At 42.3% G+C, this 144,179-nt stretch overlaps 2 protein-coding genes, 1 non-coding gene and 2 pseudogenes across 8 annotated transcripts in view; 1 reads left to right on the top strand and 4 right to left on the bottom strand.

The window, feature by feature from the left end:
* Positions 1 to 1,676, bottom strand: part of LIPT2 (lipoyl(octanoyl) transferase 2) — a 2,297-nt gene extending 621 nt beyond the window's left edge. The window contains exons 1-2 of one of the 2 annotated variants that reach the window (XM_025894399.2): positions 1,087 to 1,676; positions 1 to 327 (exon numbers count right to left, since the gene is read on the bottom strand). The exon at positions 1 to 327 is cut by the window's left edge and continues 621 nt beyond it. In XM_025894399.2, the coding sequence (XP_025750184.1) occupies positions 98 to 327; positions 1,087 to 1,534 (678 nt within the window). In that variant the 5' untranslated portion in view covers positions 1,535 to 1,676 and the 3' untranslated portion in view covers positions 1 to 97. Of the gene's footprint in view, positions 328 to 359; positions 773 to 1,086 lie in introns of those variants that run through there. The other variant, XM_073879700.1, reaches the window with a different exon arrangement.
* A 34,608-nt stretch (positions 1,677 to 36,284) lies between these two features.
* Positions 36,285 to 99,009, top strand: POLD3 (DNA polymerase delta 3, accessory subunit). 5 transcript variants are annotated; one of them, XM_025848452.2, is made up of 12 exons: positions 36,285 to 36,349; positions 52,729 to 52,784; positions 61,196 to 61,298; positions 70,525 to 70,564; positions 71,794 to 71,926; positions 76,832 to 77,096; positions 78,229 to 78,301; positions 82,614 to 82,779; positions 85,597 to 85,703; positions 91,910 to 92,022; positions 93,629 to 93,704; positions 98,254 to 99,009. In XM_025848452.2, the coding sequence occupies exons 3-12, from the start codon at positions 61,197 to 61,199 to the stop codon at positions 98,454 to 98,456; spliced, it is 1,278 nt and encodes a 425-aa protein (XP_025704237.2). In that variant the 5' UTR covers positions 36,285 to 36,349; positions 52,729 to 52,784; position 61,196; the 3' UTR covers positions 98,457 to 99,009. The 5 variants fall into 5 exon arrangements, with proteins under 5 accessions (XP_025704237.2, XP_025704239.2, XP_025704240.1 ...); XM_025848454.2 differs by having other exon boundaries at positions 76,832 to 77,087; XM_025848455.2 differs by lacking the exon at positions 36,285 to 36,349 and adding an exon at positions 50,595 to 50,613.
* LOC112806373 (U4 spliceosomal RNA) lies at positions 67,588 to 67,714 on the bottom strand (annotated as a pseudogene).
* On the bottom strand, positions 69,080 to 69,609 carry LOC112806228 (GTP:AMP phosphotransferase AK3, mitochondrial pseudogene; annotated as a pseudogene).
* A 25,468-nt stretch (positions 99,010 to 124,477) lies between the features above and the next one.
* On the bottom strand, positions 124,478 to 124,584 carry LOC112806384 (U6 spliceosomal RNA). Its single transcript, XR_003203851.1, has one exon. It is a non-coding gene; the product is annotated as a U6 spliceosomal RNA (small nuclear RNA).
* Positions 124,585 to 144,179: the final 19,595 nt, after the last annotated feature.

A 144,179-nucleotide genomic window follows, 5' to 3' on the forward strand; every position in this document is an offset into this window, starting at 1 on the left:
GACAGAGCCAAGTCTAGAATCTGGGTTTCAGTGATTCCCAAGTCAGTCTTGGTGCTTTTCAAGCAGGACCTCCCAGCTGTGATAACATGAACACTCTTCAGTTGGAGCTGTCCTCTGAGATCAACGTGCACTTGTAGGTCTCTTTAAAGGCCTCAAGGAAAGGTGATATTACTTCATCCACAGTGACGTGCCTTTGTAGCTCCTCACTCAGAGAGGTGACACCTGTCCCAACCAACCCGCAGGGGACAATGTGATCAAACCACACAAGGTCTGTAGAACAGTTCAGAGCCAGGCCGTGGGACGTGATGTGCCTTCCACAGCGGACTCCTGCAAGACAAGGAAAAGGGTCTCAGAGTAGATATCCTCCTTCCCCGGGCTTCATGATCTCCCTCAGTGTGATGAAGGAACTGGACTCCATCACTGGTTTTCCAGCTGTTTCTGAGCACCCAAGGGGTTGTGCACAGATCGGGGAAGGGGGACATGGCTGGGGAGGGGTGTGTGGCTCCACAGCTCCTGCACTTATTACGGAGATTCCAGAAAATGTCTTTAACAGAGATTCTGTTATTTTTTTTAAAGATCTTATTTATTTATTTGACACAGAGAGAAATAGCACAAGTAGGCAGAGCAGTAGGCAGAGGGAGGGGGAGAAGCAAGCTCTCCGCTGAGCAGGCAGCCTGATGTGGGGCTCGATCCCAGGACCCTGGCATCATGACCTGAGCCGAAGGCAGCCACTTAACCGACTGAGCCACCCAGGCGCTCCGAGATTCTGTTGCTTTAAAAAAAAAAGAAAAAGTTTGAAAATTACTATGCTCCATCATTGTCCAGACACTGTGATTCATTGTTAGTAACCTAGCAATTCATTTCTCAAAAATATGAATATTGTCTGAGATGACTACTGAGGGCCCTCCTCAGGGCTGTGGATATAAAAGATCAGTGAGAAGGCTTAACACCTCAAACGCAGCGGGTCGTTCTGATTCAAAGCCCGCGCCAGATACACTTCCGCTCAGCCCGAGCTTGCTCTCACCTCCATTGGTCCAGCCCCGCCAAGTCCCGCCCCCCGGACCCGCCTCGGCCCTCCGCACTAACCTATCGCGCAGACCTTGCGCTCCCCAAGCCAGACGCCAGTGTAGGGCGGGGGCCGCGCGCGAGCACCGGACAAGCCCTGGAACTCGCACAGGCGCACGGCGCACGCCTCCAGCGCCGCTACGTGCGTGCGCAGGCGCAGGCCCAGGCGTCGCAAGTCTAGGACCGGGTGGCAGAGCAGCTGGCCTGGGCCGTGGAAGGTGGCCAGGCCACCGCGGCCTGTGGTGCGTACCTCGGCGCCCAAGGCCCGCAGCCGCGCCGTCTCCTCCGGCGTCAGGCCGCCGCGCAGCCCGGATGTGTACACGGGCCCCGCGGGCTCGCAGAGCAGGAGCGCGCCCGCCTCAGTGCCTGGCTCGGCCTGTAGCCGCCGCAGCCAGCGCTCCTGCAGGGCCAGCAGCTCGGTGTACGGTATCCGGCTTAGCCGCACCAGCCGTACCGCGGGCAGCCGCATAGCTTCAGCCGGGACGTCTGCGAGGTCCGCCCCCTGCCTTGGCCTGTGGGCGTGACAGGAGGGGCGGGGACTCGGAGGCACGTCCCCAGCCCCTGCTCCAAAGAGCTGGTCGTAGGCTCTAGAGAGATTGTGAGCCCAAGACCCAGTACAGGTGTGTCTCTTCCACTCATTCATTTCAACAGCCAGTAGGCGTTTGATACAGTGTGCACCGTGTATGGGGAAAAGAGTCTGTCCTGGGAAGCTTACAGTCTTACTGCAGACAATAAGCCAAGTGTTAAAGCATTAAATAAGGTTACTTCACATACGGCTAACTGCTAGGAAAAGAACATAAAATAAGGTAATGTGTGTCCTGGTGGAATTACCCGAGGAAGAGAGCGAAAAGGAGGTGCAGAAATATGGCGGGGAGCTGTAAGAGTGATGGAAGCAGGATTCGCAGCGGGAGAAGTTAAACTGAAACAACCGCGACAGAGGCCTCAGCCTGTCTCAAAGAATGCTCTGAGCCGGGGATGACCTTTAAGAGTTATTTCAAATTAAAGAACAGGGGCCAGAAGTTTTTGTCCTATCACTGAGTAGTGATAGAGGCTCTATCTGTAACTCTCGGCAAGGCTGCTTCCTTCTGTGGAAGGCAATACCCAGAGAATTAGGAGCCATAAACCAGCCTACTCCCAGAAGCTGGGGGAATGACGCTAGGTCCTGAGGGTGGATCTGGACCACAGTATCCATTATGTTGTGTTGGATTGTCATTCAAAGAAATCTGAACTCATTCAATAAACTTTCACTGAGTACCAACTATGTGTTGTTAGGCCTATTTCTAGGGGAAGAGGATGCATAAGGCTATCCCACCCCTGTAGTTCTAATAGCATAAAGAACCCAGTTATTATGTCCTCAATCTGTCCTCTCAATCTATCTTCCAAGCTAAAGGTAAGGATTGTTCAATTGAAAAGAAAGAAAAACAAAAATAAGAAAGCAGGAAAGTGTAGACAATAATGCAACAAATTACTGTTTACCCACCATCCAGCCTTGTCAAAATTTAATATTTTACTCTTTTTGCTTAGGTCTTTTATAATTATAGAAACTAATTAACTTCACTCCCTTAGGTGTCTGAAAGACATTTCCTAATATAGACATCATAAAAATCTTAAGCAAATATTAGCAAGTTGAATCCAGCAATGTACAAAAGGATTAATACATCATGATGAAGTAATGTTTATCCCAGGAATGCAAGGTTGGTTTAACATTATAAAATCAAACAATATAATTTGAAAAACCACATGATTATTTTCAGTAGGTGCAAAAAAAAGCAGTTGGCAAAAATCACCTATCCTGACTAAAACTCCCGGCAAACTGGAGAAAACTAGGAAGAGAAGAGAAATTCCCCAGTCTGATGAAGGGTATTGTATCAATCAGGATTCAGACAAGAGAGAAACCACAAAGGTAACATCTTAATTAATTTTTTTATTTTGAGAAAATTATAGATTCACATGCAGTTGTGAGGAATAATACAGAGAGATCTTGTGTACGCTTTACCCAGTTTTCCCTAATGGTAATGTCTTGCCAATGTCACAGTTAGGATATTGACATTAATATAGTCAGGATACAGAACATTTCCATAAGCACAAGGATCCATCATGTTCTTCTTCTTCTTCTTTTTTCTTTTTTTAAAGATTTTATTTGTTTATTTGACAGAGAGAGAGAGACAGCCAAAGAGGGAACACAAGCAGGGGTAGTAGGAGAGGAAGAAGCAGGCTTCCTGCCAAGCAGGGATCCCAGCGTGGGGCTCGATCCCAGGACCCTGGGATCATGACCCGAGCCGAAGGCAGATGTTTAATGACTGAGCCACCCAGGCGCCCCTCCATCATGTTCTTCTTTTATATCTATACTGCTATTTAACTCTTGGCAAACACAAATCTGTGTTATATAAATGGAATGACACAATATGTAAACTTTTGGAATTTACTTTTTTTTTTCAGCATAATTTTCTGGAGACTCATCCAGGTTGTTGCATGTAACAATAGTTCATTTCTTTTTATTGATGTGTAGTGTTCCATTGTAGGGATGTACCACATTTTGTTTATCCATTCTCCCACTGAAAAGCAGCTAGGTTCTTTCCAGTTTTCAGATATCCTGAATAAAACTGCTTACAAATATTTGTGTACAGGGTTTTTCTGTGTGAACATAAGTTTTCATTTATCTGGAATAAATGCTGACAAGTACAATTGCTAGGTCATATGGTGCTTGCATGTTTAGTTTTTTAAAAAAATTGCCATCCTGCTCTCCAGAGTAGTTGTCCATTTCGTATTCCCACCAGCAGTATATCTATGAGTGATCTAATTTCTCTGCATCCTTGACAACATTTGGCATTGTCACCATTTTTTTTTTAGACATTCTAGTAGTAGTAGAGTCACATTTTGTTGTGACTTTCACTTGTATTTCCCTAATGGCTAATGATGTTGAACATTCTTCATGTGCTTATTTTCAACCTGAATATCCTCTTCAGTGAAATGTCTGTTCATGTATTTTGCCTGTTTTCTAATTGTGATGTTTTAATGTTCAGTTTTTAGAATTCTTTATATATTCTCAGATACATGATTTGTAAATAGTTCCAGGCACTCTGTGGCTTGTATTTTCATCCTTTTAACAAGGTCTTTTGAAGAGCAAATGTTTGTAATTGTGATAAAGTCCAATTTATCTGCTTTTCCTTTCATGGATCATGCTTTTGGTCTAAGAAGTCTTTGCCTAGCCCTACATTCTGAGGAGTTTCTCCTGTGTTTCCCCTATGTTTTGAAACTTTGGTCATGTTTTTTTTAGTTTTTTGGAGGGGAGGGTTGTTTTTTGTTTTTGGTTTGGTTTGGTTTGGTTTGTTTGTTTGTTTTTTTGCCTATGGATGTCCTATTGCTCCAGCACCTTTTGTTCAAAAGCCTGTTTCCTTCATTTAATTGCTTTTACATCTTTGTCAAAAACCAGTTGGGCATAAATCCCTAGCAGATACCAAGAGCATTTTTCACAGAACTAGAACAAATAATCCTATGGATTATGAATAATCCTATGAATGTATGAAACTACAAAACACTCCAAATAGCCAAAGCAATCTTGAAAAAGAAGAACAAAACTGGAGGTATCACAGTCTCAGATTTCAAGATATACTACAAAGCTGTAGTAATCAAACCAGTATGGAAATGGCACAAAAATAGACACATAGATCAATAGAACAGAATAGAAAACCCAGAAATAAACCCATGGTTATATGGACAATTAATCTATGAAAAGGAGACAAGAACATGCAATGGGAAAAAGTCTCTTCAACAAATGGCGTTGGCAAACTAGACAACTACATGCAAAAGAATGAAACTGCACCACTTTATTACACTGTACACACAAATAAACTCAAAATATATTAAAGACCTAAATGTGAGACCTGAAACCATAAAATTCCAAGAAGAAAATATAGGCAGTAATCTCTTTGACATCAGCTGTAGAAACATTTTTCTAGATATGTCTCCTGAGGCAAGGGAAACAAAAACAAAAATAAACTATTGGGACTACAGCAAAATAAAAAGATTTTGCACGGTGAAGGAGACCATCAACAAAACAAAACAAAAAACTCACTGAATGGGAGAAGATAATTGTAAATTATATATCCAATAAGGGGTAAATAGGGGCACCTGGGTGGCTCAGTCGGTTAAGCGTCTGCCTTTGGCTCAGGTCATGATCCCAGGGTCCTTGGATAGAGCCCCACATTGGGCTTCTTGCTCGGCGGGGAGTCTGCTTCTGCTCTGCCTGCTGCTCCCCCTGCTTGTGCTCTCTCTTTCTCTCTCTGGCAAATAAATAGAATCTTAAAAAAAAAACACAAAACAAAAAAACCTAAGCTCCAATAATCCTATAAAAAAATAAGGGGTAAATACCCAAAATATACAAAGAACTTACACAATTCAACACGAGAAAAACACAGGTAATCCAATTAAACATGGGCAGAGAACATGAACAGACATTTTTCTAAAGACATACAGATGGCCAACAGACACATGAAAACATGTTCAACATCACTAATTATCAGGGAACTGCAAATCAAAACCACAATGAGGTATCACCTCACACCTGTCAGAATGGCTAATATCAGAAACACAAGAAACAACAAGTGTTGAGGAGGATATGGAGAAAAAGGAACCCTCTTGCACTGTTGATGCGACTGCAAATTGGTGCAGCCACTGTGGAAAATAGTATGGAGGTTCCTCAAAAACTTAAAAAAATAGAATTACCCTATGATCCAGTAATTCCACTACTGGATATTTACCCAAAGAAAATGAAAATAGTAATTCAAAAGGGTATATGCAGGTGTGCCTGGGTGGCTGAGTTGGTTAAGCGTCTGCCTTTGGCTCAGGTCATGATCCCAGAGTCCTGGGATCGAGCCCCATGTCAGACTCTCTGCTCAGCAGGAAGTCTGTTTCTCCTGCTCCCTCCACCCACTTTTGCACTCTCGCTCTCTCTGTGCACTCTCGCTCTCAAATAAAATAAAATCTGAAAAAAAAGATGCATTATTTACAATAGTCAAGATATGGAAACAATCCAAGTGTCCACTGATAGATGGACAAAGAAGATGTATATGTATACAATGGAATATTACTCAGCTATAAAAATAAGAATGAAGTCTTGTCATTTGCAACCACATGGATGGATCTAGAGGGTACAATGCTAAGTGAAATAAGTCAGTCAGAGAAAGACAAGTATCATATAATTTTACTCATATATGGAATTTAAGAACAAAACAAATAAAAAGACAAACCAAAAAGCAGACTCTTAACTATAGAGAACAAACCGATGATTACTAGAAGGGAGGTGGGAGGGGGAATGTGTGAAACAAGTCAAGGGGACTAAGAGTACAGTTATTATGATGAGCACCGAGTAATGTACAGAACTGTTGAATCACTATATTGTACATCTGCAACTAATATAACACTGTATGTTAATTATACTGTTAAAAAATAAATAAAAAATTTACAAGTTATTTTAATGATCATGTTTTATTTACCTCAGTCATTATAATAAAGACTGTTTTATGCAAAAAAAAAACCCCACAAAAACCAGTTGGACATATTTGTATGGGCTGATTTTAGGGTTCTCTTCCATTGATCACTATGTGTCTTTACACCAATACCATTTATTCCTGATTGCTGTAACTCTATAAGTCTTAAAATCAATTATTCCCATTCCTCCCACTCTATTCTTCTTTTTTCCGAAATTGTTTTAGTTATTCTAAATTGTCTTAGGTTTTTGCCTTTCCATATAAACTTCAAAATAATCTTGTCTAGGGGGCACCTGGCTGGCTCAGCTGGTAGAGCATGTGACTTTTGATCTCAGGGTCATGAGTTCAAGCCCCACATTGGGTGTGAGCCTATTTAAAAATTTTTAAAAATTAAAAATATTTAACAAAAGAATAACCTTGTCTATATCTAAAAAAATCTTGATGGAATTTTGATAAGAATTGCATTGAACCTGTATATCAATTTGGGAAGAATCAACATATTTGCTGTATTGGGTCTTCCAGTCCATGAACATGGTTATATCTCACCATTTACTTATATCTTCTTTGACTCCTTTCATCAGCATTTTGTAGTTTTCAGCATACAAATCTATACAGGTTTTGTTAGATTTATACTGAAATATTTATCTTTTTTGAGTGATTCTAAATGATACTGTATTTTTAATTTCTGGATCCATGTGTTTATTGCAAATATATAGAAATGCAACTGATTTTTGCATCCTGCAAGATACTTTGCTGAACTCACTTATTAGCCCTAAGAATTTTTTTGTAGATTCCTTATGATTTTCTATGTAGATAATCTTGTCATCTGCAAAAGGGACAGTTCTATTTTCTTCCTTTCTGATTGGGTATGCATTTAATTTCTTTGTTTTGCCTTATTGTACTGAACAGAACTTCCAGTACTATGTCGAATAAGAGTAGTAAGAGCAGATTTCCTTGTCTTTTTCCAGTCTTAGGGGAAGAGCATTTAGTCTTTCACTGTCAAATAAACTGTTAGTTGTAGGCTTATTATAGATGATCTTTATTAGGTTGAGAAAGTTCCCCTCTATTCCTGTTTTCCTGAGAGTTTTTATCATGAAGGGTGTTGAATCTTGTCAAAAGCATTTTTGGTGGGGGCAATGATTATATGATCATGAGATTTTTTTCTTTAACCTGTTAATGCGGTAGATTACATTGATCATTGATTTATCTTTGCATGTTGACTAGCCTTGCATAGCTGGAATAAATCCTACTTGGTTATGGTGTATAATTCTTTTTATACATTGTTGTATTTGGTTTGCTAATATTTTGTTGAGGATTTTTGCATCTAAGTTTATGAGAGATATTGGTCTAAAGTTTTCTCTTTTTTGTGCTTCTTTTGTTTTGGTATAAAGTAATACTAGATTCATAAAATAAATCGTGAAGTGTTTTTCCTTTTCTGTTTTCTGGAAGAGATTATGTAGATAGTCTACATTCTTCTTTAAGCATTTGGTAGAATCTCTGAAACCATCTGGGTCTGGAGATTTCTTTTGGTGAGTTTTAAAATTACAAATTCAATTTTATTAATAGTTACAGATCTATTAAAATTATTTCAAAAATAAATAAATAAAAATTATCTATTCCATATGGGTAAGTTGTAGTAGTTTGTGTTTTTCAAGGAATTGGTCCATTTCATCTAAGTTGTCAAATTATGTGTGTAGAATTGTAGTATTCACTTATTATCCTTATCCTACCACTTACATGGTCTGTAGTGATGTCCATTTTGTCATTCCTGGTGCTGGTAATTTGTGTTCTCTCTCTCTTTTGTTTGTTAGTCTTGTTAGAGATTTGTCAATTTTATTAATCTTTTCAATGAACTGGTTCTTTGTTTCATTGTTTTCATTGTTTTTGTTTCTAACTTCATTGATTTCTGCTCTTTGTTATTCCCTCTTTCTGCTGGGTTTGGGTTTATTTTGTTCTTTTCCAAATGATTTCTATGTGGAAGGTTGGATAATTGATTTTAGATTTTTTCCTCTTTTCTACTGTATGGATTTAGTGCTACAAATTTTTCCCTCTCAGTGTGACTTTGGCTGTATCCCACAAAGTTTGATATATTGTATGATCATTTTCATTCAGTTCAATGTATCTTTTTTATTTCCTTTGAGTCTTCCTCTTTGACCCATGGATTATTTCTAAGTATGTTATATTCCTTTTATCTTTCTGTTACTGATTTCTAGTTTGAGTCCACTGTGGACAGAGAACATACTATATGATTCTAATTATTTAAAAAAAATTTTTAAAGGCCTTAGCATGTGGTCTATCTTGGTATATGTTCTGTGGGCAGCTTAAAAAAAAATGTACATTCTGCTGTTGTTGGGTGCAGTATTTTTTTAAATTTTATTTTATTATGTTATGTTAATCACCATATATTACATCATTTGTTTTTGATGTAGTGTTCCATGATTCATTGTTTGCATATAACACCCAGTGCTCCATGCATTACATGCCCTCCTTAATACCCATCACTGAGCTAACACATCCCCCCACCCCCTCCCCTCTAAAACCCTCAGTTGGTTTCTCAGAGTCCATAGTCTCTCATGATTCATCTCCCCCTCTGATTTCCCCCCCTTCATTTTTCCCTTCTTACTATCTTCTTCTTCTTCTTCTTTTTCTAAACATATAATGTATTATTTGTTTCAGAGGTACAGGTCTGTGATTCATCATCTTACACAATTCACAGCGCTCACCATAGCACATACCCTCCTCAATGTCCATCACCCAGCCACCCCATCCCTCCCACCCGCCACCACTCCAGCAACCCTCAGTTTGTTTCCTGAGATTAAGAGTCTCTTACGGTTTGTCTCCCTCTCTGGTTTCATCTTGTTTCATGTTTCCCTCCCTTCCCCTATGATCCTCTGTCTTGTTTCTCAAACTCTTCATATCAGTGAGATCATATGATTATTGTCTTTCTCTGATTGACTTATTTCGCTTAGCATGATACCCTCTAGTTCCATCCATGTCGTTGCAAATGGCAAGATTTCGGTTTTTTTGATGGCTGCATAATATTACATTGTATATGTATATACCACATCTTCTTTATCCATTCATCTGTTGATGGACATCTTGGCTCTTTCCACAGTTTGGCTATTGTGGACATTGCTGCTATTAACATTGGGGGTGCATGTGCCCCCTCGGATCACTACATTTGTATCTTTGGGGTAAATACCCAGTAGTGCAATTGCTGGGTCATAGGGTAGCTCTATTTTCAACTTTTTTTTTTAAGATTTTATTTATTTGACAGGAGAGACACAGCGAGAGAGGGAACACAAGCAGGGGGAGTGGGAGAGGGAGAAGAAGGCTTCCCCCTGAGCAGGGAGCCCGATGCGGGGCTCCATCCCGGGACCTCGGGATCACGACCTGAGCCAAAGGCAGATGCCTAATGACTGAGCCACCCAGGAGCCCCTCTATTTTCAACTTTTTGAGGAACCTCCATACTGTTTTCCAGAGTGGCTGCACCAGCTTGCATTCCCACCAACAGTGTAGGAGAGTTCCCCTTTCTCCGCATTCTCTCCAACATCTGTCATTTCCTGACTTATTAATTTTAGCCATTCTGACTGGTGTGAGGTGGTATCTCATTGAGGTTTTCATTTGTATTTCCCTGATGCAGAGTGATGTTGAACACTTTTTCATGTGTCTGTTGGCCATTTGGATGTCTTCTTTGGAAAAATGTCTGTTCATGTCTTCTGCCCATTTCTTGATTGGTTCATTTGTTCTTTGTGTGTTGAGTTTGATAAGTTCTTTATAGATTTTGGATACTAGCCCTTTATCTGATATGTCATTTGCAAATATCTTCTCCCGTTCTTTCAGTTGTCTTTTGGTTTTGTTGACTATTTCCTTTGCTGTGCAAAAGCTTTTTATCTTGATGAAGTCCCAATAGTTCATTTTTGCCCTTGCTTCCCTTGCCTTTGGTGATGTTTCTAGGAAGAAGTTGCTGCAGCTGAGGTCGAAGAGGTTGCTACCTGTGTTCTCCTCTAGGATTTTGATGGATTCCTGTCTCACATTGAGGTCTTTCATCCATTTTGAGTCTATTTTTGTGTGTGGTGTAAGGAAATGGTCCAGTTTCATTCTTCTGCATGTGGCTGTCACAATTAAATTGAAAAACTAACAATAAGGTGATAAAAATTTACATTTGTAGACATTTGTTTAAATATTTATTGCTTTTCATGTTTTGTATCTTGAATTCTGTAAAAAAAGGGGGGAGAGAGGTGGTCCTAAACATTTTGGGGAGCCCTTGAGAAGCTTGTTAGTTCGGTGCTGGGCTTGTGGTGCCTAAAGGATACAAGATATCTGAAGATTATGAAACCACTGAGAGAGGGAAAGTGTGATCTCTGTCAGCCCCAGTCCCTATTCTGGACAAGAGGTTAGGCTTCCAAAGGACTTGGGACCAGATTCAGTATGCAAGTTGTGGGGCTAAAGGAATATAGACACTTAGACAAACATAGCAACGGATCCTTATGTAGTTGGGGAATAGTCCACAGGGGTGGGGGAGGAGGAAGTGGGAAGGTAGGGGGAAGGGAATAACAACCAGAATGAGGCTCAGGGCCAAGAAATTGGAAAGGGAGACAAAATCACATGGACAGACATATACAATGGTAGGTTTCAGAGCAGATTATAATAGTCATTGTGAGTCATCAGTGACAGTGCTGTTGTTTAAAAATAAGCATAGCGTTTAGATAGCTCCAAGCTCTGAGGGAAAAATAGAGGTTGAATTTCATAAGCCCTGTCCGAGGGTATCTACAGTTCATAAATAAATATGTATGGGATGGGGAAAGTAACTCATGACTCAGCTCTTGGAGAAGATAAGCTCAGTGTTCTAGTCTGTGAAAGGTCCTCGTGGGAATTGGAAGGAGCCCTGGGCTGGGAGGCTGGGATCTGGGTTCATGTTCTGTGTCTATCACTATTTGTTTGAGTATATGAACTCCTTTGGGGAAGGTCATGCATACTTTGATCCCTAGATCTCCAACTACCCTAGTGCCTGGCACACAGTAAGTTCTTAGTGAATATTTGCAGAATGAATGAATGATTTGTTAAATAAACAACTAGTTGTGTGTCCTTGAACTGGGACCTTTTACCAGGGGTCTTGACCATAAACCTAAAAGGAAACAGTGGATCAAGGTAGCCTTAAGGTCCCTAGTGACCCTAGATTTTCAGGACATGAGGACGGATGTTTGACTACCATCACCCTAAAAGGTGAGTATCTCATAGCATGCTGAATCAAACCTAAACTCAACCTATAAGCCTCAGTGCAAAGACTGCCTCTTCCACAATGCCACCCTGGCCCCTCTCTCAACAACTTGTCTGTACCTCTGTGAATATATAATCTGCTTGGGTTATTGTGTGTTGGGTTAGACCACCCTCCCATCCCTGACTTGACCTGTGACTTGATAACACAGAGTAAAGCTAACACTTACCATGTGCTAGGGACTCTAAAAGCTTTAAAATCATCAATGCATTTAATATCTTAACAACCCATAAAGTAGGTACTGTTATTTTCACTGAGACACAAAGTGAATACCTTCCTTACTATTAAGCTGCTAATAAGTGCTGGGGACAAGATTCAAATCTGGGTAATCAGGCTATAGATTCCTTGCCCTTAACCAGGATTCAAATACCCCCATAGCATGCATCTCATAGTTTGGCACATAGGAGGTACTCGGCAAAAATGTTTGTTGAATAAATAAATAAAACAAAACCAATAAACTAAGAAGCTGGGTGTTTGAAGGGCCTACAGTTCCCCTGAGAACCCACCTGCCTACTGAGCCCCAGCTTTTCCTCAGCATATGGGGTTAGTGTGTTATTTCATCTGTCCATTCAGCCTTTATCCATGAATTCAATGAATAGTTACTGTCCTACCCCACCCCACAGTGAGTGCCAGTGATACAAAATGGATTGGCACAGAAGTAGAGATGGGGGTATCCACAGTCAATCCACAGACAATGACATGAGCAACACAAAAGAGGGAACCACACTAACTTTGCCTGGGCAGGGTCAGGGAACACCTCTTAGTCTAGGGGATAAAGTTCAATTTGGGGTTTTAAAAATCTGCTTCAGATCCCTGTTGGACCAGGGTCCTGCCTGATTCCAGTCCATGTAACTGGAGACAGAACAGCCTGTCTTCCCAGCTGCTGGCTGCAATCTTGCCCTGAGAATCCATAGCGCTGTCTGTGGTCTGAATCCTGGTGTTCTTGTTGGCTACTGTGCCCCTAGATTGAGACATACCCCTTTGGACTCTGATTCTGACTATTGATCCTGAATCGTTAGCTCCAGGGTCATGGCCAACCATGGCCTGCTTGCAAGATCCCATCCGCTCCCTCCCTTTCTCAATCGGCAATGGCCAGGGGCCCAGCACGACCCTAAGCATGTGATGTCATAGACCTGACACCTCTTGGTTCCCTGATCTCTAGTACTGTTGACCCTCTTTTCAGCTTCAAAGGAGTCACAGATAAAACGAAGCAAGGACTCAAGCCAAAGCAGGCCTGTGAGTGCTCTGCCATGCTTGTGTAGACTCTGCTTGTCAGTGCTGTACCAACCTCAGAAATCATTCAGATCTCTGCCCTCCCTGAGGTTCAGGAAAGGCAAGGGACTTACAAAAGAGCATTCAGTGAAAGAAACAAGACTGGAACTTTGGGGTCCTGACTACCAGCCTGGTGTTCCTTCTGTTACACTAGGGGTTCTGAAATCCATTTTTAGTAAAGGAGACTTCCTATTGAAATTTTACACAGATCTCCATTATATAAAGCAGAATGCGTCTGCTTCTTGGCCTCTCTCTCCCTGTCTCAGCCTTTAAGTCACTTCTTTTTTTATCATCAGCTCTCAGCAGTGGAGATTGGTCCAGTGAGATCCTAAGCCCATGCATAAACGGCAGCCACCTCCCTCCAGCCTGTTTCCATCTATCTCACCTTCCACGCTACATCCAGACACCTTTCAAAAACCCAGACTTTTCTGTGCCACCCTCCAGTTTAAAAACATCCATTCATCTATTTGGCCAACAATATTTATTAAATGCTTTCATTGTGACAGGCAGCAGTTCAACGAACAAAACATTTAGTCCCTGCCTGCTTTGGGTGGGTGGGTGAGACAGAAAAACCTGTGGGCAACATACGAGTCACTAAACAGGGTGTGCTGATTGAGAATTAATCAGGAGGATTGCTTGAGGCCAAAGAGCTGCACAGGGGCCCGTCCTGAAGAACCTTAAAAGTCACTAAAGTTATGGGTCTTTATCTTTTTTTTTTAAAGATTTTATTTATTTATTTGACAGAGAGAGACAGCGAGAGCAGGAACACAAGCAGGGGGAGTGGGAGAGGGAGAAGCAGGCTTCCCGCTGAGCAGGGAGCCCGATGCGGGACTCAATCCCAGGACCCCGGGATCATGACCTGAGCCGAAGGCAGACGCCCAACGACTGAGCCACCCAGGCGCCCTATGGGTCTTTATCTTAAGAGCAAAGGGAATGCAGTTGAATGGTTTTCAGCAAGATGGCAATTCTGATGCTATTTATGTTTTAATATGCTGGTTGCTGTTGGCAGGGGCAGGTAGGAGGAAGGCAGGAGAGGAAGCAGAGAGGCCTGTTAACCAAGAGATTGTTTTAGTCCAAGTGAGAGATGATGGCAGCCTGGGCTGGACAGGGGCAGCACAGATGGAGCGAGAAGAGAGGTGAAAGATATATTCTGGAGGCAGAATCCACAGCGCCAGTTGATGGATTTGATATGTGGGGAGTGAGGGAAAAGGAGGAATCAAGGATGCAATGCCACCCATGGACCAGTGCAGGAGGGCTCTTTTCCCTGGGCCCCACACTTTAGAGGCCTTATGTATCCGCTCCCTCCCTGGCATGCACACCCCCCCACCCCCCACAGTTTAGTAAAGAAAGCATGGTTGACTTGACACTCAGGAGCTGGTGCTCAGTGCTGGCGCTGCATGTTCTGTACACCGAACATTCCTTTTTGTGCTTAACCTCATTCAGTCCCCAGGGAAACACTTCATTTGTCTTGCTTTATATCCTCAATACAAAAAATTGTGTGTTTTACATGCAATAAAATGCACACATTTAAGTACATAGTGTGAGGAGATGAATGTGTCCATCTGTGTAACCACCATCCCCCTCAATCATGGATATAGACCACTTTCTTTACACAGCCGTAAAGAGGTCTTTGGCTTTGAGGTTCTGGGTCTTGTCCTGCTGCCCACATCAGAGCTGGACACTGCTCCGGAGTATGTGGCGCATGTGAGTGGCGGAGCTCTTGGGAAGAGGAAGAGAGAGACACATAACAGGTTCTGTGGAATCTCTTCTCTCAAATAGCACGAGAGCACAATGAGACATCATTTCCCAGAGGAACAGCATCCTTGTGCTTGCTTCTGTCTGTGTTTCGGTTTGTGGTCTAGGAGGAACTCAAGAGTTGCTTGGTATTTGTAACAGTGGCACATGGCAGCTAATAAATATTTGATCATAAAAAATTCATACTACTCTGACATTTGTTTATATGTAAACATATGGTCTGGTTATAGCATGTGTGAACATGATACTGATTCTTTGTGGACTTAGATATTGCTTTAAGGAATGATGAAAATCACAGTATAACTGGTGATGATTTATATAATGAAAAGATTTTGGATTATTTTTTGTTATAATTTATTACATATGTTACTTTTTATAAATTTAGCTCTTTTTCCCCTCTCTCACCTCCCCTCTGGTAACCATCTGTTTGTTCTCTATAGTTAAGAGTTTGTTTCTTAGGGGAACCCTCCTACACTGTTGGTGGGAATGCAAGCTGGTGCAGCCACTCTGGAAAACAGTGTGGAGGTTCCTCAAAAAGTTGCAAATAGAGATACCCTATGACCCAGCAATTGCACTACTGGGTATTTACCCCAAAGATACAAATGTAGGGATCCGAAGGGGCACGTGCACCCCAATGTTTATAGCAGCAATGTCCACAATAGCCAAACTATGGAAAGAGCCAAGATGTCCATCAACAGATGAATGGATAAAGAAGATGTGATATATATACAATGGAATATGATGCAGCCATCAAAAAACCCGAAATCTTGCCATTTGCAATGATGTGGATGGAACTAGAGGGTATTATGCTAAGCGAAATAAGTCAATCAGAGAAAGACAATTATCATATGATCTCACTGATATGAGGAATTTTTTTTTAAAGACTTTATTTATTTATTTGACAGAGAGACACAGCGAGAGAGGGAACACAATCAGGGGGAGTGGGAGAGGGAGAAGCAGGCTTCCCGCCGAGCAGGGAGCCCAATGTGGGGCTCAATCCCAGGACCCTGGGATCATGACCTGAGCCAAAGGCAGACGCTTAATGACTGAGCCACCCAGGCACCCCTGATATGAGGAATTTGAGAAACAAGACAGAGGATCATAGGGAAAGGGAGGGAAAAATGAAACAAGACAAAACCAGAGAGGGAGACAAACCGTAAGAGACTCTTAATCTCAGGAAACAAACTGAGGGTTGCTGGAGTGGAGGGGGGTTGGGAGGGATGGAGTGGCTGGGTGATGGACTTTGGGGAGAATATGTGCTATGGTGAGCGCTGTGAATTGTGTAAGACTGATGAATCAGACTTGTACCTCTGAAACAAATAATACATTATATGTTAATTAAAAAATAATAATAAAGAGTCTGTTTCTTGGTTTGTCTTTCTCTTTTTTCCTTTGTTCATTTGTTTTGTTTTTTAAATTCCACACGAGTGAAATCATATGGTATTTGTCTTTCTCTGACTGACTTGTTTCACTTAGCATTATGCTCTCTAGCTCCATCCATGTTGTTGCAAATGACAAGATTTCATTCCTTTATATGGCTGAATAATATTCCTTTGTGTGTGTGTGTATATATATATATATATATATATATATATATATATATATATATAGCACATCTTCCTTATCCATTCATCTATCAATGGACACATGAATTGCTTCCATAATTTGGCTATTGTAAATGATGCTGCCATAAACATAGGGTTGCATGTATCCCTTTGAATTGTGTTTTTGTATTTTTTGGGTAAATACCCAGGAGTGGAATTACTAGATTGTAGGGTAGTTCTATTTTTAACTTTTTGAGGAATCTCCATACTGTTTTCCACAGTGGCTGCACCAATTTGCATTCCCACCAACAGCGCAAGAGGGTTCCCCTTTCTCCACATCCTCTCTAACACTTACTCTTTCTTGCATTTTTTATTTTAGCCATTCTGACAGGTGTAAGGTGATACCTTATTGTGGTTTTGATTTACGTTTCTCTGATAATTAGTGATGTTGAACATGTTTTCATGTGTCTGTTGGCCATCTGCCTGTCTTCTTTGGAGAAATGTCTGTTCATGTCTTCTGCCCATTTAACCAGATTATTTGTTTTTTTGGCTGTTGAGTTGTAGAAGTTCTTTGTCTATTTTGGATATTAACCCTTTATTAGATATTGTCATTTGCAAATATCTTCTCCCATTCCGTAGGTTGCCTTTAGTTTTGTTGATTGTTTCCTTTGCTGTACAGAAGCTTTTTATTTTGATGTAGCCCCAATAGTTTATTTTTACTTTTGTTTCCCTTGCCTCAGGAGACATATCTAGAAAAATGCTACTACAGCTGATGTCAGAGAAATTACTGCCTGTGCTCTCTTCAAGGATTTTTATGGTTTCAGGTCTCACATTTAGGTCTGTAATCCATTTTGAATTTATTTTGTGTATGGTGTAAGAAAGTAGTCCAGTTTCATTCTTTATCATGTTCCTGCCCAGTTTTCCTAATACCATTTGTTGAAGAGACTCTCTTTTTCCTATTGTGTATTATTTCCTGCTTTGTTGAAGATTAATTGATCATATAGTTGTGGGCTCATTTCTAGGTTTCCCATTCTGTTCTATTGATCTATTTTGTGCCAGTACCATACTGTTTTGATTACTATAGCTTTTAAATATAACTGGAAGTCCAGAATTGTGATGCCTCCAGTTCTTTTTCATGATTGCTTTGGCTCTTCAGGGTTGTTTGTGGTTCCATACAAATTTTAGAATTGTTTGTTCTACTTTGGTGAAAAATGCTGTTAGTATTTTTATAGGGATTACATTAAATCTGTAGATTGCTTTGAATAGTATAGACATTTTAACAATATGTGGTCTTCAAACCCATGATCATGAAATGTCTTTCCATTTCTTTGTATCATCTTGAATTTTTCATCAGTGTTTTATACTTTTCAGAGTACAGGTCTTTTACCTCTTTGGTTAAGTTTATTCTAGGTATTTTATTAGTTTTGGTCAATTATAAATGAGATTGCTTTCTTATTTTCTCTTTCTGCTGCTTCATTATTAGTGTATAGAAAAGCAATAGATTTCTGTATGTTAATTTTATATCCTGCAACTTTACTGAATTCATTTATCAGTTCTAGTAGTTTTTTTCTGGAGTCTTTAGGGTTTTCTATATATAATAGTATGTCATCTCCAAATAGTGAAACTTTTATTTCTTCCCTACCAATTTGGTTGCCTTTTCTTTTTGTCATCTGATTGCCGTGGCTAGGACATCCAGTACTATGTTGAATAAAAGTGGTAAGAGCAGACATCCTTGTCTTGTCCCTGACCTTAGGGGAAAAGCTCTCAGTTTTATAATTTATTACATATGTTATATGAATTTTGATGTATAAATATTTTTAATATTTTGATATAAATTTATTTTGATATATAAATATAATTATTATGAAATATATAATTTATTATGCATTCCCATAACATTTGACCTACATATAATATATAAAATTCATGATACATTTTTTAATCTAAAATATTGCCTTAAGAAGTTTATTGAAAATTCCAGTTACCACTGGAAAGTTTTTCCAAATTGAAATTCATAAAAAAAAGTAAAAAAGTAAAAAAAAAAAGTCTAAAATACACAGCGATTCACCAAGCTTATTTAATTTTGGACTTTATTGTCAATCAAACAAAATTATTTGAAAAATCTTGATTATAACAATGTAATTAGTGATTTCATTAAAATGAAGGCAAGAACAAATTTTATGAAATATATAATGATTTATGAATCACATATTTCTTTTTTACACATATATTACTATCCATCAAAAGAATGCCATTAAATTCAGTCATTTTTGATATTTTGCCAGCTTTCAGTCATAAAGTATCCATAGCTTTTGAGCAAAAGAAGCCAGGCACAAAAGAGTACACTGCCTAATTCCATTTATATGAAGTCCTGTAATAGGCAAAACTAACCTATGGTGATAGAAATTGGATGGGTGGTTGCCTGCAAGAGAGAAGAGGGGAAATTGGCTGCAAATAGGCATAAGAAAACTTTCTAGGCTAATGGTCATTGACTGGGGTGGTGGTTACACGATGTATTTGTTGAAGCTCCTCCAACTATGCCCTTAAAATGTGTGCATTTTATTCTATGTAAAAAATGCCTCAAAAAAGTTAAGGAGACTTTTTCTCTTAACAAATAAGTAATTGATTTAATCTGATGTATAACTTTTAAAATATTCAGCATTATGGCATTATATTTTTGGCCTGGGCCCAGAGATAATGCCTTGGTTTCCAGCAAGAGTCCCTGGACAGATGATGGTTCCATTCCTGAGATGGGGAAAGCACAGGAGGGTTATGTTTGATGGGGGCAGGGATGATGTGCAGCTGGTGCATTTCAGGACTGCAGTATGGCTGTGCCTGTTAGGAAAACCACTGCTGCTGTGAGCCTCCTTGCCACCCCAGCTGCTTGGACTTTCCCCTGGGACCCTCCCACTCTCCAGCATCTAAAGTGTTAATGCCTGGCACAGCTATGGGCCTTTGGGATGCTGATCCCAAACCCTGGGAATCTGCTGGTGCCTCTGCCCTAAACATTTTTAATATCTCTGCTGATGGGCTGGGCAAGGAAGCATGTAAGTCAGAGTTCTTTCTGGGAAATACAAAGTTAGAGATGACTATAAGACATCCAAGTGGAAATGTCAACACAATGTATATAAACAGATAGAAATTAAGAGGGGAGGTCCGGTCTGGACATAGGGATGTTGGCTCCCCACTGCCAACACAAATCCAGACTCCCTTAGGCTGATCATCCAGCCCCCACCTATCTTACCAGCTCCAACTTCTACCACCTCCCTGCCAGGACCCCTGCCTTCTTGCTGCTTCCTGATCACACCTTGGTCTAGGACATGCTAGGCCCTGTGCCTGAAATGCCCTACCATGTCTTCTCCACTGCCTATCTTCCTCCTCATCCTCACTTGTCTGCTCCTCCTGAGGCCTTCTGCCTCCTGTTTTGCCTACCCTCGCCCTCCATATAGAGGAGAGCATACTGTCTTGTACACTTCTGTTCAGATCCCAGCTTCTTCCAGGTTAGGGTGGGGTCTGGTGGCTCCCCGGGCTCAGCAGAGGGGAGTAAATTTTCCAGTAAACACTGAAGGAATGGGTGATAATGCACAGTCCTGATGGTATTTATAGCCCCACCCTCACTCTGTAGCCTCTGTACATGTTGAGCCCCACATTTAGACAAGATAGACTTGTTTTTCTTGAACGAATAGGCTCTTTAATGGCAAAGATCATTCCTTACACATCATTTCTCACTCTCTCACAGCCTGAGAAAGAGCACACAAATGAAAAGAATGGAAGAGCTTAGTCAGTTGGAATTTAATCTCAGCCTGGATTCTTATGAGCTGAGTGGCCTTGGGGAAGTTACTTAACCTCTCTGAGCCTCAGATTTCTCAGGTGTCAAGGATATGTATAGTAGTACCTCCCTGATAAGGCAGATGTGAGGATTAAATGAAATAATGTATATAAACGTGTTTGCCGGGGGCTGGGGAGAGGAGAATGGGGAGTTATGGGTACAGAGGTTCAGTCTGGGATGATAAAAAAAGTTTTGGAGATAGATAATAATGGTGGTTGTACCACAAAGTAAATGTCGTTAATGCCACTGAGCTGTATACTTAAAATATGGCTAAAATGGTAAATTTTATGTTATGTTATTTTACCACAATATCAATCAATCAGTCCATCAATCCAGAGTGAGAGAAGTCAGACCCCTTTTCCCCACACTAAAAAAAGCCTGGTCTCAGGTACACAGTGAGTGATCTCTGTGTCTGAGTTTCCTTCTTCCTTCCTTCTGGATTTATCCTCACCTGGGTTCCAGGGCCAAGGCCAAGAGGCAGGATGAGGGAGAGCAGATGGGTGTCGAGAGAGGAAGTGATTAAATGTTGAACGAGGATCTGGTGGTGGTGGTGGTGGTGGGCGGGTGGTGGGGGGGGTGGTCAAAGCCAGGAGGGCCCACTGGGAAGGCCTGGCTTGAGGAGCCAGGCTGCCTTTCTGCCTGGAAGGAAGAAGGATATCCGGGGGTCAGGGATGACACTAGTGTTTTTAGCCATGGGAGAGAAGTGAGACATCCAAATTAAGGAGGAAAGGCGGGTGGGAATTGCAGGATGTCCGTATTGGCCTATGCTGCAAAAATAAATGCTTCTGGGAGTAAATATTACATAAATAAATAAGTACAGATTTTTTTTTAAAAGCCCTCAAATCTACTTTTTTCCTCCACTTTACCAAGGACAAGGGCAGCATAATAAACTGAGAAGGGAAACAAAGAGATTTAAGATTCTGGCTGCTATGGGGAAATTACAAATGAGGTCTGACGCTATTTTTGTTTTTTTTTTTTTTTTCATTATGAAAAATACGTTGCCTGACATGGGCACCCTGCCACCATTGGGAGAACCGTGAGAATCTAGTTTGTTCCCAAAACATTGCCATGGGGGAGGTGAGGTCACAAGGGAACATGGTTTTCCCCCAAGGGAGGCCTAACCAAAAATAAATAAAGGAATAAATGATAAATAATGTTCTAGAAATGAGAATCGGAGCACATGGCTCTGATCTAGTGCTTTCACATCCTAGCTAGGTTTCCTGGGGCAAATCATTTCCCCTCTCTGCATTTTAGTTGTTGTATTCATTTCATTATGTGCTTCTATCTCTGATAGTGTGAGTCTAGAATATATTCTTTTAAGCCCTTGAAGAGAACAACAGTGGGAGTTGAAGACAGGAAAGAAAATACTGAGCTGGATGGTAGAGCTGAATATCCTAGAGCTAGAAGAGAAGTCACCTAGCTCATTCATTCACACATTCATTCATCTGTTCATCTATTCTGTATTCCTGTCTGAGCCATACCCTGTGCCTGGCCCTTGTGTAGGGAAGTGAGGACCACAAATGGATCAGACTTCGTTCTTACCTTCACCAAGCTTGCAGTCTAAAGGATGGAAGGGATGAAATGGGGGTAAGGCAAGAGGATAAATGAATAATTATACCACTAGGGTCTAGGGGGCTGGAGACTGAACATATAGGGTATGGGAAGTGTGCAGAGTGGGCAAGGCTCGCTCAGCTTCTAGAAGCCAGTAAAGTCTTCCAGAGGATGAACACACTCAAAGGACAAGAAGAAGGTCACCAGGCAGATAAAAGGAGGGAAGCAGAAGAACTGGGTATGCACAAGTGACCTTGTCATTCCAATCCCAGGGGACTGATGTTCTCCCTTACAGTTCTTTAGGTAAAGACATCCCAGGGTTTTGGAAATCATTTGACCAGAGCTTCTCAAACCTGAGGCTATAGACTCAGGGCTCCTAGATACATTTTTAAAAGGCTAAAACGTGTCTATGAGAACTTTAAATATTATATTTCATTCTGGTGATAATCCAAATACATTAAAATAAACATGTTCTGAGTTGTCTGGAAGACCACCACCTGCCATGTCCCTTGGACATTGACTTTATGTTTGTGATTGCCCTGGTGCCCAAGAGTGCTACTACATTCATTGTTCTAGCCTGGCCAGGAACACAGGGAGGTGGACTGAATGTAAACGATGCTGCTGTGCCAAGTGAAAGTCAAATGGGTTCTTGGAGTACTATCAAAATGAAGATTTTCCATAAGTCTGACCAGAGCAGCATGGTGGGAGCTGCCCTGCAGTTATACAGTGCTCGGAGCAGGCTGGACTCGAGAGAACTCTGCCATAGCTGGGGGAGGCAGTCAGGCTTCACACAGCAATTTTGTTTCAGCAAAACAACGTCTTCTGTCACATTCAACTGCAGTCTTTATTTGAATTTTATAGGTTTCAGAGTTTTATTTTCCATTTGTCTTGGTTTAGAGTAGGAGAACTCTAAGCACAAGCAATGTATACTGAGTTTTGTGCTTATAAATCTGTAAGTGGCATTAAAATAAAAATAAGTCAACTTTGGGTGCCTGGGTGGCTCAGATGGTTAGGTGTCTGCTTTCGGCTCAGGTCATGATCCTAGGGTCCTGGAATCGAGTCCCATATCGGGCTCCCTGATCCGCGGGGAGCCTGCTTCTCCCTCTGCCTCTCTCTTATGAATAAATAAGTAAAAATCTTAAAAAAAAAAAGTCAACTTTGGAATGAGTCCATGAGGATTAAAACAATTTTTTTTAATTTTATTTTTCAGTAATCTCTACACCCAACATGGGGCTCAAACCCACAACCCCGAAATTAAGAGTTGCATGCTCTACTGACTGAGCCAGCCAGGCGCCCATAGTCTGTGAGAATTTTGAATAGTGGCCCATCCATTACTTAAGTTTGAGAAACATTCTGTTAGCTGCTTGATGAACAATTCTCATTTTTAATTTCTTCTTAGAGTCTGAAGGGAGTCTTTCCTCCTGCTACCTAAGGTCAAAATAACCTCCAAAAAAGGGGTTATTTTCATGTAGTTCAAGAAAAGGTGCACAGGGCCTCTAGGAAGTAACTCCATCTTCCAGAATTAGGCACATCTGACATTTATTTTACATTTCCCCCTGCCCTTCAATTTGTACCTTCAGCCAGGCTGCAGAAGTTGGTACCTTAGCAGTATTTAGTAAGCAACTTGAGGAAAGTCCTTAACCTCTCCAATCGATACTTCCCTAATCTATAAAACAATTATGCTAATAAAATGTTACATCTCAGGGCTGTTGTGAGGATTAACTGGGCAGGCTCCTGGGGATACAGTAGTAATAGTTCTAATAGCCACCATTAACATTAAACACTTTTCCTACTTTATCTCACTTCATCTTCCCCAGTTTGCATGGAGATAGTTTAATCTGAATTTTATAGCTCAAGAAACATGCTCAGAGAGGTAAAAGGAATTTGCTCAAATGGCTGAATTGGGAATCAAACCTAACTCTCAGGCAGATGGCCTTTGCTTGTGACCATTGCCCAGAGTACTTACGCTCTGCCAGCTCCACCTACAGAAATCTTTCCTGCCTTTTAACAATTCTTAACAGAATTAAGCTCTTCTCCTCCTGTGTTTTCATACACTTTGCTTAGCCTCATGGGTTGTAGGAATTTAATCTAGTTTTGTATTATACAAAGTCAGTTTACCCAGGACATGCCCACTGGGAGTGGAGGATGGGGACAGATTATCTGGGGTCTAGAACAATCAAATGTTCTCTGGCTCTGAGCCCCCACCCAGTGAAGTCACCTACATCCAGAGCCCCTTCCCAGAAAACTCCTACCATCCTTTCCCATGGCCTGGTTCCCAGGGGCTCACTTAGGTGTTTGTTATGTTGAATGGAATTGCATGGAGCCAGGAGATTTGGGCTCCAGCCCCAGCCCCGTGATGATGGTGTCCAGTCTGGACAAGTCATTTGAACTTTCTGGGGCTCATACTCTGTAAAATGGGGTCAGGGTGTGGGTATGTGTGGAATGCCTGGTGAAGTCCTACACATCCTTAACATTCTATGTTTTAAAAGTTGTAGCCAGAGAATAAACATGAGACCTGTGGCCAGATTAAGTTTTTGGAGCAGGGCATTTCCTGGGACTACATTTATTGTAGTGTATCTTCATGAATTCTAGCGAGAAGGGGAAAAAAATGGATATTGAAAACACAATTTACCGTAGTCACATTTGCTCACACATGCTTTTTCTGCTTTTCAGTTTTTTTTTTTTTTTAAGATTTTATTATTTGACAGAGAGCACAAGCAGGGGGAGCAGCAGAGGGAGAGGGAGAAACAGGCTCCCCGCTGAGCAAGGAGTCCTTTATGGGGCTTGATCCCAGGACCCTGAGATCATGACCTGAGCTGAAGGCAGACTCATAACCGACTGAGTCACCCAGGTGCCCCTCTTTCTGTTATTCTTAATTCATTTTATCTATGTATTTCATTTATACAGTTTATATTGTTGTGACTTTAAATTCACTAATCTTTTCATCTATGTGTAATCTCCTGTTACTCCCACTCAGAGTATTTGTCATCACAGACATCTGAGGTTTTCATCTCTAAGGGTTTGATTTGTGTCTTTTTTAATGTCTTCCATGCCTGTATTTAACTTTCTGAACATGTGGAACAGTTGCCATTTCTGAGTAGAGAAACTGAGTTTAGATAAGTTAAGTAATTTATCAAAGGTCTTTAAAACAAAGGTAGTCTGGGGCACCTGACAGTCTCAGCTGGTAGAACACATGTGACTCTTGATCTCAGGGTTGTGGGTTTGAGACCCATGTTGGGTGTAGAGATTACTTGAAAGATAAAAAAGAATTAAAAACAAACAGACAGAGAGGTGGTTTATTTATCTCTAGCACCCACATTTTAAACCATCAAATTGTACTGTCTTTCCATATATGCAATATGTTACTATTTTCTCATTTTTATGATACACTCTAATCAATGGCAGTTTAGAATAGAGAGGACTGAATAATTTTAAAAAACTAAGGACAGAGCATAAGAGAATGTGAGGTAATATGTCAGCTACTAACAATGAGGATGGCTAACATTTATCAAGCGCTTGTTGCGGGCCCAAAGTTTGGCTGAAAGCTCCGCGTGCACTGCCTCTTTTATCTTCACATTCTGTTCAGCAAATATTATCTCCATTTTCCAAATGAGGAGACTGAGTCTGAGAAAGATTTAAGGAAGCAGCTGCCCACTATCCCACAGTGAGGTGGCAGCCTGGACCACATGCAGATCCTCTGACGGCTGAAGCCAAGCTACTTCGTGTTCCACGGAATTGCCTGGTTTGGGAAGGTGAAAGGACAGAAATGGGTAGTATAGGACCTTCGTCCTCTCAGAGGTTAGAGTTTAGGGGAGGAGATAGGTGTGAAAACAGTTGCATTACGTTATCCTTTTAGTTAGGATTTCCTTGATGGTCAGTGACAAAATTCCAACTTGACCAAGCAGAGTATAAAGGGAAATTTTTTCCAATATAATCATGAGCAGGGCAAGACAGCAGCTGGACTCTTTAAGACAGCTGGACCTAGAGGTTGGAATCTCCTCAGGGTTCTCTCACTCTCTGACTCTCGTCTGTTTCTTCCCCCTCCTTCAATAATTTATTATAAAAAATGTCAGGGGTGCCTGGCTGGCTCAGTCAGTGGAGCATGTGACTCTTGATGTCTGGGTCATGAGTTCAAGCTCCACACTGGGCATAGAACTTACAGTAAAAAAAATATTTGGAGGGTGTTATGCTGAGTGGAATAAGTCAATCAGAGAAAGACATGTATCATATGACCTCACTGATATGAGGAATTCTTAATCTCAGGAAACAAACTGAGGGTTGCTGGAGTGGGGGTGGGGTGTGAGGGATGGGGTGGCTGGGTGATAGACATTGGGGAGGGTATGTGCTATGGTGAGCGCTGTGAATTGTGCAAGACTGTTGAATCACAGATCTGTACCTCTGAAACAAATAATGCAATATATGTTAGGAAAAAAAAAAAGAAGAAGATAGCAGGAGGGGAAGAATGAAGAGGGGTAAATCGGAGGGGGAGACGAACCATGAAAGATGATGGACTCTGAAAAACAAACTGAGGGTTCTAGAGGGGAGGGGATGGGGGAATGGGTTAGCCTGGTGATGGGTATTAAAGAGGGCACGTTCTGTGTGGAGCACTGGGTATTATGAACAAACAATGAATCATGGAACACTACATCAAAAACTAATGATGTGGGGCACCTGGGTGGCTCAGTCATTAAGCATCTGCCTTCGGCTCAGGTCATGATCCCAGAGTCCTGGGATCGAGCCCCACATTGGGCTCCCTGCTCTGCGGGAAGCCTGTTTCTCCCTCTCCCATTCCCCCTGCTTGTGTTCCCTATCTCGCTGTGTCTCTCTCTGTCAAATAAATAAATAAAATCTTAAAAAAAAACACTAATGATGTAATGTATGGTGATTAACATAACAATAAAATTTTTAAAAAAATTCAATGTACAGAAAAGTGGAAAGACCTGTACACAGGTACACCACCGCTTAGATTTTACAATGGTTCCATTTTGCTATATTTAATGTATCATGTAACTGTCCATCCATTTCTGCTTTCCTTTGCATATTGGATTTATTTTCTCAGAGTACCTTCCCCCTGATGAGCAAAATTCCTGTCTCATACCTCACAGCCTTCATTCTGCATCTCCAGTTCAAAACCTCCTATGTCAGGATCAAATCCATCTAACGTGGGTTGTAGACCTCTGGACTAACTAAGGAGAAAGTATTTTGTAGTAGGCAGCTCCCACCAGGACTACATGGTGGGCGTGGAGGGAGAGGCTGGGAAGGGAGGCAAGCAAATGAAACAGTGCAGGTGTGACAAGCTCTGTGACAAACGGAACAGCAGGGGACTGTTGGGAGTGCAAGAGGAGACACCTCCATTTGGATAGTCCGAGTTCGGCTTCTTCCAAAGGACATGATTCCTGAACTGTCTTAAAAGATACGGGGAGTTGAGCATTGGAAAAAAGGCTGGAGGCTAAGCAGATCAAGGTGCAAAGTAGTGAGTGCGTCTGGGGAAGTACAAAGTAAGAAAAGAAAAACAATGTGCCCACATATGTGTGCTCCAGTGTTGAAACATTTTATGGGGGCGCCTGGGTGGCTCAGTTGGTTGAGCGTCTGCCTTCGGCTCAGGTCGTGATCCCAGTTGGGACTGAGCCTTGCGTCCAGCTCCCTGCTCAGCAGGGAGCCTGCTTCTCCCTCTGTCTCTGACCCTCCCCCTGCTCATGCTCTGTCAAATAAATAGATAAAATCTTTACCAAAAAAAAAAAGAAAGAAAGAAACACTTTATAGTGCAGGCGGTAGTGAACTAGCTCTCAGAGCTCCCTGTGTGCATATTGTAGTTTGAAATTGGCCATTTAGGAGTATTTACACCATGGAAATCAGCAAATCTGCTTTTTTTCCCCCTCAGAGATTGGATAAACATTTTGCCAGTATCACTGGCCCCCAGCTACAAAAACCTGAAGATGACTGATATTTTCTCCTACTGTTTTCTCGTGTAAGCTGATGTATTCCTATTAGAAAAGCTTCTTTGACAGATTCTATTTCTGGTCTTGAATTATTTTGTTTTCCCTTGAAGTTTCATTCATTCATTTCACAAACCTGCCTAAGTGGTGCCATGCTTGTTGGAGGGGGGGGGTCTTGCAGATATGAAAACACTAAGAAGCCAGGACATACCTGCTGTCAGATACTCCCAGGACCCCAGGGCCAGTGCCCTTGTTCCTGTCAGGACTTTGCAGAGCATTTTACCAGGAACTTAAGTGGACAGATTGCTATCAGGAAAGAAAGATTCCTTAGCCTGTGAGATTGTTTTTTTTCTTTTGGAAAATAATCCATTAGCACTGATGGAGCCATAGCTGGCTCCAGGGTACCTCCCGTCTGGCTCCCACAGGAGATTACAATAGGGCTTGGCAAACTCTCCCAAGTCCCTGTATAACCATTCCCCTGTTCAAATCTCCTTTCCCCACAATGGTGTGCTCCGACTAGCTTCACTACCAAAAATTATTTATCAAAGTAACCCCTGAGCTATGCTAAAATGACTAAGACATACTTCCTGCCCTTGAAGGGAGTCAGGACCCATTCATAAATATATAAAAACAAATAGAAGCAAAAATCAACAAGAATAGTACTTAAATTAGAGAATCAAAAGCATGGAAGGAATTATCTGATGCATCCATTTGGTATACTTTCTTTTCACTTTTTTTTTTTTTTTTTAAGTAATCTCTGTGCCCTACGTAGGGCTCAAATTAACGACCCAGAGATCAAGAGTCACATGCTCTTCTACCAACTGAGCCAGCCAGGTGCCCCTGTTTTCACTTTCTTGATGATGTCTTTTGAAGCACCAAAGTTTTAGATTTTGATGATGCCCCATTTATTTTTTCTTTTGTTGTTTTAGCTTTTCATGTTATATCTAAGAAATATATATATTGCTTTATACAATTGCTTTTAATAATAGAATAAAAGAATTATGCACTTATATTGTCTTTTATCATTATAAAATAACATAATTACCTTTACTAGTGTTCTTTGTCTTTCATTTGCATTTGAATTACCATGTGGGGTGAGTTACTTTCAGGCTGAAGAACTTACTTCAGCTTTTCTTTTAAGGTAGGTCGGCTAGCAAAAAATTCTTTCAGCTCTTTTCTTTGAGTTCTTTGAATTTTGAATACTGAATGTTGAATGTATAAAACATAATGGCTACTTTGAAGTCTTTGTCTATTTTTTTTTTCACCTTATGTTAGTAATGTTTATTTAGGTAAAAATTCTCACTTAGGTTACTACCCTTTCAGGTCAATGTATTTCCTTTAATTCTTTTTTTTTAAATTTTTTTATTGTTATGTTAATCACCATATATTACATCATTTGTTTTTGATGTAGTGTTCCATGATTCATTGTTTGTTCATAACACCCAGTGCTCCATGCAGAACGTGCCCTCTTTAATACCCATCACCAGGCTAACCCATCCCCCTACCCTCCTCCCCTCTAGAACCCTCAGTTTGTTTTTCAGAGTCCATCATCTCTCATGGTTCGTCTATTAAATCTGATATCTAAGTAGGGCTTCTCATAGGCATTTTCTGATGCCTGCTTTTATTTCTTTTAGTGGGGGAGGAGCAAAAGGAGAGGGAGGGAGAGAACATTAAGCAGGCTCCATGACCAGCACAGAGCCCAATGTGGGGCTCTATCTCACAACCCTGACATCATGACCTGAGCTGAAATCAAGAGTCAGATGCTTAATGACTGAGCCACCCAGGCACCTCTAAACATTCTCTTTTTTTTTAAGATTTTATTTTTAAGTAATCTGTACACCCAATGCAGGGCTCGAACCTACAACCCTGAGATTAAGAGTTGCGTGCTCTACTGACTGAGCCAGCCAGGTGCCCCTAAACATAATTTTTTAAAACTAAAAGGTATAATATATACTCTGTATAATATGTCAAACAACAAGAGAATTAACATAAAGCATATGTTAATAATCTCCCCCTACTTCCCTCTAATACCTTTACCATTCCCTCCCTACCATCATCCACTCCACTCTTAATTATCAATATTAACACTGTGCTGTATAACTTCCTATACCTTTCTTTTTGCTAATACAAATATATAAACCTAAAAAAAGTTTTTTTCTTAACAAAAATGGTTACATGTAATACACACTACTGTGCAACTTGCTTCTTCACTTAATATTTCATATTTCATATTCATTCTTCCTGGTTGGTATATATAAATTTAACTCATATTTTATTTATTTATTTTTAAAGACTTATTTATTTATTTTAGAGAGAGTGGCACACAGACAGGGGGAGGGGCAGAGAGAATCTTCAAGCAGACTCCCTGCTGAGCATGGAGCCCCGCACAGGGCTTAATTCCATGACCCATGAGATCATGACCTGAGACAAAACCAAGAGTCAGATGCTCAACAAACTGAGCCACCCAGGTGCTCTTAAATTTAACTCATATTTTAAATACCTAGATCATATTCCATAATATAATATAAATGCACAAAAATGTACTCAATCGTTTCTCAACTGTTGGACGTTCAGGTTATATCCAATTTTTTGTTTGTTTTTGCCACTGTAAGCAGTGTTCCTATAAATATCCTTATATATATGTATTTTTTTTCTTTAGGTACTAATACATTTACTCCCATAATACAGAGTGTTAAAAGAGAGATAATAGACCAAAGAGTACATACATTTTAAATTTTAATAGATTCTTCCAGAATATTTTCCAAAGAGATTATGGCATAATGTTACACCTTCACCAGCAATGCATAATGGTGTCTTATTTCTTTACTCTCAAACAACAGCTAGATGTTCTCAAAAATTGAAAGAATTTTTGTCAGTCATGTTTTGTAAAACTGCATTCTATTTTTAAAAGTTTACATTTCCCTAACAACTAGTGGGTCCGAGCATCTTTCCAGGTTTCCTGTCCATTTGCATCACCTCTTCTGTGAACTGCCTATTCATATCATTTACCCATTTTTCTCTGTGGGTTGTTCACCTTATATACATTCCACACTGCAACTAAAGTAGTCAATAAAGAATCAGGACTACAACCCAATCTCCCAACTTCCACTCCAGTATTTTCTCTACTCTGGCCACTTCCTGAGCTATTATGTGTTTTGTTGTCATTGTTGTGCTGTGTATTTGTTTTATTATATTATATTATGTCTCCTCTGTCATAATGTTAGTGTAACTAGTTTGTTGGACAAAGTGAGCTCATACTGCTTCTGCAGACGAAAACCTTATTTTTCTCACCAAGTTTCTCTAAAGTTCAGTTTACTGAATAGGTCTTTCCTTACTACTAAATGAAACCTTGGACAGATCCCATTGGGGTTTTTTTTGTTTGTTTGTTTGTTTTGGTCCTCAGGTAATGAGAGTTCTCCAAGTGCTTTCAAATATCAAAAAGAAGACAAGATTAGAAAGATGTGCTCTGTTTGGTTTGGAGAAAGCAAGCATTTGTGTTGGAAACTGCATAGGGGGTATATTAGGCAACTTAGGCTGCCATGACAAAATATCACAGACTGGGTGTCTTAAGCAACAGAAATTTATTTCCTCACTGATTTGGAGGCTAGAAGTCTGAGATCAAGGTTTCAGCATGGTTAGCTTCATAGCTTACAGATGGCCACTTCCTCTCTGTGTGCTCACATGGCATGTGCATGGAGAGAAAGAGTGTTCTGACGTCTCTTCTTGTAAGGACACTAATCCTATTGGATTAGGGTCCCACACTTATGACCTTACTTAAGCTTAATTTTACCTCCCAGAGGCTCCATTTCCAAATATTACCTCACATTGGAGGTTAGGACTTCAACATATGAATTTTGGGGAGGGGAGGGAGACACAAACATTCAGTACATAACAGGGGGTCACAAGGCAAAGTACTGGGAGTGGCCTCTAGGAGCTCAGAGTGGTCTCCAGGTGATAGTTGGCAGGAAAATGGGAACCTCAGTCCTACAATCATAAGCAACTGAATTCTGCCAATAATCAGAGCTTGAAAGAGGACCCTGAGCCCCAGACCTGACCAACACCTTGAATTTAGCCTGGTGAGATACTGGGCAGAGAATTGAATCATACCTTGTGCAGACTTCCAGCATACAGAAACTGAGATAATAAATCTGTGTTGCTTTAAGTTGCTACACTTGGGGTGATTTGTTATACATCAATAGAAAACGAATATACTCTTTAAGAAAAAGAATTTAAAATTATAAAGGGGCCTAAAGGGGCCCATGCAAGGGAGGGGCTCTGAGACACAAGCTTTGTTAGTTTCAAGGTATATCCATCTCTGGCTCCAAGGAAGGGAGAAGATGAGGAACACAAGGCATCAGCTGCTGCTGTGTAGGGTGGGTCAGATGTCCTAAACCAATTCTTTCTCTTTGGAAGGCTTTAGCAGGTCTTTTGGAGATCCTGCCCTAGAGCCTCTACCTGGACTTCCCTTGACAAAGCAAGGCCTCTCCTCTAGGTTAGCTCCTGAGTTTCTAGCAGTCCATCCTCTTTGTTGGGATCACAGTGCCCTCCTCCTTCTTTGAGGGCAGGTCACTCTTAAGAAGATCCCAGTCAACTCCCTTCTTCTAAGTCAACATCAGTCTTTAGGACACACCTGTCTTTGTCCCATGGCCAGTGGGAGAACAGTTTGCTCTCAGCACAACCATCTCTCTCTTTGTCCTACAAGTTTCTTTTTTTTTTTTTAAGGTATTTATTTATTTGAAAGAGAGTATGAGCAGGGTAGGGAGGAGGAGAGGGAGGGGGAGAAGCAGACTCCCCACTAAGCAGGAGCCCAGTGTGGGGCTCCATCCCAGGACCCAGGGATCATGACCTGAGCTGAAGGTAGACGCTTTACTGACTGAGGCACCCAGATGTCCCTGTCCTACAAGTTTCATTCGGTCTCTCATGACTAAGTTCCTCAAACATGTCAAATTATGTCTTATGATCCCCAAACTCTAGAGTCACATGTCAAGCTCTCTGAGTGGTTTTTCTGGAAGTCTCCTATCTCCCTTAGCTTAAGGAAGGAGGAGAATATACCCCTTGCCCCATGCACTGATGGCTATTCAGGAGAAAGACCACTGGTGTGGGATTCAGGAACTCTGAGCTCTAGTCTGACTTACTGTGTCCTTGGGAAACTTTCTTTTCCATTCTAGACCTTGCTTCCCTGGGTCAGTTAAATGAAGATGCTGGAGTAGATTCACACATTTATTCAGTAAATGATTATTGAGCCTCTACTATGTGCCTGGAACTGTTCTGGGCACTGGGAGTCAGAAAAGAACAAACTAGATGGCCTTTGAGGGCCCTTCCAGCCCTCACATTCTCTAATTCTTCTCCCTACCCACTTCCCATTCACCAGCCCCTCCACTCCCATGGGCAGTCAGTCCTGGCCTCCCCCATGACCACCCTTTCCACCCCAGCAGAGCATAGCCTCCTCTTGCTGGGACCTTTGATGGAACTAGGGCTGAGCCTTCTCTGAAGGCAGCATTGCCATCCCTCTCTGCTACTGCCCATTAATCTGGTCTGTCTGGACTGGAAGTGCTCCCTGACCAACGACAATGGAAAAGTTTATTTGTAGCGATCAGGAAGTCCTGCATGACCCCTGTCCATCCACCTCTGGGACAGGAAGCCCCAGGAGGAAAAAACAAAAGATGAAACACTGGCTGACTTCCCAGCTTCTAAGTGTTCAGCAATACTCTGGTCTGGAGGGTCCCTTCCGCCCAGCAGACAGTGACCTCCCTCAGAAAATCCTTCCTTGTCATTGGGCCCCAGGCCCTCAGTTCCTTTCCAGAGGATCCAGAAGGACTTAGGTGACGTAAAAGAGGTATAAGAAATGAAGATTGACTCTTTGGGAAAGGATGCATGATGTCTTATCCTAAGCTAAGTCTCAGTGTCTGGGAGGGAGGAAGGCTGAATTCACAGAGTGGGAAAAATATTCTCGGTGGTTAAGGAAGCAAGTGAGTCACCTGCTTTGACCTTCATCTATGCCTTCCCATGGCCAGGGTAGTTTCAGGGAAGGGGTGGAGATGGAAGAGATTTCCAAGCAATTTTGGCTTGCTCAGTTATTTGGGGATCCTTACCTGTGACATTACCTTCCATCCATCACTCTTCTCCCAACAGCTGAGCTAACCTGCCTGGGAGAAAGTTAACAATATGACCTTTATAGGTGCCAGGGCCTATGCTTAAAAGGGTCTCATGCTTGGTTTAATGCTCTACTGTTGCCATCTTCAAATTCTTGATAATTTCTGAACAAGAAGCCCATGTTTTCATTTTGCACTGGGCCCCGTAAATTGCACAACGGGTCCTGATTGAGAGTGTCTCATGTGTTAGGTTCTAAGCCAGGTACTTGGCATACTTGTGTCATTCCAGCCTCTAACTGTTTTGAGCTAGGACTAACTATTCACTCCTTGTTACCATTGATGAAATTTAAGCTTAGGTAAATAATTTGCTGAAAACTACATACCAGGTACAGGGTGGAGTCGGGATTCAAACCCAAGTCTGACTCCAGAGTTAGTGCTCATTCTGGTCCACGGTGCTGTCTACCAGAAGAAATGCTTTTACTTCCACGATATGGGAGAGCTGAGTCTGGAAAAGCAATTCAGGAGAGTTAGGCAGGGGTGGGATGCAGGACTTTGACCAGAGCTAGAACTTCAAGCAAGCCCTGAGTATATGTTTTTGAGAACAACCCACATGCACATTCACACAGTCACACATCCTCACTCACACTCCAACTCTCATGCACACATATGCACACACACATACACCCCACCAGTCCAGAACCTGCTTTCAGAAGCAGTTCAATGATATGTATCATTACAGCGTCCTAGAGTGTCAACACCACAAGGACCCCTAGGGAAGTACCTAATCTGCTAATCTGATTCCCCCATTTGACAGATGAGAAAACTGAAGCTCAGAGAGGGAAGATGGTCTAGGTCACACACTTCACTAGTGGCAAAGCTGGGGGACTTATGCCAGCCCCCTGACTCTAGATCCAAAGGCACAGCATAGGATGAACTGATGGGAGGTAAAATGGGGCAACTACAGATGTATCAGAGCAGAAAGGAAGTACAATCCTGAGATTAACCAGGCTTTCTTTCCCTCCTGACTGCCCTTCCTCTGTACCCCAAGCAAAATTTACTCATCAGCATCTGAGAAACACTTTACTTCTGACCCTGGCTGGGCACAGAAAGCCCCACCTCCATCAGTATTGATAGTCATGCTATTGCTCAAGACCCAAAAACACCTGCTTTAAGGGGTCAAGTGGTTTGGATTAGCAAGGTTGATTGTTCTTTCATTCACAAGCCAAACAAAACACAAAGGCAAAATATAAACAGGATAAGGCATGAGGGCTTAATTACCCTATAGAAACAGGAGAGTTTCTATGAAGTAAAAAGCAAAACAAAGACCTGCCAGGGACAGCCCTAGAGGAACAGGTGACCTGGGGCTGGGCTAGCTTTGGGCCTTTTCTGGGCAACCTCCCAATGTCAGCCCTTAAGACCAGACTGGGCTTGAGATGGAGTCATGCAGCTAAAGAGCAGGATTTTGATCTGCTTTGAAGACGCTTCTCCTCCCATGTTTCCTCCTGGACAGATCTGGGTTCAAATTTTGACTTTGCCATTTACTAAATGTGATTTGGGACATGTTGCCCAGTCTCTCTAAGCCTCATTTTCCTAATGTGTAAAATGGGCACGATACTCAAACCTATGTCTCGGGATTCCCATGTGGGTCTTTCAGTGCTAAACCCACAGAGTCGCACCCAGGCAAACCAGGAAGGCTGGTCACCTTGGGCTATTGGGAAGATAATGCTGATGAAGCATTTATCAAAGTGGCTGGTACGCTGTAATTGCTCCTACGATAATTGTTATTCTTTTCTCTTACCTCAAACATTCTTTTTAAAGATTTATTTATTTTAGAGAGAGAGAGAGAGAGAGAGCATGCTGGAGAGTGGGGGGGGGGTTGCCGAGAGAAGAAGGGAATCCTCAAGGAGACTCCCCGCTGAGTTTGGAGCCATAGGCGGGGCTCAAGGCAGGGGCTCAATCCCAGGGCCCTGAGATCATGAACTGAGCCATAATCAAGAGTCAGATGCTTAACTGACTTAGCCACCCAGGCACCCCCTTACTTCAAACATTTAAAGAGCACTGTCTGTTTGCCACATTTTGTGTTAAGCACTGTTGAGATAAATTGTAAACATTCGTAAAGCTCATTTTATATTTACAAAGCATTTTCAAACCTATTTTCTCAGTTAATCTTTACAATAGCCCTATGAGGGAGGTAAAACTCAATAACCCCATTTTACAGGTAAGATAACTGAAGCTCAGAAAGATAAGTGACTTACTCAAGGTCACTTGGCTAATAGGTTGCTATGGACTGAATGTGTCCCCCCAAATTCATATGTTGAAGTCCTAATCCCCATTGTGATGGCTTTTGGAGGTGGAGCCTTTGGGAGGTAATTAGGTTTAGATGAGGTCATAAAGGTGGAGCTCCTTATAAAGGATTAGTACCCTTATAAGAAGAGACTAGAGCTCTCTCTCTCTGTGCATCACGTGAGGATGCCACAAGAAGGTGACAATCTGCAAACTAGAGAGAGGCTCTCACTGGACCTCTTAGCTTCCAGAACTGTGAGAAATCAATGTTTGTTTAAACTAGCCATTTTACAGTATTTTGTTACAGCAGCCTGAGCTAACTGATACATAAGTGAAGGGCTAGGATACAAATTAAGCTGCAGAGCTTAAGGATTTTCACATCATATCACATTGTCCTACTACCCTTCTCCATCCTTGTTCATTGAGGCTGCTGATAGCTCCTATTTCTTCTTACCTTTATTAAGAAGAATTCTTTCCTGCAAACATGAACCACATTCTGGCTTATTTAAACAGAAAAGGAAGGGCGCCTGGGTGGCTCAGTTGGTTCAGCGTCTGACTCTTGATTTCAGCTCAGGTCATGATCTCAGGGTCCTGGGATTGAGCCCCATGTTGGGTACCCCGCTCAGTGGGGAGTCTGCTTGAAATTTTCTCTCTCCTTTTCCCTCTGCCTACCCCTACTTTGTGCACACGTGCACTCTAAAATAATAAAGAAGCAAATCTTTAAAACAAACAAAAAACAGAAAAGGAATTGTTGAAGGGATATTAGGTAGCTCACAGAATCTCTTGGAGGGCCAGAGAAGCTTTCACCCCAGGATGAACTCCCAAATTCATAGACCTGGCCCAGTGAACGCGTGATAGCCACTGCTCTAGGGAGTGGGTTCCACTGCCTGCACCATCAAGATGACCAGTGCCAGACCCCGGACTCTACCACTATAGCTGCTGCCTTTGCTGCCAGCCGTGGCTCACACTGATTCTGCATATACCCCTGCTTCTTTGCCTCACTAGCTTCCAATTCATGGTCAGCCTAAGGAGGGTCCATCTGACTGGCAGGGCTTACTTAGGTTATGTGCCGAGCCTTAGCGGCAGGGGTTGCTGGGAAATCAAGTCTGGCCTTTTCAGTTTCTCTAATGGGAAGCTGGCTCTGTCAATCTCTTAAGATGGGGACCTCTCCAAACATGAAAAGGTCCCAAAACTCAGCAGCCCAAAACAATTACACTTCTTTGTTATCCCAACCCTTCTCCTCTTTCTCCATGCCTCTAGGCCAAACACCCCGAAACTCTAAATTTTATTTTGTCTCAATAGACCTTACTAAAGGTATCCCAACTGTTGTGAGTTCATCTAGCGTGAAGCCCAGAGTTCTTAAAGAATTTGGGCTTTTACACAGGTGTGTTAATCCAGGTCTTCCAAGAAGCAGAGCCGAGAGGGGATTAAACATGAAAGGATTTTACTCATATAGCAACATGAGAAAAAAAAAATGAGAAGGGAGAGGTTAGTTGAACCATAAATCCTCCATGCAAGTCTGACCCTAAGTAAGCAGAAGGGGAGGGAAGGTTGGGTGGAAAGTGTCTTAGACCACTTCTAAAGGTTGGGCTGTCATGATGAGTTTCCCTGCTGCACACAGTTCTTGGCTGGTAGCCGCTTAAAGCAGGTGTGGTATCAGCACAAACAGAGCGGTGGACTCTACCTGGGGCCCTTGGTCTGTTACACTCCTATAGTTGGAGATCTACAAGGCACCTTTTCATGGCTCCATACATGCTCTTCTCTCCAGCTGCAATGCCTCTTTCCAGCTTTTTCTTTTTGGCTAACTCCTCTTGATCTTTTATTTTTTCAAAGATTTTATTTATGTATTTGACAGAGAAAGACACAGCGAGAGAGGGAACACAAGCAGGGGCAGTGGGAGAGGGAGAAGCAGGCTTCCCTCTGAGCGGGGAGCCCGATGCGGGGCTCAATCCCAGGACCCTGGGATCATGACTTGAGCTGAAGGCAGACGCTTAACGACTGAGACACTCAGGTGCCCCTCCTCTTGATCTTTTAAAAAAAGGTCTCAAATCTGGGTGAAGTCCTCCTTGAACTCCCTAGTCACAATGCCCCCACAGCATCTTCTAGCCAGCAGGCTTCCAGCAGCCACCGTGCTCTTTATAACTGCCTATTGAGATGCCTGTTCTCTCTAGACAGAACCCCTCGGAAGTGGGAGCCATTGCTGCACCCCCAGCACATACATATCGGTACATGTTGGGGCATGAGTGGGTGAGTGTGTAGATGGGACAGTTGAGTTGTCAGGGTCCTGTTATCACTTAAGCAATTCTGACAAGGTCTACTCAGCTTCTCCTTGTTCATATCCATCTCTGTCCCTCTCCATTGCCGCCGCTACCACCCTAGTTCTCTTCTGTCATCCAAAGTCTAGACTATGGCAGCTGCCTGCTCACTGACCTCTTTGCAATACTCTCTCCTCCAGTTTATCCTCTACACAGCATCAAAATGATGTTTTGAAATAAAATATCCTTCAATAGCTCTCTGTGGAAAAGAGGGAAGTCCATAATGGTCTGAACTCTTTGGCCCCTTATGATCTGGCCCCTGGGGACCTGTCCAGCCCTCTCTTGCTGTGCGGTCTCACACCCAAAGCCTTCACCATAGTGTTGTCCATGGTTTCACCTAATGCACTTGGCTGGTCCATGCCCTGATTTCCTTTCTTCTGCTTAGCAAGACACCAACACACTTTTTAAAAATTGAATTTTATTTATTTATTTATTTATTTTACCAACCCACCTTTTGAGTTTCTCCCCAAAGATTCTTCTCAACAAAGACTTTCTAACCTTCTCCCCAAGGAGAATTGACTAATCCCTTGTTTGTGCCCCTATTTCCCTCCTTATACTTTTAGCCTGAGACCTGTAACACTCCATTTTTTCTTCTGCTCACTGCTTGAATGCGAGGTCGATGTTTTATTTGATTCCACAGAGCTTAGCATAGCACCAGCAAAAGAGTTTTTAGGTACTTAGTAAGCGCTTACAGTGACTGTAAGCATACATGAATGAATATTTGAAGGACAGGTTAATCTGAAATACCTGCATTTTAACTGGGATTATATATATGTATAGAGGCTTGATTTTTTATTTTTGTTTGTTCCTTGGTTGGTTGGTTTTCTCACTTGCCCAACCCTAAACCCCTTTCTTATAGGTGGAGAATTCTCTTGGATTCTTGGAGAAAGGCAGATGTTGTCTCCTATTATAGAAGTAAAAAAGGCCAGAAATCTGCTTTCCAGCCCTCCCTTACAGCTAGGGTGTGCATAGATGATTTAGACCCTATCAATCAGGTACATTCTCCTGGAACTTAGAATAAGATGCTTGTATTGCAAAGAAGCAGGGATGGTGGAGAGTTTGGCAGTGGTGGGGGCAGTGGCGGCAACATCCAGGTTTCAGGGCAGCAACCCCAGTAGAGTGAGTGGTGGCCTCTGGGTCCAGTGCTCAGGGCATGGGTAGAAGCAGCAGCGGTGTCCTTATTGAATCGGTTCTGTAGCATGATAGATCAAGAATGAGGTTGTACCTGCCCTGACTCCCTTTGCTTCTGCCAATTGTTCTCATACCTTTATTGAGATATAGTTCACATGCCATACAATTCACCCATTTAGAATATACAATTCATTTTCTAGATTATTCATAGATATGTGCAACTCTCACCATAGACGATTTTAGGACATTTTTATCATCTCTAGAAGAAACCTCGTGCTCTTTAAGTATCACTCCCACCCCTCCTGCTTCCCCCTCCCCGTCCCCCTCCTCAGCCCTGAGCAACTGCTAATCTACTTTCTGTCTATAGATTTCCCTATTCCTTTCATAGGAATGGAATCACATAGTATGTAGTCATTTGTGACTGGCTTATTTCCTTTAGCACAGTTTTTTCAAGGTTCATCTATGCTGTATCTTGTGTTAGTAATTCATTCCTTTTTTTTTTTAAAGATTTTATTTATTTATTTATTTCAGAGAGAGAATGAGAGATAGAAAGCATGAGAGGGAAGAGGGTCAGAGGGAGAAGCAGACTCCCCGCTGAGCAGGAAGCCCAATGTGGGACTTGATCCCGGGACTCCAGGATCATGACCTGAGCCGAAGGCAGTTGCTCAACCAACTGAGCCACCCAGGCGCCCTAATTCCTTCCTTTTTTATGACTGAATAATATTCCACTGTGTTCCAGATCTTGTTTATTCAGTCATTAGTTGATAGACATTTGGGCCTTTTCTACTTTTTGGCCAGAATGAATAATACCACTATAAACATTTGTGTACAAGTATCCGTGTGGATATATGCTTTCATTTTCAGCCCATTTTTTGAGCCTGATTCTTCAGCCTTTCTGGTGACTCTCTGAGCTATAGAAATTCATCCTAACAAATTTATTTCTTGTTCAAATCAGCCAGAGTTGATTTCTCTTCTTTATAACTATGAGGTTTCTACTCCTTTCCCTTGGGGCCAAGTTCTTAACCCCAAGACAAAACGGTTATTGTTGGCTACTGGGACACACTTCCCAACTGACCTTCTAAGTTTCAAGTTTAAGCTTTCTCTATACTATAATGTGGATATTGAGATCCAAAGAGAGAAAGTGACTTGCCCTAGGTCACACAGCCTGTCACTGGCACATCTAGGACTAGAATCTAGGACACCCCATCACAATTTAAGTTCTTCCCTTTATACTATGCTTCCCTTTCATCAATTCAACAAGTGTTTGTCAAGCTCTGTGGCTGTAGGATATATGGAAGAAGCAGAGGATATAAAGTCCAAAGACATGATTTCTATTCCCAGCTTTGCCACTTCCTACCTTTGTGATCTTGAACAGTTTACCTAATATCTCTGGGCCTCAACTAGCCCATCCTGGGGGAAGAGATTGAATTAGACAGAATCTCAAATGCCTACAGCCTCTGTAAGGTGCTACTGTTTTACTTATTCTGTTCTATTTTACTCACTTATAATTTATTCCCTCTTAATTACAGTTTATAGCAGAAACGTTTATCTGCATTAAAAAGAATAAATTCTGTTGATGTTTTAGTCCTTTCTTCCATTTTGTTGCTTTTTCATCTCACATTTTTTCCATATTCTTCTTAGTTCTTATTTTGCTTTATTTTCATAATGGCATTTCAGGTTGTATTCTTTCAACACAGGCAACACTGTGCTTACTTCCTTTTCACAAAAACTCGGTTCTTTCCCCCTCTTTTCCTGAAACTTGTGGTCCTCTCATTCTAGCTCTTTCTTCCTTCTGTTGAATACATGGCCAAGAAATATTTCACTTACAACAATAAGGTTTAAGAAAAATAACAGAGCAAGTACTTTGACCAATGGCAAAATATCCTTGGCAGAAGATGGCAGCTAGATGTTTGGATTAAAAATAAGACCTGAAATATGATTTTTAATATAAAATCCCCTGTTCTTTAAATTCAGGCAATGAATTCAATTTTTTTTAAAGATTTTATTTATTTACTTGAGAGAGAGAGCACGAGAGGGAGGAGGGGAGAGGGAGGAGGGGAGAGGGTCAGAGGGAGAAGCAGACTCCCTATTGAGCAGGGAACCCAATGCAGGGCTCGATCCCGGGACTCCAGGATCATAACCTGAGCCGAAGGCAGTTGCTTAACCAACTGAGCCACCTAGGCGCCCCAATGAATTCAATTTAAAGATTGACCCACATAGTGTTTTCTAATTAGTGTTGTTGAGATCCTATAGTCATTGTTACTCTTCCCGTGAGAAGGAGTACCAGCGCCTCCTAATGGGAGATGACAGAAGGAATGGCGACTCTGCCATCTCCTGCTCAGTGACCGTACATACCTGTCAGTCCTTTATTAGGGTTTGAGCACCACCCTCTGAAAGGGTCAGATCTGGAAGGTCTTGTCCTGGGCCCCTTGTTTTATGGTTGGGTGCCTGAGGCAAGGGAGGTCTTTCTTCCCAATACCCAGAAGCCGCCTAGCCAGCTCCTGGGTAAAATCCATGAATAGAATCTGTCGTTTGGTAAGCATCAGGGGTGTACTGGCACAGAGCCCAAAGTGTGGCTAGAGAAGGATGTGGGGAAAGGAGAAAGGTTGGAGCAGGAGATACCAAAGGAAGTTGGAGGCTGTTACAGAGCTCTAGGAATGGGGCAAGGGCTAAGGTAAGAAAATGAGAAAAAGTGATTTGAGAAAACAGGACGGAAAAGAAACGGACATGGGGAGACATGGGATCCACAGAATGAAGGGGTGGGACTACCAGTGTCCACCAATGAGTAATACTTTATGCTACCAGATTAATTTTTATAAAACTTCAATTTGGTCATTCATTAACTCCAGCCAAGTTTGGCTTCATAATGAGACCAGACACGAGGCACTCTGTCCCCATGTGGACACTGAATAATGCCCTTCCCCACACCCAATCTTCTCCCCCCAGGAGTCTATCAGGAATCCTAGCCTGGATGGGGGTTAAGAAGTCCCAATGTGAGTCCCAAGTTCAGTTATTTTCTGGTGTGTGAGCTTGGAGAAAATCACTAAACATCTGGGACTTTAACTTTTTCATCTGTAGTATACCCATCTGAACAATGGCTCCTTCCATGAGGCTGTTCTGCTAAGCCTGTGTTTTCACTTGGGCTCTCCTCTAATTGTGTATGTTGTCTGAATTAACTCTTCTTACACAGATACAAGTCTTATTGGATTAAGGTCCACCCCAATAACCTCATTTTAACTTAAAAACCTTATCTCCAAATACAATCACATTCTGAGGCACTGGGGGTTAGGACTTCAATATATAATTGGGCTTGGGGTGGGGGGACACAATTCATCCCATAACAGAAGCCAAACACAAATAACTACACGTTGTAGGTTCCGTCTATATTAAAAGACAAAATTACAAAGACAGAGAACAGATAAGTGATTACCCGGAGTTGGGGATGGGAACAGGGATTGCTTGTGTAAGTGGGGAATGAAGGCACGCGGGAATATTTTGGGGGTGATGGAAGCATTCTAATATTGGGTTGTTGTTTTAAGTAGGGGGTAACATCCTCAGATCTATGTTTTAAAAACATCATCCTGGGGGCACCTGGGTGGCTCAGTCGGTTAAGCGTCCAACTCTTGATTTCTGCTCAGGTCATGATCTCAGGGTTGTGAGATCGAGCCCCCTCACTGGGCTCTGAGCTGGGCATGGAGCCTGCTTGGGATTCTCTCTTTCCCTCTCCCTGTCTCCTCCCCACTTTCTAACAAAAAAAGAAAAGAAAAGAAAAGAAAAAGAAATATCCTGGAACTGGTGTTAAAGATGGACCATGGTGCAGATTGGAACAGAGATGAGGCTGCAGAAGATGAAGATGAACATGAATTTCCTTAATAAGTAGAAAAACAAGTTAAAAACAGACCAATGATAAAGATGTCCTGAAATTGGACAGGTACAGGGAAATCAAAGGTGTGATGGAGCCATCTCCTCATGGACAGAGAAAGGGGAAATGAGGAGAATTTGTTTGGGTGAAGTTTACCACTTAATTTCGTTTTTTACTCCAGAGTCTTGGGAGAAAATATTGAAATGTAAGATAATTCAAGTTAGTCAATCCATGGAGTATTTACTAGATGAAATTTACTAGATAAAACCCTGTGTATGAAGTTTATGTATATAGGAATGTATGAAGCCTCCATTTGGGGTCCAGCAGCAGTACTCTCTGCAGCTCTCAAGCCTGTTTAGGACCTATGCTTGGTCCTAACTTTTGTCCGTAAAAGCACCCCTAACCCCATGTCATTTCTGATCACTGGTCCTTTGAAGGAAGCTGGATTTCCCCAGTTAGTTTATCAGCAATGCTCACTGTGATAACAGACTATGTAATTGTTTGAGTGGTGGAAGGGAAGGTAGACAACACCTTCTACAAACAATATTCTGTAGATCAACAAAAGGGATTATAGAACAGAACAATATTTAATTCAGTTTTATCCATCCATTGATTCATTCAACCATTCAGTTACCAGTCAATGCATATTTGCTAAGGGCCTACCCTGTGCCAGCTGTGGCCACTCTGGCTGCTGGGAATCCAAGGATGAAATAGTTTTAAGAAATTTCCATTCTGTGGGAGCTGAGGATCTACCATATGCCCTTTTTCTGCAGATTCTAGCCTGAAGTTTCTGAGGGATCTCTACTGAGGACAGTCCAGACAGAAAAGACCCCAGAATGCCTGTCATACTTTTTTCTAAGACAAATGCCCACTACCACCTCCCACCCCTATTGCTTGGGTAGATATGTTGTGAAGTTTCATGACCACCCTCACTCCCAACCATTTCCCCATTCCCACATAGTTAATCGGCCAGAGTTGTCTTTACCCTCCATCTTTAGTTCTCCTTCTTACTTTTTTACCCTCCCAACTCACTGCCATCTCGCTTTTGTGCCTCTTGCTCCTGGGGTCCACGTCATCAGAGGTCTCCTGACTGCCTAATCCAATGCTTTCCTTTCAACCCCTACCTAACACCATTTTGGGGAAGCATTTGACACTGTTGCACACTCCCTCCTTCAAACTCACTTCTTTTGTTTCCACACTGAGCCCTCCCAGTCCTCCTCCTCTCTCTCAGTTCCCTTTTCAAGACTTTGCTTCTTTGTATGTCCCTTATCTGTGGATGTTCCCTAGGGTTCTGCCTTCAGCTCTGTCCCTGGGTGATCTACTCTCCTCTGAAGGCCCATCTAGATGTTGTGGATCCCCAGTCTAACTCTGCATCTGAGCATCTTGTATTCTACTATATCTCATGTATATAGTGGGCTCATAGACAGAATTCAAAGAGTGATTGAGGAAGAAGTAAAGGAGCACCTGTCCAAGAGGAACCTGTCCATGGCTGCTCAGTATCCTCAAAAAGATACTGATACTCTGAGCTAGATTTATTTATTTGTTTGTTTGGGGGGGGGAGGAGCAGAGGGAGAATCTTAAGCAGCATGGAGCCTGATGTGGGGCTCAATTTCATGACCCCGAGATCATGACCTAAGCCAAAATCAAGAGTCAGACACTTAACAAACTGAACCACCCAGGTGCCCTGATAACCGGAGATTTAAAAGACCAAACCCTGAGGGCGCCTGGGTGGCTCAGTTGGTTGAGCGACTGCCTTCAGCTCAGGTCATGATCCTGGAGTCCCGGGATCGAGTCCCGCATCAGGCTCCCTGCTCAGTGGGGAGTCTGCTTCTCCCTCTGACCCTCCCCCCTCTCATGTGCTCCCTCTCTCTCTCACTCTCACTCTCTCAAAAAAATAAATAAATAAAATCTTAAAAAAAAAAAAAAAAAGCCCTGAGATAAGCTGAGCAAACCAGGCTCAACCATTTAGGAATTACAGAATGGGAATTGTCAAGAGCATCTGTAACGGTGCGGGGAAAAGCTGGAGGTAGTGGTGTGGTTGAGCCCTGGTAACTTATGGCTGTGTTCAAACTAAAACCATGAGGAAGTAGAAACTGTGATTAAGCCAAAGCCAAACAGAATAGTCTCAGAGAGAGAAGCAGTGATGCCAGGAGAGAGACAAGGAGGCAAAGAGAGCAGCTACTACATCCGCTGGGTCTAGAATGGCCTTTGCCCCTCCTTCACTCTATACCAAAGCTGAGGTCACATGACATTTCCTCAGGAAGTCTTCCCAACCAGCAGTGCTGGGGGCCAGAGAGAAATGGTCTCTAGAGAAGGATCATGTTTCTTACTAGCCCTGAATGCCAAGCCTCCCTCACCGCCCCCTTCCCACCCCCGATTTAATAATTCAGAAATAATGTGCTTAGGACAAAACTTCCCATAACCAATTTCTAATTATCTTCACTTTTACCATCACCCCTCTGGTTGTAGGTAATTTTGCCATAAGCATCTTTGTCACGTAACTGATTGGCTATAAGGCAATATTGCTACAAAAGAAAAAAATAACTAGTTGGTTGTTTTGACAGTTTGTTGGTTTCATCCACTGGTTGAATTTGGTTTCATTTCTCCATTAACGCAGTACTCCCATTTTTACATTAAATGAATCTTAGCCCTCACAATGGTCTATACAGTGGCACAGGGGTTTGAACCCACATTTCCCATAGAATTTTGTAATGTCTATCAATGGACATGTGGCAATATGTCAAACATATTGCGTAGAACAAACAACAGCGTAGAAGGCTTTCACAACAGCCATACAAAATTCAATTACAGATATGCATCCTACTCTTTGAAAACGGATACTTCTCTTCATGAAGGAAGAAACTTTAGCAAAAAACATTTGATGTCCGGTGAGATGAATCAACAAGCAAAAAAAAAAAAAAAGTATAATACTGTGAATGAAAGACTTTGAAGACAAATGCTTAGGTATAATCCGCAAAATAAAATCAGTTATTTACGCAGTACTGACATGAATCTACACTATACATTTTGAATGTATTCAAATATTTCGTATTTTGCCATAAGGTCTTTTTAATTTTGTTATTCATTTTTATTTATTTATTTATTTTTAAAGATTTTATTTATTTATTTGATAGAGAGAGACACAGCGAGAGAGGGAACACAAGCAGGGGGAGTGGGAGAGGGAGAAGCAGGCTTCCCACCGAGCAGGGAGCCTGATGCAGGACTAGATCCCGGGCCCCTGGGATCATGACCTGAGCCGAAGGCAGTCGCTCAACCAACTGAGCCACCCAGGCGCCCCTGTTATTCATTTTTAATTATGTCCTTTTTAATGAATGTCCCTCTTTTATTTTTTGTGATTTTATCTTTTATGGCAAAATTGCCTTTTTATGTGGCCAAAATGCTTGCAGCAAAGATGTTTACAGCAAAAATATGGACACACACTCCTCCAAAGCATCCTTCCAGCCCCCAAGGGGATGGGGAAAGGAAAATAATATACAAAGCAATTGCAAGATGGGAGTGTGTGGAGGAGATCGTGTGTGGAGGGGATCTTCCTGCTCTTTTTCTGTGTGTCTGAGGCAACAAAGGTGGCAACGTGAACCTTTTGGTGATTGAGCTGAGAAATAAACAGACTGAGGTGCAAGCGTGGGCTGGGGGTATGTGTGTGTGTGGTGGGGCGGCAGTGGGTGGGAAACAGGAGAACCAGCGTCTGAGTGCCCTCTTGGCTCACCCACTTTGTTTTGGTAACTGAGGGGTTTTACATTGACTTTTATAGAACTGATAAGGTGTGTTAGAACAGCATGTTATTTTAGCCTTCCCTGGGCTCTTGCCTCCCCAGCTGTCAAGAAGGTTGATGTGTCCTGGCCTTGATAGCTGTACATTCCACAAGACAGTCTGCGCAAGGTACACATGTTCTCATAAAGTAGCTCTTTTTATATCAGATTGTTGTGCATGTTAGAAGCTGTAACAATGACAGAACTCTGATTTCATTTGTTATATATTTCACCTAAAGTGAAAGGATATATGCCATCTAGTCCTGGATACCTAAATACAGTTTTCCCCACATTTCTTCTGATCCCCCGGTTGAGTTAGTTGCCTTTGCCAGGTTTCCATGGCAACCTGTGCTTCCCTCACAGGGCAGCTGTTTACTCCCCACAGACTAAATTCTCAGAGATGAAGACCATGCTGTGTTCCCAATAGTCACACAGGGCCCAACAGACAGGAGGCCTTGAAACATACTTGATGAATGATCTAATGCTAAATACCTTGGTGTTAATAAGTTCTGGGTCCCCAGGACTCTGGAATGACCCATGGACAGTTATGTGTTCCCTAAACCATAATTCTTAGTCTTGTATTCCTTCTGACTGGTTCTCCTTCCTGAAATGCTATCCCTCAGAGACTTGTGGCAGCCCTGTATCTCAGCTAGCTGGTAGGGCTCCTGAGCTGCTCCCACAGGCCCCCTTTCCTGGTCAGAGGCTTGGCCTCTTTCCCCTACTCTCAGACTGGGGCTTCTGCCTGCATATAAGTTGACCACTCCTCGTTTTCTCCCCCATATTGGGTCCAGTCTAGATTTCCCATCCAATGCCCTGTCACAATCATTAGATTTTCTGATGCCAATCATCTCTGGGATGAAGTGGGAATGAAAAGGAGGAAATAGGAGGGTCAGTCTTCTATTTCTAACATCAATGTCTTGGAAGCATGAAGGCTGAAGAATCTTGATCCTCTGGCTCCCACTTCTGGTATCAGCTGACACTACCATCCCCAAGTTTTGTCTGGCCTCATTTGCTCGGGAAATACTTTGGTTGGTTGTTCTGATTCCTGGAGAACTGTCCTTGTTTTTGACATTGATGTGAAGTTTCATCTTTTTTTTTTTAATTTATTTAATAGTTTTTTTTTAAGATTTTTATTTATTTATTGAGAGAGAGAGAGAGAATGGTAGAGAGAGAGCATGAGAGGGAAGAGGGTCAGAGGGAGAAGTAGACTCCCCGCTTCGCAGGGAGCCCCATGTGGGACTCAGTCCTGGGACTCCAGGATCATGACCTGAGCCGAAGGCAGTCGCTCAACCAACTGAGCCACCCAGGCGCCCGTGAAGCTTCATCTTTAAGGAACAGGGACTGAATTGTCCTTTTTTTTTTAAGAAGCAGCATTAAGGTAGAGGTAGAAATGGTGGTACCTTTCCCTTTTGGAGATTTGCCAGTTACATTTCAAATATGGAAAACGTTACAGATGCCTGGAATAAGATGAGTTAATTTTACATTGTTAATGCCCCAGGCACAGAACAAGCCCTGTTGGATCTGCAATTGACAAAGAATGGTAGGGCTTGAGAGCTCCCCTTAGTGACCCCCCAAGTCTACTCCAAACTAGGTTTCCTTTTATTAATTCTTCACAAGAGCCGTTGCTAAAAATTAAATTATATAAATTTACAATTAAATCATATTAAAAACAAAGACAACAAATATCCAAATATCATCGCTTCCTAATTATTTTACTGCCATATATGCTCTTGAGGTTATTTGTTTATTCTGCATGTATTGTGGAAGTACTGGTGTGATATTGTGTGTCTCTACCTAACTCTGTGTTTAGTAACATCAATATCAGGAACTTGAAATCTGCCGTGATGGGAGTATATACACCACAGACGCTGTCTACAAATCAGGGCTTTTTAAATTTGATTGTTAAACATTTATTAGTATACCACTGTGTTTTATTGTCCCTTCTTTTAAAAAGCTCATGAAACGGAGGACTAGTTAAGTGATTTGCCTAAGGCCCCACAGCTAGGAAGTGGTAAAGCTGGGATTCAAGCACAGGTTTTTGTTTGTTTGCTTGCTTTTTAAAATAAAAATAGATTTCTAAAGTCCACATGTGTTCCATTCAGCTCCTCTCCCCTGAGGTAGGAATGTTCAAGCTGGGTAGGCCTCCCTAGGTTAACTTCTAATCTGGCTTCTAAAAGTCACGTGACTTTTTAATATTGGTATATCTGGGGCCATGTTGGGGCAGCTATACAGTATTATCATCTGCTCCCTTTGGTGGGGAGTAGTGTCAAGATTCTTTGGCCAATTATCTTGACTTACTTCCCATCCCTGTGGAACAATGACAAGAAACTTGAATTCCATTCCCAGCACTACTACTCAACCCTGTGGCCTGGAAAATCCATCCCTCCTCTCTTAAACCTCAGCAATCCAGTCTATAAAATATGGACAAACACAGTCCATTTGCAGGGTTGCTATAGGAATTAAGTGACATCTCCCTCTCAAAGCACCTAGTACAGTGTGCCTGGTGTATAGAAATATAACCCAACTGTTATTGATTTTATTGTGTGCAGGCATGTTGTGAGGGTTTTATATATGTTTTCTCAATTACAACTATGGCCAAATAGAATTCTTTAATTTTCTCATCTGCTCTTTCTCTGTCTTCCACAGCTCAGGTAGTCAAATGCATCACAATTTACCTAAAGATTTAGATTCCCAATCTAGGTATTTTCCTTCATTCCTGTATTTCCTACATTCTATTGATTTAATTCATCAGCAGGTTTTGCTGACTCTAAGAAGAAAACCTAAGTCACTCAGTTCTCTCAATTTCCACTACCGCTATCCTATTTTAAGCCATTACCATCCCTCAAATATCTTTATGAGAATGTAACCTACATGTGAGCAAGCTCTCGTGTTTTACTAATCATGGTTATATCCCCAGCACCCAGAACACTGCCTGGCCCTTAGTAGGCTTTTGCTGTCGTGAATGAGTACATGTTGCAACAAAACTTTTAAGTGGGTACTATTATTATTTCTGTATTATAGATAGGGTGAACAGGCTTGCAGTGGTTAAATAACTGACTTAAGGTCACACAACAATGATCAAAACCAGGATTCAAATCCAGGGTCTAACTCTGGAGCTTGCTCCATTTTCCACCATGCTGCCCTACTGAACTACACAGGCTTATGATAAAATCAGTTATTATGGGTACTTTAGCTCTTGTTAGGAGAAATTTTAGTTGAAATCCCCCAACCTGAAACCTTTTCCTGAGAATAAAGTTCTTGTGCCCCTTCACACAACCTCACAGGTGCAGCATGAATTACCTTCTCCCAAGTCTCACCTCCCTTCACTGGACTCTTCTCCCAACATTTTAGCTCCAACGAACTCTTTTTTTTCTTTCCAGCAAATGCTCCTGCCTTTATCTGAAACATTTCTCTTCGCCCATCCCTTCTGGAAAACCATCCGTAAGTTCTCAATTCTGAGGAATTACAACAAGCAGCACTTTATCCCAGCTGCCATCACTCTACTAAAATTACTGGTTTATTTCTGTCTTTATGATTTCACTGCTGTGTCCCGAGTGTCTAAGAAGAGCCTGGACTAGGTACTTGATAAACCTTTCTTGAATAAAGGTATGAAAGGGCAAGGATTATTTTATCAATTTACAGGTGGTAAGGCTGTGGCTCCTAGAGATGAGGTCTTTTGTCCTGTGTTAATCATTAGGTTGTAGCAGTGAAACAGCGGCTCCAAAAACAGCCCCTCCAGATCACGCGCACGAACCTAGCTACTCACTTCCGTCCTCTCCTACCTACTAGCTCCGCCCAACTTGAGTCTGCGCCGTCTCCGAGAGTAGTTTGACCCACGGGCGGCCGCCGTAGCGCGTCGCATCCGTTGCTGTGGGAAACGACCCGGGACCCGGGAGAGAGGAAAGACGTTTCCCGCCGGCGGGAGCTGCGGTTGTGGTGGCGGGGCTCGTAGCTCCGCAGCACCATGGCGGACCAGCTTTATCTGGAAAATATAGACGAATTCGTCACGGACCAGAACAAGATCGTGAGGAGCTAGGACTGGGGAATGTTGGGCATGCGACTGGAGTTCTGGGCCCGGCGAGGGTGGCAGGGGCCTTGACCCCTCTGCGCTTGGCCTGGTGGGGACTGGCCGAAGGGAGACAAGTCCCCACGTCTCGTGCCCTAAGGCGAGCGAGGACTCGCGGGGGGAATTTCTCTGGCGCGCGCGCAAGTCCGCGTCCCTTGGGTGGGCGTGCTGGGCACTGGCAAGGAGCAGGGGCCAAGAAGGAGAGGCGTGGAGGAAAGGGCACTGGTAGATAATAATTCTAAGGCGTTTCTACACCTGTCTGATAAGGTGGTTGGAGTTTCAAATCCCAAATTTTCTGTTGAGGAAATTGTACCTTAATTGGGTTAGGTGACCACTTGTTTAACCTTACAACAGTCGGTTTCCTCCTCTAGGAAATTTGGTATTCATAGCCTTGACCTGCTTCCCGGGGTTGGAATGAAAGATCCAGTGAGACGATGAATGTGAATGGACTTTGCAAACCGTGATAATTGAGTGCCTACTGTGAGCTTGGGACATGCATTATTACATTTAATGTTTACAGCGACCCACCCAGAGGGCCGTGGAAGTATCCCTAAAAATGGGAGTTGAAGCAAAGGGGCCAAATAACTTTATTTGTGGTTAGTAAGGGATAGGCAGTTTTCCAACCTAGGTTAGTCTCCTTTGCTAATGCTTTGCCTCACCTGTGTAAGTCTTAATTATTGGAAACTCAGCATTTAGAATTGGAAGACTTCAAGAGATGAGGAGCATACAAGGAAGTGACAAATGACAGGAGAGTCCAAGGAAGGATGGACGGAAGATCAAGGCTTGATACCAGTGGATTCCAATCTAACCGCAGATACAGTAGTCATCCACTTTCATTCCCTTGCCCCTGCACCACCTGTGCCTATTAATGTTTGTATGGCTGCAACTTTTCTTAGAAGTTTATGAGTCATACACTTCAAAGTAATCTAGCTTCTGGATGAGGTTATTTTTTTTTTAAGATTTTATTTATTTATTTATTTGACAGAGAGAGAGAGAGAGACAGCAAGAGAGGGAACACAAGCAGGGGGAGTGGGAGAGGGAGAAGCAGGCTTCCCGCTGGGCAGGGAGCCCGATGTGGGGCTCCATCCCAGGACCCTGGGATCATGACCTGAGCCGAAGGCAGACGCTTAACGACTGAGCCACCCAGGTGCCCCTAGATGAGTTTTAATAGTTATCAGTGGTGGCCACAAAAAAGGACACAATGTGAAAAGGGCACTAGTAAAACAAAGAATGAGGAAAAATGAGAGCTTTTTGTTTGTATAATCAGCCTTTCTTTTTAGACTCTCGCATTAATTAGCCTTTTTAGTATTTGTAAGATAAAGATCTCAGTCCTACCTGCCCAGATGGATGGTTCTTGGCAAAACTAGGGTGGCATCTACTGTAATTTGTAAGACATAATCATCTAAGAGTGGGAATCTTTAGGAGCCCTTAGGACTGACCTGCACTCTGGAATCGTCTAATGTTAAAAAAACAATTCATTCTTCTTGCAGGTGACGTACAAATGGCTGAGCTATACACTAGGGGTTCATGTTAACCAGGCCAAACAGTAAGTCCAATTTACTACTAATTTTACTCACATTGGAGTTGTTTTGTTTGTTTTTTGTTTTGCTTTGTTTTAAACTTTACAGATAGCCTTGAAGTTAGAAAGTTTTTCTTCTCTTGGAAAATAGGAAAGAATACTATTTTTACTACAGTATACTAGATTTGTCTATTATTTAGGAGACAGGTGGACTTATATACAAATGTGTGGTGATACATTTACTGGATTTATTTGTAGCGTTGGCTTCTGGTTAACCATCACTTTGTTACTTCAAATTTATTAAGTGGGCTAGCCAATTTTGTTTACATCTCAGGTTTTATATACCTGTTATCTTTTTGTTACATTTTCATATGTGTTCCTTAGACCCACATCTGGGTGTTATTGAAGTACCTTCATAATGAGGTCAGCAGGTGTTTGACACAAGCTGTGTGAGAGTATAAAACTGGGGAGAACTATTTAAGTGAAAATAAAAATGGAGTGTTCAGGATGGCACCGAGCATTGCCCTTCTTGAACTTTGCTGTATCACCTTTGCTTGCTGAAACCTGTAGTGCAACTTGAGGCCAAAAGGGAAAAGGCAAGCTTTTGAATTAACTTCAAAATTTCTTAAAAATGTTGTCTCTGTCCCAAGGGGAAGAATTGGTGAACAGGTTGAGGGCACATATATTAAGTTAAATACTCATTTAGTTCACTTTATTCCTAAAAATGGTCTGATTTTTCCCCATTCTTTGAGTCATGGGAGCTTTCTTTGAGTCAGGGAATGTTCCATGTGTCTTAGAAAATTCCTGATATCTAGAGTCGGTTCATTTGGCTTTATGTGGACTGCTGTTTGACAGACCTAGAATCTGGCTTTGACTGTGATGTTCATGCATTCAAGACCTGAAACTCTTGGCCTAGGGATGAATTTGGACTGATTTTGACTCTCTGAGATTTCTGTTGCTAATGCCAATGCTGACCCGAACCCAAAGAGTTTCAGGTAACTTCCAGAATGGACCTATATAAGCCTAATTGTTATGGTTACAGATGTTTATGAAATAACTATTATTATATAAGCCTGTTGGGGCTTAAAGGTGCATATTGAGGGCTGGGGATGAAATAAGTTGCCTGTAATTTTATTGTAGTTACCTTGATTACCTGTAATTTTTATAGAATATAGATTCTGGTGGTTTGCTGGCAGTCTTTGGCTTACAGCTGCATAACCCCAGTGTCTGGTTTCCTGTCACATGGCATTCTTCCTGTGTGCCATATCTTTACCTGGCTATCGTATAAGGATACCAGTCATATTGGATTAGGAGCCCACCCTACTCCAGTATGACCTCATCTTAACTAATTAACGTCTGCAAAGATCCTCTTTCCAAGGAAGGTCACACTCTGAGGCACTGGTGGTTAGGACTTCAACATACCTTTTTGTGGGAGGGGAAAGGGGGAGAACAGGGACACAATTCAACCCATAACATACTTAAATAGTGTATTTTATTTATCATCATCAGTTGATGGACCTTTGGGTTGTTTCCACATTTTGGGTATTACGAATAATGCTACTATGAACATTTGTATACAAGTTTTTATGTGGACATATGTATTCAGTTCTCTTGGATATATACCTATTTCTGGGTCATATATAACATTTTGAGGAACTGCCAAGCTGTTTTTATTTTATTTTTATTTTTTTATTGTTATGTTAATCACCATACATTACATCATTAGTTTTTGATGTAGTGTTCCATGATTCATTGTTTGTGCATAACACCCAGTGCTGCACGCAGAATGTGCCCTCTTTAATACCCATCACCAGGCTAACGCATCCTCCCATCCCCCTCCTGTCTAGAACCCTCAGTTTGTTTTTCAGAGTCCATCGTCTCTCATGGTTCTCCCCCTCCGATTTACTCCCCTTCATTCTTCCCCTCCTGCTATCTTCTTTTTTTTTTTCTTAACAAATATTGCATTATTTGTTTCAGAGGTACAGATCTGTGATTCAACAGTCTTGCACAATTCACAGCGCTCACCATAGCACATAACCCTCCCCAATGTCTATCACCCAGCCACCCCATCCCTCCCACACCCCCACCACTCCAGCAACCCTCAGTTTGTTTCCTGAGATTAAGAATTCCTCATATCAGTGAGGTCATATGATACATGTCTTTCTCTGATTGACTTATTTCACTCAGCATAACACCCTCCAGTTCCATCCACGTCGTTGCAAGTGGCAAGATCTCATGCCAAGCTGTTTTTTAAAGTGGCTGCTCTAATTTAAAATCCTACCAGTAAGGTATGGGGGTTCCAATTTCTCCACATTCTTGCCAGCTCTTTATCATCTGTCTTTATTTTAGCCATCTCCTAGTGGGTATGAAGTGGTATTATGGTTTTGATTTGATTTGCATTTCCATAATGACCAATGATGTTGATCATCTTTTCATGTGCTTATTAGCTGTTTGTGTAAATATACCTGTTCAAATCCTTTGTCTATTTTGTCACTGGGTTGTCTTATTAAGTTGTAAAGACTACTTTATGGATACAGGACCCTGATCAAATACGTATGTGCTGCCGAAGTGAGCATGTGATCAGATATATGATTTGCAAGAATTTTATCCTATTCTGTGGGTTGTCTTTGCACTTTCTTGATGGTACTTTTTGAAGCACCAAAGTTTTTATTGTTGATGAAGTCCAATTTATTTCTTTTATCTTTTTTAAGTAAGCTCTATGCCCAGCTTGGGGCTTGAGCTCACAACCCCAAGGTCAAGAATCACATGCTCTACCTATTGAGCCAGCCAGGCGCCCCTGTTTATCTTTTGTTGCTTGTGCTTTGTATATATTATCTAAGAAGGCTTTGCTCAACCTAAGGTCATGAAAATTTACTTCTGTGTTTTATTCTAAGAGTTTTGTAGTTTTTAGCTCTTACAACAGTAATTATCACTATATTCAAGGTTTCTGCATATCGTGCTTGTTAACATCTTAAAAATACTTCAGGCCTCACAATAAGAATACACTGTAGTTTTCAAATTAGGTGTTGGCTCAAGCTAATTTTATTTTATTTTTATTTTTTATTTTTTTTAGGGAGGGGTGGGGAGAGGTGCAGAGGAAGAGGGGGAGAGAGTATCTCAGGCAGGCTCCAAGCCCAGTGCAGAGCCCAGTGCAGGGCTCAATCCCACACCCCTGAGATGATGACCTGAGCCAAAATCAAGAGCTGGACACTTAACTAACTGAGCCACCCAGGTGCCCCCAACTCAAGCTAATTTTAAATTAAGCCCTCAAATATGTAAAGAGGCACTATTTCTTCCAGGAATCATTTTGTATATGGTGTAAGGAAAGGTCCAGTTTCATTTCTTTGCATGTGGATATCCAGTTGATCCAGAATTTTATAATTATTACCATCTGACATTTTCTAGGGCTGCCCGCCTTCACTAGAACATAAACTCCATGAAAATGGGTTACACGCTTATCACGTTGATCACTTTTCCAATTACTATTGCTATGAAACAAATTATCCCAAAATTTAGCAGCTTGAAACAACCATTTTATTATGTTCATAGATTCTTTTGGTTTGGAATTTGGGCGGGGCACAGTGAGAATGGTTTATCTCTGCTGCATAATGTCTGGTGCTTCAGCTGGGAAGCCTTAATGGCAGGGGCCTGATCATCTGTGGGCATCTTTTTTTTTTTTTTTTTTTTCAGTTGCTATAGAGGGAGAGAGCAAGCACAAGCATGGGGAGCGGCAGGCAGGGGAGAAGCAGGCTCCCCACTGAACAAGAGGCCCAAGGTGGGGCTCTATCCCAGGACCCTGGGATCATGACCTGAGCCAAGGCAGCCGCTTAACCGACTGAGCCACCCACGTGCCCCTGTGGGCATCTTTATACAAATATCTGGCAGTTGATGCTGGCCATCTGCTGGGACTTCAGCTGGGGCTGTAGATCAGACATTGTGTAGTGTATGTCTTTCTATATGGCCCGGGCTTCATCAAGAGCATGGTGTCTCCAGGTGGTTGGACTTCTTACATAGCAGCTCTGGACTCCAAAAGCTAGTGTTCCAGAGCAAGGCAGAAGCCGATTGTCTTTTCCAACTAGTGTCATAAGTCAAGCGGTGTCATGTCTGCTTCATTCTTTTGGTTAAAATGACTCACTAGCCCTCCCAGGTTCAAGGTGGGGGGGTGGACTCCACCTCTCTATGGGAGAATGTAGAAGAGCATGTGGGATGGAAATTGTAGCTATCTTTGGAAAATACAGTATGCCACAATCATTGTGTCTTCAGTGCCTGGCTCATATAGGCGCCAATAAATATTTGTTGAGTGAGTACTAAGCACTATGGTAGATATTTTCACAAATACTTATCTCCCATTATCTTTTAACAGTCCAATATGATGGGTGTTATCAACTTCTTTTAACAGTTGAGAAAATTGAGACTTAAGTGTCCCATCATCTTTTTAAAATTTTATCTATAGTGAAAGCATTTTAAGTATCATTGGTGGCACTGAGGGCAGTGACTGGGCATGGTTGTTATTGATTTGACTGGATTTGTTAAAAAAGTTATTTTTTCATTTCTTATTTTTAGCATTATTTTATTTTATTTAACATTTTATTTATTTATTTGACAGAGAGAAAGATAGCGAGAGTAGGAACACAAGCAGGGGGAGTGGGAGAGGGAGAAGCAGGCTCCCCGCCGAGCAGGGAGCCCGATGCGGGTCTCGATGCCAGGACCCTGGGATCACGACCTGAGCCGAAGGCAGACGCTTAACGACTGAGCCACCCAGGCGCCCCTAGCATTATTTTAGACTGTGTTATAAAACAGTAAACCTGACAGACTAGATCTTTCTCATCATTGATTTAAACAAGATAACTTCAGGTTGTAAAAATGCTGTGAAGGAATTAAAATAGGTTAGGGAAGACAGTATAGACTATACACTGTATTCATCCTAGGGAAAACTATGGGTGGAACTGATCAGGGAAAATTAACAAATTAAAATGAGAGATATAGTTAATCATGTGTGTCGGAAGTGCATCTTATAAGAAGTCATTTGTTGTCATTTGATACTTAAGAATATTTTACATATTTTGTCAGTAAAGATAAAATGGTGTAATTCAATTAGATAAACATGTTTTAGAGACTCAAAAGATATACAGAAATTCTTCTTATTATTATTTTTTAAAGATTTTATTTTTAAGTAATCTCTACACCCAGCGTGGGGCTCAAACTTACAACCCCGAGATCAACCATTGCATGCTCTACTGACTGAGCCAGCCAAGCACCCCTGGAAATTATTTTTTAAAAATTTGTGCAGTTTTGACCTTGTTAATATAAAAGAGAACTTGGGTTGATTTGGGGAGACAAGTGCATAGAGGACAATGGCTGTGATGATAGAGATAAGACTACAAGTTGTAGATAAAAGAGAATGCATTTAGCCAGCAAGCTTGAGAGCATCTTGGTCATGGCCCCTGCCTATCATTTCTTCTACTAACATGATCTTAAATACCATAAATAAGCTAAAATGTTCATGGATCTGCATTACCTCATCTTCCCTAGCATAATTACTGCATGGAAGGAAACACTAAAGAGGACAAGATAGAAGAATCAACAAGAATACTGAATAGGGCACATTTTTGTCCTCAAGGAGCTAGCTTATAGTCCAATGGGGAGGCAGATATATAACTAAGTAGTTAGAATACAATGTGATAAGGGCTTTAATAGGTATGGTATAGTTTCGGTTAGAACTTAGAAGGCAGGGGTGCCCTGCTAGCCTGGTGGTGTTGGGGAAGGCTTCACACATGAGCTGTTGTCTTGATGAGGAGTTAGGTAGATGAGGTCTGAGAAGAGCATTCTAGGCAGAAGAAAGGGCATACAAAGGAGCAAGGGAAACTGCAGAATGTTTCCTAAGACTGAAAATAGTGTGAATGTGGGAGAATGGTGAGAGATAATAGGGGCCAGAACAAGAAGAGTTGTACATGTCATTGCTAGGGTGTTGGAGTCAATCCTTAAGAGATAGGGAAAGACTGAAAACTTTGGAACAAGGATATTCAGAGATGAATTCCAACTACCTTTCAACATCACTTACTGACTAATAGGCATCTCAGACTTAACATGCCTCAAAACCTAACTCCTAATTTCTCCTCAAGCACCTGCTTTTCTCTATCTCAGCAAATGACAACTTCATTCTTTGAGTTGCTTAGTCCAATCGTCTTTGACTCCTCTTTCTCTCATACCTCAAAATCAGTCCACCAGCAAATTCTGTTGTTTCTCCCTTTAAAATATACTCAGAATTCATCCACTAATTGCTACCTCTATTGTTAACATCCTTGTCTGAGCTACCATCATCTATCTCTAGCCCAGATTACTGCAGTAGCCTCCTAACTAGTCTCCCTCTTTCCTCTCTTGCCCCTCAACAGTATATTCTCCACACTGCAGTAGGAATCCTTCTAAAAGGTGAGATCATCTTATTTCTGTTCTAAACCTTCTGATGACTTCCTTGCTTGAGGTCCATAGAGACTTCCTTGCTTGAAGCCATAAAGACCTGCATATCTGGCTCTTGGCTCTCTCTCCCCACCACTGTTCTTCCTCTACACTTGTCTCTTTTCTGTTCCTTGGACCTTGCTTATTTACAGTTTTGCCTCAGAACCTTTACATTCCTGTTCTCTCTGCCTAGAACATTCTTCCCCAGGATATCCACATTGGTGGGTCCCTCACTTCCTGCAGGGCTCTGCTCATGAAGCCTTCCCTAATCACCTTATATAAAACAACAAAACTTCGCAGGTACTTTCCATTCTCCTTACCTTTTTTTTCCCCATAGACTTACTACTGTCTGACATATATATACTCATTTGTTTATTGTTTCTCTTTTCTATAATGGTAGGAATTTTGACTCCTTTGTTTACTGCTCTATCCTCAAGACATAGAACATAAAGTAAAATTTTGTTGACCAAATGACTTGATTTATATTTTTAAAACTTCACGGTGGTGGCCTTGTGGAAAATGAATGGGAAAGGGGCAGGGCAGAAGTGACACTTGAAATTGAAACAGTCCAGTTAAGAGATTTGGGGCATGGAGTCAAGAATTACTTGGGAGGAAGAACTAATGAGATTTGGCAACTCACTGGATAGGGAGAAATGAAGGATAATGACTCCCAGATTTCGTGTGTGTATGGTTTGAGCCAATGATGTTGACAGGAATAAATGAAACCATGAGGATGAATGAAACCAAAAGGAGAATAGGTAGTAAGGTGACCAACCATCCTGGTATGCCTAGGACTGTTGGTTTTAGCACCGAAAGTCCACGTCTCAGGAAACCCCCCAGATCCAGGCACACCTAGATGATTGGTCACTCTATAAATTTAAAAAGACAGCTGACAACAGAACTCCAGTAGTATGGAAAAGGAGGAGGTAGTCAAGTCTGTGCAGGAAATGGGGCAGAGGCAGTTGGAGGGGTAACAGGAGACTCAGTGGGGCATGGGATCATGGAAGCTAAGCGAGCAGATACTTCAAGAAGAGTGGTTAACTGTGTAGGTTGAGTTTCCCTTGGAAGTTTTGAGTTTTTAGCTATCCTTGGGAGAAGTATAACATGTCAGAGATTCAGTAAATGTTTCTTGACATAAAAGACACAAATGATGCATCTCTTTTGTTGCTTTTGTTAAACTATTTCCTTAAACTGTAGGTTGTTACAGGGAGCCAACTTCTGGTGCTTGCTGGAACATAAGGATAAAAATGAATGTAGGGACGTTACTAAAAGCAACATTATTTCTACATTGACTGGCAATTTCAGGTTAATGGATATTCTGAATACTGGGCAGTGTGAGTAAGCTGTTACATTCTGCAGTTCTGAAACAGCACTGAGTCTGAGTGAACACAAAATTGGAGTTTCAGAACTAAACACTTATAACCATCTACATAGTGGTTCTTAATGTTTTAGAGTAATCCCACTAAGAATCTGTTGAAAACCCTGAACTGTCTCCCCACAAAAAACACATGTGCATTTTGCTTACATTTTGGGGGTGGAGGATTATAAATGGCCATATGAATCCCAGTTTAAGAGAATCACTGATGCAATACAGCCTCCTGGTTTTATACCTCAAGATTAAGTGGCCTAGAAAAATTAATTAACTTATCCAGGATCACATAGTGACTGAACTTTTTCTTGACTCATTGTTGTTTCCATTGTATGGTATTGCCACTGTTTTAAAGCAGGGTCAGTCCCTCTTGCCTTATTATTAGATTTATTTCAGTTTGGTCACTGTGCCAACTCAGTACAAGTTGACCCCAACCTGTATGTCCTATCTAAAGTCTGTCTTTTTTTAACTTTCTGCCCATGGGAGCAAAATATCCTGTAAAAAAATTTGATAGACTGTCAGATTTAATATATCTAACTTTTAAGTCATGAATTAAGAGTTGATGAGGTAAAAACTCTTACAAATAATGACTTGTACCTTTTGTTTGGAACAGGATGCTATACGATTATGTTGAAAGGAAGCGAAAAGAGAATTCGGGAGCCCAGCTGCATGTCACCTATTTAGTGTCTGGCAGTCTCATTCAGAATGGACATTCCGTAAGTTGTCAGAATCTTATAATGAGTTGAAATATGTTTGAGCTATAAACCGTGTTATATAACATAACATGGGAAAAAAACAGGATTCAGTATTATGGAAGTTTTAAAAGACAGTTCAAGATGATGTTTATTTTGGATTTTTAGATTAAACCTAAAACTCTGCAAAGTTTGGGTAATATCTTGGCTGTGATGCAGAGACAATATCATGATTATGCAATTTTCTTAGACATTAGGAGACTGCTCTGTTAGTCCTCTTTCTTCTTCTTGAAAGTATATTGGGAACAGTGATGATTAATTTCCAGACTGCTCAGATGTCAAACCACAAACTCAGGTGTTCAGGAAGTCCAATTTTATTTATTTTTTAACTGAGCTGGATTTCAGTTTGAGCTTTCATTTTGGTAGGCTTATGTCTGAGTGGCTGAAGGATGGGGATGTTGACAGGGGGCTGAGTTAATGCAGTGCATAGACAGAGGCCAGGAACATCCTTATTCTCATGTATCTTTTTATAGCCCCATCTGGTCTCTGGTCATCCGTCAACACAGGTCACTGCTGTGTTTTCATCATCCTGACCACAAAGCTGTCTCAGACCTACTGACTTTCTCTTAGCTATTTTCATGTCCCTCTTAGGGGATCCAGGATCAATTACTTCCATGCCTGGATGGGCACCAGAATCTCTGCTGAGATAACTTGTTCCTTTCCCTGCGCCAGACTGATCCGTGGGAACTTTGATAATTTCTCCTCTCTGGCTTCCTCGCAAAAGTAAGGCACACCTCTTCTGATCTCACTTCCTCAAACCTCTATGCTGAAGGCTCTTTTGCTGCCACCACCACCACCATCAGGCCCATAGAACTTAGCCCAAGGATTAGGTTTCCTTCTCAGTGATCCACTAATACATGTTTTTCTCTTCTCTTTTGACTTTCCCTTAAAGTCCTAAAATCAGAAAAGTCTAATTTATCAAAATGCTGATTGGATTTGTCTTGTAGCAAGAGTCCCAAGCATGTGAGATTTTAATTTGGAATAGCAATTTAGTAATCTACAAGGAGAAACAACTGCTATGGGGATCAGATCCTTATATTGTATGACCAGCATTTTCTTTCCTTATTGGTAAGCTATTTGGCAAGCCAGATGATAATCAAGGTATTTGTAAGTGTAGACAGAATCAGATGTCATTATATATCAGAAACACAAAATTAAGCAGACCCGATTCATTTGCTCTCAGAAATAAACCTGCCATTAGAATCCTTTCCCTATTCATGGCTCTGTAATGGATATTGCCCAAGTTTGCATCTGAACGTCTTCTTTCCTTTTGTTTCCAGGATTAACTAACCCCTTCTGTGTCTTTCTTTAATTAGTCAATGCCTCCAGTCCAGTCATGTCCGTTCTTTTTTTTTTGTTGTTGTTATGTTAATCACCATACATTACATCATTAGTTTTTGATGTAGTGTTCCATGATTCATTGTTTGTGCATAACACCCAGTGCTCCATGCAGAACGTGCCCTCTTTAATACCCATCACCAGGCTAACCCATCCCCCGACCCCCTCCCCTCTAGAACCCTCAGTTTGTTTTTCAGAGTCCATCATCTCTCATGGTTCATCTCCCCCTCCGATTCCCCCCCTCATTCTTCCCTTCCTGCTATCTTCTTCTTTTTTTTTTTTTTTAACATATAATGTATTATTTGTCTCAGAGGTGCAGATCTGTGATTCAACAGTCTTGCACAATTCACAGAGCTCACCATAGCACATACTCCCCAATGTCTATCACCCAGCTGCCCCATCCCCCACCCCCCACCACTTCAGCAGCCCTCAGTTTGTTTCCTGAGATTAAGAATTCCTCATATCAGTGAGGTCATATGATACATGTTTTTCTCTGATGGACTTATTTCGCTCAGCATAACACTCTCCAGTTCCATCCACATCATTGCAAATGGCAAGATTTCATTCCTTTTGATGGGTGCATAATATTCCATTATATATATATACCACATCTTCTTTATCCATTCATCTCTCGATGGACATTTTGGCTCTTTCCACAGTTTGGCTATTTTGGACATTGCTTCTATAAACATCGGGGTGCACATACCCATTTGGATCCCTACATTTGTATCTTTGGGGTAAATACCCAGTAGTGCAATTGCTGGATCATATGGTGGCTCTATTTTCAACTTTTTGAAGAACCTCCATACTGTTTTCCAGAGTGGCTGCACCAGCTTGCATTCCCACCAGCAGTGTAAGAGAGTTCCCCTTTCTCCACATCCCCACCAACATCTGTCATTTCCTGACTTGTTAATTTTAGCCATTCCAGTCATATCCATTCTTTATCTGGGAATCATTGTATTCCTTTAAAGCAGTGGTTTTTTGATCACTGATTCCTTTGAGAATCTGAAAGAAAAATACGTATGTTGACATATTCATAAAATTTTGAGTGTTCACAGATCTTCTGGAACAGCATCCAAGGTTAAGAATTTATGTTTTAAGGTAGAATTGTAGATTTTTATTCTAGCCCACAGGACAAAAGTTCTTAATTTCAAATCCTCAGGTCGTCTTCAGGGTTGAAGGGGCTTGGGGATGAATCCCCGAAAGTGCATTTAAATTGTGTTCCTCGGTGCACTTTTTTGAAACCAGCCTTTCAAAACGATGTGTAACTCATAATCAGTTAAAGAACTTCTATGCTGTGGCCTGCTTAAAGAAGGCATTCTATTTCTCAATTTAAGTGGGCATTTAAATCCTGCTTTTTTAAAGTAGCAGAATGGTTTTTCAAATGAAATTTTAAAATCCTAATATATAAAATATATTAAGAGTAGAGTTGCTGTGATTGAAGTGGTTGTGAGAATTTTGGAGCCTTGTACTCACCCTCCAAACAGCCTCGCAGGGCAGCTTTGCTGAACGCTGTGGAATTACAGGTCAAGTGTTGCTTACCTATGCTTTCTTCCTTAAAGAAAGCCCTCCTAAGGAAAGCCAGATGATTAAGCATAATGTCAGATTTTGTTCTTATTCCTTCTAATTTCTTTTTAAAGTTTTAAGTGTTTTTATTTATTTTTTTAAAAAAAGATTTTTATTTATTTGACAGGAGGAGAGAGGGAGAGAGAGAGAGAGAGCATGAACAGGCAGAGTGGCAGGCAAAATCAGACTCAGCTGAGCAGGGAGCCCTATGTGGGGCTCGATCCCAGGACCCTGAGATCATGACCTGAGCCAAAGGCAGACGCTTAACTGACTGAGCCACCCAGGCGCCCCAAGTTTTAAGTGTTTCTAGAAAGAAAAAGGACACTGGCTTTGATGGATTTTTTTAAAAATATAAATATTTCTCCAGTTGTTATTGTACAAAATGTTAAAAAAAAAAAGTGAAAACCTCCTTCCAATCTCAACCCAGAAAATCTTCCAGAGAATTATTTGAAAATTTCAAGGGAATGTTTTGTTAATTCTCTTTTTGTGGTTTTGAAGGTTGACAGCTTAATCCATGTTTAATGAAGTTCCCCGTTAGCTGTTCATCTAATGATCTTAGCCGAGATTGATTTTATTGCTGCCTAGATTATTAATTCACTAGGAGTTACAAAATGGTAATGTTCTGTCATTTTTTCTGAATTTATTGGCTGGAATTTTTCTATAAAGAACAACTTTCTCTCATTAAATAGCCGTATTTTCATTTTTTTTCTTTAACTGCTGTAAAGTTCAGAAGGCTTACCCCAACCAGGCTCTGAGTACAAACTTAATCCTATGTCCATCTTAAAAGGAACCTGTTGAATCCGTGCTCTACCCTGGTCTATGTTGTTCAGCATCAGCAAGTTGGCATTTCGACTGTGTCATTTTTATGCATTTTCAGTGTCCCCTTAGGCAACATTTGGCCACACTGAACTGTCTGGGCTGTCCTGATTTTCTCCTGAAGCTACCAGTTTTTGTTTTTAGGGCCTTACTTAGAAAGTTGCATAAGTTTGAGTCGTTAATTTCTGCTGCTCCTTTTCTCATTAACTCTGTAATTTTTATTGTATGGTTTTACAGAAGATGACATTTTTTTTGGAATGACTTGTTTTTTTAAAGAGAAAATGCATTATGAAACCGTATTAATATTCCCAGTTTAAATTTACAGCTATGCGTTTTTTTTTTTTTTTAAGGTTTTATTTATTTTATTTATTTGACAGAGACACAGCAAGAGAGGGAACACAACCAGGGGAGTGGGAGAGGGAGAAACAGGCTTCCCGTGGAGCAGGGAGCCTGATGTGGGGCTTGATCCCAGGACCCTGGGATCATGACCTGGGCCGAAGACAGCTGCTTAATGACTGAACCACCCAGGCGCCCCTGCTTTTTTTTTTTTTTAACTTGCTTGATTTTATACTGCTTTTTTCTCTTATGTTGTAAATTTTGGTAGTTCCTAACATTATTCATAAATATGTATTTGCTTTAGCCAGACATACAAGATTTAGAAAAGCAGAACTACTGTTTTTACTAATAATATGTTTACTGGAAACAGTTTAAGATTTCTTTGCATTTCCTTTTGTCTGTAGGATATATCTTACTAGGGATGCACAATCAGCCTGTGTTTTAGTTACTTGCAATAACTCTTCTCTGTGGTTAAGCCACCAGCTCAGTATGTAGTTAAATTCAAATCTTCTCCTACTTTCAATTTTTAGGTTCCCTGCTTTTCCTTACAGGTAACTACTTTAATAGATTTTGCTTCTCCTTCCATTTTTGTTGTATATATTTTTAATATATTCAAATATATATTCATATTACCCCTTTTCTTAGATAAAAGTTTTCATACTATATACCCTATTTTACACTTTGTTCTTTTACTTAACTGTAGATCCTGAACATCACTCCATAGCAGTTACAGGAAATATTCCTCATTCCTTATTACAGCCACCTGATCCTACATTGATCTACTTTAGCTTTTTCAGTGGTCCCTTTTTTTTTTTTTTAAAGATTTTATTTATTTATTTGAGAGAGAGAGAATGAGAGATAGAGAGCACGAGAGGGAAGAGGGTCAGAGGGAGAAGCAGACTCCCTGCTGAGCAGGGAGCCCGATGTGGGACTCGATCCCGGGACTCCAGGATCATGACCTGAGCCGAAGGCAGTCGCTTAACCAACTGAGCCACCCAGGCGCCCACAGTGGTCCCTTTTTGATAATTTTTTGAGTCATTACAATATTTGGCCATTACAGATAGTGCTACAGTAAATATGTGTTTTGTATATTTTTGCCACTTTTAGGGTTACATTTCTTAGGATTCCTAAGATGTATATGTACTGCATTGGGTAATTGCCAAATCCCTCTTCATTTTTTTATTCCCACCAGTAATGTGTGAGAGTCCCCTTCTCCACACAGTGCATGTTGTCATCTGTTTCAGGGTCAGTTGCATTTCTTTTTCTGTGCACTGTCTGTTCATACCTTTTGCCTATTTTTCTAAAGGAGTGTCTTTATTTTAGAAGCTATATATTAACTCTTGGTGATATGAATTGCAGGTATTTTTTCCATTTTATCATTTGTCTTTGTACTTTGCTATAAGTTTATTTTTGTCACTCAAAAGTTGTATATTTGCTAGTTTTTGTGTATTATTTAAATTAATTCTTATTGTTTATAGTTAGGAAACCTTTCCTTATTCTCAGATTATATCAGTTTACATTTATCCATTTAGAGAAGAATTTGCCCATATTTTCTTATGATATATATATGGTTTCATTCTTTATATTTAAATCTTTGCTTGATTTACTGTGTATTCCAAATCTGTGAGAGATAGATCCAATTTTTATTTGGTTCCATATGATTATACATTAATTCTTATTATATCACTTACTAAGAAGTTCTCTTTTACTCACAGTTTGAGATGCTGTGTTTGCTTTTCTGTTTGTTTTCACAGTTCTAAAATTTAGTTTTATTCTAATACATTAATACTAATGTATGCCAGATAACCTAGTGATAATTCATACGTTTAGTAGTTCACAACATTTTTAGAAAGCATGTAATAAACATTTATAGAAAATTTTGTAAAGAATGAAATGTTTACTATAATCCTTCTTAAAAGTCTTGGTTCATTTTGAAAGACCAACATTGAGTTTTTAAAAATCAAAAGAAAGGAAAGTAAGTCCTTCCCCCCCCCCCGCCCCACGTACACACAAAATACATAAGAACCACTCTCTGGCATTCATATTTTAAGTGCCCAGAATAAAATGGGCTAAATTTTCAAAGGCAGTTACAAGGACTTGTTTCATTTGATTTAGCATCAAGTAAAGTAAGAGTAAATATGCCATTGAAGAGTCATATTTCTCCTCCAGCTCTTGTATTGCCACATTCTTCCTACCAGGCCACAGGACGTAAGCAAGCATCTTTGTTGCCCCACTAAGGAATCAAAGCATTTTCATTTTAATTAGCAATAATCGTGCCTCGGATAAACCTCATTGGCTACAATACTGCCACTGTGCAAATGGCTATTTAGATTATACTCACTGGTAAAGGTTTTTCCTGCCAGATAACAGTGGACGTAACTATGGCAGTGAACACAAGCAGGTGTTAACTTCTTTGATTAGGAATAAAGAACTCATTCAGCAAACTCAGTTATTTTCCTGGTCTTTTTTAGCCTGTCATGTAAATCCTTTTAATTATTTTTTTGCTAATTATAATTGCTATATATATCAAGGGAATTTTCCCCAAGCATACCTGATCTATTTCTATTTCCTGATGATAAAGTATGCTTGCTTTACTAGTGTCATGGGTTTTCTCTTAATCTTTTTTTTCTGCCTCTCATCAAGGCAGATCTTACATTTTGATTAAAAAGCAAAACTAACAAGTAGATCCTAAAGCACACATTTCTAAACTGAATAACATCTGAAAAGATAAGACTTTAATTACATTTTCTGTTGAAAATTCGACTTGGGTGTTTTTGCAAGAACTTACGTCAATTTCTAACATAAATCATGTCCCTCAGAGCATGTGTATTCTCAAAAGAAAAATCTTAGGAAAATAAATTTTCCTATGTGCTAATTAATACATTTTTATAACAAATTGAAAATTCTGAGGAAACAAGGTATGTTTAACAACAAAATAAATTCAGCATATATGGCTAATTTATAAATGTCTTAGTGTAGGGGTCCTGGATGGCTCAGTCAGTTAGGTGTCTGACTCTCAATTTCAGTTCAGGTCGTGATCTCATGGTTTGTGGGGTTGAGCCCTGATTTGGGCTCTGTGCTCAGCAGGGAGTCTGCTTGGGGACTTTCTTCCCTGCCCCGCCCCTCTGCTCGCTCACTTGCTCACTTGAGCTGTTTCTCAAAAAAAAAAAAAAAATTAAAAAAGAGAAAAAAAGAAGTGTCTTAGGTAAAGGCAGTGGTGAATTTGCATCCTGCAACTAATCTGTAAATCCAGTTGGTTTTTTTCCTGGAATTTTATAGACATAGTGTCTCATAGAGCCATATACCACAGTGCTAAAGATGTCTTTTTTGGTATCAGTCTATGCAAAAAGCCTCTGATGAGATACTTTCCCCAAATGACATGGAATTTTTTTGTTTCTTTTCCAGAAAATAAGGAAAATTTATCAACCACTTACTCTTCTGAACAAATATTAGGTCACTACCAATTGCTCTTTTAATTATTAAATATAGTAAAATTTTTTTTTGAAGTTTAGACATTTCTGATGTTTTTCAGTTGCATCACCATAGAAGATAACTGAATAAAACACACTAGATGATTTCAAAAGATGAATCTTCATATCTGACTCATTTGGCACATCCTTAATTTCCAGATAAAATCAGTAGAAATGAAACTAATATAATTTTCAAAGAATTCATAGATGTCAGTCTTAGGACAAATGCATGGATGAGGAGCTTCTGCTTATCTTACTAGGTAAATGCAGTTTTCCTCATGAAGTAACTGATATTTTCTGGTTTATTTGTTGAACTTTTGTTTGTAGGAAGGCATACACATAGGGCCAGATCTTGTTGGTTTCTGTTCTGGAGAATGTTTCTAACACCCCTTTTGTGTGGTGGGTAATATTCCAGGACCAGCTGTGTTTGGGCTTTGTAAGCCTTCAATCTCTTGAGAACCATCTCTCATCTGTTACTCTCACACTGGATGAGAGGCTTTCCAGTGAGGTCACCAAGGCCCGTAGTTTTGGGAGAGTCGAATTTGATGTTGTAGACTTGGTGGCTAGGTGAATGAATTTAGCAAGTGGATGTTGCTTCATGACCTTGAAGGGCACGTTCAGATTAATCACTCTATCTGATAAACTATCCAGGGCTTCTGCCTGTGAAAGTGCCTTGGAAAACTACACAATAGCCAGCTATATTGGGTGAGATTTTTCAGCTCATGAAGGGCCCAGCAGAGTCATGACATTTTCCGAAATGAGCTTCCCTTGTTCAATGAAAGTTCTTGGCTAACACGGCAATTTCTGTGTCCCAAGCCTGTTTCAGACTGGGTCCCTGCTGGAGAGGTGCTTCAACTCGAAGTATTGGTGATGTGCTATGACACACCTTGCCTGAGCTCAGTGCCACCATGATCACTGTGTTCAGTGGGCCTGGGCCCCACAGATAGTGGGACTTTGTCCTTGCTGCACACTTGCCCCGTTCTGTGGGCTGGCAGCACTGTGAGCTGGGGGCTGCCTTTTGTTTGGTTTTTGATTGTATTGATATGTATATTCTATCACTTTTCTTACCCAGATGGACAAATTTTAAAGAAAACAAGTTAAAAATAAGTCTGACTTTATTAAACTGTACACAGATTTTTTTTAAAGATTTTATTTATTTATAAGAGAGCACGTTGCATGCGTGCGTGCACGCACACACATGCATGCACACATGAGTGGGGGAGGAGTAGAGGGAGAGGGAGAAGCAGACTCCCCTCTGAGCAGGGATCCCAACATGGGGCTTGATCCTGGGACTTCGGGACCATGAACTGAGCTGAAGGCGATGCTTAACCAATTGAGCCACCCTGTACACAGATTTTTTTAAAAAAGATTTTATTTATTTGTTTGTTTGTTTGTTTGTTTTGGGGGGAGAGGCAGAAGGAGGGAGAGGGACAAGCAGATTCTGATGCCCCCGCTGGATCCCATAACCCTGAGATCATGACCTGAGCTGAAACCAAGAGTCAGATGCTGAACTGACTGAACCACCCAGGTGCCCCTGTATTTTTTAGGGGTACCCGATGTTCCTAATTTCACATCCAAGTGTAATTGAATTATCAGCAAGGAAACTTTAAAATTCCAAGTTGTATTACTGCTTTAAACACTAATGAAGTGTTATTTCCTTACAGTGCCACAAGGTTGCAGTAGTGAGAGAAGATAAATTGGAAGGTGAGTGTTTAGCAATTTAGCAAGATTTTCCTCTTACGGCATCAATGTAGGTACCGTAAAAAATCTGCCCCTAGCATCTGCATACAATATATTTAGCTATTTAACTGAAAAGCTGAATATTCCTTTTATTAGTAGTTTCTGAAACATGTTAAAATAGGATACCACCTCTGCCTAACTTCCCATTTTTAAGACCAATAGCTGCTGACATTTACAAAGCACTTTCATTACAGGATTTCAAAGCTCATGTCATTCATGCAAAAAACTATCATGAATACCCTATGGAACAGCTCATGAACTGGAAAAAGACAGTAGTCTCTAAATACTGTGTTGTGTTCCCTAACAATTTTTTAGGAAGAAAATTAAAGAATGCTTTTCTAAAGTCAGAAAGACTTAACATAACTTCTAAATTAAATTTATCTTTCCATTTCAAGACTATTAATATTATGGTTTTATTATTTAAAAATCCAGTTCAAAAGAGTTTTGTAATAGGGTCCACATGATCTGGATATATGTCTCAAGATGAAACCTGCACTGTTGTACTTTGTATACAAAGACTCCTGCCATTGGCGTCGTTTTCTTAGAAAATAACTCTGAGGTATTCAGGGTAGTGGAGATGTCCACTTTTGTCTTTCTGAATTCCCACAGTGGTGGCCAAAGTGAGATTTATTCATTCAGTAGATACATAATGAGTATTTACTCTGTCAAACTCTGTGGTAGGTGCTGGAGACTCAGTCACAGTCCCTTTCTTTGTGGAATCTAACATTTGTTCTTGTGATATTCTGTTGTGGTTTTTTTTTCTTCAGACTTAGCTGGCTACTAGTATTTTTGTTATAGAGTTGCTTTCTCTGCACAAAAATTGAATTATATAATTGAGTCTTCTCAGATAGAAATTACTTATTCTTTAATTATATACTAGAGTGTAAGATTCTTCCCTGACTGAAAAAAATAAAGAACATCACAGTCATCATCAATCATTCATTAATGTTTACTGGATGAGTGATACCCTCACAGGTGTTGTACTTAGAACTGCCTCACCACCACCTTGTCTTGATGTCCCAGTTATAGACAGAAGAGTTGATGTTGTACTGTGTATGTGACTCTTTGGCCTTTTAGAGCTTTTGGACCACCACAGATTGCAAATGGTTTTAATGCAGAAGGGTTTCTTGTTAAAGTCCCCACATGCTATGAAGTTTGTGTATTAACAGACTGCTTTTCCTGTTGACTTGTAGCAGTGAAGTCCAAGCTAGCGGTGACTGCCAGCATCCATGTGTACAGCATCCAGAAAGCCATGCTAAAGGACAGTGGGCCTCTGTTCAATACGGACTATGACATCCTTAAAAGCAACTTGCAGAACTGCAGCAAGTGAGCTCCTTAATGTTCCTTGTGGGCTTCTTTACGAATTGATTTTGTAAGATGTTTACACAGTGGCTGCCTCTTAAGAGTGAATGCCAAGTCTAGTAAAACCCCATTTATCTTGCAGTAAGACACATGCCTGGTTTTATTAGTACATCATAAGGTGAAAAATAGCAGCCACAACCCATACTGAAAACCCCAGTGGACTCCCCATAAATCTATTTCTCATGTATTTATCCTGTCACCGCCACCGAAAGGTTTGTTGTGCCCCCTCATTACTCCCTTACGCCAGTCTCTGCTTGTCTAAATCCCACCGATTTTTTGAGAACCAGTTCAGATGTCCTTCAAAAACTATTTCTCATTTGTTATCCCTCTACCTTCCATCCAAAAGCTTTTGATCTTCCACAGCCAGGATCAGGTCTTGTTCATCTTTTATATCCTTTGTATCATCTTCAGTGAGATGATGGAGTATAATGCACAGACTTGTGTTGTGGCTTTTTGCTTAATAGCCTGGTGGTTTTGGACAAATTACTTAAACTCTTGAGCTTTGGCTTTTTCATTTTTAAATTAGATATAATAATGCCTACTTTGTGGGGCTGTATTGAAGGTTCAGGTCAGTTCCCCAGACATACTAAGCACTTACTACTTTGACAGGTACTAAGTGAGATCATTTGAATTCATTCTACCAAGATCTAATAAGTACCTATGCCATACCACACACTGTAGAGTGAATATGGCCCAGTACCTGCTTATAGAACTCATGGTCCTAAGGGAGGCAATTATAGTATAGTGTGACAGTGCTCTAATAGGAGTAACACTGTGGGAGGATATTTGGGGGAGCACTCATCCCCCACTTTTGAGTGAGGAGGCCAAAGAGAGAAGGCTTCCTGGAGGCGTGGCCGCTAAGCTGAGGCCTGAAGGCCTGAGTAGAAGTAGCCAGTCAAAGGAGAAGTAGGAAAGAAGGACAGAGCTGCGAGAAAACCGGGTGCTTGTGTGGGACTGCAGTCATTTTCTGTTGCGGGAACTTAGAGTGAGAGGTAGGAAATAATGAGCTATAAGATGGAAGTAGGTGTCAGATTATATGCTTTGACCACTAGGATAAGGAGTTTAGACTATTCTGAGGGTACTGGGGTGCCACTGAGGATTTTGAAGCAGATGAGTGAAATGAGCAAAATTGCATTACAGAAAGATCACTTGGGGGCGCCTGGGTAGTTAAGCATCTGACTCTTGATTTGGGCTCAGGTCATGATCTCGGGGTCGTGGGATTGAACCCTGTGTTGGGCTCTGTGCTCAGCAGGGAGTCTGCTTGAGATTCTCTTTCTCTCTCCACCTCCCTGTGTTCATGTACGTGCTCTCTCTTTGAATGAATGAATGGATGAATAAAATCTTAAAAAAGAAAGATCACTTGGCTGCAGTGGTGAACAAGATCAGAAGCGACTGAATAATTGGGAGACAAAGCCATCAGTGAGGAGAAATGTAGTGATTCAGGGTGGAGATGACAGTTACCTGAAGTGTAATAGTGGTGTTGGGCGTGAAGTCATATGAAGGTTAAAAGAGTCATGCTGTCAAAACCTGGATTTTGTAATGCTTGGGGATGTGTGTGTGTATGGGGGGGGGTGTTCATACTGTTAAGGATGGTGGTCATGTGTCTGGATGTGTGATGGTGTCATCACTAAGAAAGGGAATATGTGGGAAGGAGTAGGCTTGGGGAGAGAAGGAAAAACGATAAATTGGGTTTGGACATGTTGAGTTTGGGAAGCCTGTGGGGAGTCCAAGCGGAGATGTCCGTGCAGTAGTATAGAGTCAAGGAGAGAAATCTGGCTTGAAGATAGAGATTTTGGAATCAGAGAAAATAATTAATTGAGCCACAGCAGTAGATACAGTCATGCAGAGAGAATGTATAGAATGAAAGAGGGCAGAAAGTCAAACTCGAGGCCACAATTACTAGCTGTATACCTTGAGCAAATTATTTAACCTCTCTGTGCCTCAACTTCCTCCTCAGTAAAATGAAGCTAACAAAGGTACCAACCTCAAAAGGCTGTCAAGGAGTAAATGAATGAATATATATAAAACACATAGAATGGGGGGGCGCCTCGGTGGCTCAGTCATTAAGCATCTACCTTCAGCTCAGGTCATGGTCCCAGGGTCCTGGGATTGAGCCCCGCATCAGGCTCCCTGCTTGGTGGGAAGCCTGCTTCTCCCTCTTCCACTCCCCCTGCTTGTGTTCCCTCTCTTGCTGTCTCTCTTTCTGTCAAATAAATCAATAAAATCTAAACAAAACAAAACAAAAAAAAACTTAGAACGGTGCTTGGCACATAGTAAGCACTATTTAAATGACAACCATTTTTCAAGGGATGGGCAAGAGAAGAGGAGCCTAAATGGGAGCAACCAGAGATGAGAGAAAAATCACAAGAGTATTTGGGGTTCTAAAAGCTAAGGAGGGACTGATTGACAGTGTCATACCTTGCTGAGAAGCTAAGTAAAATAGGAACTGAAAAGTGTTAATTGGATTTAGTGTTAAGAGGGTTTTCAGTGGAGTGACTGGATTCTGGTCAACTGAATAAAGTGGGAGCATGAGAAAGTGAGACAGCAAATATGAAAAACTCTTTCCAGGAAATTTGACAGTAAAATGGAGGAAAAAGAGAGGTAGCTAAAGAGGAATTGAGACTAAGGGAGGGTCTATACATTTTTAAAGTTGAGAATGCCTTGAACTTGTACTGTTAGGAAAGAGCCGTCAAAGAAGAAATGGTTGAAACTACTGGGGAAGATGGGATAACTGATAGAACCAGGTCCTTGAGACAAAATAGATATAGACTTTCCAAACATAGTTTCTGGAAGTTCCATGAGAATAGGAATTGTGTCTATTTTGTACCCAAAATGGTGCCTAGCAAATGGTAAGCATTCAATAAGTAATTATTGAGTGAATTGATGATAGGCAATAGTTCTTTTATTCTACAGCTCAAAACCTTAAGTATAATAGGCATACAAATATTTATTAAATAAATAAATATAATTACATAGCTAAAGAGTCATCATTTATAAGTGGTGTTTTTTAGGGAAGGATCATAAGAAAAGATGAATACCCTGATATATTTATGTAAATTACATTATTAGATTCCAGAAATAACCTATATTAAAATGTACTTATGGCATATGAAGCTCTAAAAATCAGTTCTTCTGTTGTATCTAATTAAGGAAGTAAACAGGAATAAAGGTGACTCAAAAGTTCAAAATGAAATTTGCTCAGGGACCACTAAAGTAAACATGGCAAGTAGAAATGTGGCAATAGGAAGCACTTTAATGAAACTTTACTTAAATACTTAAAGTATCGTGGGTAGAAATGTGAAGAATTTATCTCCAATAAAGAAGTTTGTATTTGGTCCTGAGAATTATGGGCCAGCTGAGATCTGACTCATTGTTTCGTGTGTTTTAAGAAGTGCTATGACACGAAGAAAGTTGAAATTTTAGGACTGAGCAGATTCTTCTCTCTTCAGACATGTTCCCAGCCTAACTTGGTCTCTTCCTTATTGCCAATTTCTGGTCCTGACCCTAAGGTGTGGAATGTAGACCAAATGGAGAAAGAGTTCTCTCAGGGCCAACTTTAGATGTTGACAATGAAATAAAACATTGCTCTTTTCCTTGTACATGGAAGCATTGCAAGGCTAGAGAGGAAGACTAGTGGGCGAAAGGAAATGATTTCCGTCTGTTCTTAACTCTGATGCATGAAATATCTGTGTTAGTGTGGGGTTTTCTGAAGTGGACCGTAGTAAATCAGTAGAAGATTTTTGGAGCTATACACTCTAGCTTTGAGGCTTTTCAGTCTAAAGTTACTTCTGAAATTAAATGATTTATCAGAGACTTCTTTCTTAGGCTAGTTATTCTAGCAGTTAATGTTGAAGTTATGCCTGGTTGATCGCCTAGGTAATTACTATTACCACATCGTTTCTTTCTTAACCTCCATCTTCTCTTATCCCAAGTTGAGGTAATACATTGAAGAAGGGAGGGAAACCAGAAGTCTTCACTTCCCGGGACTTCATTTATCATTCTTTCACTAGTATTTCTGTGTGCCAGGTCTCGTACTGCGTACCTAAAATACAAAAGATGAATAATGCCCTTGCCTACATCCAAGGAGCTCTCAGCAACCCCCAGTAAGCTAAAGACTGGGGGAAATCAAATGTTGTTCTTTGTAAGAAAAGTGAGGGAACCTTGCTTTAAGCACAACTGTGATTTGTGTGAAACAGGCACATCTACAATGATTATAGAAAAAAAGATGAATGTTCCCTTTAATATGCCATGCATACTGTGCCAAATTTCACTTGGTTTTGGGCATACTTGTCTGGTGCTGTTAGTTGGTATAATTAGAAATTATTAACAAATGACAGTGAAGGACCACCAGTCATATGAGCCAATGGCTCTGTTCCCAGCTTCTTCCTTGTTTTAAAGCATGATCCACTCTGGCCAGGAGAGTTGCCAGAAAGTTTGTTAATATTTAAGCTCATAATTTTGGTTCAGTCAATATTTATTACATATGTAGTCCTGTAAGTTGAAGGTCTTTAAAAACAAGATAACCATTTGATTTCCCAAGGATGGTGAGATTACTAATCTTTTGTTATTTTTTGGTGTATTCTTTTTGTTTTGAATTAAGATGCTCTATTCAAAAAAGTAAAGATATTCAATATGGTATGATGGAAGACATCGGATTCCAGTCCTGGTTCTATTACTAACTAGATGTATAATCTAGGGCAAGTCCCTCAGTGTCTCTCCAATACTTGTTTTATATCTGAGAGTTTTGTACAAAATAATTTCTAAAATCCATTTTAGTTCTAAAATTTTCTAACTTAATAGTATTAGAGTTAGAAAGTATTGTGTGGAAAAAGCAAGACTTTGAAATTAATGTAACATTTGTGACCTCAGGTTTAGTGCCATACAGTGTGCAGCTGCAGTCCCCAGAGCTGCTGCTGAATCCTCGTCTTCTGAAAAGTTTGAGCAGTCAAATCTTCAGGTATCAAGTGAGACACCAGCCAATAATGAGTTGACAACCAATGGTCATAGTCTACCTACCTCCAAACAGATTTTCCAGCAGCCCAAAGGGATAATGGGAATGTTTGCCTCTAAAGCTGCTTCTAAAACCCAAGATGTCAACAAGGAAACCAAAACAGAGACTAAAGAGGTAACAAATGTAAGTCTTTAAAGATATGTCTTGATAGCTCAGAATGGGTAATGGAAAACCATTAGAGTTCCAATGGTAGTAGATTAATCACATAATGTTCTGATGTATAATAATATGTTCTAGTTTTTCTACTTTAGTCTGAATCCTTTAATTCTTGATATTTTCATCTGAAATAGTCCTTTTTCTTTCGATAATGCTTCTCACCAAGCCTTGGATTCTCCTGTAAAATGGCCCTGTATACATTGCAAGATTGTTGTGCAAGCCAAATAATGCATATGAGAATACTTGAAAATTACAAAGTTCTAGAACTGTTTATTAACAATACGGCCTTTTTCGGAACATCTTATATTCTGAGCTTTACCATGTATGCCTTTCTTCTTAGTATATTTAACATTCTCGTTCTGTTTTATGAATTTTTGTTTTTTTCTTTAGCTGCTTCCCTTAGTTTTTTATTATTCACTCATCTGAAGTAACTTAAATGGTCTCATTAAAACACTATTTAAAAATACTCCAGAAAAGCATAATTATTGCTATTATTGTTATTACCTTCACTGTGATTTTACAACTTCCGCTTTGGGAAAGGAGAGGGGAGTGGAAGAAAAACACTAACATTTATGGAAATACTGTGGGCCAATACTTTGATCTTTGCTCAAATCCTCTAACAGTTCAGTGAGGGAGAGATCTCTGTTTTGTATGTGTACTCAAAAACTGAGCGCTAGACTTGTTGAGTGATTTGCCTGCATATCAGATTGCTATTAAATGGTACAACCAGTGTTCAAATCCACTTCTGATTATTACAAATGTAACGTTTTGGAGGTTCTCCCTCCCACTCAGTGTGTACTGTACTGCCTCTGATCTGTTTTAATTCTATCAAACTAAGTAGTTTTTTAATATACTCAAAAGTTTAGACACATTCATGGATAGTAAGTCTGTAAGAACAATGAGCAAGTAAGCTTTGGAGATAAACATCAGATACTCTGGTCTGGATTTGTTCTTACATCTAATGCCGACACATTTTGGCATGATTATATAGAGATTGTGCCATCATGATGGTGTGCCCTGCTATTGAAGAGATTAAGACTGCTACTTGAAGAATAGCCTTAGACACTAGAAAAAAATTATGTGTGTTTTCTGCTTTTAGGTATTTTCCACAGGCAACAAGGCACCAGGGAAAGGGAATGTGATGAGCAATTTTTTTGGAAAAGCTGCTATGAGTAAGCATGTTTTTACCTTCCTTTGATTAATACATGAATGTTAATATAATAACATATTTGAGGTGAAAGCCACCTTGTTCAGTTTTTACCCATCTGGTATATCATGCAGCCTTCCTGCATCCTAACATAAATTTGCAGTCTACTGACCAAATATTGAATGGAAGTAACCCCACTGGAACGGTGGATTTTATGGGTGACCTGGGTTCAGTTTAGATCTCTTGCAGGGTAGTTTACTACTCCTGTTTTTACTTCCTGCCTTGGAAAGAGAATTTATTATTTGTTTCATAGGGCTCTTGAAAATGGGTGACAAAATAGGAGGGAGGCTGCTTGGTTATACAGTATGGTGTTGAGGTTAATATCCTAGGTGCTGGGCTCAGGTTTGCCTTGTATGACAATTATTAATTATTACCCCTGTCTCCCAGGGGGCTGCATAAACAAATCTTTGGCTTTCTGCAGTTATTTTTTACAGATTACTCATGATAATGAACTAGACCTCAGTATGAATTAGAAGGACCTGGGGGGTAGTGGCCACTTAAAAATAATACTTTTTGAGAAAGCAAAACCGCCTTTATTTAAAAATTTTATTTAAAGAAGAATTCTTTCATATGGAAAGAACCAGTAGTCACATATTTTCATACTTCTCATACCAAGTACACATCCCCTGAGGGTATGTGGCATAACACCAGAAAGAATTCAGGAGCCGCGGGATAATTATGGCACACTTTCTTGGAGCATCAGTTTTACAAAGATCTTGTGGGAAGGTGTTTTGTTACATGCCTATGCAAGCAAAATTAGTCAGAATTCTGCTTTCCCATGATGGTCAAATTAGTGGTTGGAGGAGGCTTTGGAGTGATAGTGTTTATTTGCCAAAAAGCTATCACAAAAAGTTTTTGTGTTCTTAAAATAGATGGAAAATTTGATACTTTCAGGTTATTGGGAAGCACATTGTATTGTTGTAGGCGGAGTGCACAAGGAGGGCTCCCAACTTCTGTGAAAATAGATGGTGGCTAATGTCACTGGCCTGCATGGCTGGTACTGGTCCACTGAACCAATCAGATTGTGTGGTTTCTCGGTGACTTTTAGGTCCACATTTTTATTTGTTTTGTTTTATTTGTTGTTTTTTTGGTGCATTTGTAACCAGTGAATTTAAACATTTTTATTATTTCTAAAATACATAAGCCATGACTATTTGCTAATCATAAAGAAAATCAAGCTATACAGAAGTATACACTTGTTTATTTAGTAAATATTTATTGAGCAACTACTGTGTACTTGGAACTATTGTGCATGGTGATACAAAGGAGAAACTGTAGGCAAGTGAGATCTCTGCCCTCATGGTCCTTATATACTACTAGGAGAGACAGACAAATAAATAAAGAATAAAATAGTTAATGATTATAATTGCTAGGCAGACAGTAACAGTAATAGAGGCAGTGGAGAAACTGGATAAAATAAAAGAATTAAATATTTACCTAATAAAAAGAATGGCTTCTAGGGTTGATTTATTTAACATGTTTTTTCAGGGATGAATGTTTAGAGTAAAATGATGAATATTTTTATTGTATATGACACATGACAAGATCATTGCAATGAAAATGAGAGTTGGAGGAAAGAGTTGTGGGGACTTGAAGCATTTAAAACTTAATGCTGGACAATAGCAAGTGTAACAGTTACCCTTATGCATTGCTGTGGGGAATATAAAATGATGTGCTTATTCTAAAAACAGCATGGCAGTATTTCAAAAAGTTAAACAGTTATCCAACACTTCCACTCCTACATATCTACTCAAGTGAATTAGAACTATATGTCTACACAAAAACTTGTACACAAATGTCCATAGCAGCATTATTCATGATAGCTAAAAAGTGGAAACAACCCAAAGGTCCATCATCTGATGAATGGATAAACAAAGTGTGATATAACCACACAATGGAATATTACTGTTATTTTTTTAAATATTTATTAGAGAGAGGAGAGAGAGAACATGAGTGGAGGAGGGGCAGAGGGAGAGAGAGAGAAGCAGACTCCCTGCCAAGCGGGGAGCCCGATGTGGGATTTGATCTCAGGAGCCGAAGTCAGATGCTCAACTGAGTGAGCCTCCTAGGCCTCCCACAATAGAATATTATTGAACCATAAAAAAGGAATTAACCTATACTATAACATGCATGAACCTTCAAACATGTGAAATGAAAGAAGCTAGACAGGAAAGGCCACATATTGTATAATTTTGTTTATACAAGATGTCCAGAATAGGCAAATCTATCGAGACAGAATGTAGAATATTAGTAGATCAGTGTCATGGGCTGGGTTGGGATTGGGGAGTGACTGCTAATGGGTACAGGGTTCCTTTTTGGGGTGATGAAAATATTCTAAAATTGGATAGTGGTGATGTTTGCACAGTTTTTAAAAACCACTGAATTTTACATTTTAAAATGGTGAATTTTCCGATATGTAAATTATCTCATTAACAAGAACCTTAATGCTTTATATGTGAAAAAAATTACAGCATTGGTGACAAAATTAAGAAGTCATCTGTATCCTGTAAAAGTGTTTTGTATTTTCTTGAGTATGAAAAGGAGATGCTTTTAATTAGTCAAATGATACAAATGACTTGGTCATTCAGATAAAAAGGAAAAAATAGTGATTAAATTTTCCTTACAGTAGTCTGAAAATGTTGCAGTGAACTGCCTTTTTACTAGCTAATTGGCCACTTGTAGCTGCATATGTGAATGAGTTAGGAGTTCCTCAAATACTGTGAAACCAAGACAGAGAGTAAAAACTCTGGATGCTGAAATCTGTTTGGTCACTGGTATTTTAATTAAGATCAGTTTCCTGAAATTGGTAGACTCGATGCAATAGCATCTCTTTCCTTACCCCAAGAGGGAGGTAGGAGATAGTTAATGTTTTTTTTTTGTAATTTTAAAACAGTGCTGTCAATATGATATAAATTCTGTAACAATGCAAAATTTGCATAAACTTTAAGGATATATATGCAACTTCAGAGAACTCGCTTTTTGAGGGTCAGTTACTGAACTCTGTAAGATCTTGGTACAAATTTCTGGACCCCCTGGAGATGCATGTTTACTCTCCGATTGGTGGAAACGTTTGCGAAGTACTGATACTTGAGAACAGCAGTTTTGAAAAGGCGGGAGAGAATGCTGCGATTCTCTAGTGGATTCCACCATTCAGAATTCTCAGTGAAGTCTTCAAAAAATAAAGTATAAACAGATTGTGTGTTATACTTTTATCCATCATCTGTTCTTTCACATAATATACTTTATTTATAAATTATTATCCTAAGCTGTGTGTAATGGCCAAGGCTAAGATATCAATTGTTTTTTTCTACACTATAGCTGACTTAAGCTATTTTACGGCATATAACCAAAGCTACTTATTGAAGAGCCTCAGGCTGTTTACAGCTTTCTGAGAGTATTTTGTGACTTCTCTTGAAAAAACTGTCAGTAAATATAGCACGAAGGCTATTCTTCTATAATTTCTCGGATGGCTAGGCCCATCTTGCTTGCATTTCTTAGTCCTCTGCTCAGCATAGTAGTTGTTTCTGTGTTTTTCAGCTTGGTAGTAGGGAAAGAGGTAAGGATTTTCAGGAGTTAAACTGACTTAGGTTCAAATCCTGACTCTTAACCTTTTCTGTCGGTGTTACCTTGGGGTAAGTTACCTTGTGTATAACCTCACATACTAATCCCTTTTAATCCTTAAAATAGTCTCATAAATATTACTTCAGTTTTTACAGAGAAGACTGACTTTTAGGTAACTTACCCAGAGTAAAACAGTATGACTCAAACTTTTCTGATTCCAAACTAGTCTTTTAATTATATCATTAAGATAAGTAGTGAGATGATAAGAGTATCCAGGTTTAAGAATATAGAATATAATAGAAAGTAAGATCTTGGTACAAATTTCTGTTGTCACTATTTGTAAGCTGTGTACTCTTGGGAAACATCTTTTATACCCCACACTCTTACTAATTTTCTCATCTAATAAATGAGAAAGATGTTAGCTCATAAAGTTGTATTTGCTTTTTGTAAGCCCTGCTTTTACTATTATTTGGCCTGGGGGCTGTGATATAATGAGGGATTAGCAAGAGGCAGAAATGAAAACAGAACTAGAGTGGTAGTTGGAAAGGAGACATGTTCTCTGACTAGACCCTGAGTTCTGTTAGGACAGGGACTGTTTTTTATCCCTTTAGCCCCTGCTCCTAACAAATTACTTGGCACTTAGTAGACTGTCAGAGGATTGATAGATTAATATTGCATGATGAAGTTATATATCATCTGCTATACTGTTTTTGTAGATAAACTTAAAGTCAATTTGGATTCAGAACAAGCAGTGAAAGAAGAAAAAATAGTGGAGAAACCTCCAGTGTCTGTCACTGAACCAAACCTGGCAGCCCCTACAGACCTGAAGAAATCCAGCAAAAAAGCAGAGCCTGTTAAGATGCAGCAGAAGGAAAAAAAAAGGTAGGAAAATTTTGTTGCTTGTGGGGGAGGAGTGTCTCTGCTGGGGGTGAGAAGGTCTGTTTGGGCTTATTGACAGCAGGCAGTTTTCAGTTGAGTACTAAATCCTACTTAATGCCTTAGGGATACAGCTGTATAACCAAAATGGAGAGAGAAGCTCAGTAGCTTATCTAGTGAAACTGAACTGTGGAATCAGCCAGTTTAGATGATTTAGAGCCCAAAGCCAGTTTTTTGGGCCCCATCGATCTAAATTGATTGTCTTTTTTTCTTTACTTCATCTTAAATTTGTGGACATGGCATAAGTATGCCTGATTGTGTCTGTGTGTCTGTTTTTCATTTCAGATTGCCAAGCGAGGGGTTACTGTTTCCAGTCAAATTTAAGAGAAAAAGTTCTTTGTTTTCTTTTTATATCAATGAGTTTATTTTTCAAGTGGTAAAATGTAATTAGAAAAGAAAATAAAAAGCACACAAGCTGTTAAAAATGGATCCAGGAATTTGAGACACTACCTCATAGTTGGTAGGAGTTAGTCTGTTGAAAGAAATTCTAAAGACACTGTCAGCACTGATAGGCCCAGAAATACTTGACTTCTGTAGCAAGGCTGGGGCTGCTGTAGTAGAAAACAAAATGCCGAAGTTTCAGAGGGTCAAGGCTCTGTCCAGTGGGCCTTATCCCCAAGAATATGTGATATGGGTGGATTAAAATGTCCCCTAGCCCACGGGTAAGATACTCATTGTTGGTGGTTATAGCCAGGAATGCATTCAATATTTCATTACCAAGGATGATGTTATCTGTATGTTTTTAGTAGATGCCCTTTACTAGATGGAGGCAATCTTTTTCTATTCCTAGTTTGCAGAGGAATAGACTGGGTGCTGAATTTTGACAGATGCTTTTTCTGCATTTATTGAGATGATCATTTGGTGTTTCTGTTAATGTAGTGAATTTACTTTGGTTGGTTTTTAAATGTTAAACCAACCTTGCATTCTTGAGATAAACCTCACTTTGGTCATAAGACATTATCTTTTTTAGAAATTGTTGGATTCTATTTGCTGGTATTATAAGGATTTTTTTGCCACTGCATCTTTCAGGTCTGTAGATCAGTTATTTTCTTTTCTGTTAATGTCTCTATCAGATTTCAGTATCAAAGTTACACTAACTTCATAAAATTAGTCGGAGTAGTTTCCTTCTCCTCTGTTATCTGAGTTTATGTAATATATGTATTATTTTTTATTCCTAAAGATTTGATAAAATTTACCAGTGAATCCAAACCCAGAGTTTTCTTTGTGGGAAGGTTTATTTTATTAATTTGGTTTCTTTAAATAGAGCTATTTAAGTTTTCTTGTTCTTGTTGGGTCAGTTTTGTTTTTTTTTAAGATTTTACTCATTTGACAGAGGGGGGTGCAGGCAGAGGCAGAGGGAGAAGCAGACTCCCTGCTGAAGATCCTGGGATCATGACCTGAGCTGAAGGCAGACACTTAACTGATTGAGCTACCCAGGCGCCCCAGTTTTGGTTATATTTTTAAAGGAATTTATTTCATCTAAGTTGTTGAGTTTATTGGCATAAAGTTCCTAATATAGTCTTATTCTTTGAGTATCTATAGAATCTGTACTTATCACTACAGATTCCTTCATTCTTTCATTGCTAATATTGGTAATATGTAGTTTTGTCTTTTTTTAAATCAGGCTTATGAAAAGGTTTATTAATTTTGTTAGTCTTTTGCCCCAAAATAACAACTTTCAGCTTTGTTAATTTTTTTCTATTTTATTTCATTGATTTCTGCTCTATTATTTTTTTCTACTCATTTGGGGTTTAATTTGTTTTTTTCTAGCTTGAGGTAGAAAAATCAGTTGATATTTAAAGTTATGTAAGAAATAAGTTACTTGGGGGCGCCTGGGTGGCTCAGTCATTAAGCGTCTGCCTTCGGCTCAGGTCATGATCCCAGGGTCCTGGGATCGAGCCCCGCCATCAGGCTCCCTGCTCCGCGGGAAGCCTGCTTCTCCCTCTCCCGCTCCCCCTGCTTGTGTTCCCTCTCGCTGTGTCTCTCTTTGTCAAATAAATAAAATCTTTAAAAAAAAAGAAGTTACTTGAAGATAAAAACTATATCTCATACATATTTGAATAGGGTGGTAGAGTATCCAGAGGAGCTAACTAATGACAAGATGAAGTCTAGGTTTTTTATTATGTCATTAGAATCATGTTAAGGTCTTAGGTCTATGCCTTTGCCCATATTTTCTCTTTAAAATATTTGTTTTTTTCTCTTTAATATCTTTGTCTCCCTTTTTTATCTGATAAACTTCCACTTAGCTTTCAGTTTTCAAGTAAGAGTCTTGTCCCATAACATTTTATTTGTCCAGTAATATCTATCACATTGTCTTATATTTGGTGGTGTTTATATCTATTTATTTCTCCTGCCAGAGCTTCTTGAGAACAGTGTTCTTCATCTTTCATCCTCAGTGTTTAGCCAAGAGCCTCTACTTAGTAGCTGCTTATTTAATGCTTGTTGAATGATTGAAAGGCCAATAGGAGAAGTAAGAAGGAATTTGTAGGAATTTGTAATGATTCTTGATGAGCTGGTAAGTAGCTTCCAATGATCAATATAAAGAGCTAGAAAAATGTTTAATTCTGGTCACCCCATGGAGTGACTTAGTTGTGGTCAGTTAGCAGAGTGTCCTTAAAAAGAATCCTTATTGGTCTACTTTGACTCTTCCATCCTCTGGAATTAAGACCATGGGTTATGAAGCAAGACTCACTCATAGTAGCATATAAATACTTATATTTTTATTTTGTGTAAGATGCTTAAATTATTCCTGGATGCCAACAGGGGGAAGCGAGTGGAGTTATCTGATGATGAGACAAAAGAAACTGAAAATATGAAGAAAAAGAGGAGACGAATCAAACTTCCTGAGTCTGACAGCAGTGAAGATGAAGGTGGGCATTGCTATTAATTTTTGGCTAGTGGGATTGTCTCAGTCAGCCTGCTATAACAAAAATATCATACACTGGGTGGCTTAAACAAGACAAATTTGTTCCTCACAGTTCTGAAGACTGAGAAGTCCAAAATCAAGGCACTGCCTGATGTGTAGGTCCTGGTGGGAGCGCTCTTCCTAGTTTGTAGGATACCTTCTTGCCATATCCTCATGTGGTAGAGAGAGAAATCGTCTCTCTTGTGTCTCTTATGAGGGCAGTAATCTCATTCCATTAATTACCTCCCAGAGGCCTCACCTCCAGATACCATCACATTAGGGATTAGAGCTTCAGCATATGAATTTTGGGGGAACACAAACATTTAGTAGCATGGGTCAATTCTTATTATGCTTAAGGAGTTAAAAAGTAATTTATTATAGGTCACAATGACAGTAGCAATCCTAGTGTTGAGAGACATAGAGCACCATTAAAGTATACTTTAGCCTTTTGACCAGAACCATCATTTTCTGGTAATGTGCCAAAATAACAAACATGGAAGAGAATAAGGATTATTATTGGGCACCTGGGTGGCTCAGTTGGTTGGGCGATTGCCTTCAGCTTAGGTCATGATCCTGGAATCCCGGGATCAAGTTCCGCATCGGGGTCCCTGCTCAACGGGGAGTCTGCTTCTCCCTCTGACCCTCCCCCATCTCGAGCTCTCTCTCTCTCTCTCTCTCTCTCTCTCTCTCTGTCTCTCAAATAAATAAATAAATAAATCTTTTTAAAAAAAGGGTTATTATTATATATATTATCAAAGAGCTTTTCTTTTTAAAAAATGAAGTGGAGATCTTCCTTTGGCTACCTTCATGTGAATCTTTTAAAACGTGTAATATTGTAGGCATGAAGGGTGTTGGTGGTATGGTGGTGTTCCACACTATATAAGTAAAACTGTGCTAAGATTAAGACTCTGTAGTATCATTGTCAAAAGGGAATGATGCCATGGACCCTTTCAGTATTAGGCTGTGGGCAGATAAACAGAATAAGGTCAAGATTCTTACCTGGAAAATTAATGTGCCTTTTCAAATAATATCACATATTCTAAGAGCCAAGATCTCTTCCCAAAGAGTGTAAACGTGTAAATGAAGGTGTCTAGAAAGAGGAGGCTGTTAAAGATAAGGATGCCTTGGTTGAACTCATATGCCAGATGACTTCTACCCTGCCTTGAGAACAGTGGTGAAAAGCTTGAGTTTCTGTAATCAGTTCTCCATGAATTTTGGCCATACTGGGTGTAAAGCATTTTGAGGGGTTAGGGAGATCTAGTCCAAAGGAATTCAGCATCAGGTTAAGGTACAAAGACGAACAAACTGGTGCTTAAAAGAGATTAAAGAAGAATAACAAAGAGAAAGGAATCTATTCTGCTGACAAAATAAACTTGCTAGACTCTACTCTTAACAGAAACTGCTGTAAGAAGAACTGAAAATGGCAACAGAGGTTCCCCCAAAGCAGCTCAGCAACTGTACATGTACAAATGAGTGAAAAAGCAAATTATATAAACAGATGATCGTAACGTAGAAGAAATGAACCAGACCCAAGAAATTGTACAAGGAGATTAAATCTATGATAGAGGGTACATCTTTGACTCTTCCATGGATTTAGATCCTAACAGCCATGCTTACATGTTGGAGTTTATGGCCCCTGATATCCCATGAGAGGTACAGTGCCCACCAGAGCTAGGGTTTTTTAATGACGCTGGAATGGGTAGGGATAGGGCATTGTTAGCATCCCAGAGGGGCAGTTGCTATATACTCATTCCATGTCATTTATCAAAATGCTTTGACCAAGACTGCTGAAAAGAGGATACCCAAGCATGTAGATGAAATAAGAACCATCAAGGAACATTCTGACCAGTTAAGAATTGAGGAGGAATAGAGGGAATTCCATGCAGATATGTGGCAAAATAATTAGGAAGTAACAGGAATATGTGCTAATTGGATTAATCTTCCGTATTTCCAACCAGGAAAAGGACTTGGGGAAGATTCTGGAAGAGTCTTTCAAGCCATCAGCCTAATGTACTTTGAAAAGATAAGCTAGATAAACTAGATACTCTAGTGAAGGAGTCCGCTCAAAGTCAAGGAATTACTGTGGTTGATTGAGCACTCATTACATACTTCTGAAATATTCTCTGTAGTTCTGATCTCTAGCCCACAAAAATAATACCTATGGGTGATTAGAAATATGAGTGGGGTTATTTGGAAAGAAGAGAGAAGAGATGTGATAGAGGTGGACAATCTATAATAATAGATAATACAGATGAGAGGCTGACAGATTTTTTATCTAGTAAAAATAATTTTTAGCATCTGACTAAATTTATAAACCTTTGCCATTTTATTCCGAAATTTTTTCTTTGTCTCAAAGCCAATGAGCTTTAATTTAAACCTTCACACTGTCTTCTAATCTATTACCATTTTATTACCAATATATGTTATTCAGTATGCTGCCTTCAGCTGGAAATTAGCAGATGAGCAACAGGAGTGGAGGAAATGGTGGGGACTTTGGAGTCAAACAGACCTGAATTTAAATTTTACCTCTGGCACTTACTGTGTGACTTTAGGCAGATTATTTAACTTCTCCACTTCTTTGTTTCTCCGTTTCTAAATTGGGGAAGTTGTCACACTGTGTAGGTTTTTTATGAACATCAAATAAGATATATCAACAGTGCCAGGACAGTGGTAACATAGCAGGTTTTCTTACTATTCACCCCCCTTTTCTTATGGAGGTGTTCAGTAAGTGTTTAACAGTAGTAAGTCTCTTCTTAGAAAGTTCTGTTCAACTTTGTATCTTTAACTCTCTACTTAAGGGACTTTTCCTTTGTTTCTTTTCCTGGCAGAGGCATGAGCACGTTAAGCAGTTCTACGTACTCTGTTTGTAAAGCAAGAAAAGGCCAGACCCAGAAAGAAATCATATTAAGAGCAATGTCCACATTACTAGGAAAAAATAGTTTTAACTGATATGTTTAAGTTTTTGCTAACATTTTCAGTTTTTGCAAGTTGCTTATGGAAAATGTTAAGCAAATGACCCTCCTCTTTTTAGATTCAGATAGGTAGTTTAAAAAATTTCCTAGGAAGCTATGAATGATTTCCAGGATTTCTAATTACCTGTCTCTGCCATAGAACCCTATGATTAAACAGTGGTTACATCGCTGAATCCTTAAACTTAGTTTTACCACAGTTCTTATTCTGTACCAACAAAGGTTGTTTTCCTGGGATAAGTGTTACATTTCACTATTTAAGTACCTTTTATCTGAAGAGCTGCAAATTCATTGCAAATATATTTAAACTACATCAATGTATGAAACATTCCTTATGCTTATGTCACTAAAAATACATCAAGGGAGAATGCTTGCCTTGATGGTAAAGACTAAAGTAGGCAGACATGGATTCTAACATATGAATGTGGGCAAATTTTTTTAAAACAAATAATAGGAATAGGGATTTTGTGGGATTATTATGAGAATGAATGATTAATGTTTGTAAAGCCCAGAAAATGCTAGTTGTTTTCCGTATCCTTCCTTTCTTAAAATATTTTATATAAAAACATTTTTTTAAACAAGGTGATACACAATTTGAAAAATCAGATAAAATAGAAGTTTTGTAATAGATAGTAACCTCTCCTATCTGACTCATCTAATTGACTGATGCTTCTCTTGTCAACTTTCTCCCATCTGCCTTCCATCTTTTGGGGATTTGTTGAAAATTCTTACTCATTCCAAGTTCTTGGCTCCCTCTTCTTTTCTCTTCCCTGGTATGGTGGGGTTGGGGGTGGAGGGGCAGGTTTACAGCATTTAATTCCTTTGTCATCATTGTAATGATTCTCTTTGGGTGGATGTGGAAGGGAGAGGGAGGTATATACTGACTTTTCCTTGACCTAGAAGCCCCTCATCCCAAATGTAATTCAGAAAATGATTGTTTTCCTTTATTTAAAAATATTGTTATTTGTTGGGTGCCTGGGTGGCTCAGATGGTTAAGCATCTGCCTTCGGCTCAGGTCATGATCCCAGGGTCCTGGGATTGAGCCCCACATCAGGCTCCCTGCTCAGCGTCCCTCTGCCTCTCCCCCTGCTTATGCTCTCTCTCTCACTCTCTGTATCTCTGTGTCTCATATGAATAAATAAAATCTTAAAAAAAATATATATATATATATAATTATTTGTGTTCAGTGTTCAGTGCCAGGGAAATTGTGATGTTTCTGCCTCTCTGGAGGTTAGAGTCGGGGGGAATCTAGATAAACAATTCCATACAGTTCAGTGAGAGGGGTCTTAGAGGGTGCCACTAGGATTAAGTGTTTTCGTGGTTCCCAAAGTGGAAATAGAATTAAAACTCCTAAATTTATTACTGTGAGTACTCAGAATTCCTTTTCTTTGGCTTTCTCACTATGTAAACTTTCCTCTTGCCCGTGAAAAACATGTGACACAGCTTTCTTAGTTGCTATACCTTCAGAAAAATGGGAGCTTGGTTCTGTGGTTTGACTTCTTTGCTTACTTGAGCTCCGGTCATGTTTTGGCCTCCCAGAGCTGTGTTACTAGCTGGACCAGTTTCCTCATATGTTTCTGACTCTTGTTTCCCAGAGCTTATAAAGTTTTGGGGCCCATTTCATACTGAAGTGTATAATTTATTGTTTCGTTCTGGCTTTTGTTTTGCTTCACCTCTTTAGGTCATTTGGCCTTGAACCCTCCACTGTCATAATTTTTAACACTGACCTAATCAGTTGGGAGAATTTCAGATCCAAGACTTGTGCTAAGAATTTGAATACAGCCAGGAGGTTCAGGGAGCAGGTGAGGCTAAGCAGCTACCCAGTCTTTTTACCAGCAATTTCTTTGTGGTGATTAAGCAGTAGGTCAGCTGAGGATTTTCACTTCCTCTCTCATGAGCCTTATACAAACCACTATCTCTGGAACTGTTCAGGAATGATGGGATCCCTCTGGTGATGCTCTCTTCTCGGATGATACCACTTCCAGAGCAATACTGCTTTCCCAAAAGTGTTCTTTCCTGCTAATCTCACTGTAGCAAAACAAGCCTCATCAATGGGCAATCACTAGCAATAGCTGCCCTATACAATATTGAGCAAGTCTTAGTTGTTAGAGCTATAATTGTGACTGTTTCAAGGTAGTTTTTCCTTCAAAGTTTGTGCTCTTAAGGTCAGCTGGAAAATTTCAGTCTAACAAACATCTGTAGGTGATTGCAAATAATCCTTACATCACAGTCACAAAGACTCTGGGATGGAACATTTGATATAATCTGAGAATTATATCCACTTAATCTTAAAAGAAAATGTCTACCCTGAATGGTGAGGCAACACAGGATAGTTGGAATAGTAAGGCTGTGGCATCAGACTGACGGGGGTTGAAAACTTACTGTTTCAGTTGTAAGCTCTGTGACCTTGGCAAGTTCATTAACCTCTTTGAATCTCTTTTTTACTCAGTTGTAATTTGCAAATAATATTTGTTTCTTAGGGTTGTTGTGAGGATAAATGAAACAATTGTAAGTGGAATACATGACACATGGTGGATGAGCAGTGGATATTTATAAAACAACTTTATGGGCGCCTGGGTGGCTCAGTCGTTAAGCATCTGCCTTTGGCTCAGGTCATGATCCCAGGGTCCTGGGATCGAGCCCCACATCGGGCTCCCTGCTCCGAGGGAAGCCTGCTTCTCCCTCTCCCACTCCCCCTGCTTGTATTCCCTCTCTCACTGTGTCTCTCTCAAGTAAATAAATCTTTTTTAAAAAAATTTATATATCTTTAAAAAAAAAGATCTCTAAGGTATATTCCAGCTTTAATAATTCTTAATTCTCTGGTTTTCTTTGTATAAAATTAAGAAAATGTGTATTTTTTTTTAAAGATTTAGCTACCTGTAGAGACAGAGTAAGCAGGGGAAGGGGCAGAGGGAGAGAACCTTCCAGCAGACTCCCCTTGAGCACAGAGCCCAGCATGGGGCTCGATCCCACAACCCATGAGATCATGGCCTGAGCTGAAACCAAGAGTTGAATGCTCAACCAACTGAGCCACCCAGGCGCCCCAAGAAAATATGTATTTTAAAGATATATAACTGCTTGTCATGGATTACTGCTTGCAAAATGTCCTTTGTTGGACATGGAAGTTTAAAAAGCCACTGGGGAAGGTGTTGTACCAGATAGCGCCACAGTTCTCTTATCTAAGCTTGTTTCATTATTTCAGTCATACCAGACTCTCCTGGGGATTATGAAGCTGAGTCACCATCCCCACCTCCTCCTCCTTCTCCACCTCCGGAACCACTGCCGAATACTGAACCAGAGCCTCCTTCTGTCAAGGTAAACCTTTACTGGGATGGTTGCCTTTCCATCTGTCCTTTATCTCCCAAGGACCTGAAACTCCTGTGCTGAATCAGTCACTGCTATACAGTTCACTGATACCAGTAGATGACTTTTGTCTCGTTTTGCTCTCCTGTAGGTACTATAGACTGGGCATTGCCTCTTCTCATCTGAAGCGAGGGTTCGGCTGTAGGGGCAGAGTATTAGGAAGGTTGCAGAGGTGAGGCCTGGGAGCGGTTTTGTTTTTCATGACCTCCAGCATCAGGGCTGCTGTGCTACCCAACTCCTGTTGGAATTGTACAAAAATTAGGTGTTGCCTGCATCAGAGCAAAGCGTGGGGAAAATAGAGTAGAACAAACAATTATGCAGATTTGTTACTCTTCAGAAACTCTTCTGGAAAAGGGCAAGGTGAGAAAAGCTGGCAACAGATAGGGAAATATAGTTTTGAATGATCTTCATCTGTACCTTGTCTATATCTTTTTTTTTTTAAAGATTCTATTTATTTACTTGAGAGAGAATGAGAGATAGAGAGCACGAGAGGGAAGAGGGTCAGAGGGAGAAGCAGACTCCCCGCCGAGCAGGGAGCCCGATGCGGGACCCGATCCCGGGATTCCAGGATCATGACCTGAGCTGAAGGCAGTCGCTTAACCAACTGAGCCACCCAGGCACCCTGTACCTTGTCTATATCTATTAGTGTAGATAAAGAAGAGTTGAGGAGAAGGGTGCTAACAAGTTTTTTTTTTTCCCTTTGTGACTTTAGTTTTCCTTAATTCATTGTATTAAACTGTAATTTAAATTTTTGCAGTAATTTCTTCGTTAGCTGAGGAGAAAATGGATGAAAGACCAGTGGAGATAAAAGGACGTTGGTATTAGCAATAGTGTGTGAGACTAAATTATATGGAGGCAATGTTGCAGTGTCAAGTCTAAAAAAAAACAAGTATCGGGACACCTGGATGTCTCAGTTGGTTGAGTGTCTGCCTTCGGCTCAGGTCATGATCCCAGGGTCCTGGGATCAAGCCGCACAGTAGGCTCCCTGCTCAGCAGGAAGTCTGCTTCTCCCTCTCCTTCTGCCCCTCCCTCCCTCCTTCTTGTGCTCTCTCTCTCTCTCAAATAAATAAAACCTTTAAAAAAATAAAATAGCAAGTGTCTACAGCAAGTGGGGATGCCATGGAAACTTCTCATCTGGTTTAGGGGTGTTCCCTTTGTGCTCCCATAATGTCTGCCACAATCCCTCCATTAAAGGCCTCACTACAGTGGATTGCAGGGGTCTGTTTTCCTTGTCTCCCTCCCTGACTAAGGTCCTTGTCCTATTTTTAACCATGGTGCCTGTGCTACTCAACAAAAGTTTGCTGACTGAATGAACACAGTTCTTTGCTGAACGTGCTACTTTTTATCTCCTAAATAGCTTGCATATACAAAAACGTAACTTGTCTGTGTGGTAGGACTGGTCCCTAAAAGGAAATGGGTAGAGTTCCTCATTCAACTTTTTATCATCATGGAATATTGGAGGATGATTGTTGTAGACTAAAAAGCTTTTGTTATTTTTCTCTGTACATACATTGGTCAACCGAATGTTGTGACCTCTGATCTTCCTGTGATCTTTTAGAGCTCAAGTGGAGAAAAAAGAAAACGAAAGCGGGTGCTTAAATCGAAAACCTTTGTGGATGAGGAAGGCTGCATAGGTAAGAAGAGTTTTTGGCTCCAAATCTAGAGAGAGTTATTACCGTAGAGAGGCCGTGGTCTCTTACAGAGTGTGCACAGGACACCCTGCAGTGAGGCCGGGCTGCTTGTCCAGGGCGCACACTCTGAGCAGCAGAGTGCAGAGAACACTACAACCAAAGTCAGAACATGGGTGCTGTGTTTGGGTCATATGCTATAGAAATGCGCTTTGAGATCTTGGATGAAAGTCACATCACCTCTGGTGGGGAGTTTCTTGATCTATGGAATGGATGTAAAATACCCATTTTTGCCTCTATGTGGAGTAGTTAAGATGCAGGTGAGGTAACATTTAAAAACACTTTCGGGGCACCTAGGTGGCTTAATTGGTTGAGCGTCTGACTCTTGATTTTGGCTCTGGTCATGATCTCAGGGTCATAAGATCGAGCCCGGTGTCAGGTTCCCTGTTTAGTGGGGAGTCTGCTTGAGATTCTTTCCTTCTGCCCCTCCCCCTGCTTGCACTTTCTCACTATCCATGTCTCTCTCTCTCTCTCAAATCTTTAAAAAAAAAAAACACACTTTCAAGATGGAAACCATGATACCAACTTAAAATGTTGTTACAGACGTTGAGAAACTTATTTTTTTACAATGGTTGTTTTATATATTTGAATAGTAGAAAAGAAGCCCCCACAGATGATCAGACTCTGAAGAGAGTGTCAAGAACCTTCTTGGTATTTTGTCCCATTTGTTCTACAGAGGGGTTTGACTCTTCCAAATCACTTCCTTTATGTTGCCTGTTTGTAAGTCATGTTAGGTAAAAGCATGTGCTTTCTATGGTGACCTAGAGGGGAATTAGAATTTAGGTTTTGAGTTATAGGTTGATTCGTCAGCCATTGTTGAGGCTTGCCCTTCCCTTCTGCAGTTAACCCACACTTCTGTGGGACTTTCACACTTACAGCCCGATAGGATGTTCCAGTCCTGGTACTGTCCTTTTGTGTTTAGAAAAGAGTTCTGAGCTTAGGTTTGTAAACCCCTTGTTAGTTGGATAGCCCATAATTGTAGTTTCTCCCTTCCTGCGGCACTTGCTCTCCCAAAGAAGTATTTTTGCTTTCTTGATTTTCCTTTTCTGGTTCAAACTTTCGTCTTAAAAAAATTGATCAACTCTGAAGAATCCACTTTTCCTAGGATATGTGGTTGTTAGAGCTAGTGTGAACTCCATCTCATTGTTCCCCACCTCCCACTCCTCTGAAAACACCTGTGCCATTTTAATTGTAGCATATGATTGGGGAATAAAATTCCTTACATGTGGAAATTTGTCTTTTCAGTGCCAAAATTTTTTGTGAGCTTATGAATTCCAGACTTTGAGTAGGGTTGGTTTTTTATTTTTTGTTTTGTTTGCTTTCAGTCTTTTAAGAGTGTATTTTTTAAGCCTTTTGGTTTGACTGTTGATGATATATATATTTACTATTGAAGTTCTTATTTTTTTTTCTTTTAAATTTAAGAGGACAAAAGCATCACTGCCAGTTTTTTCCTCCTTCTACCCCAAAAGAAAAATGTCAGATATATCATTGTGAGCATTCACTGGGAGTTTGTGGCTAATTACCTATTGCTTTGTTCAAAACACAGCACTCAAGTTTGGGCCAGGTATAGGATGTGGATTTTTTGCACTCCTGTCTCCAGACAGGACTATTAAGAGCCTTGGATGCAACAATGAAAACTGTGCTCTCATAGCACCTTTTTTTTTTTTTTTTTTAAGGTTTTTAGTCCAAGCTCAACCTAATGAATCCTGGCTCCTGTTACCAACAAAGGAGTTGTGCTTTCCTCTCTCTGTTCAGACTATTCCAAGTGTACTAGCACAGGGGGCTTACCCTGTCCTCTGCTGGATCAGAGTTGGTATGGGGTTTTTAAAAACTGGTCTTTCCCTTTCTGTGAGTTTGCTGCAGGGACTGGGGACTTGAGCCCCTGAGATAAGTTTGGGGTAGACTTCTAGACATGGTGCATTTCTAAGAGCAAAACATTGTTTGAGTAGAGAATAATTCTGTGTTACCCGTGTAAACTGGGATCTTTTTTATGGCAGGTCAGAACCGTTGCATGTTACTCAGTTAAAATAAAGGTTCTGTGTCTTTTAAGTTGAAATCTCCTTTGTCCTGTAGTTTGAAGTAATACAGCTTTGAATATAGAAATCCTTCTTTTAGCTCTTGAGGTGTACCAAGTGTGCTGCTTAAGAAATTTTGTTGGTGTTGCCCTGACTGGTTTTTAACTCCCCCAAGCAGTGCATTGCACAGAATTGGCAATGAGACAACCAGTGGTTTCAGTAATAAGTAATGAAATAATGAGCTAATTGATGTTGGAGTTCAATATTATAGACCTGCTGCCATTTGAATACAAAATATACCTTATGAAGGACCAAGTCTTATACCACCAACTAGTAGTAAGTTGTTTCTTTTTTATATCGACATGGGACTCTTCAGACTTTCCTAATTTGAGATTTTGAGTAAATAGCAGCTCATAAGCTTGTTCCAATAATCCAGTTACATAATGCTTTTCCATTTGCCTATGAGATGGTGGTGGTATTCAGGGATCATAATTGCTGAACTAATAGGTATGCCATGGGAATTCTCTAAGTATCTTAGAGCAACATTTCTCAAACTCGGCTGAGTATATGCATTACTTGAGGATCTTGCTAAAGATCAGTAGGCCCTCGGGCAGGACCTGAAATTCTGAATTTCTAGTAAACTCATGGGAGATTCTAATGTCACTGGTCTGTGGAAGACAATTGAGTAATAAGGCCTTTGAGAACACTTAATATATATATTTAAAGCTTATCAGTGTTTTTAGCCTCTAAGTTGACAGGAATCAGCAAAGTGAATTCTAGGCTCATGAAAGTAATGACAAATCCTAGCAACTCTTTAGGAGGGAACCATTAATTATGCAACCTTAATGGGATTAGATGGGATATGGAGAAGGGATGCTCCACTGGCAACAGCCAGTTGACCTCCAACATGGCTTTCCCATTGTGAGGGGCGGGGAATAGCATGGAGGGTTACTTGCCTAAGATTACTAGGTGTATCCGTACCTTCCGTGAGGCGGTGTTATCCCCATTTTACAGGGGAGGAAAGAACAGTGATTGTCAAAGTGTGGTCCCCAGATCAGCAGACCAGCATTCCCTGGGAACATGTTAGAAAAGCAGATTCTCAGGTCTATCCCCGACCTACTGAATCTGAAACTCTGGAAATAGAACCCAACTCTATTTTAACAAGCCCTGCAGATGATCCTGATACACATCAAAAGTTTGAGAAATATAAGTGGCAGAATAGATGTTAGAATGCAGATATGTTTGATTCCAAAGCCACTGCCTCTAGAACAGTTTGACTAATATATTTTATTAGAAAGAACAATCAGTAGTTAAGTGCTTAAAACTATTATTGTTCTTTAATGGGAAGAATACCTTTCACTTCAATCGCTTGAGCATTTATTATGCATACTAGGTTACTGTGTTCAGCGAAGAGGAGATGTTTTCCTTTACTGTTTCTCTTCATCCTCCTGCTGCAACCAGGAAGGCTGAGAAAGAATTTAGATGTTAGTACAGCTGCTGCAGCTCTCTCAAGTCACAGGAAGGTGGCATTACACTGTTTCTCGTGTTTGGTTTGTGCACTGCAGTCATACTGAAGAGACCCTCATCAGTTCTGTGACATCATTGTCCGAAGTTAGTGCCTGTGCCCTTTTCAGTGTCTTTGTACTAACTGCTCACTTATCAAAGTTTCCATTAGGAAGGGATCAGTGGATATTATTGGTATAAGAAAAGGCAAACTATGCCTTTGGCTGATAGGGAGTTCAGAGAATTGGTAACTTTGTTTCTCATTTTACCACTGTCCTTACTTAAAACTATCTAGTTTGTCATATGATTGAATTCGCTTGAGGCAGTTATCTTCATGATGTAGACCACTACTAAGTCTTCGGTCATTCAGAACTAAGAACTGAACAATTGAGTAATCTACAATTCTTTGTACTTTGGATGTGCAGAGTGGATGATATCAGGATAGAGCTAGCCAAGAGGGTCCGTAACTATGAGCCTGGTTGGACAGGATGGGGACTAGCAAATAGAGAAGAGATTAGGGCCAGGGAAACCAACAGTGGAAATAGGTAGGCACTGTTGGTCAGGGAAGTGAAACTGAAGAAGTTAGTCAAAGCATGGAGGTAGAAGTAGGTGTTTGAGATATAGACAGTTCCCCTGCAGAGTTCTGGAAGTTAGCTAGCATAGACCAGGACCCAAATGCAGAATTTGGGCAATCAAATGATAAGGGCCCATTGAAAGGCGGGGGACATAGCATGAGACAGTAAGGTCGAATGTTGTTTCTGAACCCCAACTAGAGATTGTGTGAGCTCAGGTTACATACTTCCTACCTGTGGCCAGATGTGATCTTCCAATGGGAGAAAGCTTCAGGACTAGGAGAGCACACCTGCCTTTATCAGAGGATCTAAGGGAATCAGAGTGAACAAGACATCTCATTCTCTTAAGGTAGTATCCTAAATGACTCGACCCATTCCTATCCCATTTTTTCCTTATTCTGCCAGTGACTGAAAAAGTCTACGAGAGTGAATCCTGCACAGATAGTGAAGAGGAGCTTAAGATGAAGACCTCCTCTGTACACAGATCCTCTACTATGACTGTGAAAAAAGAACCCAAAGAAGAACGGAAGGGCCCAAAGAAAGGGACTGCTGCTCTGGGCAAAGCCAACAGACAAGTGTCCATTACTGGCTTCTTCCAGAGGAAGTGAACTGCCGACTCTGTTAAGTCAGAGACATGGAGTGGTCAAAGGAGAAGACCAAGACAGACACACTCTCGCTTACTGTGTAAGTTCATCTTGTGCTGCACCTTGCCTCTATCAAAAGACTTCTTCCATCCTGTGAGGTTTATACTGTTTCTGGTTTTTAACCAAAGGGAAAGCACCTGGAAGCAAGAGGCAAAAGAATATTTAAGAAGCTGTTGTGTTCTAAGGACATTTTTTTAAGCACAATCTTTGGCCTGTTCTGGAGAAGAATTCACTCCAAAAATAAATTGGAACAGGTTTCAGAATTATCACTGAAGCCATTTAGTTGCTAATTCACTGGGCCTTACCCACTCTGTGCCCTGAGCACTTACGGCTGGGGAAGTATTCTTCCTTGTTCCTTTGCATTCTCTGGACTTGTGTGGGTCTTCATTTATCCCTGATTTTTACTGGACATGTTTACCACTCCCCCTATAATCCCTTCCCCACTACCATACTTCTGTATGAAGCCATTTTCTGTAAGTCTTTTAAATCTTGGTTGGACTAAAGGCTGAAACAAAAATCTCCCTGTAATCCTCTAATCCTCTCTTCCTCCGTTATAAAGTACACTGACTCCTGGCTACGGACCAGCACATTGCTTGTGTTCTCCCCCTTTCACAAAAGCTCTCTGGACCTTCATTTGCAATTAGTAGGTAGGGAAAAGCCTCAGGCAGAGCACAAATAGAAATGTAATGGTGTATTCAACTCCATCAGAAATTACTTAGTGTCAGCTTTGATGACGGTAGAGGCCTTGCCATGTTGCTGACACAGGGCATGCTTTACACTGCTCTTTGTGATTTTTGTCTCCTCCCCTCTCCCACTCTCAATATCTAGAGAGTGAAACCCAGGCAATGAAATGGAGGCTAAAAAGAGAAATCCCTTTCCACATGCAGAGTACAATAGTTAAGAAAAATTTCTCCTTCTCGAGGAACCTGAATGTTCAGAAACAGCAATTTTCCAGGAATGTAATGGGGGAGATAAAGCACACATTTTTATACAGAGGTTGTTCATTTGTATTTTTAACCCTCCCATTTGCCTAAAAATACGGGCTGCCACAAGAAAAGAGGGAGAGACAGAGTTGTTAATAGGACTAAACAGCAAGTAAAACATTTTCATTTGTTACTTATGGAAAATCATCTATTCCAGTGATAACTTTTAAGCAGTTTTCATTATGGCTGGATAGTGAGCTCAGTGGATTGAGGGGGTGTGGTGGTGAATCCTGCACAGTGAGTTCCGGGTGAGGGAACGCAGGCTCAGCTGCTGGCGTTACTCACGACTGACAGACGAGAGATGTCTAACTTAGCCTGCGTATGTCGTGATGCAGTCAGCCGTCCACTGTTTAAGATTAGGATTGCGACTGACCTTGTATTAACGTGAATGTCTTCAGCGGCCGTCACCCAGGGCTGTCTAGCCAGGCACCGTGTGGACTTGATTGAGACCAGAAGTTTGGGAGAGGAGTCCTGGCATTATGTCTAGGACTTGAGAAGGCAGAGGCTTTGTGTAGCAAGCAGAGTAAAGGCTGACATATTCCACAGCCCTTTCTTTTTAAAATGTAAAAGGATGGAAAGCCTTGACTTATCTTTACAAAAAAACCTCTGGAGAGTGATCTTTTTTAAATGGTTATTTTTGTCATTGCCTCTAGTCATTTTTCTACAAATAAGAATGGAAAATTAAAGAAAAAAAATCAGTCTATCCTTTTTTTTTTTTAATTATGCTGGCAGCTCTAGTAAAACTGAATTTTGAATTGGAAAATTCTTGGTGGTGGTCGGAGTTCCACCTTTGAGAGGATGATGCAAATCCTGTGATCACTCTACCCATTTTGCTACCTAAACTCTGAGCTGTCTCCCAGGCTTAGGAAGGAGTAAAGTGGTGGCCTTTTTTTTCCTTTTTATACAAAACTCTACCATGTTCTCCACAGGAGTTAAATAAATTCGAGAAGTTGTGTTAAAAGAGTGCTTCAAATGGAATGTCTGCTGAGGCTGTTACTTGACAGGACGGCAGGAGTGTGTGCAGTTATCTCAACTGAACAGGAACAAGGCTGATTTTCAGTTTATATTGTTAAAACTGCACACCCGTAGTCTGAGATGAACAAGTTATTTGCTGCCTTCATCATTTTTTCAACCCCATGGGAAATCTTAGTTTCAGCCAACATCAATTTTTAGTTCGTTTAGGAGAAAATATAGTCCTGATCTTGCACATTGTATTAGTTTGGCTTCATCACTTGCTAGCCACGTGACCTTGGGCACATTTCTAAGCCTCAGGTTCTTTGTCAAAATACAGCTAAAACGAGGTACGATGGATTGTCAAGACTGAAGAAATGTGTCTATATGTCTCAATTTGGTGTACAAGTAGTAGCACGTAGATGCTCTACAATTGGTGGCTTCCTTCCTGATGTGAGAAATGACGCAGTCAGCTACCAGCTTTCCGAAATGTTATCAAGGATAGGAGCCAGATGTTAGACGCTTTCAAAATCATCATTCAGGCTATAAGTGTGATCAAACGGAGATGATAATTGTCCAATTTTATGAAACATTTTCGAGAATAGATACTTTTCTTTTGAAAGAAAGTGAGAATCCTTGGCTGTATTTACTGTTCATGAAAACGTGTATGTGTATCTACTATGCGTCAGGCCTCTCTGACCTGGGCACAAGAGGCTATGTATAGTAGAGTTCTATGCTTGTCTACAGGATCTAGTGGAAGAGACAAGCCAGTAAAATGAAATTATAACGTCCCATGGTGAATGCAGTGACAATTGAGCACAGGGTTCTCTGAGAGCCCAGGAGGCTGGACATTCTTTCTGGAAGAGAGAAAGCTAAGCACATATTTGAAGGATGAGTAGGATTTTACCAAGCAAAGAGGAATGGAGAAGATTTTCTAGGCAGAGGAGCATGGCTTTGGGGGGAAATGGCTGGTAGACTTTGGGAGTAGGGAGGAAATGTATTGAGAAATAAAGCTGGGGTCCTGCTAAGGAGTTTGGATTTATTTGAAGACTGTGAGGGCCAACTGAAGAATTTTAAGAAGAAGAATAACATTAGAAGTTGATTGTCATTTAAGAAGACAGCTGGCATTTTCTTTGATTTTTGTATGCCATGTAGAGAGTCTCTCTACCCACACACACACATTGTATCTTGGTTCTAGTACTACTAAAATTAAAGTTTTAATGGGATTAAAGAAAAATGTCAGTGTTAAAACGAGGCTGCTTAATTCTGGCAGCCAGTGTAGACATTTGCAGTATTTCCCTTGTCTTCCCCCATCAACACAGATTTCTCTAGCAGGAGTCATTTCAGTTTTTTAAAACTGATTTCAGAAACTGGGTCGTTCTCTGACACTCTCAAGAATGTGTGCTTCTCCTCAGCTCCCTGAAAAGAACTGAGGAGGGGAGGGGGGACGAGTGGAACAGTTCTATTTCTTTTCTATCTTTGTTTCTCTAAGAAGACATTAGTTATTTTACAGGAGAGAGCTGAAGAGAAGGGCCATAAAAGGAAACTAAATAGTTTCTCCAGGACAAGAGTAGAATGAGTGCATAATAACGTATTTGCCAGAAACGTACTCTGTGTCAAGGCTCGTTTTGGTAAACTTGTCTCCTTTCATTGGTTCCGGGATCTCAGTGTGCTGTAATGTAGCTTTTTACCACCATGAAACATTCTGGGGCTGCCTCGTTTTGTTGTGAGAAGGCAGTATTGCTTTCTGAGTTATTGCCCTGGCGGCTCTGTAAATTAGCCCATGCTGTCACCATGCCCTCTGTGAAGGGCACATTGTACCCAAATGACTGCATTTAGGATTGACTCTTGCCACTCCCTGCTGCATGACACTTCTCACCACTTGTATCTGTGTCCAGTTTTTTTGTGTGTGTTCTTAAGTGTGGGCCACCCACAGACTGCCACCCAGGCTCTTTAGCCAGAGAAACTTGGTAAGGCTTCAGATCCAAACCCACCTTAATTCTAGAATTGCCCTTTTCATTTCAAACTCTAAATATTGTCTGGCTCCCCCACACCATTCCTTCTCTTTTTCTCATTTGCTCTTGCCAGACTTCTTGTTTCTTGAGGCTTCACTTTGGCTTATCCCCCTCTTTTTTTTTTTTTTTTTTTTTTAAATACTCAAAAGTTCCTCATAGCTAGTCCTTCTTTGACTTCTTTCTTTTGGTCTTTCAGGCTTTCTTCAGGTTCTTTCACATCTTTTACTGGACTGCTCTTAAAGAATGGAAAAACCATGTTGTTTAATAGCTGCTTTGGATCATTCAAATCCAAAGTGTCAAGCAGTTGTTGAATGCTCGTTATGTTTACTTCTGGATAAGATACTTTAGAGATTGCAAGAGCTCAGAGGTTACCGTTTTGGAATGGCAGGACATGCACACTAAATAGCATTATGTAGCAGTGGAGAGGACGCTTAGAGGAGTGGTAGACAAGGGACTTAAAAATTCAGAAAAGAACCAGGGTAATCATAATGGGCAACATTTCATAGTCCCTTGTAAGAACAACAGAGGATTTAACTCAAGACACAGGCTGAGGGAGGTTCACCATTTTAGTGGATTTTATTTAGCTGTTTGAATGCCACTCATCATTTACACAGTCATGGTATAAGTTACCCATAATTAAATGAACCTTTAGTGGAGTTATTTCTGTCCTATCTTAAGAATGAGACTTTTTTTTAAAGATTTTATTTATTTATTTGACAGAACGAGAGAGAGAAGGAGCAGGGGTAGGGGGAGAGGGAGAGAGAGAAGCAGACTACCCGCCGAGCAGGGAGCCCAACATGGGGCTCAGTCCTGGTACTCCAGGATCATGACCTGAGCTGAAGGCAGATGCCTAACTGAATGAGCCACCCAGGCGCCCCAAGAATGAGAATATTGACAAGAAAGAAGCAGGTACCAAGGATTATTCCCAAAGGCAGTTTATGGGATATATATTGGATTAGCATTAATTCAACTCAGTTTTATGCATGCTCAGTTTTGGCATACTGGGGAAGCAGGGTGCTTTGATGGAAACCGCACAAGTTGGGAGGCACAGAGCTCTGGATTCAGACTCTAAGGCACTGACTTTAGGTAAGGTACTCATCCTCCAAGAACTTGTTTCCTCATCTTTATTTTTTTTAAAAAATATTTTACTTAATTATTTAGAGTGAGCACATGAGTGGGGGCAGGGGTGGGGGCAGCGGGAGAGGGAGAGAGAGAGAATCTCAAGCAGACTTCACACTGAGTGTGGGGCCCAATGAGGGGCTTGATCTCATGACCCTGAGATCATGACCCGAGCTGAAATCAAGAGTTGGACGCTCAACTGACTGAGCCACCAGGTGCTCCTACTCTTCTTTACAATGAGCTACCACCTACCTTAAAGGGTTTTAAGGCCTTAATGAAATACTCCATAGGTAGCTCCTAGTATTTGGACATATATTAAACTCACACAAAACAGAATAACACACTTTTGAGCACCTACTACGTGTCAGGCACTGTTCAGGTATGTTAAGAAATGTTAACTCTTAATGCTCATAGCAACCCTGTGAAATAGGTACTTTTATTCCAGTTTTACACATGAGGAAACTGAGGCAGAAAAGTTAAGTAACTTGTTCAAAGTCACAGAGTTAGCAAGTGACACAGAGCCAAGATACAAATGTTGACAATTTGGCTTCAGTGCCTGCAGTCTTAACCAATATGCTATCTTGCTCTTGGTTCTATATTAGTTCACACTTTGATACTGCCCAGTGATGATTGATGTTCATTTTTGTAAGTGAAAGTACAACTAGTTGTTCGGTTTCCAGATTGTGAGATGTGAAGGCGATCTTAATGTTTATCTAACTCAACCACTCATCTGCTGCTTGAGTCCTCTCTACAGTATTGCTGCCAAGTGGTCTTGAATCTATAAACAAAGATTCCATTATGCTCAATATACCATGCTTACTAAATTACCAAGTTAGATAAGTAGACTAATAAATGTTAAGAAGAGTTTAAAGAGAAGCTAGAATGAAATAAAGTTCTCTGATTAATTTAAGATCACCAGGAAACTCTTCTAAATAGAGCATAGTTCTCTAAGCAATGCATTTAGTTGGTTTTGGTTTAAATTAAGAACACTGTTTTTCTTTGAAAAAAGATTGTCTAATTCGTGGCCTTGCCTTTGACTTAACCTTGTAAGAAAATCAAGAGGAAATTTGGCATTTTTTATCCTATTTAAGCAGGCTCACAGGTGGAGAAGTAGCCCCTGAACATTTGTTGCTCACTGATTGCACTGGGGTAGGACAAGGCAGTGTTTTCCATTTTGAATATCAAAACCAGGTTTGGGGCACCTGGATGGCTCAGTTGGAAGAGCATGGGACTCTTGATCTCAGAGTCGTGAGTTCAAGCCCCACATTGGGTGTAGAGATTACTTAAATAAATACAACTTTAAAAACAAAACAACAACAGGTTTTTCTAAAAGATGTGTGAAGAATATATGAACATAGCATAATCATGGTATGTTTTATTCTATCCTGGATGGGATGTACAGGAAGCAGAACCATTTTTCTGCAAACCATAAAGCCTGATAGGAGTGTGTTTCCATTATATCTCTTAGTTATGTTCTACCTATATATGAGTGCTTTATCTTATTTCATCCTTGTGATAACCTGCAAAGTTTTTCTCTTCCCCATTTTGCAGAAAACAAGCCTAGTTTGCTTAGTTAGTATGCCCAACATCTCTCAGTAAGGTAGTGAACCGGGGCTAGAACCTAGGTCTTCAGACTTCACATCGTGCGACTTCCACCTCTAGTAAGAAGAATGTATTGGTCCACTCATAAGTGTGCTTTGAAAATGCTTATTGATGTGCCCAACAACCAGGATGGCTGCTGTGGAAGACAGAAGAGAAGCACATGACACGTTCTCTATCTTCCTGGGACAGACCATCATTGGAAAGGCAAACATGTGCATGTTTGTGCATTTCACAGACTTTTGTTAAAAGTTTACTACGTGCCCAGCATCGTTGTGCTAGATGCTGGGGATACAAAGATGAATTTTTTGCCCTTGAGAAATTTACTGTCTAGTGGAGGAGAGATGTAGACAAGTAATTATAATGTGCTTATAATACTAATATAATACTTAAGAGTGCTTACCAAGGGCCACATTCGTGCAAGATATCTAAATCCACTTTCTCTAATCCTCACAACACTTTCATTTTACAAACGAAGTTAGGGAATCTCAGAGAGTTACATGATTTGCCCAATAAGTGGCAAAGGTGAGATGTATCTTTTTTCTTTTTTAAAGATTTTCTGTATTCATTTAGAGAGAGAGAGTATGCACATGAGCCTGGGAAGGGGCAGAGGGAGAATCTCCAGCAGACCGCGCTGAGCGCGGGGCCCAGCGTGGGGCTCGATCCCACAACCCTGAGATCATGACCTGAGACGAAATCAAGTCAGACGCTTAACCAACTGAGCTACCCAGGTGCCCCTCTTTTTTCTTCTTTTAAAGATTTTATTTTTAAGTAATCTGTATACCCAACGTGGGTACAACCCTCAGATCAAGACTCGAATGCTCCCCCAACTGAACCAGCCAGGTTCCTTGATACGTGTTTTTAATAATAAATTTATAATGAAAAATTGGAGGAACTGAAATACTTGAAAGATTGTGATTAGCAAACCTGTATAGGAAGCTGACTCCCTGTCAGATAGGTATGGGAGTGAACAAAAGAAGTAAAATGAATTGCACCTTTAAAATTACTGATCCCAGAATGGGATGATCTTGCCAGTGGTTCAAGTCACTGACTCTTGGCTATGATGCCCTGCTTCTATCTTTACATACGGAAAACCATGCCCATGGACTATACATTAGGCTAGAGACTGAGGCTCGGTCTCCTCTGGTTGGCCTGGAGAGCCAGAATTTGAACACTAGGCTTTCTGACTTGCAGCCTGTATTCTTTCTACTGTACCATGTCGTTCCTCCTCTATGTAAAGAGGGTATGTGCCCACAACTTGGTGTGGGCCCCAGGGTGGGCTGTCTGTGATTGCCTGAGGGATTAAGGACTCAGAGAACAAAGTGCTTAAACTGAGGTTTTTGAGAATAGGAGTTTGCCAGATGGGAAAGTGAGGGGCATCCCAGGCAGAAGGAACAGGACATGTGGCATAAGAGGCACACAGGCATAAGAGAAAGCATGGAGTGTTTAGAGATTATAAGTGGTTTGAGGAGAGGTGGTATAGTGGACTATGGGGTCAAATACGTGAGCAGAGGCCAGATCACAGAGGTCTTTGCTAAATAGTTTAAGGTCACTCTAATAGGAAGCCACTGAGGAATTTTAACTTGTCTGAATTGTACACCTTTTGTAGCCTAAAGAGGGAATTACCAGTATGAAGGAGGTCATAAGTCAGAGCCAAGTTGCATGTGCATCTTGAAATAAAGCAAGCAGAAGAAAATATTATGGAGTTGGATTTAGTTCAGTTTTAGGCAAATGACTTCTTGATTTCCTTGGAAACTCCAGACAGGAGAGAATTGGGAGTAACTTCAAATTTGGAATGATTAGCCTTTTGCTAGGTCATCTGATGCTTGGAAACCCTCTGGCTCTTGCCTGAGCCATTGTCCTAGTTAAACCATGGAGATGGGATTGGTTCCACAGTTCCACTAAGGATACATGTAGGCCATTCTCTGACGCACAAACACAAACTCTGGTTTAGACCTGGAACTTACTGCATCTCCCTGGAATTCTTTGGGCCAGAATGACCCATAGTCCCAGAATGGTCAACTAAATTCATCTCAAGTCACATTTATTATAAATTTGTTCTATGCCAAGTGCTTCCAGATACTTTATGTTATTTAATGCTAATAATTTTGGGAGGTGTAGATATCAGCCCAATTTTGTGAATTAGGAAATCAAGTGGCAGAGAGGCTGCCCAGCTAGTGCATGGTAGAACTGGGATTTGAGGGTCAGACTGAGTGGCTTATCACTGTCCATGCTTGACCTGAGTTCTTTTCCAGTGGTGTGGGGAACAGTAAGCAGTATTGCGTATCACAGCTAGGGTGTGTAACAGTCACTCCCTGAACGGCCATTATACTTGGGACTGGTCAGTGATATGCTTTTATTTCTAGCAGTAAGTTTTTTGCTGCAAACCCCAAAGCTGACCTCTGAGATAAGGGAACAGCTGTCTTGAATGAAGCTACATGAAGAGGGTTGTTATCATAATCTCTAATCCTCACAACAAGCTACATGAAGCCCCTTACCCTCATTTAGAATTGTGCATAGCTCACAATATGAGTGATATGGCTTCCCAGCTTATAGAAGCAGCGGAGTAGCTAGGGGACAGTTGCTTTTTGCTATCGGGTAAGTGGCTGTCACTTGCTGGTTTTGTAGAAAGTACTTGGACTTTAAAGTTGGACCGACTAGGGGCTCCTGGGTGGCTCAGTCTGTTAAGCGTCCAACTCTTGATCTCAGCTCAGGTCTTGATCTGAGGGTTGTGAGTTCAAGCCCCTCATTGGGCTTCATGCTGGTCCTGGAGCATGCATGCATGCATGCATACATACATACATACATACATACATAAAAATAAAGTTGAACAGACTGGAGCTCAGTGCCTATTGACTACCTGTGTGACATCTACAAAGTCACTTAACTTCTCTGAGCCTCACTTTGCTCATTTGAAAGATGAGGGTATTAGCTACCTCAAGATTGTTGTGAGGATTAGAGATTATAAGAAAGTGCCCAGTTTATAGTGGTTGGTCAGGAAGTAAATGATAACGATTATTTTTTTTCAAAGCAGCGCTTTGGGCTTTAACCTATGTGAGAAAAATGAGTTGTCATCATTTATTTTCAACTATCCTTTATTAGAGTGTCCACTTTATGTTATAGTCAACACATTTGAACTATCAGAACTAATTTATGACAAAGCAAGGGGGAGGTGCTAATGGACCCAGTGTTTTGGTGGGCTTCCTCGTGATTCTGCTCACCTGTCCAAGCTCCCCCTTGATCTCCCAGCACCCCTACCTTTCAGGTGGGCTGCCGTGTGCCTCCTGGACTCTTCATTTCAACCACATTTCTACTTGAGACAGTTTAGAGGAAAGCCAGTGGTCTGAGTGCATTCTATTTCCCCAAGTACAGACATCAGGGGGCGCCTTTATAAATGAAAAAATAAACAGATCTCCAGCAGGGATGAGGCCTCCCCCTGCCTTCCCCAATGATGTATGGGGTGCTTAGGCAATAGTCACGCCTGTAGTTTGAGCCCATCTGTTTTCTCTGTTCACCTCCTGAGTACTGTCCCCTTGTGGTTTGCATCATTCCCAGAGACCAGCCAACTCCAGCCCTCCTCAAGCCACTTGGTCAATAGCTGTCTTATTTAAACACTTTCCCTCTCTTTGGGTGCCAGATGTGAAGTTTCAAGGCAGTAGAGGCCAGGCTGGCTAATGCTGTGACACCTGCTTTAGCAGGCAAGCCAGTCAGCTGCTGCTTCTGATGATGTTGGCCCTTTTTCATAGACAGCATGAGGGTTTCACCCCACCAAGCACACACACAGGCAGCTGAAGGAGCCTCATAAATTATGGTTTTGTTTGTTTACTCAGGGCAAGCAGCGTGGTGTAGTGGAAAGAACCCTGCACTTTGAAGCAGAAAACATGGGTTTGAGTCCTCACTGGTTATGTGATTTTGTCTTCACAGCACCTCATTCTTTGTAGATTTATAATGTCTGAAATAGTGATAAGTGCTATTTGTTCATCTGCTTATTGGCCATTTCCTCTACCACGATGCAAATTTCAGGAAGTCAGGGGCTGTCTTGGCTATCATTCTAACTCCAGCACCTAGGACAGTGCCTAGAACATAGTAGGTTCCTAGAAAATATTTATTGAGGGGTGCCAGGGTGGCGCAGTTGGTTGAGCGTTCAACTCTCGGTTTTGGCTCAGGTCGTGATCTTGGGTCATGGGATCAAGCTCTGCTCTGGCTCTGTGCTCAGCAGGGGGTCGGCTTGAGTTTTTTTTTTTTCTGTCTCTCTCTCCCTCTGCCCGCCACCCCCCCCCCAATGCGCTCGCTTGCTCGCTGTCTCTCAAATAAATAAGTCTTAAATATATTTATTGGGACGCCTGGGTGGCTCAGGTCATGATCCCAGTGTCCTGGGATCGAGCCCCATGTCGGTCTCCCTGCTAGGCAGGGAGTCTGTTTCTCCCTGTCCCTCTGCCTGCCGCTCCCCATGCTTGTGCTCTCTCTCTGTCTCTCTCTCTGTCTCTATGACAAATAAGTAAATAAAATCTTTTAAAAAGAAAAAAGAAAATGCCATTTGTGTTCTGAAACAGAGATTTAAGAAAAAATTTATTGAATGAATGGGTGAACTCTAAAACTACCTTGTCTACTTAGTGGCCATGTGATTCTGGAAAAGTCATTTATCTTCTCTGGGCCTTATTTTTGTCAGCTGTAAAATGAAGGCATTAGATCTCTGTTTCTAGCGCTCTAAGATAATAAGGATTCACTCATTTAACAAATTACTTCGGGTGTCTGTGCTGGGCACTCTGCCAAGCCCTGAAAATATAGTCATGAACAAGTCAGAAACAGAACCTGTCCTCATGGAGTTTTGAAAGGGAGAGGCAACCAAGTAAATAATGGGGTAAACATGTATTTAAGGACCGTTGTGATAAGCCTTTCAAAGGATCTGCAGAGGGCACTGTGAGAGGATATAATTAATAGGGAGAACCTACCCATGCTGGGGGTAGTCTGGGAAGATGGACTGTTGAAGGTGACATTTAAGCTCAGATTCTACAGATCAATAGGAGTTGGCCAGGGGAAAGGATTACGGGATTTCAGGCAGAGGGAAGGGCTTATGTGAAGGCCCAGGGGAGAAGTGTGGCTGGAACAGTGACCAACAGGGAGGTTGTGCCCAAGATGAGGCTAGAGAGGTAGGCTGGGCCAGACTATTCGGAACTTTGTGGCTGTGGTAAGGATTTTGTCATTCTAAAGGCAAAGGGAAGCCAATAAAGACAGTTCCTATTATTATGGAGAGCTCACTAGTTCATACAAAAGGGAAAGTTGGATCCCCTCCTTACATGCCTGTCCAGTGCAGATAGGGCAGATATTACTCCATTTTGTAGATGAAGAAAGAGAGGTTAGGCCATCTTGCAAATCAGAGGTGGAGCTTAACCTTTGAAATTTTGTCCACTTCTCTCAATACTCTGCCACATTTATAGGATTGCGAGCTTTTTTCCCCCTCTCAAATCCTCCAAATGGCTAAATTTTAGACCTAAATATCTTGAAATAATAACTCTCATCTGAAAATTGAATGCCTCATAAGCAACTTTTAAGCAAGTCTGATAGAGACAAATTTCTCCTGAGCAGTTTCTCCTGCTTGCATTTTGGGTAACTACAACCAAATCTTCGATGCATTTTTAATTGTCCTTAGGAAGGATTCCTAGTAATAGGATTACTGTGTCAAAGGATATAAATTCTTAAGGAACTCTTGACACATACTGCCTAATTTGCCCTCCCAAGGTTGTACCAATTTTGATGCTCATCATCAGTATATGAGAATGACTTTCTAACTGCTTCAAGCCAATCTGATTTCTTAAGAAAAGCTAAATAAAGCTGAGTTTCCAGTTGGAGACAGGAAATACAAGTAGGCTTTCACAATATTAATTGGGGGAAGAAGATGAAGCTATAGAGACAGTACCCAAGGGAAGCAGAAAACTCCCAGAGACCTAGGAGGAGGTCAGAGAGTACCTCCTGTGGAGTCTGGTCATTCACTGACAGGAGGCACTCTTGTGTGTGCAGTTGCTGCAAGTTCAGAACTTGGTGTGGTTTCTGGGGACATAAGTAGGGTCTCTAAAGCTGAAAGAACTCTTAAAAGCACCTAGAAAGAAGAAACTCTTTTCCAGCAGAAGCTGAGTTGGTGGGAAGAGCAACGGTGAGTTATGACTACCAGCAGAATCAAGAGAGTATCAGCATGGGCTTTGTTAGCTCAGCAAGTGGGGACGCAGACCTAAGAGTCAGAGATCTTGGTGGTTGTTACCTACACTTGGGCTGGTGTGATGGGCCCGTATCTTTAGCTCCCTACAGTGCCTTGCACAGAGTAGGTGCTCTGAGAATGTTTCAGAGCCAAGCCGAGTCAACAGTAATTTGCTGTTCATTCAAATATCTAATGTGCCAGGCAATGGAGATGAAGATTAGGACAACATGGTTCAGGTCCCCACAGAATTTCCAGTCTGATGATGGTTAACTACAAGTTATAAGCAATTACAGAATACTAAGAGAAGGGGTAGGAGAGGAGAAGTACAGGGTACCATTAAAGTATGTAGCAGGGGACCCCCATCTCTAGCCTTGGTGGATATAGTAAGGATACAGGGTAAATTCAATGAGGACAGGGCTATATGTATCTTATTCATTGCTGTATCCCAGTACCTGCTATATGATGAATGAATCCACAAAGGAATGAATAAAGTGGTGTCTAAATTGGTAAGCCAAGTGGAAGATGGGAATAATATTTCATACAGAGATAAAGGCAATATAAAGGCCTGGATAGATTAAGAAAGTAGTTTGTTGTGGCTTAAGCAAAGTCAAGGGAACACAGAGTACCAAGATTCAAGGCTGAAGAGGTCAAAGGGAGTCGGGCCAAGGAGGGTCTTCTAAGGCCTTCTAAGGGAATTTGGATTTTTTTGTAAGAGAAACAAGAAACCAAGGAAAGTTATTAGGCAAGGAAGTGATATAGTCAGATGATAGAGCTAATAGTAGTTATTACGTGTCAGCTGTATGCTAGAGACTTTACATATAATATCTCTTATTTTCAGAACAACCCTGCAAGGTATATACTATCCCCAATTCTATAGATGAGATTATGTGGCCTACCTAAAGTCAAATAACACATCTGGGACTGAAATCAAGGCCTGACTCCAAAGCCTGTGTATTCTTTCCACTAGATCCCACTGCCTCCCTACTGCTTGATGCTCTCACTTTCATTTCTTGTGACAATGCCTTCACCTGGTCCTTGGCTCCAAGAACACCATCTTTAGCCAGGCATGTCAGTAGCTGGTTAGGACAATCCAAATCCTACAGACTATGCCACTGCTGCTGAATTTTTTGCTGTGTGTAATGGTGAGACCTTGTGGCTTCAGGTATGATTCTTCACTTGTCTATGTTGCTTCCCTGCTAGCCTTTTCAATCATCTCTGCCCAATACAGATTTTAACACATTATACCATAACCAGAGTAATATACAGCAATCATTTGTGGAGCTTCTGTGAAAATGCAGACACTATCAGGAATTTACATACATTATTTCTTTTCACCTTAATAACAATATTTTGAAGTAGCTATTATTAGCCTGATTTTGGGATGAAGAAATTGAGGCTAAGAGAGGTTAAGTGACTTGCCCAAGATCACACAGTTAAAAAATGATAGAGGGTCATCCAGATACTAAATTAGCTCTTCTGCCACAAACAACTGTAAAATTGGATGCAACATATGAAATAATTGTTTTCAGATGTTGGACAACAGACAAGAGTAGGAATATGATTCCCAGTAGAGATGAAACAAATGGATGTGCCTCATTATCACCCAGTTTGGAGGCATTTTCTAGATCCCGATGCAGGGATTTGTTAGGATGAGGAAACAAATCAGAGGTCAGGATTACTGAGGCAGCTGATACTTGCAGGGCAGGGTTTCAGAGAGAATGAAGCTGGTATAGAAAAGGAGCTCCAGAAATATGCATAGGTATCCCCTACACATGGATAGGTAGATAATCCATAAGGCCAAGCAGAGAACAAGTACTGAGCTAAACAACTACCACTGTATGTGGAAAACTGAGATATGTTTGAGTTATAACTAGCCAGAATGTGGAGATCTCATTGAGTACTCCAAGCATCCAGTAGAGCTCTCAGAAATTCCAAGCCTTAAGGGTAGGGCTAATCTAGCCCTAGAGTAAAGGCTACTCTAGGTGTACCCTAACGAGCTTTAAAACTGGCCTCAAAAGGATCAGGTTCATCCACAACTAAATTATCTGCCTGCCAGAGCAAAACTCAACACCTCATTAAGAAAGACAACAAAATCCACACCCAACAATGTAGCATCCATAGTGTCCAGCACAAAATAAAATATTAATAGACGTACAAAGAAGCAGAAAAATGTGACTCATAATCAGAAGAATAATGTAGTAGAAACAGATCCATATGTGACATTAATATTTGGAATTAACAGACAATGAGCTTAAATTAGTTATAAACATGTTCAAGTCTTTAGAGAAAAGTATAAACAATGAGGAAAAATAATCTCAACAGGGAACCAAAAATTATCAAAAAAGAATCAAATAGAAATGATAGAATTGAAAAATATAATAATTTTTGAAAAATTCACTGCTTGGGGCACCTGGGTGGCTCAATCAGTTAAGCCTCTGACTCTCGATTTCAGCTCAGGTCATGATCTCAGAGTCCTGGGATGGAGCCCCAAGCTGGGCTCCCCACTCAGGGAATCTGCTTGTCTCCCTCTCCCTCTGCCCATCCCCACACTCACTCTCTCTCTCTAAAATCTTTTTTTTTTTTTAATTCACTGCTTGATCTGCAATCATAGTCACAATCCCAGCAAGTTATTTTGTGAACATGGGCAAACCAATTCTAAATTCTAAAGTCCGTATGGAGAGGTAGAAGATCTCCAGAATAGCTGACACAATATTGAAGGAGAACAAAGTTCAGAGTCACTACCTGACTTGAAGACTTACTATAAAGCTATGGTAATCAAGACAGTGTGATGTTGGTGAAAGAATAGACAGATCAATGGAACAGCACAGAGAGCTAGCTGCAAAGTAGACCCATATAAATATAGTCAATTGATTATTGACAGAGGAACACATGCAGTACAATGGAGCAGAAATAGTCTTTTCAACAAATGGTGATGGAACAACTGGACATTCACACGGGAGAAAATCTAGACACAGACCTACCCTTCACAAAAAATTAACTCAAGATGGATCATAGACCTAAATATGAAACACAAAACTATAAAACTCCTAGAAGATAACATAGGAGAAAACCTAGATGACCTTGGGTATGGTAATTACTTTTTAACATCAAAACATCAAAAACACAATGAAAGAAAGAATTGGTAAGATAGACTTCATTAAGATTGAAAGCTTTTGCTCTGTGAAAGATACTTAGAATGAGAGAAGTCACAGACTCAGAGAAAACATTTGCAACAGATAAATCTGATATGACTATTATTCAAAATATATGAAGAACTCTTAAAACTCACCAAGGAAACAACCAAATTTTTTAAAAATGGGAAAAATACTTAAACAGATATCTCGCCAAAGAAGATAATACACATGACAAATAAACATTTGAAAAGATGTTCTACATCATTTGTCATTAGGGAATTATAGATTAAAATAACAATGAGATACCACTATACACATATTAGAAAGGTCAAAATCCAAAACACTGACAACACCAAATGCTGGCAAGGATGTGGAGCATTAGGAACTTTCATTCATTGCTAGTGGGAATGCACAATGGTACAGTCACTTTGGAAGATAAGCAGTTTCTTACAAAACTAAACAGTCTTACCGTATGATCCAGCAATTGCGCTTTTCTTTTTAAAGATTTTATTTATTTGACAGAGAGATAGAGAGAAGCACAAGTAGGCAGAGAGGCAGGCAGAGGGAGAGAGAAAAGCAGACTCTCCACTGAGCAGGGAGCCCAACGTGGGACTCAATCCCAGGACCCTGGGATCATGACCTCAGCCTAAGGCAGACGCTCAACTGACTGAGCCACCCAGGCGCCTGCAGTTGTGCTCTTTGATATTTACCCAAATGAGGTGAAAACTTATGTTCACACAAAAATCTTATGTCTACACAAAAACCTGTTCCTGGATGTTTAGGGCAGCTTTATTCACACATAAATTAAAAACTAGCAGAACTGAAAAAAGAAGTAGAAAGATCCACAATTTAGATGGACATAGAATGATGGAGGCAGGATTTCTGGAATGACAGAGTAAGGAGCTCAAAAAAATCCTCTTTAAAAAATACCAAAAATCAAAAACCCAAAACATTAAAACTGTACGAAATTGTCAAAAACAAAAGTGACCAAAGGCTTACAACAAATTGAAAAACATTTATTCATGAAAAACTACTGAACCTTTGGCAAAAACAGTGGCAGTCCCTGACGTCTTAGCCTGTGGCTGCCCCTAACCCTTTCCCCCACACTACCACCCTAGCTCAGCTACCACAGTAATTGTTCTACATAGAGAGGCAAGTCATGGAAAACTACATCTTTGCCTTGGGAAGGTGCTCACTTGATTTGAAAAACCCCATGCCCAGGGGCATTGAAAGAAACAGTAGCAATCTCAGTGACAAAACACAACAAAAAACAAGGAAGGCCAACAACTCAGCTAGCTTGAGGTTCTTGAGGTTGAGGTCCTGGTTGGGGCAAGCAAGAGAACAGAAATTTTGGAGGGTTTTACAAGGAATGATACAGTCATAGTGGGTCTTGATAAGTTCCCACATATTTCTGACAAAGCACATACATGAGCAGGAGAGCAGAGTGCTCTGGCTAGCCACATATTCCTGGTAGAACTTGAGGCCACGCAGACAGGTGGAGGAATGCAATAGTGCTCAACAGAAAGTAAAAGCTGTCGCAGACTTGTAAACTGCCTGAATTTTGAATGTACTCTCTAACACACACATTAGATTTATCACGGAGCCATTGGAGAATGTGTTAAGTCTTATGGGCTCAATGTATTTGAGCACATCCTCTGACCAATCACTGGCTGACTACTTAGCAATGCAGATACAGAGGCAAGGAAGCAAGATGTAAACATAAAGACAGGAATTAAAAAAAAATAAGAAGGACCAGTGACTGCACATTACAGGTTCCACAGATCTAGTCCAGGCAAGTTACTAAGCAACCAACAGCCTGTAGGGAGAAAATATCCGATTTCAGAATTGCTAGAACATATCTAACAAAACCAAAAAATGAGATATGCAAAGAAATGGGAAACTATGACCCATATTTGGGGAAAAAAGCACTCAAAACAATAATTTAAAAGACCTTAACCAATTTGACTTGATTGACGTTTGCAAAACAGGACACTCAATAACTGCAGAACGCTTGTGCTTTTTAAGTACACATGGAAGATAACCATTTGTATTTTTATAAAATTTAATACCTATTATTTTCTTAAGTTTATTTAATCTCTATACCCAATGTGGGGCTCAAACTCACGGGCCCAAGATCAAGAGCTGAGTCACCAGGCACCCCTTAACACCTATTCTTGATAAAATGAAAAAAAACTGTCCCCAAACTAGAAATAGAACAAACATCTTCAGTCTGTAAAGCTGGATCTATAAAAATTCTATGGCTAAATGATACTTTATAGTGAAATATTGAACACTTTCCCACTAAGTTTAGGAGTAAGGCAATGATATCTGCTATCATTAATTCACTCAGTATTATATTCTTGGAGGTTCTAGCCAATTAAGAAAAGTAACTAAAAGACATTCAAATAAAAAAAGAAGTAAATTTTTATTTTCAAAGAGCATGATCAAATAAATAGAAAAATTTAAGAAATCTCCAAAAAAAACCACCTGACTTGAGGCAATATATGAATTTAGTAAAGTGACAGAATATCAGGTCAACATATAAGGATCAATTGTATTTACATATACTAGCAATAAACAATTGGAAAATTTTTAAAAATTAATACTATCTATAATAGCATTGAAAATAGGGCGCCTGGGTAGCTCATTCGTTAAGCATCTGCCTTCAGCTCAGGTAGTGGTCCCAGGGTCCTGGGATCGAGGCCAACATCGGGCTCCCTGCTCATGGGAGGCCTGCTTCTCCCTCTCCCACTCCCCCTGTTTGTGTTCCCTCTCTCACTGTCTCTCTGTCAAATAAATAAAATCTTTTAAAAAAATAGCATTGGAAAACATTAAAATATAACAAAATATGTGCAGGACCTCTACACTAAAAACTACAAAATGCTGAAGAGAGAAATTAAAGAAACTCAGAATTAATGGAAAAATATACCATGCTCATAGGTTGGGAGAACACAGTATTGTTAACTTGTCAGTTTTCCTCAAATTGATCAATAGATTCAAAGCAATACCAAATTTCTAGTCATACTTTTTTAGAAACTGACAAGTTGGTTCTAAAATTTATATGGAAATATAAAAGATCTAGAATAAGCAGTCTTGAAATAAAATAGAGGTGAATTTACATTCCCTGATTTCTAGGCTTACAAAAATGCTACAGTAATTAAGACATTGTGGTACTGGCATAAAGATGGGAAAGATAGGTCAATGGGACAGAATGGTAAGTCTAGAAATAGTGTTTAACTGATTTTATCCAAAAAGCAAAAACAATCTAATGTGGAAAGAAAAGTATGTTCAACACACAGTGCTAAAAAGAATTGGCTATGAAAATTTTTCTGGAAGATTATTTTCATGATCTTTGGATAGGCAAAGATTTCTTAGAACCCAGAAGGCAATAATCATAAAAGAAAAATCAATAAAATGGAATTCACCAAAACTTAAAGTTTAAAGCTTCTGCGTCTCAAAAGACACCATTAAGAAAATGAGTAGGAAACTAAATATTCTGTATGTATGTTTGGCAAAGGACTTCTATCTAGAATATGTACATAACACCTACAGCTCAATAGTAAGACCCAATTAAAATGCAATTTTAAAAAATGGGCAAAAGATATGAACATGTGTTTAATATCATTATTCATCAGCATAATGTAAATTAAAATATTGAGATATCACAACATGCCCACTAGAATGGCTAAAATCAAAAAGACCGGTCATGTCTAATGTGGTAAGGATAGCGGAGTGAGCAAAATACAATGCTGGTGGGAGTGTAAAGTGTAGTGATGCAACCACTTTGAAAATTAATCTGGAACTTTCTCATAAAGTTAACATGCACCTACCAAATGACCCAGCAATTCCACTTTTAAGTATTTACCCAAGAAAATGAAAACATATGTCCATAGAAAGATTTATACACTAATGTCCATGGCAGCTTTATTTCAAAACTGGAAACAACCCAGATATCAACAGGTAATGGATAAACAAATTGATATCCATATAATAGAATACAATTCAGCAATAAAAAGGAATGAACTCTACCAAACATTTAAAGAAGATTTAATGCTAATTCTTCACAAACTCTTTCAAAAATTAGAAAACACTTCTCAACTCATTCTGTGAGGTCATTGTTACTTTGACACTAGAAACCAGACAGACATCACAAGAAAACTACAACTATCTCTCATGAATACAGATGCAAAATTCCTCAACAAAATACTACCAAACTGAATCCAGCAACATATAAAAAAGGATTATTTGCTCTGACCAAGTGAGAATGTAAGATTCGTTTAACATTTGAAAATCAGTTAATGTAACATACCTTATCAATAAGAGACATAAACCACATGATCATCTCACAGAGTCAGAAAAAGCATTTGACAAAGTCCAACACTGTTTCTTGATTTAAAAAACTAAAAAAAGAATAGAAGGGAACTTCCTCAACTTGATAAAAGGTATCTATGAAAACCCACAGCTAACATCACACTTAATGGTGAAAGACTGAAAGCTTTTTCTATACGGGCAAGAATAAGACAAGGATGTCTTATTCTCACCACTTCTGCTTAACATTGTGCTGGAAGTTCTAGCTAAGGCAATTAGGCAAGAAAAAGCAATAAAAGAGACACAAGGAAAGGAAGAAGTAAAATAAGCTCTATATTCACGTAACATGATCTCCTATGTAAAAAATCCTAAGGAATCCACTAAAAAACCTAATAAACAAGACCTAATAAATAATAATAATAAATAATAATAAAATAGACCTAATAAACAAGTTTGGCAAGATTTCAGGATAAAGATCAATATACAAAAACCAATTATATTCCACAGACTGGCAATGAACAATCTAAAAAGAAAATTAGGGGCACCTGGGTGGCTCAATTGGTTAAGTGTCTGCCTTCAGATCAGGCCATGATCCCAGGGTCCTGGGATCAAGCCCCACATTGGGCTCCCTGCTCAGCAGGGAATCTGCTTTTCCCTCTGCCCCTCCACCATGCTTATGCTCTTGCTCTCTCTCTCAAATAAATAAAATCTTTAAAAAAGAATGAAATTAGAAAAATTCATTTGGAATAGTATCACAAAGAACAGGAATAAATTTAACAAAAGACATGCAAAACTTATATTCTAAAACCCACAAGATATTGTTGAAAGAAAGAAGACCTAAATAAATAGATGTTCCATGTTCATGAATCAAAAAACTTAATATTGTTAAGATGGCAATACTCCCTACATTGATCTACAGATTTAATGCGATCTCTATCAGAATCCAAGCTGGCAGGGTGCCTGGGTGGGTCAGTCATTCAAGCATCTGCCTTCAGCTCAGGTCGTGATCCCAGGGTGCTGGGATTGAGCCCCATGTTGGGCTCCCTGCTTGGTGGGGAGTCTGCTTCTCCCTCTCCCTCTGCCGCTCCCCCTGCTTGTGTGCTCTGTCTCTCTGTCAAATAAATAAAATCTTTAAAAAATATTATTAAAAAAAAATCCAAGTTGGCTTTTTTTTTTTTAACTACAAAGAGGGGCACCTGAGTGACTCAACTGATTGAGTGTCCAGCTCTTGATTTCAGCTCAGGTCATGATCTCAGGGTTGTGGGATCCAGCCCTGTGTGGAGCTCCATGCTCACCAGGGAGTCTGCTTGAGATTCTTCCTCTCCCTCTGCCCCTCCCCCACCCCCACGTGCATGTGCTCTCTCTCTCTCTCTCTCAAATAAATCAATCTTTTTAAAAAACTTACTACAGGGCGCCTGGGTGGCTCAGTTGGTGAAGCGACTGCCTTAGGCTCAGGTCATGATCCCGGAGTCCTGGGATTGAGTCCCACATCGGGCTCCCTGCTCGGCAAGGAATCTGCTTCTCCCTCTGACCCTACCCCTTCTTGTGCTCTCTCTCTCTCAAATAAATAAATAAAATCTTTAAAAAAAAAAAAACGTACTACAAAGATACAGTAATCAGGAAGGTCTGATACTGGCATAAGGACAGACATATAGATAGTGGAACAGAATTGATAGTCCAGAACTAAACCCTTATATTTATGGTCAGTTGATGTTTGGCAAGGGTGCCAAGACAATTCATGGGAAAAGAATAATCTTTTCCACAAATGGTGCTGGAACAACTAGATATCCACATGCAAAGGAATGAAGGTAGGCCTCTTTCTTACATTGTACATAAAAATTAACTCAACAGGGGCTAGAGGTAGGGGGAAAGGGGAATTCTTTGGTTGAGTACAGAGTTTCAGTTTCACAAGATGAAAAGTTCTGGAGACTGGTTGCACAACATGAATGTACTTAACACTACTGAACGGTACACTTTAAAATGGTTAGGATGGTACACTTTATGTTATGGATATTTTACCACAATCAAAAAAAATCTTTTAATAAAAATGTTTAACTCAAAATGGACCATAGACCTAAATGTAATAACTAAAGCTATAAAACTATTTAAAGAAGACAGGGGTAAATCTTTGTGATTGTGGATTAGACCAGGCCTTCTTAAACACCAAAAGCATAAGTGACAAAAGGAAAGGTAGGTAAATTGGACTTTAAAGGACACCCTCAGGAAATGAAAAGACCTCCTACCAAATGGGAGAAAATATTTGCAAATCGTTTATGTGATAAGGGAATTGTATCCAGACTACATAAAGAACTTTTACAACTCAACAGTAAAAAGACAATAATCCAACTGAAAAACAGGCAGAGGATCGGAACAGACATTTCTCCAGAGAAAACGTACAAATGTCCAAAAAAAAACATATGAAAAAATGTTCAGCATCATTAGTCATTAGAGAAATTCAAATGAAAATTACATTGAGAAACCACTTTATGCCCGCTGGAAGGCTATAATAAAGAAGATTGACAATACCACATGTCAGTGAGGTATTGTGAGGACATGGATATGTTGGAATCTCATACCTTGCTGGTGGGAATATAAAACGGTGCAACCATTTTGGAAGGCTTTTGGCAGTTTATAGTTACCATATGACCCAGAAATTCTACTCCTAGGTTTATACCCCAAGGAAATAAAGCATACATCCACATAAAAACGTGTACACAAATTTTCATAGCAGCATTATTCATAATAGCCAAAAAGTAGAAACAACTCAAGTATCCATCAACTGATGAACAGTTAAATAAAAGTGGTATATCTGTACAATGGAATATTATTCAGCCATAAAAAGGACAAAGTATTGATATATGCTATGACATGGATGAACCCAATAAACATTATACTAAAGGATAGAAGCCAGACACACAAGACTAAGTATAATGTAACAATGGGATGCAGAATAGACTATAAAGTTTAGCATATATTAGTACTTCCTGGATGCATGAATGAATTAATAATTAAGTAAAATACCCATGCCAATTGGATTTAGAAAGTGAAGGAGACATGAAACTACGGTAAAGCTGAGTTTTCTAAGCTGAATGAATAAGGGGCAGGTGGGAACATGAAAGAGACCGGGAGAGGCAGGGTAGGATCTGAAACTCTCAGGTCCCAGGGGAGAGCACAGATGTGAGAGTCCTTGACTTGAAGGTGACAGGTTGGGGGAGGTGGGTAATAGTTAATTTCACAAGGGAAGAAGTTCAGAAATAAGAGCAGGGGTGGGGACAGCTAAGCCCTCTGCCCTTGTTTCTGGAAGACGGTGTCTGAGACCCTGGGCATTCAAGTGGCGTGAGGGGTATGTGGTGCTGGGGAAAGAATCGAAGACTTGAGTCAGAGGACGAGGTTCTTTGCTTTAGCTCCGTCTTGCTGTGTGATCTTGGGCAGCTGATCTTCCTGTCTGAGGCTCTTTCTTCACCTGTAATCAGGGATAATAATCCCAGCCCTCTTTCCCAAAACCGTTGCATGGACCAAAAGGGAAAATGCATAAGAAAGTGCTTTGTGAACTGTAAAAGACTCATCAAATGTAACGGGTTATTATTATTGCAGTGGGAGATGCAGAAGGCCAATAAAATGGATTTGGTTGCAGTAAGTACAGGAGTTACTTTCTGTTTCTTAAAAAAAGAAAAACCAGCAGCAGCAAATACTGCCAGGTGCACAACGTAGTTTTTCCAACTTTGAGAAGCAAATAACAGAGAGGGGCCAACTGGCTCATCCCAGGAGGCCTGTCTTCACCAATTGAATCAGAAATCACAGCTCAGGGAATAGTTGCCAGCAAGGGCCCAGGACAGCAGGCCCTGTCCTGGGAGCGGGACCCAGGGGGTGTGGGGCCAACAAAGGTTGTCCACATGGCCCACGACCTGGTCCCTGGGCCCCTGCAGCTTGGAGCTTCCTTCAGTCCCCGCCCAACCAGATGTACTCCTTAGAGTCCCAGGGGGCCCATGAAGGGTGCTGCCAGCCCCCAGGTCACATTCAGGAGCATCACCTCAGGGTTAGGCAGAGAAGTGACCCTGGCTTCACCACAAAATAGGCCAGGCTGAGTTTCTATGGCTCCCCAGGCGGCCAGCCTCATTAGAGCTCAGGGCTGCACTGGGCCTGCCAGAACTGCGGGCCAAGTCCAGAGCAGGAGGCATGGGGTGGCTGCTTCCAGTTCTTTTCAGGCCCAGAGACACGTTCCCCCAATGCCTGGCTAGAGGTGAGCCCCCGAGGTTTGTGTGCCAGCCTAGAGACAGTCCTCTCAAATGGTACCTTTAAGGCAGCCACGCTTTTCAGATCTCCTTGGCCAAGGCTAGAGAAGACATTAATGACCATCTAGTCCAGCCTGCCTGCCCCCATTTTCAGTTGAAGAACCTGAGGCCCAGAGAGGCAGGAACTTGCTGAAAGGTCAGATCAGGGGAGCTTCTCTGAGGCCGAACAACAGTGCTGAGAACAGAAATCGAGTCTCTGGCCTCTCCGCTGTCTTCCTCCCCACCTCCTCTCCTTCTTTTCCCATTACTCGTATTTTCCAGTCTCTTCTCCTTGGGACCACTGCCCTCTCACCTCTCTGAACTTCCTGGCCAGGCCTACCGGCCGGAGGTCTTCACCTGAGGCTAAGATTCTGCTTCCCCGCCTCTGCTCTGCACTGGCCAGTTCGAAGGGCTCACCGGCTGCTCAGAGATGCTCCCTGGGCAGTGGAGCTGGGGCATGAGGGCTGGGGGAGGGGGCAAGGTGAGGTCAGGAGCTGCAAAAGCAGGTCCAGTTCAGCTACTAATGGTTATGTGCGGGCAATGAGACCCTGTTTTGGAGCTTCTCATATCCCTCCTTTGGCTACCTTTGTTCTTCCCCTGAGCAAACACTCTTCAGTCCCGAAAACCTCGCTGAGGACTTGAACTCAGAGCCTTGCTTGTGCAAGGCATCAGGGCACAGATACTACTTACCAACTTGGCCCTGCATTCAGGTGCTCCACCAGAATGGGCATTTGCCCCCAGGGTGATCAGCATAGGATATGAGGGCAGCACGGAGGACTCTAGAAGCCCAGGAGATGGCCCCTCTACCCCAGCCTGGGCAGTCAGAGAAGGCCTCGAGCTCCAGTGCAGCTCAAGGAGACATTTCCTAGGCAGGAAGGTGGGGAAAGGCATTCCGGGAAGCCCACACTGAGAAGGTAAGCGGCATGACAGAATCAGGGAATGGTGCTGGATTTCATGTGGCCTAAAACCTAGGCTGGGCAGGGGTGAGTGTGGGTAAGGCTGGGGGTTGGCAGGGGCCATATGTGAAGGGTGCTGAAGGCAGATTCAATGTGTATTTTCCAACACCACCAAGCCATTAAGTCAGTTCTGATGCTGCTTACCTGGAGATAGTATCAGATGCCATGGGTTAGGGGTCCGTCCTACAAGACTGCCCCCACCTGTGCTTCTGACCAATTGGTTATAAATTGGAGGTTCCCGCAACCTCTTCCTCGGGTTCAATTAATTTGGTAGAGCAGCTCTGTTTACCAGTTTATTATAAAGGATAGTATAGAGAATGTAGACGAATAGCTAGATAAAGAGGTACAAAAGGCAGTATCAGGTCCATCCTTCCCTTTTCCCTTTAGTCCTGGGCGTCCTGGAGAGGTGCTGGGGCAGACCCAGCGAGCCCACATTCTTTGTGGAGTGCCGGGCCTGGTATTTCTTTTCCTTACTGAACCTCAGCGTGTCATCCTTGGGCAGGGGCCATGCTAATCTCTGTATTGTTCCAACCTTAGTATATGTGCTGCCAAAGTGACAGCACTGAACCTCAGGCTTCCCCTTCAGCAACAGGAAAGATGAAACCCAATCATCTCTCAGGGGCTTTCACCCCTAGATGAATCAGGATCAACTATGGAACTTTGTATATGACGAACACGTGGGCCCCATCCCAAGCTTATTAAATCATCCTTTCATTCCATAAATATTTTTGTGCATATGCCACATGCTGGGCACAGTTCTAGGCAGTAGGCATACAGCAAGGGGCAAAGCCCCTGGCCCGCCTTCATGGCGTTTACACTCAGAATCTCAGGAGACAGGCCCAGACATCTGTATTTAGAAAAGCTCCACCAGCAGTTCCAAAGCCTAGTGTTATGGGCTGAATTGTGTCCCCCTCAAAATTCGTATGTTGAAGTCCTACCCCTCAGTACCTCAGAATGTGATTGTATTTGGAGATAGGGTCTTTAAAGAGTTAACTGAGTTAAATGAAATCACAGTGTAGGCCTAATCCAATATGACTGGTGGTCTTCTATGAGGAGATTAGGACACAGAGAGGAGAGACCGTGAAGCCACAGCGAGAAGGTGGCCATGTACATACAAACCAAAGAGATGCCTCAAAAGAAACCAACCCATCCAACACTTTGATCTTGGACTTCTAGCCGCCAGAATTGTGAGAAAAGATATTTCTCTTGTTTGAGCTATTCAGTCTGCCGTACTTAGTTTAGTAACGGTAGCCCTAGCAAATTAAGATACTCAGCCTCGGCCAGAAGCTACTGCTTAAAGAACTGGACAAGGATGCGGAATGCAAATGAGAAGCACATCTGGGTAGTGTGAGCTAGGTAACCCAAAGCTTAGAGACATCTCTATAGGTTTGGCCCTGATGGAAGCCGGTTAGCTCCCTGTGTTTCACAAAGGCATGGCTCTGCTGGAAATGTGGATGCTACTGAGCAGCCTACTGCTGGAGCCCTGCCCCAAACCCCGACAGGCCTGGGACAGGCTCCAACTCATCCACAAAGAGCCACATCCACAGCCCCACAAGGAGGCTCCAGTGGGGACAGGCCTTGGGAACAGCACCAAGGACCCATCCTGCCCAGAGAGACCCAGCATGGGCAAGGATCGGGCCTGAGGTCACACAGCATGATGGAGACAATCCAAGAGTCTCACCCCCCGCTGGTTCCCGCTGCTTCCTCCTTCAACCCCGGCACCTTGCCCAAACCTGCTGCTACCCGCTCTGCTTTCCCACCCTTCCTCCCCACCTCTTTGCCTCTGACTAAGGCCCAGAGCATGATTTCAGGATGATGAAACCCAGCTCCTGAGGTCACGCCGGCCTCTTTCAGTGGCTGTAATTTTGCACGGCCCCGTCCCCCACCCCACGCCCAAGTAGGCTGGGGCAGCTCCCAGGCCTTTGGCACATGTCTGGGGGGAATGTGAGGATGAGACAACCCGAAGAGATCACTCAAGCCAGGTCAAGAGGAATTGTTCGTTACAGATCGTCTCCTGACCCAGCACCAGTCTGGGGAGCACACAGACTGATAATGCAACCTTGTGCTCACATCATGCCTTCACCCGTCATTCCACTTAATCCTCCCTCATAGCATCCCATTTACACTCAGGCTTTCCAAGTCAACACCACCAAGCTCCTTGTACCTCTGTCCCCCGTGCCGTGCTGACTCACATCTCTGGGGGCTTGCTTCTCTGCTGTTTTCTCTGTCCAGATTGTTCTTTCTTCCTTTTTCCCTATCCTTGTCTGCTTTGCCTGGCTTCTCCTTCTCATCCTTTAAGACCCAGCTCTGGCATCACCTTTTCTAGGAAGCCTGCCCTGACCGTCCTCCCACCCCCACTCCCAGCAGGTGGGCCTATATATTTCTCAGTGTACACTCATAATAATCTCTCTTCATCACATTGTTCACAATGCTCATCACATTGTATTTTAATTACCTGCTTACACATCTGTCTCTTTACCCATCTCAAGAGCAGGGATGGGGTTTGAGCTAGGTCTAGTTCATCTTGGTGCTGTAGTCCACAGCATAGAGCTGAGCATAGAATAAGTCACTGAATGTGGGACAACCTTCCCCCACCACCACCACCAAGACAGATGAGGCAGGGATTGTGATCCCCCACTTTAAAGAGAAAACCGAGGCCCGAGAGGAGTTACCTGACCTGTTCAAGGGCCCAGGGTGAGTTAATATCAGAGCGGGGACTAGAATCCAGCTTTCCTGGCGCTTAGATTACTTCTCTTATGCTCCAAGGACAGCATTCATGGAACAACCAGCCAAAGGGACCCACTGAGCCACACTAGGTATATTGCTGCTATAACAAATCACCACAAACTTAGTGGCTGAGAACACCACATTTATTGTCTCACAGTTCCGGATGTCAGAAGTTCAAAATGGGTCTCACTGGGCTAAAATCAAGGCATCAGCAGGTCTGTATCCCTTTCTGGAGGCTCTAGAGGAAAATCCATTTTCTTACCTTTTCTAGCATCTTGAGGCTGCCCGCATTCCTTGGATCCATCTTCAAAGCTAGCAATGACTGGTCAAGCCTTTCTTACCTTCTGTCACTCTGGCACTCCCTCTTTTCTTTCCCTCTTTAATTTAGTAGGATCCTTGAGATTACATTGGGCTCACCCAGATCATCCAGATGACCCATCTCAAGGTCAGTTGATCTACAACCTTAATTCCTTTTGCCCTGTGATCTAATGTATCCTCAGGTTCCCAGGGATTTGGAAGTGGCCATCTTTGGGAGCATTATTTTGCCTACCATACTGGTGGGCAAGGAGATAGTGGATCTGTTAAGGGTGGAATGACCGGACTTCCCAGTGTGCCAGGGATTGTTCTGCCTTAAAGCTGTCATCCTGAAATGATTATTGATATTGCCCTTTTCTCTCTCAAAAACATCCTAGTTTATATGGTAACCCTAGGCATAGACTATTGGAACAGGAAGTCTAAGCCTACCATTTTGTAGATGAGGAAACTAAGGCAACCAGAAAGGGAGGAACTTGCCCATTGTCACATAGCTACTGACAGAGCTGAGACTAGGATCCAGATTTTTTGCCAGGAGGAAAAGGCCAGCTTGGTGCCCCCTTCAAACTGAAATATTTCTTTCATCAAGTCAAGAAGGCTTCCTAGAGGAAGCAGTAGGCAGTCATCAGTGATGATGAAAATGAATTTATTAAATACTTCCTATGCTCCAGGCACTGTTAATTAATGCTGAATGCTTTATATGTATTATCTCATTGGGTCCTCACAAAAATCTTGGGTCATTTTACAAATAGGGAAACTAAGACTTAGAGTGGTCAAGTGCCCACACCAGTAAAGTCTCAAGCCCTTTTCTTATTATAAACCTAATAATCTTTCCTCTCTACCTAGAGCATTACTGGGCTCCAGGAACTAAGAGGGCTGGAAGCCGTGCCTTGGAGAGGCATGGGCTGACGGGTGGGGAGGGAGAGTGTGGAGGGATGCTGCTGGCTTATTGAGCCTGTGAACTGATGAGGGAAAGGGTTTGAGGATGAGGTGGCTCAGACAGTTGTGTTTAATTTCCACTGAAGACAAAAACTATGGTCCTAGCAAGAAGAGTTTATTTTATTTTATTTTTATTTTTATTTTTTTTTAAAGATTTTATTTATTTGACAGAGAGAGACACAGCGAGAGAGGGAACACAAGCAGGGGGAGTGGGAGAGGGAGAAGCAGGCTTCCCGCGGAGCGGGGAGCCCGATGCGGGACTCGATCCCAGGACCCTGGGATCATGACCTGAGCCGAAGGCAGACGCTTAACGACTGAGCCACCCAGGCGCCCCAAGAAGAGTTTATTTTAAAGGGTTTAGTTATTTTTTCCATATCTGCTCCATGTAAGAACATTTGGAAAATACCAGAAGTGAAAAGAAGATAGTAACATTTGCGATAATCCCATTCTTCCACAGAACGTTGAGACTTTGTCAAGTTCCCCTATGGGGATTTTTTTCTTAATAAAACATGTCAACAGAGGAAACAGTATAGGAATAATGTTATCAACACCTGTGTACCTGCTCTCTGGCTTAAGAACATGCGGTTACATATATAGTCAGTGTCTGGCGTACCTTCTCCCCATTGTGTTCCCTCCCTCCCTCCCTGACAAAAGGTCCTTCCAGGCTTTCCTCTATGCATATCACTTTTACTTGGTCGATGTCAGTGTGATTTTACAGTTTTGTACCAGAAGAGTTCAGGAGAGACATCAGGGGGCCCCTAACGCTCCCACACTTGGTGGCTCCCCCATTTTTTCTTTCTTTTTTTTTTTTTTTAAGATTTTACTTATTTATTTGAGAGAGAGAGAATGAGAGATAGAGAGCACGAGAGGGAAGAGGGTCAGAGGGAGAAGCAGACTCCCTACTGAGCAGGGAGCCCGATGTGGGACTGGATCCTAGGACTCCAGGATCATGACCTGAGCCGAAGGCAGTCGCTTAACCAACTGAGCCACCCAGGCGCCCCCCCCCATTTTTTCTTATGAACAACAGCAAGCCCTGGCTCCACCTGCACTCCACCCTTGGTGCCTCCTGCCCCGGGTGTGCAGCTGGGGACCTGATGCGGCCCCTGTCCCACCTCCTAACCCACCTGTCTGACCAGCGTGTTCATCCTCCCGCTCTGCCTCCACCTCTCCCTTTTCTCCCGCTCAGCCTTCTCCCGTCAGTCTCTTCCCTTGCCATCCCCATCCCCTCGGTCGGGCATCGAGGCCCGGCCCTCCCTCCTCTCCATGGTGCTCAGCCGGTCCCAGCAGCCGCCCCGGCAGAGAGAGCAGCGGGTGCCTGAGGTCCTGCTGCCCAAGGGCTGTAAGGCCTGCCCCCGAGCCACCCCTGTCCAAGCCTGCCGCTAACTCCTTCCTCGTCAGGACCGGAAGCGGAAGCGCGCTTAGAGACTAGCCTCCCCACCCCCACCCCCACTTCGCAGCTGGGGAGACAGACTGAGAGAAGAGAACCAGTCTGCCTGGCATCACTAGGCAGAGTGGAACCAGAGCCCAGGGGTCCCGCCTCTTATTCCGCTGCTCTTGAGACCCTTCCCACGGGCGTAGCACCCACTAGGCTGGACCCCTCCCTGCTTCCAGAGAACTGGTGTGTTGTGTGGGTGATGCGGGTGTCGGTCAGTGCCACTGTCCTGTCCGGAGCGAGGGAGCACCCGTGGCAGGAGCACGAGCAGGGTGGGTGACGGCCGGCAGCTGCCATTCAGGAGGGGCAGGGCGTGGGAACTGGCGAGGCCTCCGGAGCCCACTCCTTCTCGGGAGGGGTGGGGCGGGGCGGGGCTCCGAGGGACTGCGCTTTGCCCAGGGTAAGGTTCACAGTCTGTGGCACTCGGTCATGCGACTGCACCGAGTGTCTGTCTGCCTAAGCGGCATGCAGAAGGGGAGAAAGAAACCCGCGGGGCCTGAGGAGATGCCGGCCTCTCTTCCTGTGTCCGAGTGTCCCACCTTTCTTGTTTTCGGGGACCCCTTGCTCCCTTCCCTCCCCTCCTAACTCTCCTCAGCCTCCATGCCCCCCATCCTTTATGTGCTAGAGTTCCTTGGAAAGGGGAGGGCTCCAGGTGGTGATGGTATGAACAGGTGTTTCAGGGAAGGAGCAGGCCTAGGCCTGTATGGGGACAATAGGAGGGAGACCCTTCTTGTTGATGGTTTTGAGGTCATCCTGCTAAAAGTTTTAAATGCCAGAGGGAAAATTTGATCTTTACCCAAAAGGCTGCTGTCAGATGTACAGAGTCAGGGCACAAGATCGAGTCCCGGCTCCATCATTTACTAGTTGGGTGATCTTGGGCAAGTCACTAAACTTCTCTAAGCCTCCATATCCTCATCTGTAAAATTGGATGGCAATAACATTTCATGTGCAGATTAAATAAGACAATGCGGGGCAAGGACCCAGCACAACGTTTGGCACACATTTAACCACGGTAAATGGCAGCTGTGTGACATCCTGGGCTCCCACTGGGCCCCTGTTGCTAAGACCCAGTCTCTTAGACCCGGGGCTTGACGCCATGGAGGGTCAAAGGTGAGGGGGACCCGTTCTCTTGTAACCTGTCAAACATAGAGCACCCAGTCTTTCTGAGGAGCTAGCTGCATACACTCCTAGGAGCTGCAGTTCTTACTAGCGAGGGGTCACATGTGCCAGGGTAGGGGTGGGTATACTGGGAAGGAGCATCAGGAGATGTGGGGTTGACATACAGTTCTGGCCAGACCACGTGTTTTTCAGTAAAAGCTCAAAATTCTGTTGTGGATGCCAGTACCCAGCACCACGCCAGGCCAGAGCAGGCTTCAGGGGATGACAATGGGCAACACCTCCCGCTGCACGCAGACCCCTCTAAAACAGCATCCACAGGCAGCCAGAGAAACTGCAAGGACCACGGTGTGGATCCTTCACTTCCATTAATGATATGGTATTGGACCAGCCTCCCCAGCAGCCGCCCTGAATCTCAGGTTCCCCTTTTGTGGACAGTGGTTAATATCACCCACCTGGCCGGGTGATCTGTTCAATGAGACATCATGTACAGAGCACACTGCTCAGTGCAGGCAGAGAGTGCTCCCCAAAATGGTGGTGATTAGGGTTTGTGTGAACCTCATCTTCCAGAAGGACTGTGAGGGTGTTTTTGTTTGTTTGTTTTTGCCTCTCAAGACCCAAATTGTGCCAGGCTCCTAACTGGGGCTTTTTCTGTATCCATTGACCAAATGACTGGATCATCTGCTAACCTGAGTGAGGGAAGAAGGCGAGGATTTGCCATGTGGTGTTTTCATGCGGGTGAGGTCATAAATGATGAATCACGTGTAATTGGATGCTGAGTCTCGGTGTGGTTTCCAATTTGTGATCTCATTTTATTCACACAACTCCTGCCCCCTGCCAACTTCATGTCTTGTGGGAGGATTTGGAGAAACTGGAATTGGTCTCCCCAATTTCCAGATGGGAAGATTGAGTTTGGGAGAGGCCAAGTGACTTATCTGGGTCACCTGGCAATCGATGGCATGGTTGGGGCTTCTCCCTTCCAGCCCAAGGGTTTTTGCAGGAGTCCAGTGGTAAGTCTGGGCTGCTCGGGTTGCAAGGAATAGAGACGCATTGAGGTACTGTGGGGAGATGGGGGATGGCAAGAGGACTTCTCAGGTTTCACAGCCTTTTTGATATCAGGGTTTAACCTGCAGTTCTGCTGGCCTGGCAGCCCCAGCTCCCAGCTTAGGCCCTCCTGGTCCCATGACTCAGCCTCCCACTCGTCTGTACTCTTTTCTGCCCACCCTCTAGGCCTCCCATGTAAGCCCCCTAAGAAACAGAATCTGTTACCAAGGTAAGCATTTTGGTTGCAAGGACCACAGGCTCTCTCAGGCCATTTTAGGATTCCTTCTCTGGGGCTGTGGGGGTGGGTCGGGGGGGAACTACATGGCCTGGAACTGGGGAGGGCTCAGACACCAACGCAGCTCCACACAGTCCACCCTCCTCCACTCTCATCCACTCATTGCCATGGCAGATCCCAGGCCAGACCCCTGGAAGGAGCATTCAGACAGACTGAGCTATTCACCACCGGTGAGCTGATCGCCTCACTAGACAGACTCTTCCCAGAGGCCACCCTGGGGCTCCAGGGAAGCTGTGAGCTGGTGCTCTCCCTACCTCTGGTCTCATTGGTGGCCTCTCCAGTGCAAACACTTGCCCACCATTGCTTCTTTGAAAGGGGGTGGGGGTAGCATAGTTGTTTCACCAGAAGAAAATGTTGGGCAGGGAAGGCAGGGCTGAGAATATCCTTAGTGCCTTCAGATTGGGTTTGCCTCTACTTACCCTGGAGTCCCCCTTGGGGGCAGTATTCCTGAGCCAGGCCACTTCTTAGAGCACTTAGTCTCCCTTAAATCTATTCTAGAGATAGGCGCCTTTACCTTAAGTGTGGCTAGGGTGGAAGGGGCATTTAATTCAAAGCTGGCAATTTATGGGTCCAAAGTGGCTGTTTTCATCAGAAGGCACTGTGCGGGTAGCAGGCTCTCTGAGGCAGGGGATGCCTCTCTATTCCAGATGGATCTCAGAGTCTGCGGGCGGAGTAGAACAGCCAGTTTATTCCCTGGGCCCACGGTCAGAGCCCTGTCAGCCCACAAGGTGTGTGATAAATGGGGACTCAAGGCAAGCACTGCCTCATGGAAAGTTCTGGGCAGCAAGTGGAAAGATGTAGATGTGGTGAGGCACCCCTGTAGGTATCAGAGAAATGCCTGGAGTGAATGTGCAAGCCCCAGATAAACTCACCTGGAATGAGCCCATTACAGAGTAGAATTCACTGTGTCATCAAGAGGAAGAAATGGTAGCCAGGTCCATGCCCAGGGTGAGCGTGGGGATCTAGAGGCTCCCCACATGGGAGCAATGCCCAGGGGCTGTTGTGAGGGACCCAGCACAGCCAGGACTCCTTGGAAGGAGGTGACCCCTCCCTGCTATGAACCCTGAACGGGGCCTGTGTGAAGGCCAGGAAAATTACAGCTCTTGCTTTACTTTCCCATTGCAGGAGTGAGCATCCGTATGCGGTTGGATGGGTCCATGGGGAGGGCTAGGGAGATCAGGGTAGAAGCTACCCAGTAGGGAGCAGCCAGGCTTCCCATTCCCTCTGTGAGGGCCAGGATCTACCTATGTCATGTGTCCAGGGGGATGCCACTGAATCCAATCAAAAGCGAAACACGACAGGGTAATCTGGTGTTTCTGGTCATGGGCCTCCCAGTGCCCTCTTAGCTCTCATCCATGGGGGTGTCCAGAACAGGAGGCTTCCAGGAGTGAGCGACTGGCCTCCTTCAAGTCATCCCCGCTGATTTAGAAGGAACCCATGGCCTCCTGAGGCAACATAGGGAAGCTCCAGTCTCAACTCTACTGGGTGACCTCAGGCAAGTCATTAACTGCCCGAGCCTCAGTTTGCTCAGCTACAACCTGGAGAACACAATATGTTTTCCGTTTTGTGAGTTTACATGAAAGCACCTTAAATGCAGCAGACTTCTGTTCATACCTGAACGGTTCTTGCCATTAGACTGGAATAGAATTTACTAGAAACCAGGGCCTACCTGTCCAGTTTACCATTGTGTACCCAGTGTCTGGCACACAATAGGTTGCTCAGTAAATCTTTTCTAAATATGCCAACAATGGAAAAGGGGCATTTTGAGACTCATTATTAATGACAGTCATTCCATCAGCCAGCAAAGAGGCAGGCCTCTGAAAAGGGCATCAGGTCAGTAGACGTGAGTTTTAGCCCAGTCTTGCCACTGACTTGCTGAGGAATCCGGGGCAAGTCACATCACCAGGCCGAGCCTCAGCCTCCTCATTTGTTTGATGAAAGGGTTGGACAAGAGGAGTTCTCAGGTAGCTTCTTGGTGCTCTGGTCCTGAGGATTTGCTGGGGGTGACCATGTGCTCACCCCATCTGGGTTCATGGTGACCATGGGACCACTCTCCTGGCCCTGCCCTTCTCCCCTTGTGTTTTCTTTCTTCTTCTTGGTATTTTTTACTCTGATTGGTCTATCTTCATTTGCAGGAGTTTAAATGCTGCTTTGGCCTTTTGTACATACGTACCCTACCACCCACCTCCCCAATTGGGGGATCTCCCTATGGGCAGCACTGTCTCCCCCACGCACCTTACAGGCAAGACTATCTTCCCCCTCTGCCTGCACATCCCCACCCCCTTCAGAATGGGACAGGCCTCATCTTCTCGCTGGGTCTCTCTCCCCAGGATTGGACCCAGAGCCGTGGCTGCCCTCACGACGGGTGGGGGAGGGCAGAGTGACATGCTTGCTGACAGACCGAGGCGGTGCTCCGAGGGGAGCGGGCCAGCAGCCACAAAGGTGCAGCCGGTGCCAGGTGGGCCTTGCCAGCTGGAGCTATTTTTAGAAGCCATGTTTGCAAATTTTGTGTTAATAGTGTCTCTGTCCAAGCTCTGGCTCCCAGGACTTAGAGAGGGAGAGAGTCTTAGAGAAACCCTCCCTCCTTGTTCTCCTCCCCCTCGTCCATGCTCTCCTCCTCGCAGGTGGCTGGGATTAGTCGGGGACAGCCATCTGTGTGCAGACCCATGCACATGGTGGGTTGGGATGGGGTAGGGGTGGAGGAAGGTGCAGAGGCTTAGAGCTCAGGTTGCCAGAGTCCAGTCTCAGAGGGGCGGCAGGACCCCCAGCCACAGCTCACCTCTGTCAGTGCCAGTTGCCTGGTCTGTCACCACCTTAAGCAGTGAACTTGAGCCCCCACCAGGGTATCTCTCTGGCGACACCCACCCTCACCCCAAGTTCCCCCGACAGGACTTAACTGAGCCTGTTCTGACCTAGGCTGAGCTCTGATCCCAGTGCATCTTCCTGGCCCAGTCCATCAAGGGAGGTGACTGACTGGCAGGTGGCAGAGAGGTAAGAAAGGCCCATATAGCCCCACCCCTGAGGGGTGATCTGATCTGACCAGGATGGCAAGGACATTGAGCACAGTATTACCACTGTGATGGGTATTCCAAAGGACAAATGGTGAACGCTGAGAAAGTAGAACTTGCTCTGTGCTCACAACTAAAGTGTGAGCAGCAATCAAGTAAAAAGTGAGATCCATATGGCTGGAGCAGATTCTTAACACGGGAGGCTGGCGTGTACAGGCCCAAAGCCGGAGCCCAGGGTTCAGTGATTCTGTGGCCATGGACGCAGGGGATCCCTCCAACCACAGGGGCTTCCAAGGAAGAGGCTCCCATCTTTTCCTGGTCCCCACCCATCCACATAGACCTGCACCCCACCCCACCCCCAATGCCCAAGACAGCTCAGGATGGAAGATGCCTCCCCTGCTGGGCAGTGCCACTGTGCATAGCCAGGGATCCTAAAGATCAGGGCTGGAAGGGACCTCAGAGAGCCACCACTGGTTGTGTTAGGATGCTGCTTGAATACCCCCGTGCTGGGGAGCTCATTCTCATGGACACCTTGATAAGGGAGTTAGCAAGCTCTGACTAGGAAAATTCCTCCTGCTGAAACCTATGAGTTCCCAGCTGGCCCTATCCTTGCTCTGCTGGAAGACAGCCTCCTATAACTTCTGGAATCACAGGCTTGGAACATTTGGCTTTCACATTTGGAGCTTTGTGACCTTGGGCAAGGCGCTGAATCTCTCCAGGCTTCATCTGTAAAATGGGGATATTAATGAAATCGGGAGGACTAAAGCAAGCAAAGTCGGGTGGGGGAAGCCTCAGCCGGGGGCTTGGAACACAGTAAGCGCTCAATAAACATTAAGTCTCAGGAATGCTACTAGGTTACCATCATGACCACGTGATCCACGGGGAAACTGAGGCCTGGAGCGGGAGGGGACCGGTGGGCAGGGGTGCCCCCCCCCAGGGGGGTGAGGGCAGCAGAGCAGGGAGCAGCGGGCAGCCGGGGCCGAGCGGGGGCGGCCGGCCGTGGCCTCAGGGGCCCTCTCCCGGCTCCGGCCCCCCTCGCCGCCCGGGCACCGCTCGGCTGCCGCGCTTTACGAGCAAAAACAAACACGTCCCACAAGCGGCCCCTGTGCGGCGCGGCCCCGCGCCCGCCAGCGCCGCCGCCGCCCGGTCAAAGCCGGCTTTGTGCCCGCCCCGCCGCCCCCGCGGCCCAGGCGATTTTAATTAGTGTCTGGGTCTGCGCCGGGAGATGGAAATCAAAGCCCCCGTTCTTCCAGCGCCCCAGCCCCGACCCCCGCCTCCTGCCTGCGGATCCCCAGGCTCCGCGTACCCCTGCTGGCAGCCTCGGGAAGTGGAGCCCTCCCGGAGCCGCCGCCTCGAGTTCGAATCGCGCCTTTTACAGCGCATGTTATCGGCGCCCCGAGCCTCAGTTTCCCCCGTAATAATGGCACTCAGCCCCGGCAGCCAGGCCCTAAAATGTTGTTGGGAGGGTTGCTGAGGCCTGACTCGGCCGAGCAGCCACCAGAGCATGGGGAGGGCCGGAAGGCCTTGAGGGAGGAGGCTGCCTCGTGCATAGTGCTCCAAGTCCAAATTTTTGACCCTTATGCTCTTCAGGGCTTCTTCAAGGGGTAGTCCGGACGGACCTTCCGGTCCGCCTGGGGTGCTTGTTTAAAAGGCCAAAACCTTGCCCCACTCCACACCTGATGAATCAGAACCTTTGGGCTTGGAGCCTCAAAATCCACATTTTGAACAATCCCTATGTTGATTCTGGTGCATGAATGTGGGATTTGCAAAGGATGAAGGAGCCATCTTCTGTAAGAAAAATGCAATCCTTCCCATCTCCCCAGCACCACGACTGAAGTGGGACATAAGGAAAGAGAAAGTACTTGGGGCAGAGCTAGTCAGTGCAAGGTCATGGTGAAGAGTACAGGCTCTGAACTGGAGTGCACAGGTTTGGAACCACATTCTACCTCTACTCATTGGCAATATGACTCTGGGTAGGACTACTAAACTCTTTGCCTCAGTTTCCCTAACTATACAATTTGGATAATAATAGTGTGGCAGACAGTCCTAGGGTCCCCGTGATGTTCACACCTTGTATAATCCCTCTCTTGGAGTGTGGGTGGAACCTGTGATTTGCTTCTGGCCAGTGGAATATGGCAAAGGTGAAGGGATTTTGCAGAATTAAGGTCCCAAATCAGTTGATTTTGAGTCACTCAAAAGGGAGATGATCTTGGGCGGGCCTGATTTAAACAGGTAAAAGCCCTTAAAAGAGGAAGTGGACCTTCCCTGGAGTCAGAGACTCTGTTCCTAACTTTGAAGAAGGAAGCTTCTGTTGTAAGACCAGCTGGTGGTCTCTAGGAACTGAGAGTGGCCCCTGGCTGGCAGCCAGCAAGAAAACAGGGACTTCAGTCCTGTAACCACAAGGAGATGAATTTTGCCAATAACCTGAGGAAGCTTGGAAGTGGGTCTTTACCCCAGTTGAGTCTCAGATGGACTGTTGAGACCCTAGCAGAGAACCCAGCTAAGCTGTGCCCGGACTTCTAACCTATATAAACTGTGAGATAATAAAGGTGTTTTTTTTTATTAAAGATTTTATTTATTTGACAGAGAGAGACACAGGGAGAGAGGGAACACAAGCAGGGGGAGTGGGAGAGGGAGAAGAAGGCTTCCCGCGGAGCAGGGAGCCCGATGCGGGGCTCAATCCCAGGACCCTGAGATCATGACCTGGGCCGAAGGCAGACGCTTAACGACTGAGCCACCCAGGTGCCCCATAATAAATGGGTTTTAAGCGGCTAAATCTGTGGTAGTTTGTTACCCAGCATAGAAAACAAATACAAATAGTACCCACCTTATAGGGTTCTGGTAAAGATTAAATGGGGTCACTGAGGCAAAGCTAATGGCTTGGTACTGGCTCATAGGAGAGACTCAGTAGTCAGTAGCTGCCATTGTTATTATATTTACAATACAGCATTTTACAAAAATAAATTTTAATCACCAGCTTATTAATTAATGTGTTTACAAAAACCATAGGATTTGCAAGCCAGAAAACTACTACATTTGAGCAAACTTGCTAGGAGAACTTCCCCTTGCTGGGTTATGTCTGTTAGGATGCTCTAGGCTGCAAGTACCGAACACCTGACTAATAGTGGCTGTCTTGGGTTGGGATTCTTAGAAGCAGAACTTAAGGCAAGGAATCATGTGAAAATAATGTATGAGGAAGTGTTTCCAAGACAAACCACTAGTAGGGAAGTAGAGAAGTGGGACTGGAGGGGGAATGTGATATCAAGCCAAGTCCCGCAACCTTGGCTCCATCTTGCAGAGGAGCTCCGGCAACAATGCAGATCACTCCTTGGAGCTGGCCAGATCAGTGAGTACAAGGCAGCTGGAGGACTGACACCTCCATACCCAAGTGTCATTGGTTAAGGGCCTCCTTTCGTGTAGGGCAGGGGTGTAAATTCCCAGGCTCTTCTGGCTTTCCATGCTCATAGTCAGAGTGGGCTCCAGCAGCCTGAAGGCCATCCTCTGACAAGGCGAAGCAGGTGCTGGATGTTGGGAGGGAAAGCACAGTGGGAGCCGGTGTGTATGAAAATGTTAAAGGGATGAGAGGGTCATTGGCAGCGCTACTGTGGTGGCATAAGCTATAAGGACATCTGTTGTTTGCTTAACAAGAAACGTAGGTGGTCCCCAGATTGGCTCAGTGTGAGTCATTGATGTCATGGAAGACTCAGCTCCTTACAGCCTTCCTCAGCACTGCTGGCTTTCATATCCTCAGCCTCATGGTCACAAGATGGCTGCTACAGCCCCATATCTCATGTGCTTAGCTGATAGCATCTGAAGTAGGAAGCAAAAGAGGATGAGCAGGCTTTCTCCTCATGTGACTTTCTCCTTTGAGGAGGAAAATCCTCTCCTTTGCACCTCATCAGAATTGGATCATGTACCCAGCCCTAGATCAGTCACCGGCAGAGGAGAGTTGAGTTGCTAAGGCTGGCTTAGCTCGATCAGTGGTTCACCCCCGCTGCTGAGCCCCCATTCAGATGGGGTTCTGTGAGTAAGGAGGAAGTAGGGGAATGACGGCTGGGAGGGCACACAAGTCATCACTCTTCCTCATTTGCAAAAGGGGGATATTGGTACCTGCCTCTGAGATTTGTGGTGAGGATGAAATGAGCTGATTTTAATTGCTGTGTTCATCCACACTGTTTTTTCTCTGTTGCACTGAGCTCGCTGAAGGCAGGGGCCATGTCTGGCTCACCCTTGCTTCTGTTGATTCAACCCTCTAAATAGTAACCCTATCTGTTTCTCTCCCTGTGTTGCCACACCCTAGTCCCGACTGCCACCACCTCTGTCACTGGTAGCTGGGACAGCTTACTCATGGACCACTCAGCTTCCATTCTTGGCTCCCTCTAGGTCTTTCTCCCACAGAAGCCTGATGGATCTTTGTAAAGCACAAATCCGATTGAGTTATATCCCTGCTGAAAATCCTTCCAGGCTCAAGAAAAAGGGCAGGGTGCAGGCTGGTAGTGATATTCAGGGTAAATACTGGCTTGGAATAGGCCCTGGGCAATCAGAATAGGCACCAACATTGACAGCCATGTCGGCACATCCGCCCTGAGCATCAGCCCTGTTTTAAGGGCCCCTAGGAGAGCTGGCCTCTGCCTACCTCTCTTGGCTTCTCTCTAGAGACTGTCTTTCCCACCCCCCACCCTCCCACCTCTCTGCCTGCACTGGGCCAACACAACTCTCCTGACGCCTGATCTGCTTGCCCTTCCCCAAATGTACCACTTGTCTCCAGGCTCCTGGACGTGCTGTTTCCTGGGACTGGAACATGATTTCTCCATGTCTCCTGGCTACTTCTTTAAAGCCTCCATTTGGGTGCCCCCTCTTCCAGGACACTTTCTCTGACACTCCTCTCCCCCGTCATGGTCTCTCACGGCCCCTGTGCTTTCTTCTGGCAGAGCACTTGGCACTCAGTCATCATTGTGGATGTCCCTTTCTCCCTCACCAGACAGGGATCTTTCTGAGGGCCCAGTGGGGCACACAGGACAGCTGCATCCCCTGTGCCGGTAGTAGTAGGTGGTGATAGTGATGGTAGTGATGGTGGACAACTCTCAGACCTAGGCGCTACTCTGACCTTCTTTCAGCTGCAACCTGACCCATAGTACGGGGAGTCCACGGGTTCAAGAGGTTGTGTGCCCCCACCTGCCTTCCCCACACTCTGCGAACACAGGATCCTGGAATTCTCTGCCCCAGTAGCCCAAGTCTGTGTCCAGGACCATGTAGTCCTCTTCCCCAGATCTGCCCTTTAAGCCAGAAAGGATAGTTTGCCCAGGGAGTGGGGAGGTGGGAGGTGGGTTTGGATGCAGCTTGGACATTGTTTCAGCTACTATCACTAGGTAACAAATTACCGCCAAACTGAGCAGCTTACCACAGCTATTTTTTTAATGCTCATGAATTCTGTGGGTCAGGAACTTGGGCAGGGCACAATGGGAGTGGTCCACCATGTCTGGGCTTCCACTGGGAAGACTCAGTGGCTGGGGGCTGGAATCATTGGGAGGAGTGATCAGACGGATGATGCTGGTAGCTGGCTGGGAGCTCAGCTGGGGCTGTCCCCTGGAGTATCTATCTTTGTGTGGCCTCTCTAGGTGCTTGGGCTTCCTCACAGCATGACGACCTCAGAGTTACTTAGCCTTCTTACATACTAGTTCCAGATGCCAAGGGCAAGTATCCCATTAAACAGGGGGGAGCAGCAGGCAGAGGGAGAAGCAGGCTCCCTGCTGAGCAAGGAGCCCCATGTGGGGCTTGATCCCTGGACCCTGGGATCATGACCTGAGCCAAAGGCAGATGCTTAACCAACTGAGCCACCCAGGAGTCGCCATTCTGGACGTGTTCTAAAACCACTAAAGGCATGCAAACTGGGGTGTCTACTTATGTGTGTACGAGGCCCTTCACACTCTAGGACAGAGGTGAAATAAGAAGAGAGGTGGATTGAGAGCAGGAGGTCAGGCGCCAAAAGTGAGTTCTCTGTGTTTCCATGTTCTGGCAAAGAAGTCAGAAAATTTTAAGTTTGAACTTGGCCTTCTAAGTCATTAAGAAGGTATATTTCCAAGGTAGGAAGATAGAACATATTTGTTTAATAGTTTGTTAGTTTGATTTAAAACTTTTAAATATTTAGGATATGATGTGTAGGCTCCATTTATTTTCCATCCTGGGCCCTGCAATATGAGGGGTGGTCCCGGGAGTGGAGGATGGTAGTGGTAATGGTGGGGAGAGGAGTAGTGGTGATCACTCAAGGCTCAGTAACCACTTACTGAACATCTACCGTATGTCAGCAGTCAACCATGTCTCACCATGGTTGTCTTCACCATCAATGTCATTCCTCCTTCCCTTATGTCCTTCTTCAACAAGCATGCATTGAATACCTCCTATGGATGAGGGGCTGGGAATGAAAGATGACCGCTATGTAGTCTCTGGCCCAAGAAGCTTACCGGCCAGTGGGAGAAAGGCTCAGGAACGGATCATTGCAATCCAAAAGCATGTGTTTGTTTACAGAAGATCATATAATGCTGGGGCAGCAGGGAGGCCCAGGGAGGGCTTTTTCTGAGGAGGGCTTGGAGCATAAGCTGGAGTACTACAGGAAGAGACCAGGGAAAGACATTCCAGAAAGAGGGAACAGCATCTTTAAGGTGTGGAGGAGAGGACACTGGTTTCAAAAGTGGTCTGAAGTTGTAGTGATGGTAGCTGGGAATGGGGATCCCTTTACTGACCATTTGTGTGCCGCCCACCTCCTTATTTGAGGAAACTGCTCCTCCCACTCAATCATGATTCTAATACCTCATCCCTGACCACCTAAGATGGATTATGTACCCAAGAGAGACCAACCAGATTCATTCCCCAGAATCTTTCTATGGGAATTGGAAGGGCAGCTCCTTTGTCCCCTGTCTGATTGAGAGCTGTTAGGAGCCCGAGCAGTTGGGAACTGAAAGAGTTGGTTGGGAAGAACAGACTAGCATGCAGGGCGCAACAGAGAATGTCCTGATGGGGTCAGAGCCTGTGATCCAGGTCTTCCTGGAGCTCAGGTCCATCCCAGCTTGGTCAGGTAGAGCAGCAAACTGGATCCCAGAGTGCTGCTGGGAGAGTTGATGGGGAGTTGGGGCCAAAGAGGCAGCAGATCCTGAGGGGTCAGGCAGGAAGGCATCGAAGAAGGGCCTTAATGAGGGGAAACAGGGTAAGATTTGAGTTTCTGGGAGATCACTCTGGGTTGGCAGGCAAGACTCGCTGGGAAGGGAGTGGCAGGGGGCGGGGCTGGCAGCAGAGGAGCTGGTGAGAAGGCTGATCTCACCTCCAGCCCCGACATCAGAGGGCAGGAGAGGGTGTGGACATGGAAGTCAGACCCTGTGGGCTCTGTAAGGGCCAACTCTAGGCCACATTGGACCTTGGGCAAATCTTGTGGCTCTGTTTTGTGCCAGACGTGAAAAGGTAGGACTGGGGAGAGACATCAGATGTACTATGGTCATTTAAGCAGCCTGGAGCTGGGGCAGAGATCCAGGTCCTAATTCCCACTCTAGAAGGTCTGAGATAGCTCCCTGTCCATAGAAACGCATGCCACCCCACCCCCTTCCAACCTCAGTCAGCCTCCTGCAGCACCTCCTGTTCATCTTCCATGAACTAGCCTTGCAGCAGGGGAGGGCAGGCAGGGTGTCTTCCAGGAACTAGGGTGGGGGGAAGGGGGAGTGGGTGGGCCTGCCCTGCAGAGAGATGCCATTGTGCCTGGTGGGGCCCCAGGCCTTCCCTTACCCCCAGGACAGCCCCAAACCACAGGCCACGTCCTGTTTTCAGAAATACTGACATTTCCCAGAGCCCAGGGTTCGTGGAGGGACAGGGGGAGGTGGCTTCAGAGCTACTGGAGGAGGAAGAAGCCTCCCCAGGAAACCCGGAGGGCAGGCTTGGCATCATAATAGGAAAATCAGGTGATTTGGGTGCCAGGAAGCTACCTGGGAAGGTGGAGGCTCTGAGCCTAGGTTGGTTGCACCTGCCCCAGCTCAGGACCTGGCCCCTTCAGTGTTCTAGGACCCATCGGGGTATAGAATCGCAGACCTTAGCTGGAATCCAACCCCTCCAATTACCAGTATGTGATCTTGATTAGGTCACTTCCTCTCCCCGTGCCTCAGTTTCCTCATTTCTTAATGTGGTTGCCAATCCCCACCTCACACCTCACATGTTATCCTAGGGATCAGATGAGACAACAGACTTGAATGTGCCTTGTTAACTAATGGCCAGCTTGTGGGAGGGGATGCCACTATTTCTTCCAGAGCCCAGCCTGTGCCTCCTGGTCACCAAGTAGGACTCCCTGCTGGAGTCTTGGGGAGCCCTGGGAGTGGAAAAGCTGGGCAGCCCTGGGAGATCACCCCTTCCTTCTCCCTCATCACGCTCATGGGGAGACCAGCAGGGTTAGACAGTGAGTTAGTGGCTGAAGAAAATGGATTTTAACTTGTCCTTAAACCTCCCCTCTTCCATCCTCACTCCTGTTCTTCTACTTTCCCTGTCCTGTGAGGTCTCCTCATCGCCAAGACTTGCTTACATCTCTCCTGTCTGAAAAACCCTCTTCTTCCGTGCATGTCCACTGCCAGCCACTGCCTGCCCTTCCCCTCTCCTTTACCACCAAAGTTCTTCAAAGACTTGTCTGTTTCCTCACCTCCCTGACACCGCCTCAGCCCCCCAAAACCTCCTGCCGCCTCCCCGCTCTCCTGACAGTGCCCATTGCCGCAGGCACCAGAAGCCCCCTGGTCCCTGGGGAGGACCCTTCCCGGGCCCTGTGTTACTGGACTCTCAGCCACCACACCCTCCTGGCTTCTCTTTGCCTCCACCGGGGTTCCTTTGCTGAGGCTCTGGGGTTCACTCTACAGACTCTTTCAGGCCAGTGCCACCCAACTCCTGGCTTCAGTTACCACCTGTAGGCCAACAGCCCCCCCCAGACTCCCTGTCTCTGGCCCAACCTTGTCCCCAGACCCATAGAGCCAGGGGTATCTCCTGAGACTCAGCGTGTGCTCAGTTGAAACTTCTGGGTTCTCTCCGCAGTTAGCACATGAGACACTACGCACTACCCTCCTCGCTTTCCCTCAGCCCTGTGTCCAGTCCGTCATCAGTGCTGCCTTCCCTTCTGGGCCCATCGCCTCACCCCTGCCCCGGCCATTGTCACGCGCCGCCATGCCGTTCTTCACCCAGCAGGCAGAGCCGGCTTGCTAACCCACAGATCTGACCAAAGCACTGAAACCCTTCCAGGGCTCCCGGCTGCCCTCAGGATGGGGCCAG

Source organism: Callorhinus ursinus, unplaced genomic scaffold (genome assembly GCF_003265705.2).
Source record: "Callorhinus ursinus isolate GAN/ISIS: 27379988/994484 unplaced genomic scaffold, GSC_fseal_2.0 scaffold35, whole genome shotgun sequence".
NCBI lineage: Eukaryota > Metazoa > Chordata > Mammalia > Carnivora > Otariidae > Callorhinus > Callorhinus ursinus.

Bases quoted from the DNA above. Each gene is read 5' to 3' on its own strand.
- POLD3 (XM_025848453.2), top strand. From the start codon at position 51,137: ATGGCGGACCAGCTTTATCTGGAAAATATAGACGAATTCGTCACGGAC. The intron at 77,097-78,228 runs GTAAGTCTTTAA...TTCTGCTTTTAG, and splicing joins AGACTAAAGAGGTAACAAAT to GTATTTTCCACAGGCAACAA. The intron at 82,780-85,596 runs GTAGGAAAATTT...GGATGCCAACAG, and splicing joins CAGCAGAAGGAAAAAAAAAG to GGGGAAGCGAGTGGAGTTAT.